The 144,179-nt window shown below is 41.9% G+C and overlaps 1 protein-coding gene across 1 annotated transcript; it reads right to left on the bottom strand.

The window, feature by feature from the left end:
- Positions 1 to 70,010: 70,010 nt before the first annotated feature.
- On the bottom strand, positions 70,011 to 71,348 carry LOC126184322 (GS homeobox 2-like). Its single transcript, XM_049926698.1, has 2 exons — positions 71,282 to 71,348; positions 70,011 to 70,366 (listed from the first exon to the last, which is right to left on the bottom strand). Exons 1-2 carry the CDS (start codon positions 71,346 to 71,348, stop codon positions 70,011 to 70,013), a joined length of 423 nt encoding a protein of 140 aa, XP_049782655.1.
- Between the last annotated feature and the right edge of the window lie 72,831 nt (positions 71,349 to 144,179).

Here is a 144,179-nt window from a genome sequence, read left to right as displayed (position 1 = left end):
GGAGATGTGTACGCTACGAGAGTGGATACACGTGAAGAACATGTCGCTCCCATAACGGACGCTATTGCCCACATTAAAACCCACCGCCACCGAGATGATGTTCGATGTGCAACACCACACGCCATCCAACAGGTTGACAAATGTAATGAGACAGGTGGTGGACTTTTTGAACACCTCTTTTAGGATCGATCACTGTCCATCACAGTGCCTACATAAGTTTTCGGTAAGTAGTTTTCACACTTGTCTTCATATTCATTCATGGATTATGTAGTCTTCAACCCCTCCAGTCCCGTAACGATCGAAAATAGGAGACGTGTTCGTAGGACTTTTTCGATTTATTTTCACATGTAGAATCACCTAAAAAATTATGGATCACCCTGCATAACCTATGGTTTAAAACTGGATCTCCTAAAACAAGTTACACAGCACGAGATCTTCAAAATTATGGTAAAATTCTGAAGGCTAGCAAAGCCTCCCATAAGTGAAGCTACCTCTATAACAAACAATTAAATTCAAACCAAGGCTATAAATCGTTAAGCCTGCATAAAACAAAACTGATCGATCAAGAGGGAGAGATGACAACACACGTATCGGTGAGAGAGAGAACGAATCCGAATGAATTGGTGGCGCAATTAGTTTTCTTGCTAGCTTTGAAAGCAGTGGGTAATAACTAAAAGATAATGAAATAACATCAAACGAAAATATTAGCGTGAAAGGCCAAATTCGGATGCAGTCCACGTAATTACTAATTTCTGGATCTAACAGCAAACACTGGATTATGGACTGCCATACAAGAATGTAAAAAATATTAGTGTAGGTACTACTGAGTGTGGAGTGAAACAAGCACACTCTAGATGACACTCTGCAAGATAAGAGATAAGGAATTCCTGCTGACTCAGCAGGGAAAAAAAAACGGAAAATTTGCTGAGAAGCTATCAGTTGACGCTGAACCTTTGGAGAAACATTACAATCGCTGTCTTTGGGAAAAAAGTGTAAGTACAAGAAGAATATAGTAAGAAACTGTGCATATTTATATTGCTTATAACTACTTGCTGTAATACACGAAAGCAGGGATTCGTACTTCAGAATTTTAGGGGTCTTATGAGTGCAGTACGCACTGTAAGTGTTTTGGCACTGGAGAAGGAGCAGCAGCATTCGCTGTTGAGCTCAAAACCCGGCACCACCAAATTTGGAGCAATGGTACTGGTCCATCCGAAGAACTTAGGATATATCTACCGCCAAACTCGACTTCAGCAGTGATAAAGTGTGCATAATGTGTTGTGGAAGAGAGAATAACACAGATACAGTCGATTTTCAGATTACTGATACATGAATGTTTGTGTGTTTAAAATGTCGCTTTCTATTCAGAAAGTATCACGGAAGGTAAGAATGAGAGGTGTTAATACTAGATCTCTAAAAAAAACTGTTTTGGCTACTTGTTTTATTTTCAACAGTGTTTGGCTCTCCCATGTAGCCCCTGGTGATCAAAATGTTTTAAAGTGCTTCACTGATTTCGGACATTATGTCGTTTTTGAAGTGTGCGATGGTTAAAATTGTAATTACTACACAGAACTGTTTTTGTTCCAGTTTAAGAAACTGGTCTATTGCCACATTAAAGATCTGTTATTCGTAATGTACACAGATTGTCTAATGAAGTTGTTTCAAATATCTACTCAAATCGAAAGAAACTACTACTACAAAAGACGATGCTCTAAAAAGTGTCAAGTATTGTGTTGTAGAATGCGCATTAAATTCGTATATTTCGACTATGTGTGAAAGTATAAAATGCAATATTTTCTTGTGAAAATTTTAACTAGAGTTCAGGAACCTGTACAGAAAATTGGAATAGAGGTCAAGATAAGCATCATTTCCGCCCTTTTTTATTGCTCACGAAAACCACACATTGCATGTCGTACCACCATACAGCGAGACCTTCAGAGGTGGTGGTCCAGACTGCTGTACACACTGGTACCTCTAATACCCAGTAGCACGTCCTCTTGCAGTGATGCATGCCTATATTCGTCGTAGCATACTTCCACAAGTTCATCAAGGCATTGTGGGTCCAGATTGTCCCATTCCTCAACGGTGATTCGGCGTAGATCCCTCAGAGTGGTTGGTGGGTCGTCGTCCATAAACAGCCCTTTTCAATCTATCCCAGGCATGTTCGGTAGTGTTCATATCTGGAGAACATGCTGGCCACTCTAATCGAGCGATGTCGTTATCCTGAAGGAAGTCATTCACAAGATGTGCACGATGGGGGCGCGAATTGTTGTCCATGAAGACGAATGCCTCGCCAATATGCTGTCGATGCCGATATGGTTGCACTATCGGTCAGAGGATGGCATTCACGTATCGTACAGACGTTACGGCTCCATTCATGACTACCAGCGGCGTACGTCGGCCCACATAATGACACCCCAAAACAGCAGGGAACGTGCACCTTGCTGCACTCGCTGGACAGTGTGTCTAAGGCGTTCGGACTGACCACGCTGCCTCCAAACACGTCTCTGACGATTGTCTGCTTGAAGGCATATGCGACACTCATCGGTGAAGAGAACGTGATGCCAATCTTGAGCGGTCAATTCGGCTACACCGCACTGCATGGTGTCGTGGTTGCAAAGATGGACCTCGCAGTGGACGTCGGGAGTAAAGTTGCGCATCATGCAGCCTATTGCCCACAGTTTGAGTCGTAACACAACGTCCTGTGGCTGCACGAAAAGCATTATTCAACATGGTGGCGTTGCTGTCAGGGTTCTGCTCATGCATTGTTGTTTACATCTTTGGGTTTAGTGACATCTCTGAACAGTCTGTGATACAATATCCACAGTCAACGTCTCTCTTCAGGAGTTCTGAGAACTGGGGTGATACGAAACTTATTTTGATGTGTGTATATACATATATACACCGGTGTCCAAAATTAGAGCAACAACTGCTGTTTCTCCTTCCTCTGTCTAATTCACGATATATTCATAAAAACTGTCAACCAGATGTCCGTACGACTGTGTTCTGCACGGAAGATGGCATTCTGGTCAACGGGCAACCATGCCAATGATGACGTCAAGCCACCTATGAAACGAGGTAGTGTTTGCTGGATAGCCCCACATCCACAATCGCTGTGTATACAGTCACAGGCTGTGTAGTATGACACAGAGAAGATGCCTATCAGAGTCTCTGCAGTAGAGTGCCGTAGAAAGAAAGGAAGTAGCAAACTGATTTGGCCAGATGGCTTAATGTGAATCGTTCTGTTGTTTCTCGGATGTGGCGACAGTTTACGGAGATCGAAACTGTATCCTGCAGACCAGGCCAGGGCCGACCACGCGTGACTTCAAAAGAGTGGACTGTTATTTGGCTGTAAGGGCACGAAAATACTACCTCAGTACCGCACGGCAACTGGTATGTGAGCTCGCAGCATCCACTGGACATGATGTATCGAGGAAAACGGTGTGCAGAAGGTTTCGCCAGAGTCACCTTTATTGTCGGAGACATGCTGTATGTCTACCTCTGACGCATCTTTACAGAAAGGAACGTCTAGAGTGGAGTGTTCAACATACCACCTGGATGGTCGAACAGTAGGCCAATGTTGTTTTCAAAGATGAGTCCCGATTTATTCTGGAGAGCGGCTCTCGACGGATTCGATTCTGGAGAGAACATGGAACACGATTTCGGGGCCCAAACATTGTGGAAAGAGACGGAGTTCGAGGAGGATCCCTAATGTTGTGGGCAAGGATTATGTTTACCACTTGAGCCCCTCTTCATGAAATTGTATGGGTGAATGAGAAAGGTTTAACTGCTGTCAGGTATCGTGACGAGATTTTGGGACCTCATCTGCGGTTGTTGTGAGGTGCTGTGAGCCCAGACGTCGTATTGATGGACGGTAATGCTCGACCTCATAGAACACGCGTGATTGGTTTTTTATTGGAAACGGAAAATACTGCATGCATGGCCTGGCCTGCTGGCTCTCCCGATTTGAATCCCATAGAGCATGTCTGGAAAGCACTTGGGAGACGGGCTGCATCACGTCAGCATCCACCAACCACTCTCCAAGACTGCGAGCAGCTCAGCAGGAAGAATGAGCGTTGTTGCCTCCACATGAGCATGTCCCGTCGTTGTCAGGCCTGTATTGTTGCCAGACTTGGTCACACACCGCACTGAGCACATTAACCAGTTGTCGGAATGTGTGTGCAAGTCTGTTAAGTTGAAAGAAACGAAGAACATTTTTGCCTAGTCTTATGTACGTTGCAGTCATTTACGTTCTGCATTTTTTGCATCGTTTCTACTTTACTATTACCTGTTTATACTGCCGGCCGCGGTGGACTAGCGGTTCTAGGCGCTCAGTCCAGAACTGCGCGACTGCTACGGTCGCAGGTTCGAATCCTGCCTCGGGCATGGATGGGTGTGATGTCCTTAGGTTAGTTAGGTTTAAGTAGTTCTAAGTTCTAGGTGACTGATGACCACAGATGTTAAGTCCCATAGTGCTCAGAGCTATTTGAACCTGTTTGTACTCTTTTGTGACAAAATAAACGCAACCTTGAAAATTTTCCTTCTGTAGCTTTAATCTAAGACACCAGTTTATATGTAGCAAATGTATACACTGAAGAGGCAAAGGAACTGGTATAGGCATGCCTACTTAAACACACAAATATGTAAAGAGGCTGAATACGATGCTGCTGTCGGCAACATCTATGTAAGACAACAAGTGTGCGGCCCAGATGTTAGAACGGTTACTGCTGCTACAATGGCAGGTTATTAAGATTTCAGTGAGTTTGAACGTGGTGTTGTAGTCGGCGTACGAGCGATGGGACACAGGTAACGATGAAGTGGGGATTTTCCCGTACTACCATTTCACGAGTGTACCGTGAATATGAGGGATCCAATAAAACATCAGATCTCCGACATCGCTGCGCCGGAAAAAGATCCTGCAAGAACGGGACCAACGACGACTGAAGAGAATCGTTCAACGTGACGAAAGTGCAATCCTTCCGCAAACTGCTGCCGATTTCAGTGCTGGGCCATCGACAAGTGTCAGCGTGCGAACCATTCATCGATATGGGCTTTCGGCACCGAAGACCCACTCATGTACCCTTGATGACTGCACGACACAAAGCTTCACGCCTGGCCTGGGCCCGTCAGCACCGTCATTGGACTGTTTGATGACTGGAAACATGTTGCCTGGTCGGACGAGTCTCGTTTCAAATTGTATAGAGTGGATGGACGTGCACGGGTATGGAGACACCCTCAGGAATCCATGGACCCTCCATGTCAGCAGGGGACTGTTCAAGCTGGTGCAGGCTCTGTAATGGTGTGGGGTGTGTGTAGTCGGAGAGATAGGGGACCCCTGATACGTCTAGATACGACTCTGACAGGTGACACGTACGTAAGCATCCTGTCCGATCACCTACATCCATTCATGTCCATTGTGCGTTCCGACGGACTTGAGCAATTCCAGCTGGACAACGTGGCACCACACGTCCAGAATTGCTACAAACTGGTTCGAAGAAACACTCTTCTGAGTTTAAACACTTCCGCTGGCCACCAAACTCCCCGAACATGGACATTGTTGAGTATATCTGGGATGCCTTGCAACTTGCTGTTCAGAAGAGATCTCCACTCCCTCATACTCTTATGGATTTAAGTACAGCCCTGCAGGATTCATGGTGTCAGTTCCCTCCAGCACTACTTCAGACATTAGTCGAGTCCATGCCACGTCATGTTGCGGCACGTCTGCGTGATCGCGGGTGATGTATACGACATTAGGCAAGTGTACCAGTGTCTTTTGCTCTTCAGTGTATATTGTTTGCTTTTTGTTCTATTCTTCAGTAATTTGTTGAAATAATATGGTAATTTTGATACAGTTGTGTGTTATACAAGAAATGACTACTAGTCATGGGTGTATACAGTAGTTTTGGTGTAAGAAAAAAAAGAGACGTTTGTGTATGCATATGGTGCATAACTTTTTGGTCTTGGTATCATTTCCTAATATTATGAAAGAGGTATGCTTATCTATAGAATCATCTTTGACTTTCACAGAAATAATTTAACTTGCTGCCCATTTTCATGCATTGTAAGATTCTGTAAAAATTTAAGATAGCGTTTATCACTTACCATTTACCTTTTACCAGTTATCATTTACTGTTTACCTTTTACCATTCAGCGTTTCTTCTTTAGCATTTACCGTTAACTGTTTAGTGTTTTACCATTTAGCGTTTACTTTTAAACATGTAGCGTTTAACGTTTAGCGTTTACAGTTTAGCATTTACCACTTATCGTTTAGCATTTAGCATTTACCTTTTAACATTTCCATTACGCGTTTAGTGCTTACTAGATAGGCGGTAGGATATAAAGAAGACAATTGTTGTATTTCCAACATGTCGGATTTTTAATACAGTGCTATGTTTGGTTGGAAAAAAGAGTGGGAGGGTTATAAAGGAGACATTGGTTTTTATCTAAGTAATGTAACTTGACATCATTTCACACTTTTCTCTGATTGGTAGGAAAGAGGAGGGGATTGGGTATAAATCACACAACTTGTCTGTTTCCATTGTCTTGGACTTTTAATACTGCGTTATGTTTGGTTGGAGATGTTAGACGGAAAAGGGGGAAAAGATGGAGGGGATTTTAACTTTTCTATTAATGCAGTTTGGCTATTTCCACCATATTCGACATTTTGCACTATACTTGGCTGAGGTAGGAAGTACTGCGCTGTGTAGCTGATTGGTGATAGGGGGAGAGCTGGGGAGGGTGTTTTCAATTTTCCACTAACTTAACTGAACTATTTCGACCATCATGGATTTATAGTACCGTGCTATGATCGGCTGGAGACAAGGAGGGGGGTGTGGCATGCTACCGACAAGGATGATGATGTTACCGATAAGGATGATGACATAACTGGTGAGAGTGATGACATCACTGATGATGTCATAAGTTCAAAGTCATCAATGATGTCGCTCACGACCTTGAAAAATTTTAATGACCATGTTCAAGATCAGTTAAAAATGTGTGTGAAATCTTATGGGACTTAACTGCTAAGGTTATCAGTCCCTAAGCTTACACACTACTTGACCTAAAGTATCCCAAGGACAAACACACACACACACCCATGCCCGATGGAGGTCTCGAACCTCCGTCGGGACCTCAAGATCAGTTAGTTGAGCTGTAAGGATTATAATAGCAGTGCTAGATAGTATATAACTACACTACTATTGACCGCTCCTCGTGGGACACCCTGTATAATCTGATGGAGAGGGTGAGCAGCAATCTGCTAGTGTTTGCTTATTACGCTGTGGTGTAAGGGAAACTGTCGTCATTGGGTCACTGTGAGAGGATACAGGATGACTTAGACAGAATTTCTGTTTGGAGTGATGAATGGCAGCTTACTCTAAATGTAGAAAAATGTAAGTTAACTCAGATGAGTAAGGAAAACAATCCTGTAATGTTCGGATACACTATTAGTGATGTGCTGCTTGATACGGTCTTATCGATTAAATAATTAGGCATTACGTTGAAAAACAGTAAGAAATTGAAGTAACACACAAGTTTTGTAGTAGGGAAGTTGGTGAATGGTCGATTTCGGTTTATTGGGAGATTTTAGGAAAAGTATAGCTCATCTGTAAAGCAGATCGTATACAGAACACTAGTATGATCCATTCTTCAGTAATGCTTGAGTGTTTTGGATGCCCACTAGGTCGGATTAAAGGAAGATGCTGCTATGTTTGTTACGGGTGATGACGTTGATGTTTGGTTTGTGGGACGCTCAACTGCGCTGTCATTGGCAGCTGTACAAAGTCCCAATTTTTACACAGTCCATTTTCTTTTCACAGTCCACTCTAGTCACTCTCACAAATGATGATGATGATGAAATGATGATGACAAAACAAACACCCAGTCCCCGGCCGGGAATTGAACCCGGAGCCCCGTGATCCAGAGGCAGCAACGCTAGCCCCTAGGGTCAATCGACACTCGAGTATTATGGAGATGCTTTGTGAACTCAAGAGAGAATTCGTGTAGGGAGGACGAGATTCTCTTCGGGTAACATTGTTAAGAAAGTGTAGAGAACAGGTATTTACAGCTGTCCACATTTGACACATTATACATTTAACCCAGACTTCTCCGCAAGTGGCTTGAAAGAGCTTTTCCTCACCAAAGGTGTGGGTTGCATCGCTCAAGTCTGGCGTATCTCCGCCGGTGATATCCATGACATTATTGCTGTCCACAAGGAGAGGGTCACAGGAATATGATAAAGAATCATATCATTTAGTGGGTGCAATTTTTTTTTCTGAAAGCGTTTGGTCTTCGCACTCCTGCCCACTGGTAGCCTTCAGTCCCAGAAAAACTCAACAACCTCTTTTGACAGTACTTCTGTCAAGCGATTTTGTCAGCTGATGAGTGATGAGGCAGGCACCTACAGCTTTGCGCCTCCGTGTGTTGCTTCTCTCTTTAATGTTGGGGACAGTAGATATGACGAACAGAGACATTGCATTGGAAATTTCCGTGGAATATCGCGGTGTTTAAATGAGGACCCATGTCTGCACCAACGCCACCTAAACAAGATGGCCCCTGCCGCGTGTATCGTAAAGACATGGGTGACAAAACACGTGTTTCTAAAAGTAGCCTAAGACATTGCTTTCATGATCTCACTGCGAAATTACTTTCTTGTTTACACTAACAATAAGTCCACGAAAGAAAATGTTTTGATGCGCCTGCCAAAGGTTTGCAGTCTAGAATAAAAATAAATTCGCACAATAACCGACGTTTCATCCACACTACTTGAGAGAAAGTTTCCAATTGCTTACTGGTAATTTCTATTAGCGGGTAGTATCGTTTACAGTGATAGCCAACAGTCTGCATCACCTCTCATACCCCTCTGGGGAGGGGATGGGGCATATTTACACCTGTGCATTAACCTACCAGCTCCATTACCACTCTAAACCTTGTTTTCGAAGGGCAACAAATAGTTTTTAACATCATTAGTGAACAATCATCCTCTTTCAGTAATTTCAAATTATATGTAAATATTTTATGATTCAAATATCTTAAGTCAGAATCGCAATTTTAACAGACTTTTCGCTCTAAAGTGGCAAACTACCGGCTGCCAGCCGATCCTGGCCCTTCAGGCCGAGGGAGTGAAATTACGATAACGAAGAAAAAAAAAGAAAGTTGCTGACTCCACTAAGGCTCTCCCATAATGCTGTGAGACTGCTTTCCCTGGACCAAGTGAAAGCGAGGGTCATAGCTTGAACTGTACATACGGTTCATCCAGGAACAAAGCTTTCACTATTTAGAAAACTTCGTTTATGTTGAGCTCCATGGCAGATAAAATATGTGTCCCGGAAATGGTTATGAAGACATATTTTCACCTTCTGTGGGCAAATTTTTACCAAGTGAGACGTCTTGGCTGACTACATTTTCAGATATGTAGTACTGCGGGAGAGCACTGTGAGTCGTGCCATAATACATACTCCGGGAAATAGTTGATAAAGTATTGGGTGAAAAGCAAAGACTTGACTTCGAGTCTATGGTTCAAATGGGGAGGTGGGGGGGGGGGCTTTTTAGTGGAAGGAGACCAGACAGCGAGGCCATCGGTCTCATTAGATTAGGGAAGGACGGGGAAGGAAGTCGGCCGTGCCCTTTCAAAGTAACCATCCCGGCGTTTGCCTGGAGCGATTTAGGGATATCACGGAAAACCTAAATCAGGATGGCCGGGCGCGGAATTGAACCGTCATCTTCCCGAATGCGAGTCCAGTGCCTAACCACTGCGCCATCTCGCTCGGTGGTTCAAATGGCTCTGAGCACTATGGGACTTAGCTTCTCAGGTCATCAGCCCCCTAGAACTCAGAACTACTTGAACCTAACTAACGTAAGTACATCACACACATCCATGCCCTTGCCGGCCGGTGTGGCCAAGCGGTTCTAGGCGCTTCAGTCTGGAACCGTGCGACCGCTACGGTCGCAGGTTCGAATCCTGCCTCGGGCATGGATGTGTGTGATGTTCTTAGGTTAGTTAGGTTTAAGTAGTTCTAAGTTCCAGGGGACTGATGACCTCAGATGTTAAGTCCCATAGTGCTCAGAGCCATTTGAACCATTCACATCCATGCCCGAGGCAGGATTCGAACTTGCGACCGTAGCGGTCGCGCGGTTCCAAACTTCGAGTCTAGGTTGTCACATAATTTTAATCTGTCACATGACACAATGTCACCGAATACAGTGCCAGTTAGTGAAACTTCAGTTGCTTTAACAATAGATGTTGGAAATGTCTGGTGCTTCCTTCGCGAGCTCGCTGTGTGCCCTTCTGGTGGTTGTATTAAAAATATGTCACCTTTTCGACATCTTCTTTCTGTTTGCTTCAGTGGCCTGATTGCACTATATGGTCGTAATAGAGCGTGCCCGCCTTTTACTTGCTGATGTTGTCAATGTGTGTTTAGATGTGGTTATGCTTTGGTTCTTCGTTGTGTGTTACTTTTGGGAAGTATTGATAAGGTATATACCACTTGTCAAGCATTCAGTGCTTTATTTAGTGTTCTGAGCCATATTATTTCACGTGGTATGTTTTCTTTACCATCATGCAGATGTAAGATTTCTGACTAAATTTTCTTCACAATCTAAAATCATCGATCATATAATTTTTTGAATTTGATATTACGATTTACAATCTACTTTTTTTCTCCATTAATTCATGGTATTGCAAGCTTGCGACTCTCTCGATCTTCAGTCAAAATCATTTTGTGTATTGCCAAGTGCAACTTATATACTTTTTCTTTTTGATCGTATGAATGAACTTAGAAACCGGTAAATGTATTATATGTCCAATAGATAGGCAAGCTGTCATATACTATGGACTTTAGTTCAAATGGTTCAAAAGGCTCTAAGCACTATGGGACTTAACATTTGAGTTCATCAGTCCCCAGAACTACTCAGACCTAACCAACCTAAGGACATCATACACACCTATGCCCTTGTGATGTAGTCTGACTACACGGAAAGGTAGAGTGCATCACATACGCAAGAAACTCCATTAATTGTCGTACTGAACCTAGTAAGCTGGCCTTTTATCTTTTGAGGGGAACAACTACAAGAAAAGGGAATGTTTGATATGACACTAACAATATCGTTACTTCGCTCACAAGTGGCGGTAAAGCTGTGCAAAGATTCATACCTAATAAATGGAAAACAAATACCAAATCACGTGATCTGATTCTCGTAATTACACGGCAAGAACGTGAGCGATTTCTGGAATCGATAACTCGAATAAACAGATGTAACATAAATGTTACTCTCTACGAGTGGTTCATCACATGGAAACATTTATCAGCTTAGGCCACAGGAAACGATTTAAATCTGTGTCGTTATTCTTGTAAGTGTACATTATTCATCATCAAAACACGGTAGATATTCAGTCAAAGAGAGGCCTGTACTGATGACACATGGTCACCTTCGGTATGAACAAAGATCAAGCATTACTCGTGAAAACTAACTGAGAAATTCAATGAAACGAAACGTAAAGCCTTGAAATGATTTCTTCATAACCTACAAAATCCTACCCGCGCTAACCGGAACAAATACTAAGATGTGTTCCAAGGAACATTCAGTCTTACCAGAGCAGCGGCAAATCCAGAGCGTCTTTTCAAAAACGCCGGCCGACGCAGCTGCCTCAGAAGTCTCTCTTTTTTTTGGGTAGTGGTGGAGAGACATCTCCAAACGTTTGTCGAGAAAAAGCGGAAAGCACTCTGATTCGCGAAGAAGCAGCTTTGCTAGACGTCTCTGAGGAAAGCTATCGATATTGGTACTGCACAGCTCAAAGCACACAAGGAAGTCCCTGCTTCCCTTACCGGCAGATTTACACACACACATCCACAGAGTCATACTTTCGTAGAGCTGATCCGGGGAAGGGAGAGGATATGGAGAGGATACTAGTTGACACACGCAATAAATATCGTCGCATTCTACGTATGGTCTTACCAAGGGAGCACAACTCATAGAAAAACCGTCTGTGCAACCTATACGGGATAATTAAGCAGTATCAAACAGTAAAACTGAAATTTGGCTAATACAGTCACCCTTCAGTATTCCTGTTGAGGCCAAAACAGTGGAACTGAAAAGTAAATGAACGAGATTCTCTCTGATCTCTAGTCTATAACGGACACATCGTGATGCTTACTATGAAATCAAAACTTATCGAGTATCACACACGGCTATGTAAGGACGAGACCATCGACGACACGACAGTCAGATCGCACTTGCAAGTGAGTGAGAATTTACCCATGTGACGTGGCTAGAAGCCCCAGAAGATTTTATTAATTCATATCGCACAAGATCAAGCATATGAAAATTCTGTACCAAACTCTGCCATACAGTCACAGTTCCTTCTAAACGAGTCGTTTGTACCCTACACTCTGTCCCTAATTTGTATGTTGTAACACGTATGACCACGTCATATTGATAAAACTTGTGCTTCTCCTCAACCCCAAAAGTTTATGGCCCGTCAGTTGCTTCTTCTGCAATGCCATCTTCTTGGTTTGTGGTATGGTCGTCCTTCCTTTAAGAGATTGATAAATTGTTTGGGTCTTACTCTATTCTATTCCCTTTAACTTTCCTGTCAGTAATATTGATGCACAAGTCGGAACAGTGCCCAAATTGACCAGTGAAGTTACGTATTGTTGACATGTGTGTGAAATCTTATGGTACTTAACCTAAATTATCCTAAGGACAAACACACACACCCATGCCCGAGGGAGGACTCGAACCTCTGCCGGGACCAGCCGCACAGTCCATGACTGCAGCGCCTAGACTGCTCGGCTAATCCCGCGCGGCGAAGTTACGTATTCTTTACTCTTCCCGTAAAGCTTACTTTTCCCTTCATTTTTTCCAAAACCTCTTTGTCTGACAGTCTGTCGGTCCATGGTATCCGATGTGCTCACTACCAGCAGAACATTTCGGAAGCTCCCAATTTATTTTAATTTTTTATCATTTTTCCACAGCAGTATTTTGCTACACTCCGCACAAATGTTTTTAATAAAATGGTTCATTATTTCTGTAGATGTCGATTTGTGTGTTAATTATGTCATTCTCTTATTAAATGCTTCGTGGGCCTGCTGTTATCACTCGCCTGAACCTTTCACTGGAGGGCATAATGCTGCCCAAGCATCTGATTTCCTTTGCCTGAGTGATTGTTGTATCTCCCATCGTGACTCTCAATTTTTAAGTCTATCGTTAAAGGCCCGTATCCTCGCCTTACTCCTTTCCTTATCTATGCATTTGTTTTGTATTTGTGTATGCTTGCTAATTGCTTAGTGTTTGATTGGTGAATTGATCTTGGGTCTCTGTGGCCTACTTTAAATTTTGAAGGCCTGAAAGAGGAAATTCCAATTTACGTAATCAAACGCTTTCTCGATGTCAATGATTTGTAGTGCTCAATGCGCATTTAAAGTTTTCTCAATTATTATGTCGAAACCTAGAACAGCTTCTCCTGTACTTCTGTTTCTTTTAAACCCGAACTGGTCTTCTGGTAAGTGTTCTGCTTTCCTTTCTAAATATTTTCTTGGCATTTTACCTTTCGCACATCATAAATAACACACTCTTCTAAAGAAGTACAGCAAATATAAAATCTGTTCTTCGAAGAGCTAACTTCTCCTTTCTTCCAGCTGTAGAAAGCTCAGCCCAGGAGGAACGAATGGCTGGACCTGAAAGTTCGAGATCTGTCGTCTTTTTTTAGAGGTTTTACTATTTTCTCGTCTTGTGCTCCATTAGGCATTTTAATCAAATTATCTCTATCTCTATACGCTTTTTGGTATTTGTATTTAGTACTTTGCAAACACCCCTGTGGGACAGACAACTTCCGAGCGTTCAGGGTGCGAGTATAGGCAGGGAGGAACGCAACAGCTGTCCCGTCCCGGCTGACAGACGGTGATTAATGACGGGGCGGCCTCGCGGCAAGGCGCCATAAATACACTATGTGGCAGCGCTGATAAATTTCTGCTAGGATGCACGTGAAAAACGAATCCTGCTGAGCGTCGTAATACACGTATCGCCAATAGCACGCCGCTAGCGGTGATGGATGTCGTTGGGCGGGCATGCTGTTTGGAGGCTAATTGTCACTAACACCGTGTAACCTACCCTTGACGCGGTGTACGTTACAATCTGAACGTTTGTTGATCGATTACCCGCCCACATAGCGGACCTAAGACAGATCATTTCCAACAGCACTTCACGAATTTTCCGTTACTTTACCGAAACATATGTACTTCATTTAGTGACTTTACAGGAAAATAAGGAGAATGGCGACGGACAAGTTAGAAAATGGAACCATTTTGCACTATACAGAAATACGAGACAGATTTTTTCCCATTCATAATGATACTGCTATCTACGGGGCATAAAAAGACATTGAAGGGCAGTAAATTTCTCGGATTTGTTTCGTTCTTATTCCTGGCGAAAGCTAGGTGAAATTGTATACACTATCGCGGCTTTTATGGACACGTCTGGATCACAAACAAAACCGTGTAAGCAAATATTAATTTCTACTTCGCCCTCCACAGCTGAATTTGCACACGTTACAAGTGAACCCAGTTACTTCGTATGTCATCGTTGTCAATGTTACTAAAATGGCATGCCTGTGCTTTTCTGTTGGCGATGGTTGAATACTTTTGATGTTATAGTTAAAGATATGTTAGGAGTGATAGGCATGGAATAATCAGACGAAGGAATTCAGTCTGGCACCTAGACTACACGGAAGTGATCCTCCAGGACAAGCATGTTATGAAATTTATTAAAGCAGCATTATATACCTCACTTCACTCTGTGTTGCTCTGAGTACCTGCTAATTTTTTATTGTTTAACCAACAAATTTAGTAGATCCACTTTTTTTCACTTTCTAGATTCTAAATGCATCACGTAGTTAGTTATTTTGAGTGGAGTAAGAAACGTTGCTTTGTAGATACACGTCTTTCATGTTCATGGTCGTGAATCCACACCACGTAGTTGTTTATCCAGCGTGAACCACTGAACATTTCATAGCTAAAACACTTCGACATAGATAATGCTATCGACCTCATTCTTAAAAGGAAGCCCCTCTCTCTCGTCATTTCTCTCTCCTTCTATTTATATTTCTTAGTGTCTCATACAACGAAAAAGTGTGGTAAGTTTTACAAGTGCGTGTAAACCACAAGTTAGCTGGGAAAATTATTTCAAACTCGCGCATCATCTGACTGACAAATTATCTCTTCTGAGATCCCGAGTACAGATAGACCAAATATTTCCTAATAACTCATGAGGCGTTTTGAATAATTTAAAAATGCATCCCAGAGTTTAAGGGTGACATGTAACTGAATACGCTTGGTTTTATGTACACTTGTCTACAAGTAACCGTATCGCCATGACTAAATGACAAGAAATTATAGCTCTGAATGTGAGAATAGAATAAAAAGTATAGCACAAACTGTAATCACAACTGGAGTCAGTCGTGTCATAATGATAAGTTGACGGATGACTGCGTGGGGACATAAAGGAAAATTGATGTAATTAAAATGAACTACAGACGTCTCGACTTGTTTGGTTTATGTGAAACAACCATTGAAATACTAAAAAATCTTAATATGTAGACATTAGTAGGACGGGATGAATATCTGGCGCGTGCTTAGGAAATTCCGTGAAACGGTTTTCAACGTGTAAGCTACTTCTTTAGAAACATCAAAGATTATATTACAATAGTAAACAGCTTAGCTCTAACAAAGCCTTCTACCTAGTAATTCTTCTCATATTCCGCCCGTGAATGGAATGAAGAGAAACCATGACACATGACACTATTACACATATGACGAGTTCCAATCAGCTGTCTTTATTTTTGATATTTATATGTACAATATGTTACCGATTTCCGAATAATGTAACTCTAAAATAGAGTGTGAGTGGTACATACGAACAGAAAGGATAAAGACAGAAGATTCGAAAATGTGGAAAAAATATTATCAATAAACACCACTGAAAGACCAAGAATTCCATTTGACAACATGGATCACCCAAAAGCCATAATGCGACTACAATAATATGTTCCATCCACCATGTATCTGACATTGATTTACAGAGTATGAATGGAGATGAAAACAAATTTCAGACCGCTGGGATCGCTTCATTACTTGTAATGCATATTCCAGTGAAGCGGATTTATTTGTGCATTTTTTCTTTAAAATGAAATTCCACAGTTTTAAGAAACGATGTAATGTATAGGTCTGTTCAAAGCAAAGAGTGAAATTGGAATCGGGATCGAGAGAAACAAATTCACTGAGACTAGGAATTGACAGATGGCTATAGAGAGACTAAATATCACTAACTTCTTGGCCAACACTGGGTAGCGTATAGCAAAACATCTATCAACCGCAGTGTTATTATACACTTTTGCTTTTATGAGGTTCTAGACACTACAAATTAAGACCAGTTCGCACTTCAGAAACATGAAGATTTTGCAGTACGAATACAACATCTTCGACCAGGCATCCATTTTATTTTTCCTCTTCTTTTTCAAAAAAACGGCGCTTTCTTTATTTATTATTCTGCGATTCTAATCTCAAATGAGTAGTCATAACTACGTTGCTTTTCCGCAAACTAAAAGTCAATCGTCACAACTGAAAGGTGGAAAAAATATTAATTATTACTCATAGTCCTGAGCTAGGTGACTCAGTGACAAACACACTGGAGTCGCATTCTGGAGAAGTGTGGTTCAGATCCCAGTCCGGCTACCTAGATTTTGGCTTCACTTAGTTTTCCTGAATATATTATGGCAAATGCTGCTATGGTTTGCTTGAATAGGAGACGGCGTATTTCGTTTCCATCCCCGTCCAGTATGAGCTTGCGCTCCAGCTATAATGATCTCATCGCCGACGCGGCGTTTAGTTCTAATCTTCCGTCCTTTCTTTCCCATTCGTTGTTTCAAATTCCGTACGAGGATTAGTCACGTGTCATAATGAAGTGAGGGTATAACAGTCGCTATTACACCAAAAAAGTATTTTACACAATTTATAATCGGTTTCTGGCAAGCGGTGTTCTAACCCCATGCCCCTCCACACGGCCGACGGTCGACATCACATGGCCTTCAGGGTCTGACCGCGGAGTTTAGTTTCTAATCGGTCTCGCAGTATCACCTTCAGATGGATAATTACACATGTCACATGCTTCAAGACATTAGCGGTACCGCACACTGGCTTTGTAACGACTAAAAATGACTACGCAAATGAGGAGGAATCAAGAGTGCATCAGAAGAACTAATAACAAAGGTAAACATAATAGAGAACCGCACCGAGCGATCCCGCTAGTCTGGAACCGCGCGACCGCTACGGTCGCAGGTTCGAATCCTGCCTCGGGCATGGATGTGTGTGATGTCCTTAGGTTAGTTAGATTCAAGTAGTTCTAGGGGACTGATGATCTCAGAAGTTAAGTCCCATAGTGCTCAGAGCCATTTGAACCATTCTTTTGATCCCACAAGCTGAAGACAACGATGTCAAGAGAATTTTATAAATCCGTAGCATGTATGAAATTTAATCACAGCCATTTAAAAAAGAATCCTCATCGATTGAGATTGATTGACACCCCACTTTGTAAATTTGGTTGCGGTGAAGATATGAGCCACATAATATTATATTTTCCCTAAAAGGACAATGACAAATCGAACACCAAACAGTTCATCGCTCCAAAGGCACCACGGCGTTACTACTCTGTTGGGAACAACAGACTTTATAGTTTATAAATTTCTGTGTAGGGTTTTTAAGCCAACGGCCTTGACGCAGTGGTAACACCGGTTTCCATCAGACAGCCGAAGTTAAGTGCTCCACTGCAAGGATAGCCAATGGCCTTGCCGCAGTGGTAGCAACGGTTCCAGTCAGTTCACCGAAGTTAAGCGCTGTCGGGCTTGGCTAGCACTCGGATGGGTGACCATCCGGCTCTGCGGAGGGCTGTTGCCAAGCGCAGTGCACTGAACTCTTGTGAGGCGAATTGAGGAGCTACTTGACTGAAAAGTAGCGGCTCCTATCATGAAAGCTGACAACGGCCGGGACAGAAGTGTGCTGACCACGTGCCACTCCATATCTGCATCCAGTGACACCTATCGGCTAAGGAGGACACAGCGGTCAGTCGCTACCGTTGTGCCTTCCTGCGCCTGTTCGGAAGGAGCTCGGTTATACAGTTCTTATGGAGTTATGAGGTTCCATGCAAGCAGCCACTGCCAAATCTAGAGCCCGTGAGTGAGAGAAGATGTTTCTTTCTTTCAACTGCAGATATCGTCAGAAAGGAGCTTTAGAACCAGGTAACCAAGCGCAGCAAATCAGCAACACGAGACCACATGGAAGTGCGGTTACTCTGTATCTCTACCGGGAGGAAGCACAACTTATGTGACGGTAGTAATATTATTATTAGCTTGCTTACATGTTTGTACACAGCTGGTAAAGAAAACTGACGATGATTAATATGTATAAATTATGGGTGGCCATGTAACCAAAAGACAATTTTAAAATAGATGTTAGCGGCATTTCTGCTTCTGTAGCGCGTGAGAAAGCTTTTGAACGCGAGTAGTGCTAACCACAATATGATTCACAAGAACGCCTTACTGGTCGCGGGTGCGAAAGCGGGTATCACCTGTACAAAGAAGCAATCTTATAAACTGTTGTCTGTGGATATTTTATTTGATCATGTTGTACGATGGAAAATACGAGACGAATGTAAACCACTAGCTAAAAAATTCCTAGTCCTTCCGTATTCAGTGCCGGTGAGGGAGCCACCAACATACAGTTAAGGCTGAGCTATAGTTCAGACATACAAGGTATTCCGGGAAGATGGGCAATATTCAGGTATATGACAGGAACGATCATTCAAAGCAAAAATGGACTCTAAAATGTTTAGCTTGCGAGCTATGAGTGCTTCTTCATCTTCGATAATGTGAAACAAATCTCTTCTACTGCAAGCTCTTTGCCCTCCATGCTTTGAGATGTTGTAGTATGGACCAAAGCAAGTAAAAATTTACAGAAAACATGGGCACTAAAGTGCATTCCTTAAGAGCTATGGGCACATTGTTCTTCTTCGCTACTGTGAAACACATCTCTTCTACTGAACAAGTAGTCACGTCTCTTAAGGCATACATTTTAAAGCCCAAGTTCCTTTTTTTTCTCCTTACTATCTCCTCCCAAAATATGGAAAACAGAGAGCTTGCACTAGAAGAGATTTGTTTCACATCATCGAAGATGACGAAGCCTCATAACTCTTAAGGTATGCGTCGTAGAGCCCACGTTTACTAGACTTCTTCCCTTCGAATGATCATTCCTACCATATCCCTGGATACTGGTTATTCCCCCCAGGAAGCCCTGCATTAGAGAAATATATCCCCATATTAATTTTAATCAAACGGTTCAAGGCTGTTATTTTTTTCCTTAATTTACAATTTATAACTGAAAGTAAGACTTCGGCAGTCACTCAGTATTCAGAATATAGCCCCGGAAAAAGAAAGAACTAATTATACAGCAGAAAGAAAATGTTGCACAAAATGGACAAAACGCTTCCTAAGAGGTCTTTAATTTAAAAGTTTATAAGATGGAACTTGAAATGAAAATACATCTTTCGGCAGGAAAAATACAGATAACCTATGTAACTTAAATACAGGTAGTGTGGTCTATTAAACTCGATATCGAGAAAACAGTTCTGCCAATTGCTAACTTTCAAGAAACAAAACTTCCTGTTTCGTCATAGATTATACTATGGGAGCACACCGTATTCGTCTTACAATTTTGTCATGTTCGAGGCCAGCTTGAATACATTCATGAACGACATGAAAGACATTTCATGAAAGAACACAGACTTCCCAAGAGGACGAAAGCCACCTTTCAGTTATCTGCTCCTGTTAACCTGTGACAGAACGTGGTCCGTTGTTCATTGTATAACGGAAACTCTATTACCAATAACGATTCGGTGACGATGTTTGGAGACATATATTAAACAATGGCCTAGTAATCGAAAATATTAAGTTTTCGACTTTTTACGACGAGGGTGTAGTTAGTGCAAGGTGCGAACATGACGCGCGAGTTCAATTGTCATATTATTATAATATGTAAGATATAGGTTGTAAGCATATTATCGCTTTCCGATTTGAGTTTCCCTCTTGTTTACTGATGTGCTTGTATAGAAAACAGTTTGCGATAGTTTATTATGTTTATTTCAAACTTCACAGTGTATTCACTGGACAAATTTATGGCGTAATGTTGCTTGTGTCATTCTCTATGATTTATTCATAGCGCAATTAACTGCGAAACAAAATATGTATGTTGTTCTCTTCACAAAATTGAAAACACGTAACATAATTTGAAACTTCCACTAACTATTCCTTCTCATTTATTACACATTCTTTCTATGAGCCCTGTTATTAGACATGGATTTTATTAGCATTTCTTTTTTTTTTTTTCTACAATGGCCTCTTAGTTGAGTGTATCAAGCATGTGTTTTGTTCATTAAACTGCAGCAATCTAACAAGTGTGATTATTTTTAGGGATCATTACATTCCCTTTATCTCTATTCTACATCATGTCAATTAATACTGACCATGCAAACTTTATAACGTGACTATGTTTGCATTAAACAATCGCGACACATTTTTCCGTCTACTTTTGCCAACTGTACTCTGTATGATCAAGTCAAAGTCATCGACTGTCATCACTTTTTGCAGATCTGTGCAGTGACTTTAAATAGAATCATTGTTTATATAAAAACGCACACATTTATAAGTGTGTTTCGCTTGAAAATCTTGTAATGCTCTGGAAGCAAGGAGCGCTCTTAAGAAATAATGGATGATTATGTGAAACATAACTGGTTTGGGACTGCGAGCAACCAGAGGGGTACACTGCCTTCAGTGTTCACTCCAATGAAAGGGAAAAAGGGCAGGGGGCGCGTGCGTGTTTGTCGTTGGAGGGGGATATATCTGGGGCGGCCGTGCGGAAAGGTTGTGTGTGAGAGGGGGGGGGGGGGGATAGGTGGGGGGGGGGGGGGAGTTAGCCGCTAGCCGCAGGCGGAGTGCTGCCTGAGACCAGGAGCCTTTGACCCCCATGGGAGAAGCTAATCTCCTGTTACAGATTGAGTCACTGAGAGAGCGCTTTCAGGTAAAAAAATATCCCCAGTCCAACCTCGGACGGGTCCTTCATTTGAAACTACTTCGACGCACCGAAAAGATCTGAAATTCCGAAAATGTTTGTATATGAGCTCATCCTTGATCTCGGTTTCAAAACGATTCCATCACCACCTTGCTACAATCCTTGTTGGAACGTAACAAAATCGGATCTTTAAATATGATCTCGCATACTGCAACATACATGCGTTAGCGATAGTGCACTGTAATTCACTGCGTGAGTTCTTTTGCGCTTCATGAAAAGTGACTTGCGTTCTCTTCTACATACGCGGGACTGCGCGAGAGATTTTCAACATATGTTGCATATCTCAGTCTGTTCAATGTACAATATAACAGGAGCTACATCGGGGTTTGATACCTCATTCGGTTTGAGTAGCCATAACTGTTATTCACCTATATTCTTAGATCAGTACCTCTTAGCTGCGTGTGCCACAGTACTGCTATATCTCCATTAATATATTTTTAAGTACGAAATTCACAATTCTGCCCTTTTTGCCTGTCGTCTTCCATTTCGACACCTGACTGATTGGAGTGGTTCATCAGTTCATTGACTTTACATATGATCAACACCTCGTAGGCTTTCCTAACAAATCTTTCGACGTGATATTACTGGCAATTATCGCAGGCTTCACCCATAGCTCTTATTACGAATGCACGAGTTGACATTAATTTTTCTTTTAGTTTACCACTTCATCTTTTGTACCGATACTTTAGTAGTCTCTGAATTCGTAACATTCTTCTGACGGAAACATGGTGAGTCTTTTCAGTCTTTCATTGCTTTACTTACTACGTATTTTTCTAGACCGCGGTATATGATCTATTTGATCTTTAACCAGAGTTTTCCTTTGTTTGTAATTCTGATTTCGGAAGATAACTTACCAAATATTTGTGATTTGATCCTAATAATCTAGAAAAGGAACTAAAGGTCAAATTTCATAATGTTCCAAGCGATGTGTGAAAGCAAGCAACAAGTTCATGAATGTGTATTGCACGAAACAAAGAATCATGCTACCGAATGTAACTTGTCGCTTGTAATTTATACGGATGGAAAATAGTTCAATATCTTCCATCGGGTGGAATGCAGTGGCTGAACTATTAAGAGTTCACGTTAGAGGTTTTGGAGAGGTTCATCATCCAAATTAAAGAAATTAAATGTTGAATAACTGAAGAAACACGTCTGTTTCAACACGCAAATGATGATAAAAGAAACTAATTTCTTTGTAATATACTTCTGTAAATTTATGAACAATTCTACGTGTGGAAAGAAGATGGAGAACATTAGAAACAAACTTCGTACAAAACTTCCCTCTCATGATAAAAAATGCGGTAAACTCACTGTGCAACCGAGCACCAAAGTCAAAGCAATCTTAAATGCGAGCCTAGCCGCAATAAGTAAGCAGCAGATGAGGGCTGAATTCAACGAAGTAATACATCGTGGAATATCTCTCCAAAGAGCAGATTTATGACTATCATCACACGATATGTAAGTAAAGTATGGACACGAAACTGAATTGTTGCATCAGGAAACAAACAGTTAAGTTTACAGCACCTAAGGAAGGAAACAGAAATCATCTGTCTGTATCGTAAACACATATCATTGTCATAGACCTGTAGAATTTTGAAACATACACTGTGTTCCGCCATTACGAAATACCTTGAAGGAAACGATCAATTGACCCAGAACCAACACGGATTCCGAAATTTTCGTTCTTGTGAAACGCTATTGGGTCTTTATTTACATGACGCTATGAGTGCAATCGACAAAGGATTTCAAGTTGTTTCGATATTTCTAGATTTTCAGATAGCCTTCAACACCGTTCCTCAGAAGTGACTTTTAATAAAATTGTGTACCGATGAAATATCGTCTCAGTTGTGCTACTGGATTTCTGATTTCCTGTCAGAAATGTCACAGTTCGTAGTACTGACACAAAAGTGATTAGTGAAATCGTAGTTATATCTGCGTTTCTTCAAGGAAGCAATATAGCCCATCTGCTGTTCTTAACCTAGGGGATATAAACGATTCTGGTGACCATCTGGGCAGTCTACTTAGATTGTTTGCGGATGATTCTGTAGCTTACCATCTAATAAAGTTAATAGATCAGATCTGTATACGCAATGTTTTCGAAAAGACGATGTGAAAAGTGGGAACTGACCCTTAGCACCAAAAACTTTGCTCAGTTATGAACAACTTACTTGATCCATCACATGCAAACAATTGTGGGGCGATGAAATATATGAGAGTGTTCCACGGGTATGACACGCGAGTTGGGTAGGCAATCATAAAAACAAAGGCCTTTTTTCGTTGAGCTTGATTTTTTACGGATTTACAATCATTATCTTTGTCCTCAAAAGGTCAAAATCTTTTGTTTCCTGCCACACACATAGCGAAAAAACGACCATCGCGATAAAATAAGAGAAATCAGAGATCTGAATGAAAGAGATTCAATTTTCTCACGTGCTATTCGAGAGTGTACCTTCACAGAAATACTCGGAAAGTGGTTCTATTAAACCTCTATCGAACACTTAAAGCGTGAATCGCAATATAGACAAGTAGATATAGATGTAGGTGTACAAACCAAGGAATTAAAATTTATGCTATGATATGCGAGATACAGTTGAGCTATTTGATACATGCGGGTTTCCTCTGTACAATTACAACGACCCTTCATTTAATAAGAAAATACAAGCTAAAATTAAAAATTTGGTGTCAGTAAAGCGATGACTGAATTTTCTGTATTGCGAAAAAAGGTGCATGCAGATAAGTTTGATGAAGAAGATGATAAAAATTCCTAATGCTTAAGGAAATGGGTTCTGAAGAACCAAATTAGGTTTTAAGATTAGAAAGAAAGTCTACTCAATAATAAATATCAGTGTAAGGCTATGCCCTTAATTCGAAGCAAATAAGCATAATAGTTGTACTGTAGAAGTGAATAATAGAGTTCTAAATTCACATGGAAATAAATATAGGACACACACATTAACGTATGGCTATTCTCTGAATCAAAGTTTGACTAAGAGGAAGCTTGCTTCCTGTCCAGACGCGACGTGATGCGTAACATACCAGATAAACAAGACGCGATGAAGTATCGTCTCAGTCAGATTAACCTAGGTATACCTGCGAGAGTTTCATACTTTCAGGTGTGACTCACGATAGTATTTACACAACGGACTTTTTTTCAGATTAGTTCTATCTGATAGCAACTGTGAGTAAATTACAGGAGATATCTGAGAATAGATCGCTGAACCGTTTAAACGGAACTGAGAACTCACGTACTGCAAGCAACAACAGCATCCACTTTCTGCTAAGAGTACTCGAAAGCGTCCAGACAATGCCGTATCGATTTTCTTGTTTGAGAGTGGTGGCGAATTGGTCCCCAAGAGTGGGATTTTCCGTTTACACAAGTCCCGCTCGCGTGGTGCCTCTTTTAGGGAGCAGCCATTAGCTGTCGGATAGTGCCTGAGAGGTAACTCTCTTTGCTGTTTACACGGCCAGCACTCGCAAACACCTTTTGCGAGTAGGGAACTCTCACGTGTTTCACAGCCCTTAGTCATTGCTGTTAAAACTGAGACGACTCCTTCGCTTGCTTGCATAATTTGATATAGTTCGTACTTACATGGTTTAAGATACATACAATGAAATCGAAAATGAGTCCAAATTTTTTTCATAAAGTCACCATGACAGAGAGCGTTCCCGAGATATAAACCAGGGGGAAGCAAAGGAGTCGTTAGGGGTGGGACGTGGGAGTGGAGCGTGAAGATGAGTATGTTATGCCTTCCAGACGTCGCGTCCACACTGCGAACTGACACTGCAAGAAACGAGAGAAAATTTTATTGTAGTGACACGCCACAAACTTTCATTTGCAAATCATATCAGCTTCATAGAAGGGCGACGGGCGGGAGAAATGAACTACAATTCAACACTACTGAAAATTTGTGTTCAGTAATGACGAAACGTATTTGTTTTGCCACTTTGTAGTAGGTACATACTACCTGCTTTTACTGAAAGAGAATAATTCGTACAGGGTCTCTCTATGATGCACGTAACCGTCGGATATATACGAATATTTTCTATAGTTATACTTTTAGTAAATTTTGACGTTAGCTGGTAACACGAAGAAAAAATCTGTAAGAGTAGGTACAAAGCTAATGGAAGCTTTAAGCCATCTGGCATTTACAGTTTCAAGGATAACAGCGGCGAACGATGAAATTTGCCATTTTACGACAAATTACTTTGGTTGCGTTTGCTGTCAGCCTGTATCCATTTCATGCTATAACTCTTGAAACAAATAATGAACTGTAATACGTTTGTCCTTGTGGCGGAGCAGAATTCGAATTCAGTTTACGAAAATCACAATTTTTACAGATTTGCAGATGGAATGGGGGAGGTTTGCTCCCCTGTCTCTCATTGGATAAGTCCTCGACCACGACGTTAAATATTTTGAAGTTCTGCAACTGTACGTTCATACAGCTGACTGGATGGTAAACCTCGTCAGCAACAAGCTTTCGTATAAAGGCAAATACGTGTTATTAATGTTTTATTGTAATATTTGTTATTATTACGGAGGTTATTCTTAATCAAGGAGGCCAGCTTTGGTTCGGTGGCAGATATCAATGTGAGATTATTTATCTTATAAACCTTCAAAAGGGGATATGAAAAGTCACGTTAGAGAAAAACATTATAAAATATTCGCAGGTTTAAGCGTGAACGATTCGTCCATACATTTAGACTTAAAACTTACAAACACACATTGGTTTCACTCTCACTGGGTGCCATGTCACGTTTCCTTTACGAAAAGTATCGTAAAATGTATGACGAAGTACTTCATATTATTCTTGCATGCAAATATCATATTTTTCAATAAATGCAATTCCACAAATTTTATATTTTCATAAATGGATTGTGATAACAATAACTGGAAACTCCTAGAGATTTGTCATAGCAATGGATCACTCTAGAAATATCCTATACAAAATCAAAATAATTTGCTGAATATGGAATTTAGAGATTAAAGTTTAAACTCAGGTTATTTTTCCAAAACGTCTGCGTATTAACTACTGCTTATTACACACAAAACAGCTGAAGGATTTTAAATAAAGGGAAGGGGGCTGAATACGGAAGCAAAGTGTGTAAAATAATTACTAAATGTTGTTTTATAAGTGTAACGATGCTAGCTTCAAAGCCGGTAAAGAAAATTCTCCAGTAACTGGTGTGCATATGCTGTACAGTAGAGCAGATGACGATAATACAATTATTCCAACGATTAATTGAGGATCCAGGAAATCAAACTTACAAATTATTTCTAAAGGATTTTTTATTCGTAAGAATACTGATATTTGAGATGATGTTTAACCATATTTCAGAGATGGTCTTGATGTTTTCGTACATTTCCAGATTATTCTGTGAACTGATATATACTTCGATGACATTTTTACATTTATTTTGGATCCAAGAAATCCTCCGGACTGAAAATGAACGTAAATAAAATGCTGCAGAAATGAAATACTACAGACGCGGTATGGAGGCCTCCATGAAATGGCCTCATGTTCGTCTAGAATACCATGTTTGTTCCATGTCGTGTCACGTCGAGCACTGGAAAAGCTGACCACGTGTTTGCGTTTGGAATATGTCACATGTTCCATGAGCCAGGCTCCATTTCACCAACATTTTCTACGTTCAGTATCTTTTTCTGAGCTTCTGTTTCCTTACGGTTCTTCATATAAGTTCTATGTATAAATTTACCACAATACCAGCGAAGTGTTTCCGGTGTTTTGTCTTTAGTTTTATCGTACGCTATATTTAAGTTTCCCCTCTAAACATTCTACTGAACATTTAATTATTTCAGGTCTATATTTTTCACTAGAAAACATTTTTTTATCTTCTCTATAGCACCAAAAGTCATTTGAACTATTCTCGGTAGCACAAGGTGCACAGAAATTTTGATCGCCATTTATAAGTATTACAGGAAGAATCCTGTAAATCATAATAATGTATCAAACTTTAACCTGTGCACGTTAACCTTCTACGAAAACTACAAATAACGTTTTCACGCAAAGTCCTTAATATCACAAGTCCTCAGTATCTTCCAAATAAGCCTAAATTTAGAGGCTTTTTAAAATTTTTTTGTACTCCTGGGTATAAGATGTGTAATCAAGTGTGGGATTACTTGTGAACATGATTTTACGTGAATAACTCCTGAAGTCGATACATTTCAATACGAAGATTTATTCATTATAGATAATAAGCTTTTCTCTCTTAATATTTTGGCTGAAGTATTTCAGTGCGTTTTAATACTGAACTTTGAGATTAGTGAAAACTGGGCTCGTACTCCCGTGGCGTATCAAGGCTATTCTAGTGGCGTGTATTCATTACAGCACTGACCTGCTCAGATATCATTAGATATCTAAGCCACTTCCAGTGTCCATAACGCACGTAAAGACTGGTTGCTTATAGATGAATGCGTAATGTGGCCTCACTATTCACTGGCACTACAGCTGCAAAACATGTCAACAACATGTGCTCATACGTGATGGTGCACATCACAGGAGATACACCATGAAGCTGTAATCCCGTTGCACAATCCGACGAGCATCAGTTTTAACATTTTTCGTCGCGATGTTCTTTGCTTCCATTTCCTCCACCCGATGAACACACTGTTACAGGAAGTGACAATGATATTTCTACCTAAGTATAAGTACACAGCACTGTTATTGAGTACTTGCTGTCTCATATTAAACTTTTTGCTCTTAGCATAAGAACTTTTACTTATACCCAAATACCACACGTTACAAACACTCTGTGCTGTATTATTGGCATGCCCTAAGCTGTAAAGTTTGTATCACCTCATTGTTGCGAGACATAAGCTTCAAGAATTTATAAAATATTACCCGATACTATAAATTTTTACTTGATCGTTAACTGCTCTTCAGAATTATCAAGTACCTCTTTAAGCCGTACATATTCGAACACCCCTAACATCTCATAAACGGTTGATGAAATCAGAAGGTTTCCAATAGACGATGGTACAAACTGGGGCTAGTGTTTTGCTGTTGGGTTTGTATTCACAAAATCTCTGCCTGCAAGAGGCAGTGAAGCGACAATGGATTTTTAAAGTTAATGATAATCTCATTTTAATGTTATCCGCTAATTCGTGAAAGAAGAAGTATACTGTGATGCAGAGCTAGATATTCTGTTGGCGTTGGTGTACGTTATAACATTGTCAGACTAGAGAATCATGTCCTTTCACCAACCAGCAAACTACTCCTCTCTGGAAGCTATTTTCAGAAAATCTTATTTCAGTGTCTTCAGCTGGTCGTTGACATGTGTTGTCGATGACATGTGGGACACTATGGACGTAATAGCGACAGCACAAATTGTAATATCAGAGTTTGTGACAGGTATGTATTGATATTACATTGTGATGGCAGAAACTTTATTATACTTTGCCGACTACGGTACATGGGCTACATAGAAAAGGCGTGCATAGGATACCTCAAGTTCGTTATTCATACCTTTATCAGTCACCGGACGTTTTGGAAAAAAATGAGATTTTTTTCTCCGGAGATCGTGGTTTACTTATGGTATTCTTTTATTTTGTTAACACAATGACAAGAACATTTCATAATGTAACCAGTTTCATGGTAACGTATTATGTACTCCTTCCGGGGGAGTCTCTATGGCTTTCCCTGCCTCATTTTGATGTAATAAAGCGCTCTATAATAAATCCGTGCCACCGAATGATCCTGATTGCGAAAGCAAACGCTCCCCCATTCGCAGACAAGCAGGGTCCGACGAGAGTGGCGGATCACTTGTAATCCGCCCACCAAACGCCTGTTGAACAGGACGCAGAAGGACATCAATAAAGCGTTCGTGCCGTCAGAGCTCCCAAATGACGTCACATTCATTGCACAATCATTCGAAACTAATAATAAAATAGCCTTCCTTCACTGTGTTTTGGTATATGAACAATTATGCCATCTGACAACTATTCAGTATGGTGAAGTAAATGTTTTTCCATGTTTTTTCTTGTGTGTCACAAGAAACAAAGTGAGAAAATCCAAATTTGGCATCAACATGTATTTTAAACACAAAATGCTTTCATTTCGTTGATTTTTAGTTTTAACCGTCCTGACTGAGTAATTTTGGTATAATCAGCTACTGTTCAAAATTTAGTAGAACTTGTGTAGCTATTCTACCTCTTGGTGTCACTTACAGTTATTAAATTGCAGTACTTATCATACACAGCTGTTGGTCCTGAGACATTGTGGGGCGGTGGGTTAATGATGTTATTGAATTATACTTCGTTTGCCGTCTTTTACGAGAATCTGAAAACTATTTTTTCGGGCAGCCAGAAAGCTTTGGAGAACATACTGACCATAGTTTCCAGTCTGCAAGACCACATTTTTCTTGTGCTCACTAAAATAAATGTATCTACTCTCTATTTATTCAGCGGGATCAGGAACTACGATTATAAATAAAAGTTTTGAGTTCTAACTGATTAATACGAGGGTTGGAACTTTAATAGTGGCAACTTTTTATTTACAGTTCGTACAAAATATATGCGTGTTTCAAAGTTTTACTGATCTTCAAAGTAGTCACCATCATTGTGTATAACCCGTTGCCAGCGATGTGAAAGTCGTAGGATACTCTTAGCAGTGCCAGTTGTGTTGAAAGTTTGAGCGGCGCGGTCTGTTGCCCGACGAATTTTTAGCAGTTCTGAAGCGAATGCCGTGAAGTGTTTCCTTCAGTTTAGAAATCGAGTTGAACTCACGAACGCTTAAGTCAGTGCAGTAGGTGGTACAGCACTTAGCAGCGATGTAAGTCAAACAAATAACTAACAGCTTGCACTGTACCTGCACGTGTTTGAGCATTGTACTGCAAAATGATGGTCAGCTCCTGCAGAAAGTTTCATCACTTCTGTCTCTAAGCTGGTCAGAGGTTGCGTTCCAAAAATGAACAGCATCTGACCATGTGCCTTAAGTTAGATTACGCGTTTTTAAACCATTTTACGAGACATGTGGGAATTACTCATCAATTTTCTTTCACCATGTATGCCAGCCTACTGACTTAACTACCCTTATGCCTCTCTTTTTCCCCTTATCCATTTATTTCGATACATCTTTCTCCAGTTTTCTTCGTCACCCAACTGGCATCATTATTTATCTATACTTTCAGTGTGAACCGCACCTCACTTCCACTTAATTAATATCAAAACGCTTGCCTTGCCTCTAATGGCATCGTTTTATTACCCTTTTTTACCTTCTCACAACCTTACCCCCAACTGAAAATCTTTCATTTATGCAGAGTCTATTGATCCAGATTTTCGGAATTTCTAGCTTCAATAAATTCTATTAACGCAAAGTGTTCCGTTTTTCGTAGCTACTAACCCTTTCTACGGAACGTATTTATTATTTGTTTATCTTAGCCATGATTTTCCTATTCAAATGGTTCAAATGGCTCTGAGCACTATGGGACTTAATATCTATGGTCATCAGTCCCCTAGAACTTAGAACTACTTAAACCTAACTAACCTAAGGACATCACACAACACCCAGTCATCACGAGGCAGAGAAAATCCCTGACCCCGCCGGGAATCGAACCCGGGAACCCGGGCTTGGGAAGCGAGAACGCTACCGCACGACCACGAGCTGTGGACGATTTTCCTATTGCTGGTGCTCAAAAGTTACCTATTGTTATTTTAACATTTAGAATTTACTACTGCAAACTACTTCACATATTCTTTTGTAAGTCATCATTCGAGTGTAGCCCTTTTCTGGAATAATTCTTACTCATTAGGAACACATTACACAATAATAGCATATGTACAACATGGAGACATATATTCCATATTTACTATGATAGGACAGAAGTAGAAGAGAATGAAACTTGAAAGGAAATAAAGTTTCATCCAGCTGGGACCGCACAGTAGGCCAAACTGAGTATTTGCCAAAGAGATCTCTTCTGAACAGCACGTTGCAAGGTATCCTAGACATGCTCAACAATCATCATGTCTGGGGAGTTTGGTAGCCAGCGGAAGTGTTTAAACTCAGAAGAGTATTCCTGGAGCCACTCTGTAGCAATTCTGGACGTGTGGGGTGGCGCATTGTTTTGTTGGAATTGCCCAAGTCCGTGGGAATGCACAATGGACATGAATGGATACAGGTGATCAGAGAGGATGCTTATGTATGTGTCACGTGTGAGAGTCGTATCTAGACGTATCAGGGGTCCCATATCATTCCTATTGCACACCCCCCACACCATTACAGAGCCTCCATCAGCTTGAACAGTCCCCTGCTGATGTGAAGTGTCAATTGATTCCTGCGGTTGTCTCCATCCCCGTACACGACTATCTGCTCGATACAATTTGAAACGAGACTCGTCCGACCAGGCAACATGTTTCCAGTCATCAACAGATCAATAACGGTGTTGACAGGCAATCTATGTGCCACGCAGTCATCAAGGGTAGACGACTGGGCCGTCGGCTCCAAAAGCCCATATCGACTGTATTTCGCTGAATGGTTCGCACGGTGACACTTGTTGATGGCCCAGCATTGAAATCTGGAGCAATTTGCAGAAGTGTTGCATTTCTGTCTCGTTGAACGCTTGTCTTCAGTCATCGTTGGTTTCGTTCTTGCAGGATCTTTTTCTGGAAACAGCGAAGTCGGAGATTTGATGTTTTACCGGATTCCTCATGTTCACGGTATACTGGTAAAATCTTCTCATCTATAGACATCTGAGATAGGAGTGGAAAATCAACCATGCTTTAAAGGATGTTATGTGGTTCCTGATTAAACATTAGTTTACAAGGAGCAAAGCATGTGGCATCATGTTTAATATTGTTGACTGTTTCCTCAAAGTTTTTATATAATCGGCCCAAGTCCAATGCTTCTTGGCAGAGTAAATTCGATACAATCTGTTTAACTCACCCGTACCTCCTTCGCTCATATTTCCCTGCGAAAAATACGCCGAGATCCTTATATGGCGTATTCCAGCCTTTTCGAAAAGTCTTAAATTTTTCAGATACAAAGTGAGGACCATTATCCGATAAGAGACTCTTAGGCTTGACAACCTTTACAAAATAGTCCTTTTCTAGCTTGTCTACCAGCGTTCTGATATTAGCTCTCTTTATCGGATATAATTTGAAATACTTGCTAAAACCGACAATGACCGCAAAGACATGGGTATGTTCTCCTTTGGATGTCGGGAGGGCCAAAAAAAAAAATCTGCTGCACATAATTCCAGGGGTTCACTTGCTTCTCCCTGCATTATAATATTTTTTGCACGCACCTTCTGACAAACAACACAGGATGCTAGCCTTCTTGCTTCTCTACGATGGATGTTGTCAAAGACTACTTTCTCACTCAATTTAGCAATGCATTTCTTGGCCTAATAACGGCCATATCGTAGATGCATGTAATCTATCAGCAGATCCACATATTTTGATGGAAAACATATTTTCCATTCTGCTGAATCTAACTTTCTTCTTCTTAATAAAATTCCTTTATAAACAATAGTACTGCGCTATTATTGGATAATTAGGGACGCCTAAATGGCTTTTGACTAACCTCAACTGATCATCATCATTTGGCTCCCTTCTTAAGTTTTTACATATATTATTCAAGGCACTTTCCTCCTTGAGCTCATGTTTGGCCAACATGCTCACTTCACTCCTATCCTCTAACGGAATTTCTGATTCCCTTGATAGCTAAGCACTTCTTGATAGCCCATTTCCTGCGAGATTGTTTTTCTCTTGTGTGTACTTAACCTCAAGGTAGAACTGCTGAAGGTACAAAGCCTACCTGGTTACTCTTGGATGTCTCAGTGTGCAAGTTTTTAAAAACGTAAGTTCCTTGTGATCACTATAGGTTATCACCTTGTGCCCTAACAAATAATGTTCAAACTTTCACGGAGGAGAGAGGAGGAGATTAGTGTTTAACGTCCCGTCGACAACGAGGTCATTAGAGACGGAGCGCAAGCTCGGGTGAGGGAAGGACGGGGAAGGAAAGCGGCCGTGCCCTTTCAAAGGAACCATCCCGGCATTTGTCTGAAGCGATTTAGGGAAATCACGGAAAACCTAAATCAGGATGGCCGGAGCGCAAGCTCGGGTGAGGGAAGGACGGGGAAGGAAAGCGGCCGTGCCCTTTCAAAGGAACCATCCCGGCATTTGTCTGAAGCGATTTAGGGAAATCACGGAAAACCTAAATCAGGATGGCCGGAGACGGGATTGAACCGTCGTCCTCCCGAATGCGAGTCCAGTGTGCTAACCACTGCGCCACCTCGCTCGGTCAAACTTTCACGTACCAAACACTACGACCAGTGCCTCTAATTCCGAAATCCCATAATTTCGCCCAGCACGTTGTTATGAACGATTCGCAAACGCGATTTTTTTAATGTATTTCTTGGTCGCTTTGTGTTTCCTTCTGGAACACCTTTGCTGCAATCCCATAACCACTTGCATCAACTGCCATGCAAAAGGGACTCGAAAAATTTGGCGTTCATCAAATAGTTTCTTAATTCTTCAAAAGCGGAATGGCACTCTGTAGTCCAAAACGCATGGGCTATTCTTCTTCAACAAGTGAAGTAGACAAGGTGCTTTAAGCAACTTTCGGTAGAATCCGGAATAAACTGAATATTGACCTGAGCTGCTTTTTATTTCTGGACGCTTCAAACTTTTCAGTGACTGATAATTTGGAAGGATCAGGTAACATACCTTCCCTGCTAATTTAATGATCCAGGAATTTTTCTTTGTCTCTTACGCACTCAGTCTTTTCTAACTTTAATGTCATACCTCCTTTTTCTATAGCTTCTAGCACCCTGGCTAGTAGACTGATATGTTCTTCCCATTTGGAAGAGGCCAACATTACATCATCTACATAAATAGTCACCTGATCTAACAATTCCTACTCCACTACATGATTCATTACTCTTACAGAGGCACACACAGAAATATTTAATCCAAATGGGACTACTTAGTATTGGTAGCACATTGCTTCATACAAAAAGGCTGTATGTGTACGTGACCCTTTCGCCAGGGGCAAATTCCACTGTCTACAAGTTATGTCCATAGATGTAAGATACCTAACGTCTCGGAGCTCGTGTGTCAGTTCGTCGATATTTTGGGGACGGTCACTCTCCCTTATTACAATTTCGTTTAGGTAGCGCGCATCCAGTACTAATCTAACACTTCCGTCATGCTTAGGCATAACAAAAGCATTATGATATTCGCTTACTGCCTGCTCAATGATACTCCATGACTACACACGTTGAATTTCTTTCTTACGCGCATACTTTTTTGATACATGTATCTGATAAGGTTTCTTAAAAAAATAACTACCCTGGCTTTACATTCAAACGGCATTCATACGCTTTAACAAGGCGTATTCGAGATTGCATTGTGATGAATGTTTAATTCTTCCCTTAATTCTGCTCTTTGGTTATCAGAAATCTGAATTGCTGACTATACCTTTGCTTCTATCTCTTCTAGGATGTAGTTCTCTTCTGCATTTGCGTCTTGCACATTATTACCGAATTCAGTATCTTCCTGCAAGTATCCCTTATTCCTCATTACTCTAACAGACAGTTCCCATGCTTCATTAGTACTACCTATATAATATCCTATGGAAGGTTCTGTAATTACCTGAGAATCAGGTAGTGTTAATACTAAGTGGTTCTTATCAAAGTCAGTATTTTCGTGATATTTTGTTAAGAAACCTGTGCCTGTTAATATATCAACACTTAAACCGACCACTACTAAACAAGGACGATCTATTATTACGTCACCTATATCAGTTGGTACCAAAGCTTCGCACTGTAGTGATCTAGAAACTTTTCTAGCAGGACCTATTATTCTTAAACCACTTACTTTCATGACAGTTAGTTCACTCTTATTAGGAATAGAATCAAAAACTGCTTGGGACAAAGCACTTCCTTCACTGCCACTATCAAGAAGACAACGCACTGTTATTCCTGAGACGTTAGTTTTTATAACAGGGTGAGTTATTCTAGTTTGAACAGGTTCCTCATAAAAGTCTTCTAAGAAATCCTTTCCAACCTATATCCAGCCAAAGTAGTTTTGTTCAGTTGCAAGTACATTCACACTTTGATTCACGGGGTCATCAATACTCTCAGCTGCCGCTTCCAACCCGTCCACCAATTTCAAACCAAATCTCTTGACGACTTTCTCTACTTTCGTTTGCTGCGCGTCAGCTAAACTATTCTCTACCTCTGAGCAACCGCGTCCTTGAGAAACATTGCTATATATACGAGTAATATTGTCGTCGGCTTTTATAATTTGTGGCACGACAGTACAGCTAATAGGTTTTCTGACCTCTTTATCGTTGCTACCCTCCGTCCATCAACTCCTCCTCTTCAAAACTCTGCAAACCGAATCTATCTCTTCCACCGAAACTTTAGCCTTCAGATTGCCATTATCGTCAAAGAAGTAAGCCTTAATTTCACCTTCGTCCTTATCTGGTTAAAACCTGTTAATTTTTTCCTCCCTATTATCTCTAGCGTTTTCTTTCTCCTCCTTGACCCATTTTTCTAGTGTGTCCAAAATGCTGTCAACTATATAATGAGAGTGGTACTGTCTATTCCTACTTCATCATCCCTGTTATCTGTTTGTGTGTGCTGACTGACTGTGATTTGTATTCTTGTTACTGGCTGTGTTACTGTTTCCGCCTTGTGAGCGCCAGTTTCCTCATAGACGGGACTTACGTTTCCCACACGCGGCCTGTTGTTATAATTTGATGCAGAATCAGATAGGGTAGCATTCTGCTCTCCGTCTCGTCTCAACGGCACATTATTAAGATTTCTGCTTTCGTCACAATAATTGTTGCGAAAGCCTGGTGGCTGTCTACCCCCTCTTCCTCTACAACGACCTTGACTACGATAGTTAGATCTTGTATTCTGAACCTCCATACTTCTAACAGTCACGTTCCTACCGTCATTATTTCTGTTATTTCCATGATTGTTAGAAGACATATTATTATTTTGCACCTGCTCCTCAGCAGCAGCTACTCTTTCTACTTGCTCCAGGCATTCAATGAACCTATCGACATTATCTTTAGGTGTGGAAATGTTTCTTTTCTACCAATACCGAGGCAGCTTACTATCTAGTCCCATGATAATGATTTCCAATTTCATCTTTTCTGTCAGATGTAGCAGTCGTGAAACCCACTTTCTAGAGAATTCTTTTACTGACTCACGACCTGGAGCAAACTTTTAACCACTCCACAACTCACTCAAGACATCGTTTTGTTTCTTGTATTACCAATATTCATTAAGAAATGCATTTTTAAATTCAGATAGAGTCTTGTATCTAATCATTACGTCAGATGACCATCATAAGGCATCTTCTGACAAATGACTTCTTATGAAAGAAATTTTCTCTCGTTCTGACCATGCACTAGGCAAAACATGCTCAAAATCATTCCACAACCCTAATCGATGAACATGTTTGTCTGGACCAAAACGTAAAAACTGATGACATCCGATGGAAGCGGCGTCAACTGAAACAATATGCTGTACAGTGGTATTACAAGAACTACCAAATGTTACTCTATTTTCTATGTTAGTAATATTAGTATTTAGTTTTTCTGCTTGTAATTCTACTGCTTCCACTCAGTCAGAAAATCTTTTATCAACATCTTCACAAAACTTCCCACAGTCAGATTTTACTTCCTTAACATTTTTTGACAATCATTTACTCTAGTACTTACTTCTTCAGATCACTTAGTTCAGAGTTTGGATTCGTTGCTTATTCGTTCTGATAACCTCCCTTCCGTAAGTTCATTTGCGTCTCTGAATTCTTTGCGAACTTCTCCAGTTTCGGCCTTCAGAGTACTATGCAATTCATTTAGCTGTTGTCCTACTTTGACTTGCAGACCGCCGTGGTTAGCATCAATTTTATAACTTAAACTATTCAGTTTTGAGGTCATTTCATCCCTTAATACTTTATTACTATCCTTAAGTTCTTTATTACTAGACTCAATCTTACTTGAAGGTTTGCCGTTTGATTCCATCTTATTGTTCAGCTCTTTATTACTAGACTCAATTTTACTTAAGTGTTTGCCATTGGATTCCATCCTATTTTTCAGTTCTTTACGATGCGATTCAAGTTTAGAAAACAGTAACTTCATCCAGCTTGGTGTCTCTACAGTGCCACATAGTATTTCCAGCGATTTTAAAGGAGTTTCTAGCATTCCCTGACTTGGCTGAGTTTCAGACATGTTGAACTGAGTTTCATGATCTGATAACTCTATTAACTCTACTTTTTTTCTTTTCTGACCTCTACTTCAATTACCTCGTCATCAGAAAATGGTTCTAACTCTGTAGTAACATTCAAATTCAATTCATATTCTACTTTTGACGGATCACACTCCGATTTTGGGTTTATTACTTTGACGGAACCATCCTCATTAATTTCAGTTTCTGATTTTGAAGGTTCATCGTCAGAGATTGGTTCCATCTTAATTTTCACATAATTCTTATAAATATTTTCCGTTTTTAGTAGCCTATTAGCAGCAACTAACAAATACTTTAAATTCTTTACTTAAATTGATTGCTTGACAACGACGAACGGTGCTAGCGCGGTGTACCAGCAAATATGATGCGACGCGTCGCGACATAATGCAGACAGCAGCAGCAGCAACAGCAACAACTGTAGCTGTGAGTATGGCAGCGAGTATCGCCCAATGCAGTACCTCAAGAGGGGGGGGGGTGGAGGGGGGAGGGGCGGGTTGGGAAGCCGTGAGCGCGCGCAGCAGCTTGTAGGTAGGTCGCAGGTCCACGCAGCTCCTTGTTGTCGCACCGTCTTCTTCTCGCTTCAGCGCCGGTGGTAGCCGCGATCTAGTGTCTCCTTCCCTCCTTCCGTCATGATCAAGGTTACTGAGGCTAACGTTCACAGCTTCGTTTTCGCAAATCTAAGCACTGTTCTCGCACTGGTTTCTGCATATTTAACTTCGGTATCCTGTTAGTGTCTACCGAGTTCGCTGTTTTGTACCGATCACTTTCACTGTTCCATTTCCCGGCGGATATTTCAATTTCTCGGCCAATATGCAACATATGTGGGGCGGAAGGTTAATAATATATTATATAACTGTTCAGAATGTGCAAATGCGTGTCACAGTCGACTATCACAAGTCTCAACCTGATCGGAGCAACGTTGTTGTTGTTGTTGTTGTGGTCTTCAGTTCAGACACTGGTCTGATGCAGCTCTCCATGCTACTCTATCCTGTGCAAGCTTCTTCATCTCCCAGTACTCACTGCAACCTACATCCTTCTTAATCTGCTTGGTGTATTCATCTCTTGGTCTCCCTCTACGATTTTTACCCTCCACGCTGCCCTCCAGTACTAAATTGGTGATCCCTTGATGCCTCAGAACATGTCCTACCAACCGATCCCTTCTTCAAGTCAAGTTGAGCCACAAACTCCACTTCCCCCAATTCTATTCAATACCTCCTCATTAGTTATGTGATCTACCCATCTAATCTTCAGCATTCTTCTGTAGCACCACATATCAAAAGCTTCTACTCTCTTCTTGTCCAAACTATTTATCGCCCATGTTTCACTTCCATACATTGCTACACTCCAAACAAATACTTTCAGAAACGACTTGCTGACACTTAAATCTATACTCGATGTTAACAAATTTCTCTTCTTCAGAAACGCTTTCCTTGCAATTGCCAGTCTACGTTTTATATCCTCTCTACTTCGGCCATCATCAGTTATTTTGCTCCCCAAATAGCAAAACTCATCAACTACTTTAAGTGTTTCATTTCCCAATCTAATTCCCTCAGCATCACTCGACTTAATTCGACTACATTCCATTATCCTCGTTTTGCTTTTTTTTATGTTCATCTTACATCTTCCTTTCAAGACACTGTCCATTCCGTTCAGCTGCTCTTCCAAGTCCTTTGCTGTCTCTGATAGAATTACAATGTCATCGGCGAACCTCAAATTTTTTATTTTTCTACATGGATTTTAATACCTACGCCGAATTTTTCTTTTGTTTCCTTTACTGCTTGCTCAATATACAGATTGAATAACATCGGAGAGAGGCTACAACCCTGTCTCATTCCCTTCCCAACCACTGTTTCCCTTCCATGCCCCTCGACTCTTATAACCGCCATCTGGTTTCTGTACAAATTCTAAATAGCCTTTCACTCCCTGTATTTTACCCCTGCCACCTTCGGAATTGGAAAGAGAGTATTCCAGTAAACATTGTCAAAAGCTTTCTCTAAGTCTACAACTGCTAGAAACGTAGGTTTGCCTTTCCTTAATCTTTCTTCTAAGATAAGTCGTACGGTCAGTATTGCCTCACGTGTTTCAACATTTCTACGGAATCCAAACTGATCTTCCCCGAGGTCGCCTTCTACCAGTTTTTCCATTAGTCTTTAACGAATTCGCGTTAGTATTTTGCAGCCGTGACTTATTAAACTGATAGTTCGGCAGTTTTTACATCTGTCAACACCTGCTTTCTTTGGGATTGGAATTATTATACTCTTCTTGAAGTCTGAGGGTATTTCACCTGTCTCATACATCTTGCTCACCAGATGGTAGAGTTTTGTTAGGGTTGGCTCTCCCAAGGTTGTCAGTGGTTCTAATGGAATGTTGTCTACTCGCGGGGCCTTGTTTCGACTTAGGTCTTTCAGTGCTCTGTCAATCTCTTCACGCAGTATCGTATCTCCCATTTCATCTTCATCTACATCCTCTTCCATTTCTATAATATTGTCCACAATTACATCGCCCTTGTGTAGACCCTCTATGTACTTCTCCCACCTTTCTGCTTTCCCTTCTTTGCTTTGAACTGGGTTTCCATCTGAGCTCTTGACATTTATACAAGTGGTTCTCTTTTCTCCAAAGGTATTTTGGTCAAGATAGGAGTTTTTATGAAAAATTGAAGGCGCTAAATGTTAGTCTCAGGAACACGTAATTTGGTCTGAAGCTTCAGTTTGGTTTGAATATGTTAACTATGTGACCCCATTAAGCTACCTCTAATAGTTTTCGAGAAATTTCCTAAAAAACAAATTTTAAACAAAACCGTCCTTATTTGTAATAGATTATGTACCATTTGAAGATAGCAATTGTTCCGAAAGAACAGATACCAATAATCACGATGCAGCTTCTTTAGAAAGAAATGATAATTAAGCGAAACCCATAGCTGCCAACAGGTGTTGTTGATATACCTGAATGAGGACAGCTGAAAATGTGTGCCCCGACCAGGACTCGAACCGGGATCTCCTGCTCATATGGCAGACGCTCTATCCATCTGAGCCACCGAGGTTCAAATGGCTCTGAGCACTATGGGACTTAACATCTGATCCATCACTCCCCTAGAACTTAGAACTACTTAAACCTAACTAACGTAAGGACATCACGCACATCCATGCCCGAGGCAGGATTCGAACCTACGACCGTAGCGGTCGCGCGGTTCCAGACTGTAGCGCCGAGAACCGCTCGGCCACTCTGGCCGGCGAGCCACCGAGGGCACAGATGATAGCGCGACTGCAGGGACTTATCCCTATCATGATTCCCGTGAGACCCATATTCCCAATTTCCAAAATACATAGATTCTGCCATTAAAAGTCAGATACGTAATTTAAAACCAACCATCATTCCAAATATAAAAGTTCCAAAGTGCTACAAAAAACTTCTTAGTGATTTCTTCCTTACAAAACAGTTTGGCCTCCTATACATCTTGTTTACGATAAATGCATTATATCATCACAAAATGGCGAGTACCTTAATGGCAGCATAGCTAAGTAAGAGCCAACATAGTCTGAATCACCAAAGAAACTGGTTTAGGCATGCGTATTCAAATACGGACATATGTAAACAGGCAGAATACGGCGTCGCGGTCGGCAACGCCTATATAAGACAAGTGTCTGGCGCTGTTGTTAGATCGGTTACTGCTGCTAAAACGGCAGGTTATCAAGATTTAAGAAAGTTTGAAGGTAGTGTTATAGTCGACGTTCGAGCGATGGAACACAGCATCTCCGAGGTAGCGATGACGTGGGGATTTTCCCGTACGACCATTTCGCGAGTGTACCGTATACATGAGGAATCCGATAAAACATCAAATCTCCGACATCGCTGCGACCGGAAAAAGATCCTTCAAGAACGGGACCAACGACGACTGAAGAGAATCGTTCAACGTGACAGAAATGCAACCCTTCCGCAAATTGCAGCAGATTTCAATGCTGGGCCATCAACAAGTGTCAGCGTGCCACCCATTCAACGACACATAATCGATATGGGCTTGCGAAGCCGAGGGCTCACTCGTGTTCCCTTGACGATTGCACGACACAAAGCCCTACGCGTCGCCTGGGCGTGTCAACACCGACATTGGACTATTGATGACTGGAAACATGTTGCTGGTCGGACGAGTCTCCTTTCAAGTTGTATCGAGCCGATGGACGTGTGCGGGTATGGAGACAACCTTATGAATTCATGGACCCCGCATGTCAGCAGGGGACTGTTCAAGCTGGTGCAAGCTCTGTAATGGCGTGGACCAGCCGGAGTGGCCTTGCGGTTCTAGGCGCTACAGTCTGGAACAGCGTGACCGCTACGGTCGCAGGCGCGAATCCTGCCTCGGGCGTGGATGTGTGTGATGTCCTTAGGTTAGTTAGGTTTAAGTAGTTCTAAGTTCTGGGGGACTGATGACCACAGCAGTTAAGTCCCATAGTGGTCAAAGCCATTTGAACTATTTTTTTTTTTTTTTTTTTTTTTTTTTTGTAATGGCGTGAGGTGTGTGAAGCTGGAGTGATATGGGACCTCTGATACGGTTAGATACGACTCTGACAGGTGACACATACGTAAGCATCCTGTCTGATAACCTTCATCCATTTACGCCCATTGTGCATTCCGACGGACTTGGGCAATTCCAGCAGAACAATTCGACACCCCACACGTCCAGAATTGCTACAGAGTGGCTCCACGAACACTCTTCTGAAATTAAACACTTCCGCTGGCTACCAAACTCCCCAGACATGATCATTATTGAGCATATGTGGGATACCTTACAACGTGCTGTTCAGAAGAGATCTCCACCCCTTCATACTCTTTACGGAATCAAGGACAGCCCTGCAGTATTCATGGTATCACTTCCCTCCAGCACTACTTCAGACATCAGTCGAGTCCATGCCACGTCGTGTTGCGGCAATTCTGCGTGTTCGCGGGGACCCTATACAGTATTAGGTAGGTGCACCAGTTTCTTCGGTTCTTCAGTGTAAACACTAAAGAAACCTAAAGTTTTTTAAACATTGTAAAAAGGACTTTGGCAGAATGCAAAATAAGCTTTTAGGAAATTATTAAAATGCAGCAGTGTTCAACCCAAAGTCGGGAGCTAGCACAACTAATCTTAAAATTACACTACTATAGTGCAACACTCCACGCTTAGAGCACTGAAAGATTAGGCGATGTGAATGCCTATATCAAGGCCATAATTAGTACGTGGCATGCCAACAGGAAGCGGTCATAAATGATTACAGCCTGCTTCTCAGATTGAGCACGTGGACGTCTGTAGCCTAATAATACTGAAAAAAAAGAAGACGCGATCCTGAATCACAACCCCACGAAAGCTTATTCATTTTATTACATGAATCTAAATCACGAACTAATACATAACGACGCATGGGAATATTGTCATGCACCCAACAATCTGTCTTCATCCATCAATCTACACAAAGGCAATCCAGTGGGATAGAACTCTGAATAACTCATAGGATTTGCCAAAGATCCAGCATAGGTTCAGATAATTAGTACTAGAATACTTGGAGGCTACCCTTCAGAAATCGTTCTAGTACACCATTGTTGCTCGAAGTTCATGTGCATCACCATATAGTCACAGGTACCAAAGAGCTAATCACACCAAATACCCGGCGCCTGCATGCAGCAAGGCAAAAATGCCTTCTACCCGAGGAGTAGAAAGCTATAAATTTGCTTTATACCTAGCTATGAAATATATTATCACTCATGCGACTTATATACCGCTACGTAGCTCGAGGTCTACGTTCAAACCATATTACCAAATACTGAAGAGTAATAGCAAAGTACGAGACATCCAGTGTAAACAACTGCGTCTGTTGCCTTCTGTCTACACCAAAATGTACACAGGATATGAGGAGATATTCAATAATGTTTCGATTGTACAGCAGTGCAGCTCAGTGCCTACATTCCCCAAAATAAAGTTGGAACTAATTCCAGGACAAACAGCTTGAATCTGAAACACAATTACGACCTAGCTTGTGTATGCAATAGAGCCTCACGCTCATCTAGCAGGTGTAATGTAGACACACACAAACGTAGCTCGAAATATACGTCAAGTCAATGACCAACGATTCCTGAAGGACCAACGATTATAATCTGCAACCTTTCCACTTCCTAGCAACTGAATATCACCTCTACATGAACAGTAAGCGGCCAAAACATCGCAACAAGTCTGCCTATTGCATGCATCGTACATTACTGTTATGCAGTAAACACTGTCAAATATATTTGACTGCATAGACGTAGCCTGTGGTAGGAAAACACCTTCCTCCACCTACATAATGAATTGCATGGGATATTAGGGGGTATTCAACAATTTGCCATTCATATAGCACTGCAGTTAGAGATTAACCTTCAACAATGCTACGTGAAAATATTGAAGATCTGACGCATTATACGTAAAACACTCTGACAACTTAGCTTCAGTATACAACCGAACAGAACTATCCCCTAACTACAAGGAGTAAAGCAGACAATTACACAGAAACACACACCAGTGTAGCTCGAGACCTACTTCCAAACCGTAATCCAAAAGGTACTGAAGGCAAGGATATTAACAATTTCCACATCCTACAGCTACATATATGAGGATGCTCCGTTTCTTTAAGCAAGAAATAGTTGTACCAATATATTTAAGAATTACGTCAAAACCTTTTTACAGCAATGAGCTCGAGGTCTACGTATGGCAACATAACGCTAAAAGTGCAGAGCTCCTAGCCACAATAGATCTAAAAACTACTGGCGCCTAGTACCTCTATGTAGCCAGATATTACTATTCACTAACATCAAAATGGAAGCCCATAACTTCGCCTTACATGTAAATAATTTCGCCTTACATTTACGCGTAAATAATATCGCCCCTTCATACTCAGTACGAGTAAACTAATTAATTATCTAGCTCCACTTGCTTTTTTTCTTAAAACTATGTATTTTGTGAACATATTCATCTGACCACTCCGAGATTTAACAATTTAAGCATTAATATACTGAAGCATATGTTGACAAAGTTTCGAAAAGCTACTTTAATTTTTAATTTTATCATTAGATTATGGCGCAATATTCTGTATGCTACGCATAGGCGCATTATGATGACGTAGCGCTCGCTAGTCGCTAGTAGCAGTGAACTGGGGTAAGTCCCAGCACAATCCCTCGCCTCTGTATTTCTCAAAATGTACAGGGCTTGTTTCGCCAGATATATTGAGTATCAGCTTTATCTGCGATAATATGTAGGCTGAAGCAATAAACAAAGAATTGTACCAGCGCCGGGATTCGAAATCAGGTTCGAATCAAGGCCTTGGTAAAAATTTTAATTCATGGCTTCAACCTACATCATTATTGTAGATAAGTTATAGTACATTGTACAGTCTATAATTCTGTAATGACGTGTGACTCTTCACTACTGTATCATAAATATTTCAGTCACACGCCACCTTTGAATTATTCTCTCAGAGCACGCAGGCGATTGCGTCCGCCTTTAATTAATCTAAGTATTTTACTTGTCAAGATAGGGGGTACTTTTTAAGAGCTTCATTCAGGAAAACATCTTCTAGTAGCATAAAATTATAACGTCACTGCAAAGACCCAAATGGGAGGGCAATTTTCAATATTACCAATCAGAATGAGTGCGGTTAGTAGACGCAGCTGCGGGTACTAGCTGCCCCTGGGGATCTCAAGAAAAGCAAGTCCCGTCTCGGTCTTGATGCAGTCTCCACGTCGCACCGTGCTCTGCCTAAAATGTGTAGATTTTCGTTAAATTTTCGTTGTGAACAGTACAGGACTTCAATTTTTGTACAGAGTTGTACCAGTTGAGTGAAGCAGTCTGGAAGTCCATAGCTGTTTTCCGTGGGAAATACAGCATGGCAAGTGCATGTATTGCATGTGTAAATAACTGAGCTACTTCTATAGTTTGCTGAAACCCACTTTAGAGGGAGCAATAGTGAATGGCTTTTGCTACGGGTGTTTACCAGGAGACATTTTTGATGTACTTAAACTGTAACGCTAGCGAGCTCTGAAAGACAATTCAAATTCAAATGACTCTGAGCACTATGGGACTTAACATCTGAGGTCATCAGTCCCCTAGAACTTAGAACTACTTAAACCTAACTAACCTAAGGACATCGCACACATCCATGCCCGAGGCAGGATTCGAACCTGTGACCGTAGCGGTCCCGCGGTTCCAGACTGCGGCCGGCGAAAGACAATTGTTAGGAAGGAGCTCATAATTTAAAGCCATCACTGACATTGTAAAGGACTTGGTCGTCGTGAATGGGAATGAATCGTTTTCAGAATATAACCAATTTTGCCATAGAAATGAGTTAAAACGTTTAGTAGAAAATATTTTTCCCTCCCTTTCGAGACCCTATATTACACTACTGCCACGACGAGTTGCAATTTTCAGGCTATATATCTGAATGTGCCTACAGTAAGAAGTCATACGGGGATATTGTTTTTTCAAGTACTTTTTAGGTGTTATTACCAATGGTATGTGCTGTCACTGTAGAATGGGAAGCAATGGTGAGTTCGCAGCTGTACAATAGTGAGCTGACGAGTTACAGACAAAGAGCTGTTAACATCGCTAGACCAGAGAACTGAACAAAAACCGATAAAATCGCCCCTCTTTCTCACATACAATGCCGAAAAAAAAATTAGTACAGCCTTTTAGATGATCCAGTTCACTCAATATTTATTGTTGCAACAGTACATGTGGAGTACATGAAACAGTTACATTTACAGAACAACAGCACAAGCGGTTCTAAGGTACCAAGTATCGATCCATGATGAAGCACTCATATCAGTAGGCTGTGTAACCTCCACGGGCGGCAATGCAGACTCTGACTCTGGCAATCCAATTTATTGTAAAGTTGGCGAATACTGTCCTGGGATAAGTTATGCCGCGCCTGCTCGACCTGTTCACGTAGTCCTGTAGGAGTTGTTGGTTGACGAGTCGCATGAGTCACTTCTCGTCCCACAATATACCGACCGTGCTGGCCAGGGAACTTGCTGCACGTCTTAGAGAGCACGTTGAGTTTCACGGGCAGTGTGTGGGCGAGCATTATCCTGTTGGAACAACATCACCATCCTGTTGCAAGATCGACAAAATAACGGATCTAACAACTTTCTGCACGTAGCGCTGGTTAGCGTCCACTCCAGAAACACCAAAGGTGAATGATAGTTGCAACTTATCGCACTCTGGACTAGTGTGTCTTGGACGAATGCACTCTACGAGACAGAGCTCACCAGGTCTACGTCGTATGCGCAAATCTACATCTGCATCGTGCCTGGCACACGGTTCATCGAACTACCTTCACAATTCTCTATTATTCCAAAGGAAAGAAGGAACATCTGTATCTTTCCGCGCCAGCTCTGATTTCTCTTACTTTATCATTGTGATCGTTTCTCCCTATTTAGGTCGGCACCACCAAAATAATTTCGCATTCAGAGGAGAAAGTTGATGATTGGAATTTCGTAAGGAGATTCCTTCGCAACGAAAAATGGCTTTGTTTTAGTGATGCCCATCCCAAATCCTGTATCATTTCAGTGATACTCTCTCCCCTATTTCGGGATAATACAAAACGTGCTGCCCTTCTTTGAACTTTTTCGATGAACTCTGTCAATCCTATCTGGCAAGGATCCCACATCGCGCAGCAGTATCCTAAAAGAGGACCGACAAGCGTAGTGTAGGCAGTCTCAATTGCGTGCAGGCAGAATCTGCTTTGATCGATGAAGACCACGGTACGCCATTCCACCTTCCGAGTGATTTTCTGAAGGCTCTAGTAGAGCCGTGCACGACGATGCTGTGACGTGAGTGGAAGACGGGCTAGAGGTGTGCGTGCCTTTAGTCACACTAATAACAACCGGTTCGTGACAGTTCATGTTGACACGTGTGGGATCACAAGCCCTCTTATCTGTGCTGTGATAGCTGCACGACCTGCGCCGGCTGTTGTGGCCGAGCGGTTCTAGGCGCTTCAGTCCGGAACCGCGCTAAAAATGGTTCAAATGGCTCTAAGCACTATGGGACTTAACATCTGAGGTCATCAGTACCCTAGACTTAGAACTACGTTAACCTAACTAACGTAACAACATCACACACATCCATGCCCGAGGCAGGATTCGAACCTGCAACCGTAGCAGCCGCGTGGTTCCGAAGTGAAGCCCCTAGAACCGCTCGGCCACAGCGGCCGTCGGAACCGCGCTGCTGCTACGATCGCAGGTTCGAATCCTGCCTCTGGCATGGACGTGTGTGACGCCCTTAGATTAGTTACGTTTAAGTAGTTCTAAGTCTAGGGGACTGATGACCTCAGATGTTAAGCCCCATAGTACTTAGAGCCATCATGTACAATCTGCCGCAACTGTCCTTACAAAACGAGGATCCTGGCAGGCGACTGTGCTGAATTGACGTCCAGAACCTCGTCTACATGTGTGAAAATGTTCACGTGACCACTGATACGAGCATAGTTGTTACAAAAGTGACGTAACACGCTTAACTCGTGTGGCAGTTACCCTAAAGGACCATCAAGTCATTCAGAAGGCCACAATTTGACCTCTTTCAAACTCGCTCATTTGGCTGTAGGAAGCACGAGGACATCTCCGTGGCACGTTTGCCTGCTTGTTCACACGTTTGCACCACACTGAGACTTCTGGCTGTGAGCATTCCCTATTAAAGGGTTGACACAGATGTCGCTATGGTAGCTATGCCACTACGCTATTTGTCGGCGGGCGACGTTGAAACCATTATCAGTACATCTACTATCCCCCAGGTGGCACACGCCGTCAGCGGATCAAAATCGACGTCGCTTTTCCAGGTGTACTATTCTTTTTCCGGCTGTGTATCTCTTCAACTATGAGTGCGGACCTTCGTATGGTTGAAGCCGGCTGCCAGTCTTAATGCACGCCGGGCAACGACCGGAGGCAGAGCTACCCCATCAATAATATTCACACGTAGCTTCCGCACGTTCCGCCCACAGTGACGGGGAGAGGGGGGTGGGGGCATAGTGGGGAAGGGGAGAGAGGCAACTCCACACAGAAAGGAAAGAAGTGATCGTCGAATGAATCAGAGGCGTCTTTCTAGCAATGTCGCAGTTGTACATTGCTCTCTCCTGTCTGCCATATGCTTGGAGGCAGTGTTTGTGGTGTTACGTTTCCGGTCACAACCAGCAGGAGTCACAACGAGTTGTCTAGAGATGGCCTGCCTACAGCCTGATACTTGTGCGTGCACCGTCGTAATGCACGCCGCTGTGTCTCCGCCAGACGCGATAGACGACGTAGTCTAGAGAAGGCGCGACACACCAGGCAGTAGCAGCGTGGCGCCTCACAGATAGTACGGCAGTCGCTTCCAGTTCTGCCTGGGGCAGTAAAGTGAGGAGGAGCTTCAGCCTCTTTAGGGTTCTCTCGGGAGCGCTCGACTGAGCGGCAGTTGGCAGCGCTCTCATATCACCAGCAGCCCGACAGTACAGAAGCACAAGGCTCAGCAGTTCCTTGCCCTGGCTTCCACCGTCATCTCATTCCTCTTATACATTTTTTCCGGAGTTTTCCACACGCTTGAACAATTTTATGTATAATGTTTTTTAATCCGGGAGTTATTTTATACCGTTACCTTCCGCATCTACTTATTTGTAAATTATTATTTAAATAGCCGAAATTAATATATCTTGTGCGATGTACAGCGCAGCCAAGGCAGCATTATTGGAAATTCTGCTGTCGCAGGACACACGGTGTGTTTGTTACCAAGCATTCTACTGTTGACACACTATTAGAACGCGGTTTAGCAGCTATCGTAAATTCTGAGTGACTCTTCCGGGACAGAGCTGAACGTCGTTTGTAATACAGACTCTCACGAAATCGAGGATGACATCGAAAAGAATTTTTATTGAAATTTTCTAGCGATTTCCTCTCTGTCTTCCCTTTAAGCTTAAAGCGATCTAGCTCTGAATAACCGTCAATGTGCGACTTGCAAACAGTCATTCTGCCAGTTAAACGACACGTAACGTCCATGCTGAATGGGCAGTTAACCACAAATTTTGTTAATATTCAAAAATATTCTGACGAAGCCTGTTTGTTTCTCTGGATTTGTAAGCACTATTACCATAGCAGGGGAAGCACTCCGTCTTCAGGCCACAAGTGGCCCATCGGGACCATCCGACCGCCGTGTCATCCTCAGGTGAGGATGCTTATAGAAGGGGTGTGTGGTCAGCACACCGCTCTCCCGATCGTTAAGATGGTTCTCTTTGACCGGAGCCGCTGCTACTTGGTCGAGTTGCTCCTCAATTGGCATCACGAGGCTGAGTGCACCCCGAAAAATGGCAACAGCGCATGGCGGCCCGGATGGTCACCCATTCAAGTGCCGGCCACGCCCGACAGCGCTTAACTTCGGTGATCTGTATCCACTGCCGCAAGGCCGTTGCCAGCAGGGGAAGTGTAATTTGAAATTGTTATCTCCATCTTTAACATGTTGTCCCATGTGGCTCACAAACTGATTCATTGAGTAATATTTGTTTTCGTTGGAAAACGAGAGAGTTTCGTGAGCCGTGAGAACGTCTTGATGAACAGAGCAACGCCGACGCACGTGAAATCTTTCTCCACACTTATATTATACAGTGGACACAAACCTTCACGTGCCTTCTGTCTGTCTAGAAGTCTTATAACCACAAATATTACATGTAAATTTTAGTGTGTCACGTAGTAATATGTCTTTCCAAGTTACTGTTAGCACAGAACATTACACTGCAAAACAAGCAAGTATATTCATCAGTGTTTCAAGAACCTGAGAATGGCACTCTACATTTCGGATACAGTGCAATCGCTGCAGCAATTCAGAGGATGTTTCCCACCTGAAGCGGCCTGGGCACAGATGTAGATATTGAGAACCTACAACAGCACTAAGCATCGAAGAATGACCCTCAAGAATCTAGGCAATCAGCACTACAACGGCATAAAATCAAGAACTATTAACCACTCGTTTTCTCTTACCATAGTACACGTACGCAAAGACTGGGTGTCTTCCGAGTGCCGGCCGGGGTGGCTGAGCGGTTCTAGGCGCTACGGTCTGGAACCGCGCGACCGCTACGGTCGCAGGTTCGAATCCTGCCTCGGGCATGGATGTGTGTCCTTAAGTTAGTTAGGTTTAAGTAGTTCTAAGTTCTAGGGGACTGATGACCTCAGAATTTAAGTCCCATAATGCTCAGAGCCATTTGAACCATTTTTTGTCTTCCGAGCGGTTCTCCCCGCCGGTCTAGCAACAATAACAACGGCAAGTAAGAAGGGCATTCAACAAGTAATACAATACATTTTTTTTCTCGGCCAATTTCGTTTGAAAAATGCGGACTTTGTTGTGGGACATCGTGGAATATTCCAGCTTCAGCCTCTGAAGTTCTGATTGGTAGCGGCGCTGTACGTAGCCTTCAAAATGGCGTCTGTAACGGAGGAGCATTCCAAGCAGACAGCTGTCATTGAGCTTCTTTTGGCGGAAAACTAGAGCATCGCAGATATTCATAGGCGCTTGCAGAATGTCTACGGAGACCTGGCAGTGAACAAAAACACGGTGAGTCGTTGGGCGAGGCGTCTGTCATCAGCGCAGCAAGGTCGTGCAAACGTGTCCGACCTCCCACATGCTGGCCGAAATTGAAGAAACGACTTCAGCGCGTTCGTCGCCAAACAATGCAAACGAACTTCTTTTTCTCCATGACAACGCAAGGGCTCATTCAAGTCTACGCACCCGAGAGGACTTCACAAAACTTTATTTGACTGTTCTTCCTCATCCACCCCACAAGCCCGGATACGCACCTCCCAACTTCCACCTGTTTGGCCCAATGCACACTACTTGCGATTAAAATTGCTACACCACGACGATGACGTGCTACACACACGAAATTTAACTGACGGGAAGAAGATGCTGTGATATACAAATGATTAGCTTTTCAGAGCATTTTCACAAGGTTGGTGCCGGTGGCGACACCTACGACGTGCTGACATGAGGAAAGTTTCCAATCGGTTTCTGATACACAAACAGCAGTTGACCGGCGTTGCTTGGTGAAACGGTATTGTGATGCCTCGTGTGAAGAGGAGAAATACATACCATCAGGTTTCCGACTTTGATAAAGGTCGGATTAAAGCCTATCGCGATTGCGGTTTATCGTATCGCGACATTGCTGCTTGCGTTGGTCAAGATCCAATCACTGTTAGCAGAATATGGAATCGGTGGGTTCAGGTGGGTAATACGGAATGCCGTGCTGGATCCCAACGGCCTCGTATTACTAGCAGTCGGGATGACACGCATCTTATCCGCATGGCTGTAACGGATCGTGCAGCCACGTCTCGAACCCTGAGTCAACAGATGGGGACGTTTGCAAGACAACAACCATCTGCACAAACAGTTCGACGACGTTTGCAGCAGCATGGCTGCGGTTACCCTTGACGCTGCATCACAGACAGGCGCGCCTGCGATGGTGTACTCAACGACGAACTTGGGTGCACGAATGGCAAAACGTCATTTTTTCGGTTGAATCGAGGTTGTGTTTACAGCATCATGATGGTCGCATCCGTGTTTGGCGACATCGCGGTGAACGCACACTGGAAGCGTGTATTCGTCATCGCCATACTGGCGTATCACCCGGCTTGATGGTAGGGGGTACCATTGGTTACACGTCTCGGTCATCTCTTGTTCGCATTGACGGCACTTTGAATAGTGGACGTTACATTTCAGATGTGTTACGACCCGTGGCTCTACTCTTTATTCGATCCCTGCGAAACCCTACATTTGAGCAGGATAATGCGCGACCGCATGTTGCATGTCCTGTACGGGTTTTTCTGGATACAGAAAATGTTCGACTGCTGCCCTGGCAGCACATTCTCTAGATCTCTCACCAAATGAAAACGTCTGGTCAATGGCTGCCGAGCAACTGGCTCGTCACAATACGCCAGTCACTACTCTTGATGAACTGTGGTATCGTGTTGAAGCTGCATGTGCAGCTGTACCTGTACACGCCATCCAAGCTCTGTTTGACTCAATGCCCAGGCGTATAAAGGCCGTTATTATGGCCAGAGGTGGCTGTTCTGGGTACTGATTTTTCAGGATCTATGCAGCCAAATTGCGTGAAAATGTAATCACATGTCAGTTGTAGTATAATATATTTGTCCAATGAATACCCGTTTATCATCTGCATTTCTTCTTGGTGTAGCAATTTTAATGGCCAGTAGTATAGGATGCACTGCGTAGGAAGCGGTACATGGATGATGAGGAGGTTACTGATGCAGCAAGACGTTGGCTCCGACACTGACCAGTAGAGCTGTACCACGTGGGCATTCAGGCCATCCCAGTAAGGTAATGGGGTTGTTATGATGCAGCCAGACATTGGCTCCGAAGTCCAACAGTGGAGTGGAACAGTGCGGGCACACAGACCCCCACATGCGGCACGGGCCGAGGCGGCAAGGTCTTCTCAAGCGTTGTCCAGAGTATTACTCCGTCTGGCAGACTTGGGCAATTGCGAGTGGTAGAGGTGGCGGCAGAGTGTTGACTGCCAGGGCCTGGTGAGTCACGCAGCGGCCGTTTGTTAGGAGCCAGGCAGCGGCGACAGAGTTAGGCGTAATCTCCAATGTTGCGGCTGACGCAGACTTCGTGTAGCTATGTTGCCTACCTGTCCGACGATGGGCTGGACATCGGGATTTAAATACCGCAGCCCAAGGTTCACTTTGTGGAACGTACCATGTTTATGTTTCAGTTGGAAACATCTGGAACAGAGGCAGGTGACCTTCACTGATATGCCAAAACGTTATGACCAACTGCTTAATAGCTTGTCTGTCCATCTTCGGAACGAAATACATCACTGCTTCTGCGTATCAGCGATCCGACAGTTTGTTGGTACGTTTGTGGAGGTATGTGCCACTAGATGTCTATGCACAGGTCATGTAATTCGTGTAAATAACGAGCCGGTGAGACAAAATAGGTAGAATTACGAAGATTGTCGGAAAATACGTATAAATTGAGGATAAATATCACAAAATGCAGGAAAATAGAAGGAGAAAGAGGGAGAACTTACATGTCTGCTTGTGGAGCAAAATTCTTATACTTGGAAACGAGTGTGCGAGAGCAAGAAGAATACGAGAATAAGTCGATATGGGAGTATTGGGAACCACGGAAACGGTAATTTTTCGTGGACAGCTGTAAGACGGCTGGAAAAGATTATTTAACGTGGATGACCATCAGAAATGTATATATTTCAGATGACAAGCCCGGGTGTGACCCCAAAGTTATAAGCAGTAACCTTATAGATTTTTGTAAAGTGGTTACTGCGGTAAACTTTACGTCCTCCTTGGCTAAAGAGCATTGTATTCTCAGCTTAGGGTCTGCAATATACAACTACCGAATGGATAGCATGTTTCAACGTGCGCAAGACTGTTTAAGTGTTTAAACTCTAACAAAAAGTATTTACAATGTACTTCTCTGTACTCTTTACCGATCACAACCCTGCGGAGCCGACTAACAAATACCTTGCAGAACAGTTGCTCCATGGTTTTTAAGAACATTCTGCTGTAAGTCTATTGAGGTAATAGGGATACAAGCAGGTGGACTGCTGTCTTTGATGATTTCCTGAAAAAGAGAATCATCTGCCTCTAAACTGACATGGATCTGCGTTAAAGGATGATAGAAAGTAGATGGAGTGATCAGTTGTGAGGCGTTGTAACGAGGTATGATTTAATGGTAGGCCGATGATACATTATAGAGGGAGGGAGATGTTGCAGCAAGACATTTATCACACTCTTAACCATTTTTTCCGCTGTTCCCTTGGGGTGCATTAGTTGTGCGGTATAACCTGCGTTTGACTCGTATAAATTGTGTGTTCTGCGTGTAACTTAGAGTGCTATCTACTTGCAATCGTTAACAGCAAACCTCTCCATACCAGTCAGTAGAGGACTTCCAATGCATGTATGATGAATCAAGTCCGCCAAACCAATACTTTGCTACCCTCCTCTAGAGAATCGATGATGTATGCGAAGTACTCCATTTCCATGCCACATCGTGACACAAATCGAGTCTTCAGTTTTATAACTGCAGTGATTCTAAGTTGGTGACAGGGGTTTATGAGGTACTGCAATCCCTGTGTATACTTTTTTTGACAGATGTTGTGTGTGGAAGAGACTGTGTTCTGTTCATAGAAGAAGTGCAGCATGGTGTGTCATTTCACATGTGGAACTCCGCTGCTATGCGTTTTGTCTGTTCTCTGACGAGATGTCGTTGTTTCATGCATTTTCCATTGATGACGATCAATAGGAGTGATGCAAGCATAGCACTATTTCCGAACTGTAATTGGATGTGGACAGTGGGAGCTGTACCACTCCAGAAAGAAATATAGTGCATGTATCACAAAGAATCAATATTTTTTACTTTGGTGTAGAAGGTAGTGGTTTTATCGTCTTAATGTTTCGCTCCATGGTGAGTGGAACAGAAAACTTGCAGGGTGAATGTGTGTCAGGTGTTGGAACATATTTCCTACATTGGATTGTTGACAGTGTTGCATTGAACACGACTAATATTTCGGAAATCACACTGCTTTGATATTATACTTAAGTGCAAAACTGTGAAGCCTTAGGAGAATGTGTTTATGTTTTACGATCATTTCTCACTTCCCATTACCTTCTTGGTACGGAATCCAAACACTACAACAATACTAAAGAATTGACAGCATAAGTGATTTACGTAAAATATTTCAAACTCCTTCTGTCTGGAGCTCCATCATGCATAACACATGTGTTTCTTCTTCTTCTTCTTAATCGTCTGTTATATCACCACAACAATCTCAAATACATCAGGCTCATATCTACTATACACCAGTAAGGAGTGCTAACCTCCTTAGCATGTATGCATCTAGGAAGATAATGTGATGTGAGTAGCACTGGTACAGAAAAGTCCTCATGGGATGGTAGTTGTGGTATTGGAATGGAAATACCTGTCTATATCGCAGGTATCAGTCAGTTGCACAAGTTTTGATCACATGTTATGCTCTTTCCAAAAACTAAATATCAAAGTGTATTGATTACATGGAACTCAGCCCATTCAGCTCCTTAACGAGATGTCGAATGTAGCAGGTATATGCACTCCTTCTTCTGATCTGCTCCAAATCCGGCCGCGGTGGTCTAGCGGTTCTCGGCGCTCAGTCCGGAACCGCGCGACTGCTACGGTCGCAGGTTCGAATCCTGCCTCGGGCATGGATGTGTGTGATGTCCTTAGGTTAGTTAGGTTTAAGTAGTTCTAAGTTATAGGGGACTTATGACCTCAGCAGTTGAGTCCCATAGTGCTCAGAGCCTGCTCCAAATCAAATAGTAGGCAATGTTGCAGGGAGGGTTGCTTAAAGACATATAAAGAGTTACATGATGCATAGAGAGACCATCTAGAGTTTTGCTCAGGATCCACTAATGCAAAAGTAAATTCAAATGGTTCAAATGGCTCTGAGCACTATGGGACTTAACATCTGAGGTCATCAGTCCCCTAGAACTTAGAACTACTTAAACCTAACTAACCTAAGGACATCACCCACGTCCATGCACAAGGCAGGATTCGAACCTGCGACCGTAGCGGTCACACGGTTCCAGACTGAAGCGCCTTGAACCGCACGGCCACTAGCAGCCGGCGAAGGATTATCCCCCATGGTTCATAAATCATTTAATATCCAGGGGGTCATAAATCAATCAAATGTGCCCTAGAATGCATGCAACTGCAACAAACAAATTATCCCAGAATTTTATCCCTGTATGTATACAACTTGCACTAACAAAATGCACCAGAATTTTGCCCCTAAATGTCTGCAACATGCACTAACAAAACGCTCCATAAGGTACCTTGCTCTACTGCTCCTGATGTATGTCTGATAAACACTGCACACATAGGTACATGTAAGCATGGAGGAAGAAGAATATGTAATCACTGGATATGCCTGCCCACAGGCTGACACAAGCTCGAAGACAGCAGGAGTTGATGTATGCACTTTCTGTGGGTGGTAGAGGTGTAACTGCCTTTCCCCAATGCTCACCACACATTATTCTGCAAAATGTTCATTTCACACTCAACTGATAGAGAGCTGATTGGAGGCATCTCATCCACTCAAGCAAGTACTGCATCTTCTAAGTCGAGAGTTGGTGTACTTCGTTGTCCTCCTCGGTCACTGTACTGTGGTACCAGCTGCTCTGTTTCACTAAGTGCCTGAACAGTCTTGGAAACATGATGTGTACCAGATGTCTTCTATACAGATATTTGGTCTTGTAAACCTTTTTCGCGTCTCTGCTGCCTCCATTTGTTTACCCAAACGTGAAAATCGTGTTTGCAAGTTCTGTCACGACTCGGTTAGGGCACATCGACGTTAGTACTTCATCTTATAAACACAGACTGCATTCTACTACAGTACAGACATAGTACACCAAGGCTGCTCATGTCAGTACACATTAGGCCATCTGCATTGGATTAATTGAGTAATTATCCTAACCTTTACACCAAAGTGCTCGTTGGGATTGTCTGCCCTACAATCTTGGCAAGAGCTGTACCAGTACATGTATTCCAGTGTCAGAAATATCACAATTATTCTCGCTTATAACTTTTGATTCGGTTGTTACCGAACCAGGGTTCCTTCCTCAGACTGGTACATTTCCCCGCCTCCGTCATTCCTTGAAGTTTGTAATATCATCACTGAATCAGCCACTATATATGAGGGGACTTAAAAAAGTAAGTTGCACGTTATTATGGCAGGCCCAGTAACTTTTACTGAATGTAACACTGCCCTTCAAAGTGACGCAGACATGTGACACCAAGTCTCTGTAAACAACAGTCGGGACGTTCTACCAATTGTCCAATTCGTCGGCGCTAGAAATCTGCTCCTTGGTCACGGAGCCATTCGACAACCGCTGTGTCAACATCCTCATCATTTTAAAAACCTCCCCCCGCCCCCTCCAATGTTTTTTGGCCTTGCCGAAAAGGTGAAAATCTCAGGGTGCAAGATCTGCACTTCCCAATCAGCCTGTGAGGCTTTGGTCAATTTTTGGCACCATTTTACACTGACGAGCCAAAGAAACTGGTACTCCTGCCTAATATCGTGTAGGGCCCCGCGAGCACGCGGAAGTGCCGCAACACGACGTGGCATGGACTCGACTAATGTCTGAAGTAGTGCTGGAGGGAAGTGACACCATGAATCCTGCAGGGCTGTCCTTAATTCCGTAAAGAGTACGAGGGAGTGGAGATCTCTTCTGAACATCACGTTGCAAGGTATCCCAGATATGGTCAATAATGTTCATGTCTGGGGAGTTTAGTAGTCAACGGAAGTGTTTAAACTCAGAAGAGTGTTCCTGGAGCCTCTCTGTAACAATGCTGGACGTGTGGGGTCGCATTGTCCTACTGGAATTGCCCAAGTCCGTCGGAATGCACAATCGACATGAATGGATGTAGGTCATTAGACAGAATGCTTATGCATGTGTCACCTGTCACAGTCGTATCTAGACGTATCAGGGGTCCCATACACTAAAACTGTACACGCCCCACGCCATTATGGAGCCTCTGCCATCTTCAACAGACCCCTGCTGACAATCAGGGTCCATGGATTCATGAGGTTGTCTCCATACCCGTACACGTCCATCCGCTAGCTACAATTTGAAATGAGACTCGTCCGTCCAGGCAACATCTTTACAGTCATCAACTGTTCATTGTCGGTGTTGATGGGGGTAGGAGAGGCGTAAAGCTTTGTGTTGAGCGGTCATCAAGGGTACACGAACGGGCCTTCGGCTCCGAAAGCCCATATCGATTATGTTTCGTTGAATGGGTCGCATGCTGACACTTGTTGATGGTCCAACACTGAAATCTCCAGAAATTTGCGGACGGGTTGCACTTCAGTCACGTTGAACGATTCTCTTCTGTCGTCGTTGCTCCCGTTCATGCAGGATCTTTTTCCTGCCGCAGCGATGTCGGAGATTTGATAGTCTACCGGATTCCTCATATTGACGGTACACTCGTGAAATGGTCGTACAGGAAAATCCCCACTTCATCGCTACGGAGATGCTGTGTCCCATTGCTCGTGCGCAGACAACACCACGTTCAAATAAATACGGTTCAAATGGCTCTGAGCACTATGGGACTTAACAACTGAGGTTATCAGTCCCCTAGAACCTAGAACTACTTTAACCGAACTAACCTAAGGACATCACACACATCCATGCCGGAGGCAGGATTCGAACCTGCCACCGTAGCGGTCGCGTGGTTCCAGACTGAAGCGCCTAGAACCGCTCGGCCACACTGGCCGGCTCCCCGTTCAAATCACTTAAATCTTGATAACCTGCCATTGTCGCTGCAGTAACCAATCTAACAACTGCACCAGACACTTTCTGTGTTATACAGAGTGTTACAAAAAGGAACGGCCAAACTTTCAGGAAACATTCCTCACACACAAATAAAGAAGAGATGTTATGTGGACATGTGTCCGGAAACGCTTAATTTCCATGTTAGAGCTCATTTTAGTTTCGTCAGTATGTACTGTACTTCCTCGATTCACCGCCATGATTGCATACGGGATACTCTACCTGTGCTGCTAGAATATGTGCCTTTGCAAGTACGACACAAAATGTGGTTCATGCACGATGGAACTCGTGCACATTTCAGTCGAAGTGTTCGTACGCTTCTTGACAACAGATTCGGTGACCGATGGATTGGTAGAGGCGGACCAATTCCATGGCCTCCACGCTCTCATGACCTCAACCCTCTTGACTTTCATTTGTGGGGGCATTTGAAAGCTCTTGTCTACGCAACCCCGGTACCAAATGTAGAGACTTTTCGTGCTCGTATTGTGGACGGCTGTGATACAATACGCCATTCTCCAGGGCTGCATCAGCGCATCAGAGATTCCATGCGACGGAGGGTGGATGCATGTATCCTCGCTAACGGAGGACATTTTGAACATTTCCTGTAACAAAGTGTTTGAAGTCACGCTGGTACGTTCTGTTGCTGCGTGTTTCCATTCCATGATTAATGTGATTTGAAGAGAAGTAATAAAATGAGCTCTAACATGGAAAGCAAGCGTTTCCGGACACATGTCCACATAACATCTTTTCTTTCTTTGTGTGTGAGGAATGTTTCCTGAAAGTTTGGCCGTACCTTTTTGTAACACCTTGTATAGGTGTTGCCGACCGCAACGCCGTATTCTGCCTGTTTACAAATATCTGTATTTGAATAGCCGGCCGGGGTGGCCAAGCGGTTCTAGGCTCTACAGTCTGGAACCGCGCGACCGCTACGGTCACAGGTTCGAATCCTGCCTCGGGCATGGGTGTGTGTGATGTCCTTAGGTTGGTTAGGTTTAACTAGTTCTAAGTTCTAGGGGACTCATGACCTCAGAAGTTAAGTCCCGTAGTGCTCAGAGCCATTTGAACCATTTTTTTTTTATTTTTTTTTTTGCAATTGAATACGCATGCCTATGCCAGTTGCTTTGGCGCTTCAGTGTACTATCGTGGAGGTGACATTGCATTTGATCCACACATCACCGAAATTTGGCGATTAATTTATGTGCAGCTTAGACGTTTTACGCAAAAGAATCATAATGTCCCACGTACTTCAACTCTGGAGAACGTTTCCAATTGCCGCACCAGTTCAGTCGCACTCCGTTGTGCACGTATTCTCCATACAACAGCAGTACTGTGACTGCAGGAAGGCGCGAACTTGAACTCTCTTTGACAGTGCGCAACTCTTGTTACGTACTGATCTTAGCGTGAGACGACACATGTAACTTGCTTTCTGAAGTCTCCGTATAGCTTTAAAATCCAGGAGAGAGTAGTAGCAATACAAAGATCAATTTTTTTTAATTATGCAAACAAGTCTAAAAGAGCTTTTATATCTCTCACGTAGCGTCCATACCTTTATAATTGCATTGAGCATATTGTAAGACAGAAATGAAACAGTTAGATGCATTTGAAATGAGGTGTTGGGGGAACCTGTTGAGTATGAGATTGCGACTGTTATTTGAGTCAACGAAGGAAAATTACTGGAAAAAATCCTGTAGTCGCAAATTTTTGTGTAGTAGTAGAATGGTTAGTTAGTTGGTTGATTTTCCCTCGCGCGATCCGCGAGTGGAACAGAGGGGGGGAAATATGACTTTGGTGCGAATTGTGCCCTCCGCCACACACCGCTTGGTGGCCAGCGGAGTATATATGTAGATGTAGATGTAGATTAGAGGGAAGGGACCAAACAGCGACGTCATCGGTCCCATAGGATTAGGGAAGGATGGGGAAGGAAGTCGGCCGAGCCCTTTCAAAGGAGCCATCATGGTATTTGCCTGAAACGATTTAGGGAATCACGGAGAACGTAAATCAGGAAGGCTGGAGGCGGGTTTGAACCGTCGCTCTCCCGGCTGTGAGTCCAGTGTGTTAACCACTGCGCCACCTCGCTAGGTAGTAAGATGGAGTGCTGTGAAAAACACTCTAACAATCCTTTGTGTACCTTATCTAAGTACAGTAGAGTCGCCTTGAGGTATAAATTGGGTTATGGGGGTGTAATAGAATGGGAATGGAGATGGAGGGTGGTCGCGTGAGGTTCGGCAGGCCTCGGTTGTGATCGTGCAGTTCCCCCCTTCATATATCTGCAAACTGAAGAGCGAGCAAGCAATTCCCCACTCTCTCTATCCCACTACGTCACACATTGCAACTACAGGGTGGTTTACAAAGTTCGTGACGTGCTGTCAATACGCATTCTGAAATTTCGAAATCATTGCCTCCACTATGACTATCAGGAATACTTTTCGCAGCGTGAGGAGTATCAATAGCATCTCCCCGCCAGCCTCTGCTCCCCCATCATCTGAAAAGGCCGAGAGGCTGAACTGGCTCCGTCCGCAACAGAAGCTGGTCGTAGGTGTTATGGAACTACCGATTTTCGACATAAATCAAGCTAAGCATTGAAGCGGATTAGTGTTCTAGATTTGAACATTATCGGTCCCATTCCATCTGACCTATTCACGCCCTCCTTGTAAAATATACTGTGGATGTGGGGTAAGTGGCACCACGCAGTGCAGCCCACTCTCCAAGTGCCAGTAGCCCCTGAATGGAAGAGATTAATCCAGTCTACCAGTAACACAATTAATGGGAGAGAAGTCAAGAAAGTTTCTCATCATTCATTCATTCACCGCCAATTGATTACAACATGGTTATAAGATTTTACAATAAGCTGTCAACGATAGTCAGCGGCAAGATGCCACATTTACCATTCTAATACCTTTATTTCAGGTACCTCCTGTGCTATAATGTAGCAGTTCATTCTGTGTATGCGCCAAGTTTCATCGAGCCTTGTCACTTGGCAATGTCACATCGCGAAAAAGTAGCATTCGCCCCTTAAGTTTTGCACACCAGTGTACATACTCGGGTTGGGCAGGGAGTCCGAATCACTTCGGAAGATAAACATTACTTACCTTTGTGTTTTAAATGCAGCATTGCGGGATAATTGTGTTATTTGGGGATAAATACTTTTAATTTCTTCCTAACGCAATATTGATGTTTCTTACTATAGTTATGAGTTTTACTTTGTGTAGTTTCTGTACGTGACAACACCTGATGATAAGCGTTAGACTGAAACTAGGTATCACCAGTTTACCGGTAAGACGCAATTTCTTACAGATCTGAATAAACTCTCTATACTACAACTCAGCGCACTGGGGTCAAACCAGACGAGAAACCCTTTCACGAACCGGTATGCCTTATACATTTCAGCTACTCAGTAAAATGATACCAAATTTTCAGTAAGTATGTGAAATTTGGAGTATGAAACAAAGGACTACGAGTATAAAGCAAAAGTATGATGGAAATGCCAATTCCTCACTACAGTTTGGAAACGTTTGTGTCATCCAGCTGTCACACGATACCTATTTTGCTCACGAATCATATGTACAAATTTTACTGTTGATGGAACTGCAAATTCAAACAAACAAATAAAAATTAGTGTTAGCCCTAACCATTAATAGGGTGATAGCTTGCTATGAATTTACGATCGAGAAGGCGTGTCTCTTTCCTTGTTAAAGAAACCCAACTCAACTAGGCATACGCTATTTATTTTCCGTTTACTTAGACACTTTTAATCATCCCATATACTACTTCAGTGTCGATTTCATTTTCTGTCTGAGCCTTCTGTCAGAGGATAAGAAGTTGAGAAAATTCGACAAGTCACTCATAAAATTACCTTTCCAAAACTTGGGCAATATCCGTTGTTCTCTTGTGACATATGGCATCTGTTTGGTGTTATGTACAGTGTTAAACGCCTGTTTTGAAATATCTAATAAAAATCTAGATTAGAAAATTATTTTCCAGAAATAACGAAATAAATTGGCCAGACTTACCTTATTATCTGTAATTACACAATGCTTTCTTTTTCCTTGTAGCACTTGAGGTTGGGAACACTGGCTTTTACAGCCCGGGATATACCGACTAATTTTGTTGTTTTACTTACAGTTTTCGGCACTTTCTGTCTATCTGCATATGCAGTTAGAATATTACGGAGCGTGCCATTGTCACTAAAGTGATTAGTAACCGTTACTCAGTTTCATAATGTTTCTACATGCGGCATGGAAACATATTCTGCTTCATCTCTTAATGTGTATTTGTTTCATGTCGATATCTTTTGTTCCCGCAAGTCTTTCTTCTTTTCCTAACACAGAAAAATAGCAATAATGGGATGAATAATTTTCTTGTTATGTACTATAGTAGCATCCATCTCTGCGGCACTATGGTTCGGAGTCTTTGTTAAACTGTAGGTCAACCTATAACCTATTGGGTAAGTCAGTTTGACAATCGGACGAAGGCAAGATCATACTTGTTGCAATAGGACCATTCCCAGCAGAGCTATGTGGAATTCAAAGCAATCTTCGGGTCGATGACAGCTTCACATTACAGTATTATAGCTGAGGTACACGTTATTTACATGTCTCAGTCTTCTGGGACAACTCCATCCATTTCTTTACTTAAATGTGTTATAACATTTTATATATTGCTGTTAGTAGTTCGTACTTTCTGAAATACTATCCGCCTGCTTAGCTGGGTGGTGGCGTGCTTGCCTCCCATGCAAGCGAGCCCGGGTTCGATTCCCGGCCGGGTTGGAGATTTTCTCCGCTCGTGAAGTGGATGTTGTGTTGTTCTCATCATCATTTCATCCTCATCAAGGACGCGCAGTTCGCCCAATGTGGCGTCGAATGAAATAAGACTCGCACTTGGCGGCCGAACTTCCTCGGATGGGGCCTCCCGGCAAACGATGCCATACGCTCATTTCATTTCATTTCTGAAATAATGCATTTAGTATCTGCCAATGTACGATTCCTTGTCAGTTTTTACTGCATTCGCTATCATAAATGTTGACTGATAATTCCAAGGTGCTTTCAAACTTCATAAATATGCTATATGAAAATTTAAAAGGGGATCAACATGATTGAGAACAACGTTAGCGTTGATAAATGTAACACTAGGAACGGAAATTACCTCCAGTAGGACCGAACTAAGCTGACTATGACACAGGTAATGGTAATTTACGCACCGATGAATATATCTGATCACTTTCCTAAAGAATAAATGTGCTGGTAGACAATAACAACAACTTTAAAAACAAATTTAAATAACTGTTGCTAGTTAAAAGAGGGTTTTCGTGTATGCATGTTCGTATATCAGTTTATTTTTTAAACTTATAATAAATATTATATAAATAGAATATAAGAAGACTTATGTAAATGATCAACACGGAAACGTATTTTCACAGAGAAAATGTATCATTGTTTGCAAACCAATTGAAGCATTCTCATAGTGAGAGGCCGCGTTCATGGTCCATGGAATTTTAAAATAACCAAGTACTTAGCCTATCGAGAAAACTAACACTTAGCGTTACCTCCAACGCTACTGTGTGTGTTGTGCACAGCAAACAAGGAAGGTATTACGTGTGTGTGTGTGTGTGTGTGTGTGTGTGTGTGTGTGTGTTTCAATGCTAAAGAAAAGAGCGGGTGCAGCTCTATATGTTTATTGCGCTCTTTCGTTCCGAGGCGGATACATTAATAAGCGACTATCACAATACGAAGCTTATCTCGGAGCTGCCTGCCCGACCGTTACAAGTTTTCAATAAGTGCGCGCAGCTTCTGCGCCATTAAATATCTCTTGCGACGTAAAATTGCAGTGTTGTATCTGTGACGGGGGATGCTCTGTCCTCAAATAGTATATTGAGCGGCGGAAGGCGTAGCGAACACACCCACAAAGCGGACCATTGAGGCACCCCAGGGCCCACTCCGCCCCTCGCAGCCGACATAAGTGGTGACTGTCAGATAAATTTACGATGCACTTAAGTACAAATTATTCCACCCAATAAATAATCGCATTACGGCGAGCTAGCAGAGACAGATTGAATGGCGATTTCTCCACGGCTAGAAGTCACTTCTTTCCCCAGCCGGCGAATTTTTAGCTTTTGAGAGGTGTCTTCCGTACGTTGTATCTAAAACCGGCCATCTCGCAGTGCTTACTTTCGTAAAGCTTTACATCGCAGCATAAAAACGTATCAGATGCTGCACGAAACGCTGCAGAAGGCGTACAGAAATAGGCTGTAATACGAAGGTACAACCAAATTTTCAGGACTCTTACATCACACGTAAGAGAAGAAAGTATGTTACGTGGACATTGGTAAGAAAGAGTTTCACCTCTTATGCTGGTATTTCTTTTCCTGCATGTTTCCCACGATAAATTTATTATGATAAGCTGCAAGATGAAATAAAGAGTTTCTGAACCCATACCCAGGAATATATTTTCTATTCTGAAGGTTTGGTTTACCTTTACGATACATTCTATGTATGGATTTACTCCATTTATTACAGTTAACAGCACAGATGTCTGCTGTATCTGGAGGCGGGATGCTGACTTTTTTGTAATAGGGGACCATATACCAAAGTGTGGCTGCTGTTTCAAGGTCGTGTACCTCCACGAAAATTTAACTCTTCGAGTGTGACTACTCACAGCAGCAGGCGACATGTTGCTAACCTATTCACAATGGAAGAATGTAAGGACATAATATGTCGTAATTTCATTTATAAAAAAAATTTTTTGTGACTGTTTATGCGTAATCTCACCATGATGCAATGATTAATAGAATCGCAGAACTCAACACAATGAATAAGTTTATTTTAAGGTACGTCGTTATGAAACCAGCCTTCTTCCTTAAGCAATTTATTGTAGAGGAGTGCAAATCGAAACACAAATAAAATTTGATTCTGAAGAAAACATATTTTCCATGTTGCATCAAGAACATAACATGTGTGTACTAGCAGGAATTATATCTTACGTGCTATAGAGTGAAAGTTTTCAAGGCACTTCTTTTCAAGTTTCAGATCAATATACACACATCACAGATACTTTCATATTACATTCACAATATTACAAAGGACACTTGATGTTTCTCTACCTCATGCTTTTCCCACAACACAGCAAAAATTTTATGAACAATTTTATGTATAGGCTAGAAAATTTCTAAGTTTTGGCCAGTAACGAAGATATTTTTAAAATACAATAACAGTCCGTAGTACCTCAATAAAGCACATAGCTTTTCGTTACTCACTCTTAAAGAAATTTTTTCTATAATGTAATAAAAATAAGTTAATTGCGATGTCATTTATCAGCTCTCTGAGCTGCACTCATCTGTGTTGATTATTCTGTACCAAAGATGCAATATGTGTTTCTTCGCTCAGAAAATAATCTAATCCGTTCTTCTTCAGAAGACTTACACTAATACAGCACTGAAGAATTCCTGTTGAGATCAATAGTTAACCTCTGGACGAGTAGTTCTGTCTAACAACGAAGCTGCTGGTTTTACTGCTTTTAGAAAAACAAAGTGTGTTCATATAACTCCATCAATATGCAAAAATTGTTATTGCGGGCCACGTACTAGTATGTAACTGTAATCCGCAGATATATTGGTTTCTATTACGTCTTGCGCCAACGAACTCTGCAATCGGTTTGAAAGCTAAACTAGTTATTTAAAGACATTTCGTAGTGAAGGAAGGTACTAATATAATTGCTTGTAGCTTATCTATTAACTGTAAACGTATCCACTTTCGTTAACGAAAGCCATCGCGCTAAACCTGAACTAAATTTAAATGCCATCTAAATCATTTCTAGGTGCCAGACAGAAATGATGAATTCATAAAAATGGAAAAGTTTTCTAATATGTAGTATTTACGTAAAAGTAAAATGAGTTACTATAAGTATTCTCTCACTCCACCGTTCGAAATATATTTAAAGGTTTAATAGTAGATAAACATATACATTTCACATTGACAATGGACATTGGGAACATCACCGAAATTATATTACCACTTTCAGCACTTTACAAAGATGTTCTGCGTGTAATGATTAACGTTAAAATATATGTACAATGTTAAAGATTTACTTTATCTCTTCGCACAGTTTTCAGTCCACATTCGATTAAGTAAGATGGCAAGATACATTTGAATGACACTGTGAGTTGGCCCACCCATCTGACTTCCCTAATTTATAAATGTCAGCAACAGACGTCCATTTTCATTTCTCGCCTTCATTGACTTCGTACAAACTTTCTGCACGTATCATGCTTTCACAATTTTATAGTAACAGATAAACGAAAATGCAAGCAGGAGAAAAAGAGAATATTCTTGTATTTGAGTGATAATTTCTCACCATCAGCAAATATATTCCATCTCTGGGCCTTTTCTACAGCGATGTTGTGTGCAACAAATCAAATGAAAGACGATTGCCTCTTGAATGCAGTTTCTTCATCCCTGTTTGAAGAGAGACTTGCCGTGAGGTAGATAAGAAAATTTTCGTTTGGCACATTTTCTGTCTTGTTTGAGTTGTATTGAGAAGGAGAAAATGAAGAGACCAGAATCCGAAGAAGGACTGCTGTCATTCATGCCCAGATTTTTTTAGAATTAGAAAGTCACGTAAGTGCTCAATGTATTTCGTTGACTAAGGGGATACAATGAATTGATCTAAGTCTGAGATCCTTTCTTTAGTGAGGAATGGCATAAGACACCACGTCTGCCAGTACACCACATCTGCCAGCACACATATTATCCAAGTATCGTTATAAAAGTGGAGGGAACGAGGCAATGTTAGAAGTCTAAATCTTCCCTTCTGTATTTAGTAGGTGAGTGGTTCAAAATGGCTGTGAGCACTACGGGACTTAACTTCAGAGGTCATCAGTCCCCTAGAACTTAGAACCACTTAAACCTAACTAACCTAAGGACACCACACACATCCATGCCCGAGGCAGGATTCGAACCTGCGACCGCAGCGGTCTCGCGGTTCCAGACTGTAGCGCCTAGAACCGCACGGCCACTCCGGCTGGCAGTAGGTGAGTGGAATAATAAATAAAAGTGATATCAATAGCACTCTAAATGTATTTCTGCTACCCGTTTCCATTGCCATATTTATCCCCAATATTGTTCGTAACCTTATACGCTTTGAACTTGGAAAGATAAGTAGCTGCTGGGAGTCAGCTAAGTCAGCACAACAAATACCTTCTTATTCGCAGGTGACAAAAAAATTTTAGAATCCTCAGAGGAAGTCCTGCATAAATCCGTTCACTCTATAAACAAATTTATGAAAGATACAGTTCCAAAATTTCGACCACAGAAAACTAAGATCGTAACATTTCCATTCTGGCAAAAAGCTCTGTCGATAATTTGGGACTAGATGAGTTTACACACTTCAGATATCTCGAATGTAATGTCACGTACAAAAATGACAAGGACATTGAAGGTAACGTTGAGATTTTCTCTCGAATGTTTAGCGCGAAACGTTGGACGCTGCGAAGAGACAGCAGACGAAAAACAACAAAATGCTACAGAGTAACGTGTGTTCCAGCAGTGCTGCACGGCAACTAAATGTGGGTGATAAAACGCAGAAATGAATCCCAGACCAAAGCAACAGAAATGAGATCCTTACGTGCAGTTAAGAGATTTTTCCAAAGGAGACCGCATACGTAACTTAAATCCCGTTTACAAAATACAACCGCTTTATCAGTGCGAGAGTGACAAGAAGAATGGGATCTTACATCATGCTTCAGAGCAAGACATTATGCAGGTATCCCGACTATAACCCTATCACAGCCATTCCTCGCTTCCTTTATCTGCCATAAAAAATTAATATCATCACGTATCAGATTGAGATTCCATCATGGCCGCACCGTTTCCCAGCCCTTCCGCACGGAATTCATTTGTCCGAGTCCCCCAATGGCCACTGCGACGGCAGATCACCAGAAGATACTAATCTTCGCTTGCAGGAAGTACAGTACCGACAGATAAATGTTGCTACGTAAATTGATGAAAGCTAACGTCCCTCAATGGACGGCCATCAGTCCTCTCCTGTTAGCAACAATCCACAAGTGTAAATTGTTTTTTGGTATGTATTTTGACAACTATCACTGAAGTATAACTATGGCAGGTTAATGCGTACAATTCAATGTATTTTATATATAATAAGATGGTATCTGCTCTTTCGAACATGTAGCTCGTTAGAATGAAATTACAGTGAAATGAACACCCTTAGCTGCTTACAGGCGTTGACATACATCAACAGGGACAGATGAAAATGTGTGCTCCCAGCGAGATTCGAAGCCGGGATCTCCTGCTTACATGGCAGATGCTCTATCCATCTGAGCCACCGAGGACACAGAGCATTATGCGACTGCAGGGATTTATCTGTGGCACGCCTCCCGCGAAACCCACATTCTCAACGTATTGTCCCGCGCTACATGTCCGAAAGAACAGATACCATCTTAGTATATATATAGTTAAGGCTCACCGGCCACTTGGCCATCTTCTTCTTCTGTGCGAATGCACAAACAGTGCCTGAACTCTTACTGGAATCGGCAACGCGCCGCGAGTAACGAGTATAATGGACGGGGGCACTACGAATGTAGTGCGGGACAATACGTTGAGAATGTGAGTTTCGCGGGAGGCGTGCAACAGTTAAATCCCTGCAGTCGTGCTCCCGTCTGTGTCCTCGGTGGCTCAGCTGGATAGAGCGTCTGCCATGTAAGCATGAGATCCGGGGTTAGAGTCCCGGTCGGGATGCCCATTTTCATCTCTTCCCGTTGACGTATGTCAACGCCTGTAAGCAGCTAAGGCTGTTAATTTCAATGTATTTTATTTTGTAAGTGATCTTTTGGCTCACTTTTATGTTATTTGTAAAAGTGTAATCCCTACATGCCACTGGAAACGCATTGTTTACTTCCTTTGTGGCTTAATTGTTGACTGGCCAAAGCTAAATAAATAAAATGGAAATATGATTATATAAAAACGAACTCCACATCAATTCAGTGAGAGCCAAAATTGCTGAATATAGAAATGAATGGTTCAGGCGTACTGAGAATGGATGAAAATCACGTACCAAAATTAGTTCTATACTCGACTATCTCAGGAAGACACAATGTGTGTGTCCCTGAAGGAGGTAAACTATCAATGTGGAAGACGCCAAATGGTCTGGCTCATCACTATGAGCAGCACTCGAGCGTAGTACGTGGGGTGAGCGCGAGGAACGTAAAGTAGACGTCACGATCTGGGCAGGAGGATGTCTCCCCAGGCTTGGCGGCTGAGTATGGCCCGGTCAGGCGCGGTAGTGGTGCTGGCGGTGCAGCTTGCTGGCGCCGCAGCAGCAGCGCTCGACGGCGCCGGAGCCCGCCACCTCCTTCTTGGCCTTGACGCGGCGGTTCTGGAACCAGATCTTGACCTGCTTCTCGCTGAGTCGCAGGCCGGTGGCGATCTCGATGCGGCGCAGCCTGGAGAGGTACATGTTGGCTGCGAACTCGCGCTCCAGCTGCACCAGCTGCGCGCTCGTGAACGCTGTCCGGACGCGTTTGTCACGCCGCTCGGCTGCAGCGCCGCCGTCGTCGCCACAGCGGACGCGTGTACAGGTCGCTGCAACAGTGCCAAGAGGCGTCACTGGACAGGCTACCAAATGCACTCACTGACGAAAAAAGGTAAGCACCTGGCAGAAACGATCCGATGTAGACGAAATTTCGTACGCGTACATACACTGATCTGCCAAAATGTAATGACCACTGCCCACTTTGAGACTGAATGGTCCGTGGTGGTGTTCCTGGTACGTGAAGCACTAAGGAAAGTACGAGTGTAGATGCATGCCAGAGACGAGTGAGGAATCACTCTAGTCACGATAGGGCAAAAAATGGGGAAATACACTGATACAGGCAACTTCGACAAAGGACAGATTGTTATGGCATGAGGCCTGGGAATGAAAGTCTCGGGAACGGCAAAGATGGTCGGCTGTTTGAGTGATGCTGTCGTGAGCACGTATGGAAAGTGGTTCAAGGGCTGTGAAACTACGAGAAGGCGGCAAGGTGTTGGGCGTCGATGCCTCATTACAGAACGTGGAGGTTGGAGGCTTGCCAGTTTTGTAAAGTAGTAGGGGAACTCGGGGCGGAACGAGATACCTAATGTTTAACAATTTCTATAAAATAAGGGAGCACAAGGAAACACTTCTTAAAGTGATAAAAAAACACCTTGTAGTGTAACCTAATGTACCTTATTTTAAAAGCACTTAAAACAATACATTTTGCATTTTTTACAATTTTTCAAAGGAAGTCTTGCATATTTCCCGTTCCGCCCCACCCACGGGGCAGAATGGAATAATGGTATTTTTTGTTAAATTATTGCATAAACGTTGAATTTGAATTACGAATATCGTATTAAACTATGACAAAAGTTGTATAATAGGCAATTCAGACTAAGGAATGTGTGATTTAAGCAATTAAAAAGTCATTCTTCAAACCAAGAAAATATTTTAATGTCATTCTGAAAAATGTACAATTCTTAATAGCCACCAAACCACTAACTACTAGCCCTTTCGACAATAGTCACAAATCAGTATTTCCTCTTCATCTTCACTGTCTATGCCAGCACATGAATTGAGTGCCCACTCTGGCATGCGACCCAGCCCTCATTAGAAATGGAGTAGAAGTCCCCACAGTAGAAACATTCAGCATCCTCTCTCTCTCTGATTCTCTCTTCTCCATCATCTTCTTCATTTCTCTAAAGGTCTCTGATGTCCTCTGTTTTGGCTTTTTTGGGTGTATAGTTTGATATTTTTACCTCAAGTTGCATTGCCCCTGACGTCTCTGTCCTGACATTGTTTATATTTGTGCGCCATCCTCTTTTCTGTAGGCCTACTTTACGTGCGACAGCATTCTGCAGTTCCTTCTTATAAGGAGAATCTGTTAATACGACTGTTTTTCCTTTTCGTCTTCTAGTCCGCCGAGTATTTTGACAGGTTAGTGGGATTGGAATGACAGCCTGGGGCGATATCTGGAAAGCTGAGTTGTTCGGCGAACATAGCTGGTTGGGAGAGTCTGGCATCCATGAACATCCAGGCTGGGTTTGTTTCTACTTGCATCAAAATATGACGGGGCAGAACGGGACACTATCCCATTCTGCCCCGTCCCGTTCCGCCCCAAGAGCACTTTTGATGTTAACAACTTTTATGGAGTGTAATAACTGACGTATTTAAACGCATTAAATAACTGAAGTATAACAAATGCCATGCACTTTAATGGAATGTGTCATTTTAGGGTATACAATTAACAATTAACAGCTTACCTGGCGTTGAAATTCACCAAACGTTAGAACAACGCAAGCGGTAACGTGACGGACAACAATTCACTTAGATCTCGCACTTCCGTCCCATTCGGAGAAATAGTTACATGCCCATACAACAGGTTGCAACACTGTCCAGTCTAGAAAAGAGCAATTTCCCATTGTGCCCCGAGTTCTCCTATATGCGACAATCTGTGGAAGACCTGACGATAATGTACAATGCTCGTGCAGGGACAAGTGTTTCGAAAAACTCCGTTCAGCTCCAATCTTGAACACGTGGGATCTCAACAGACCACCACTGTGTGTCCCCTTGTTGTTCTAACGACATCGTCAATTAAGATTGCAGTGGGCACAGGATCATCGAGATGGGATGGGGGATCAATGTAAAAGTGTTTACAGATCGGACGAATCACATTTCTCGTTATACTAGGTCGATGATCTTGTTCGGATAACTGTCATCCAGGCAAAAGGCTCCTCGAAACTTGCATCGCGCCGAATCACATTTCTCGTTACGCCAGGTCGATTATCCTGTTCGGACAACCGTCATCCAGGCAAAAAGCTCCTCGGAACTTGCATCGCGCAGCGGATTCAGGCTGCTGGAGGAAAAATAATACTACGGGGGACATTCATCTGAGCTCCCATGAGACCTGTGCTAGTAGTTGAAGGCACCATGACAGCTGTGAACTAGCTGCATCTCTTCAGATTTTATGTCTTTTCCGACGACTATGATTTACGGTCCAGTCACACTAATGTGTGCACCACCTATGTTTTACGTTAACGTGCAACAACCACTCACAGACTGCAGGTGGCATCAAAAGTAATGGAGGGTATATCAAGCGTGTCGGGAGAACGCTGAAAAGTAGTGCGGTCGTTGTCGAAGTGCGTAAATGGGGTGACTTATCTTATGTCGAAAAGGCAAAAGGGAATTATCTTCGGCTTTTGGGCGAAGAGGCGAAACATTTCCGAAATTGTTAGGTTTGTAAACTGTTCACGTGCTGCTGCAGTTAAAGTACACCTTGAATGCCAAAACAGCTCTATTCAAAACTGGCATTGAGGTAACTGTGGTGCACCATGGGCCATAGATGACAGGAGTGAACGACTACTGCAGAGATGTGTACAGACATGCAACTGTTGAGCCACTGGCCGCCCAGATGAACCAACGTCCTACCAACAGTGGCTCCTCAAAGGCCGGTCAGTGAACGTTGCTTTGTATGGGTCTCTGCTGTTAATCGGCAACCAAGGCTGAAATTTGCAAGCCAGCGGCGCAACTCTACATCCACTGAGTGGCGACAAGTGGGTTTTTCAGATGAGTCACGTTATATGCGTGTGCGATGAGAAACGTCTGAAAGCAGACAACCTCCAATGATCGTCAGACAGATCTAGACCAAAGGAGGGAGCATTATGGTCTGGGGAATGTTTTTCTTTGGCATTTCCTGGGTGAGCTCGCCATTCTGGAAGACACAATGGATTAAGACAAGTATGGATCTATCATTGAGGACCATGTCCATCCCTATATGCTTTTTTTTCCTCAGCGTGATGGAATATTCCAGCAGCACAATACAGTGCGTCACACAACTCTCAGTATGGGTGCCTTTGTTCGAAGAGCACCACTATGAGTTTATTGTACTCCCCTGGCCACCAAACTCCCCTGATACAAACCGAACAGCGTATCTGTGGGACCACATCAATCAGCCTGTTCGGGCCATGGATCCTCAACCGAGAAACCTAGCGCAGCTGGTCACGGCACTGGAGTCGGCATGGCACCATATACCTATCCGTACCTTCCAGAACCTCACTGACTTCCTTCCTTCACGTTTCGCAGCGGTCTGCGCTGAAAGAGGTGGTTATTCAGGCTTTTGACAGATGTATTTTTCAGCAGAATAACTGTCCGTGTCACAACGCCAGAACTGTACTACAGTGGTTTGAGGAGCATGATAGTGAACTCAGGTTGATATTTGAGCCATCATATTCGCCTGTTCTGAACTCAATGGTATATATATAGGTCGATATTCGGTGCCAGCTCCGCGGACTCTATCAGCCGTAATCAATGGGAATTGCCTGGCCTGTAGGCATCTTCTGCCACACACATCCAGAAACTTACCAAGATCTTCTTGAATCCAAGCCGCTCAGCATGGCTGCTTCATTGGGTTCCAAAAGCGGAACAACACGCTAAAAAATAGGCAGTCAAACAAATTTGATAGATGGTCATAATGTTTTGGCTCATCAGTGTGTCATCGACAGCTATGTAAACGATTAGAGTTGTAACTACCTGTGACGATTACAGCGGCCAATTAATAGGACTTCTTCCCGTAGCATTTACGTATGGAACGCGGAAAGAGTGACTCCTTAAATTCGTCTGTGTATGCTCTAATTAGCAGAATATAGCCCTCTATGCAAACGATGTGTAGGGGGCTATAGTTTATTCTCAGACTCCTGACCTAATATTGGTTCTTGAACTCTTGTAAGCAGGCTTCCACAAGATTGTTAGCGTCTTTCTTAAAGAGTCTAACATATTTCATTTTCTAGAATTTCCATGACGCCTCCCTCGTGAATCAAACAAACCCTTTACCATTCGTCCTGCCCCTCGTCGCATACGTCAGTTACTCCCGCTGGGTATGAGTCTCACACATTTATCAACATTCTAGGATGGGTCGCACAAATGTTTTGTCAGCGATGTTCTTTCTAGAGTGACTGCTTTTCTCCAGTATGTTACCAATGAACCAAAATCCTGCCACCTGCTTTACCTACTACTGAGCATATGTGATCTTTCCATTACATATCCCTTCAAATTGTTATATCCATGTTATTTTATGAGTTGACTCATTTCAGTTGTGAACTTAGTGATATTTTAATGATAGGATAATACGTTTTTGAGTGTTTTGAAGTGTACATTTTCACATTTATGAACATTTAAAGTAAGCTATCAATCTTTGTACCGCATTGAATTTTTATGAAAAACTGACTTCGTATTAGTACACATTTTTCATGTAGTACTTCATTATAGATATCTGCATTGTCCGTAGAATGTCTGAGCTTATTGTTTCATTGTCTGTCAGGTCATTAATATACAACAAATTTAATGGTCCATTGGTTTAGCCACCATGTGGCCGTATTATCAGATATGACAAGGTCTACAATGGGCTTGCGCTGCATCAGATGGTTAGTGAGCACTGTGACGGACTACTGAGAACGTCGCGTGCTAGTATAACGAACGGTACCAGTACCTGACATGAGTTTGAAAGGTGCATCATTGTGCGTCTGCATGTGGCCGGCTGGTCGGATAGTGTAATATATAGGCATGAGAGGCACACAAATTTGACAATGTTCCACTGCTGGGCTGAATGGGAAAGTGAGCGAAACCACGTGCATCGTCGGGGTTCTTGTCAGCCACGTCTGACCACACAAGGAGAGGTACCGTGTGTCAAGCACATTGTAACGCCTTCATATCAGAGACAGTATGCAGGTATAATCCTTCAATTACCTGCCTGATAATGTTGAGGTATTCCCTTGGTCAGCCTCGATCTCTCCTCAACAAAATATATGGCATCACGACCGGCGTCAGCTCCATCCCAGTATCAATATCCTGGATACTGAGGGCCGGAAACGATAATTGTGAGTCATCTTACTTCAGGAGAGCGTAAAATAAATGTATGACACTCTTCCCAACCGAACCAGTGGGTGCACCCAAGCTGAGTAGCTGTAATATACAATGGAAAAGGGTCCAGAAGTGTTGTTTTACTGTCCGATTCATAGTCCATTTGACTCGAGTCTGTACTAACTGCAACAAAACTACATTACGTGAAGTCTTGAGTGCTCACAACAAGGGATTTCAAATTTATACCGCACTTCTAGATTTATAGAAGGCTTTCGACACCGTACCTCACAAGTTGCTTGTAATCAAATTGCGTGATTACGGAATATCGTTTCTACACTCCTGGAAATGGAAAAAAGAACACATTGACACCGGTGTGTCAGACCCACCATACTTGCTCCGGACACTGCGAGAGGGCTGTACAAGCAATGATCACACGCACGGCACAGCGGACACACCAGGAACCGCGGTGTTGGCCGTCGAATGGCGCTAGCTGCGCAGCATTTGTGCACCGCCGCCGTCAGTGTCAGCCAGTTTGCCGTGGCATACGAAGCTCCATCGCAGTCTTTAACACTGGTAGCATGCCGCGACAGCGTGGACGTGAACCGTATGTGCAGTTGACGGACTTTGAGCGAGGGCGTATAGTGGGCATGCGGGAGGCCGGGTGGACGTACCGCCGAATTGCTCAACACGTGGGGCGTGAGGTCTCCACAGTACATCGATGTTGTCGCCAGTAGTCGGCGGAAGGTGCACGTGCCCGTCGGCCTGGGACCGGACCGCAGCGACCCACGGATGCACGCCAAGACCGTAGGATCCTACGCAGTGCCGTAGGGGACCGCACCGCCACTTCCCAGCAAATTAGGGACACTGTTGCTCCTGGGGTATCGGCGAGGACCATTCGCAACCGTCTCCATGAAGCTGGGCTACGGTCCCGCACACCGTTAGGCCGTCTTCCGCTCACGCCCCAACATCGTGCAGCCCGCCTCCAGTGGTGTCGCGACAGGCGTGAATGGAGGGACGAATGGAGACGTGTCGTCTTCAGCGATGAGAGTCGCTTCTGCCTTGGTGCCAATGATGGTCGTATGCGTGTTTGGCGCCGTGCAGGTGAGCACCACAATCAGGACTGCATACGACCGAGGCACACAGGGCCAACACCCGGCATCATGGTGTGGGGAGCGATCTCCTACACTGGCCGTACACCACTGGTGATCGTCGAGGGGACACTGAATAGTGCACGGTACATCCAAACCGTCATCGAACCCATCGTTCTACCATTCCTAGACCGGCAAGGGAACTTGCTGTTCCAACAGGACAATGCACGTCCGCATGTATCCCGTGCCACCCAACGTGCTCTAGAAGGTGTAAGTCAACTACCCTGGCCAGCAAGATCTCCGGATCTGTCCCCCATTGAGCATGTTTGGGACTGGATGAAGCGTCGTCTCACGCGGTCTGCACGTCCAGCACGAACGCTGGTCCAACTGAGGCGCCAGGTGGAAATGGCATGGCAAGCCGTTCCACAGGACTACATCCAGCATCTCTACAATCGTCTCCATGGGAGAATAGCAGCCTGCATTGCTGCGAAAGGTGGATATACACTGTACTAGTGCCGACATTGTGCGTGCTCTGTTGCCTGTGTCTATGTGCCTGTGGTTCTGTCAGTGTGATCATGTGATGTATCTGACCCCAGGAATGTGTCAATAAAGTTTCCCCTTCCTGGGACAATGAATTCACGGTGTTCTTATTTCAATTTCCAGGAGTGTATTATGCGACTCGATTAGTGATTTCCTGTCAGAGTAATCACATTTTGTAGTAACTGACGGAAAGTCATGGGGTAAAACAGAAGTGATTTATGGCGTTCCCCAAGGAAGTGGTATAGGTCCTCTGCTGTTCCATATCCAAATAAACGATTTAAGAGACAATCTGAGCAGCAGTCTTAGGTTGTTTGCACGTGGCGCTGTCGTTTACCGTCTAGTAAAGTCATCAGAAGATCAAAACAGATTGCAGAGCGATTTAGAAAAGATATCTGTATGGAGCGAAAATCAGCAATTGACCCTGAATAATGAATTGTGTGAGGTCTATCACATGGCTGCTAAATAGGATCCGTTAAACTTCGATTACACGATAAATCAATCAAATCTAGTGGCCGTAAATTCAGCTAAATACTTAGGAATTACAATTACCAACAACTTACATTGGAAAGAACACATAAAAATGTTGTGGGTACGGCGAACCAAAGACTGTGTTTTTTGTCAGAAAATTTAGAAGATGCAACAGCTGTACTAAAGAGACTACCTACACTATGCTTGTCCGTCGTCTTTTAGAGTACTCCTGCGTTGTGTGGGGTGCTTACCAGATAGGGTTAACGGAGTACATCGAGAAAGTTCAAAGAAGGGCAACATGTTTTGTATTATCGAGAAATAGAGGAGAGAGTGTCACGGACATGATACAGGATTTGGGGTAGACATCATTACAACGAAGACGTTTCTCATTGCGGCGGGATCTTCTAACGAAATTTCAGTCACCAACTTTCTCCTCCGAATGCGAAAATATTTTGTTGGGGCCGACATACATACGGAGAAACAATCACCATAACAAAATAAGGGAAATCAGAGCTCACCCGGAAAGATATAGGTGTTCGTTTTTTCCGCACGCTGTTCGAGAGTGTAATAATAGAGAATTATTGTGAAGGTGGTTCGATAAACCCTCTGCGAGGCGCTTAAGTGTGGTTTTCAGAGTGTCCACGTACTCGTACATGTAGATTTAGATGTACTTCGCAACATGAGATGTTACACCTTCGCTTTCCTAGGTGCTTACACTTGTCAGTGAGCGTATTTTTTTTATTTATTCTTAAAAATATTTCAATTTCGTCAACAGAGCAATTATGGAAAGCACTGAAAGAAAGTGGTATATCCAACCATTTTATAATAGTTATCAAAAGTTCATAATTATGGTGTTTCTAGAGTAAACATGCAAGATAGAATGTGTATCACCAATACTTTTTAATTTATTCATCAGCTCTATGTTTGAACAGTGAAATAGACAAGCATCTTTGGTTGTGTAGATTAACAATAATTGTTATATTTATAGTCTCCTATTTGCCAATGATATTGTAGTCCTTGGTGAAACCGAACATGAGCTCCAGATTTTGTTGTACAAGCTCTTTGTTATAGCAAAAGTAACTGAAGGATCTCTGCTGGAAAAATAAAAGAAATTGCATTCCATGGCGAGGAACCAGTTTGGTCAAAGGCAATATTTCAGAATAAAACCCTATGACAGGTCTCGTAGTTTATCTGCCTGAGTTGTGATAAGTCTTATTTTCAAAGCAGAAGCATAGAGAAAAAAGTCGGACGATGTCACCAGAATGTGGCATAATAATTAGGAATTTAGATTCTAAGACAAACACTGAAATTGCACAAAACAATGGCCATCCTAATATTGAAGTACGGAAGTGAAACTTGGAAAACCACACAAAAGAAAAAACAACGTATATAAACATCTGAAACGAGATTCCTAACAAGGAAAACTCCCCATTGCATCCCCCTCAAACACTGAACGCAGATCAAGCATAAAAACAGGAGAAAGGTGTGCTGAACTGTGAAAAAAAGCAAAATAAAAACAGTGATCGGCCCAAGAATAAGAAGTGCAATGTAGCGCATGCTGTAAAACAAATAGCGTCGTGGATAAGTTACAGACAGAGTGTTATCTACCCTCTGTAATAAAAAACTGTGTGAATAGATCAACGATTAACTTGAACGGGTGTCATGGGAATTCCGCCCCGAACAACTGTAACGAACAATAACGCTCAAAATGAAATCTAAGGGGAAAAAAAAGAAAACTTGGTTACGGTGTTGGATTGCAGAACGGTCGAGCCATGCTCAAACCCCCCTCGCGCCATTTTTTTTTTCCACAACATTATGAGCTGTCCGTCTGATCGTTGAAATGTTTGTTCTCTTTCTGTAGTCTTGGCATTTGTCATACTATACATTAGTTGTAGAATATGAGTCATGTGGTAAGAATACGTTACCGTCGTAAGTAAATGTGAAGAATAGTGAGAGCAGGCGAGATACCACATAGACGTCTCACAGAAATGAAAACAATAAATAAACAGGTGTGAACTATGTAACAACAAAGGAATTCAAAAGTCAAAACTTCCAAAACGGGACGCAACTACAAAAACGTTAAAACCATATTTTTTGACAGACCGTAGAGAAACTGTGTGATTGTGAAACTGTTGCGTTCATCAAGGAGGCAAATCTCACTCACTTACCAGTCGTACAAATTAGGTGCGTCCATAAGAGATTCCCATCATATGACACACATAATTTCACTAATGCCGTGTATGGCACACCAGACGTGTTTTCCGGTGGAGGATTCGTTTGACTTGTCGGCTTGTTGTTAAACGTTCGCGGTTCCCATTCGAAAAGCCACCTCCTTTCGGTTGCTAATAGAGTAGTAGTGCAGAATCAACTGTCATTATAGGTCCCTACCTTACACCTCGCTGATGCAAACGGACGTTACACCATGACACACACACACACACACACACACACACACACACACATTTGAATAAAGCGAACAGCGAAACAAAAAAAGAAAGATTTGGCGCGAAAAGGTTTGAACACGGCTCGCCTGTTTGGCAGTACAACTCCGTAACCGCTTATCTACGACGCCATTTGTCTTAACGGCTGCTCTATATTGCAGTTCTTGTTCTTGGACCATTCACTGTTTCTATTTTGCTTTTTTTTCACAGTTCAGTGCACCTTCTTCTGTTTTCAAGCTTCATCTGCGTTCAGCTTTTGACAGCTGTCCACTGGGTTCTCTTACCACTAAATCTGATGAAGGAGAGGGGAGGAGGGGGGTGGGTGGAATGGGGGGTTTCCCTTGTAAGAAGGATTAATGGTTTAACAAGTCTTCAGTGACAGAGAAACAAATATATCAGAAGACAATTCCATACAACAGTAGTTGATATTATAACATCGAGTTACGGAGAAAAGATTTGGTACACGTGAGAAGGATGAAACATTACAGATTACTGTTCTAGTTAACTAACTACAAAGCTCAGTGGAAACGTAAAGTGAGAAGGACCGCAATTACGTTGTGCGGAACAGGTGTCAGACCTCATCCATAACTGCTGATGTCGATGATGATTTTATACATATTGCTGATATACATGTAGGCCTTCCACTCAGAAACTAAAGCAAACCTAGCTTTCTAATTAAGTATAACAAATATTATTCAATTATTTTACTTAATAATTGTTTTCAGAGAAATAATAATTTCCAGCTAATACCCTAATTGCACTGCTTAATAAGTACATTTCTCTACATACTGTCTTAACTATCTTATTAAGGTCACTGTCCCTTCTTCAGTTACTTCTTTCGTGTGCACAATAATTATTATTACTTCCTTATGTAATAATAATTATTAAGATAAAGTGAAGGCTTGTTATTTGGGGAGAAAAACAGAATATAGCCACCAAATAAACAGAAAAGAAGGAAGTATTGCACACATGTTTAATGAGTAAGGAGGATTCACTCAATTTCAATTGCATAATCAAAGTAGATACTGCGTGTCTGGGTGCCCCTGAAAGAGGTGCTTTAAGTGTGTAACACCTTTTGCCATTGTCACCAACAGCGTAAGGCCAATTCTAAGGAATTCAGTGCAATGTTCCTCATTATTGGAGAATTTTGTAGCAGTTTCGTTCTTGTACAAACTTGCAACAACAGTATGCCTGTTGTAACTCACAATAAGGAGGTTGGAGGAGTTATAGATGTTCTACAGATAAGTGTATGTGTTGATTTTAATTGCTCTCGTTGTATCTTTTATTCGCCTGACTTTCCTTTGACAAACATCACTCTAAGTTTTAAAAATTCAGTAACGTTTCTGGGACTCACATTTTACTCGTAGCTTATATATAACAGGTCAAAATAAAATATCATTCAGGGCACTAAACGTATTCAGATCAAAATAAAATGTCATTCAGGGCACTAAACGTATTCAGATGTCATAGATATTGGAAAGCAGATTTGTAAGACTGTCGTACGATCCCTGTTAAATTGTAAATGAATAGTGAAAGGATCAGTGAAAAGTACTTATATCAATCAAGTCTGTCCTAAAATGAGGGAGATTCGAAATAGAAACTAGGACTCTGATTCAACGTTTGATAACCTGGAAGCTTAAACCATTACCTATCGCCCACCTGTTGGTCAAATATTGGTGATGAAAATTCTTCCAGCCCCAGAATTCGAAACAACTATCTCCAGGTCGCGAGACACTAAACTTGTTTCCGTTACTGACCTTGTCTACAGAGATGGGTAAAAGTGGAATGTAATTTTCTGGAACTGTTTCTTAACTCTTTCCACACCATTAAGATTTATCTTGCAAATCGTCCATGGAACATGAAACTAACTAACTAATCCAACTGCATTTGTCCTCCGTTAAGATTCCACAGAGGTGTCATTATCAATAGAGCGCTATCCCGGCCTGGATGAGAATGAGGAAGCTATCACCCCTGTCCTTATAACCCCAGCAGTCTGCTGAATTAATTCTTCAAAAATCACTTTGGTAGGATAGAAAGTGTAGTGAAATTTGCAGCTCTGAAAGAAACTGCTATCAGAAATAAAGTTCACATGCAAACAGACTGTAAATAATTTACTTGAGATATTAATGACAGACCAGTCAGTCTGAATAAAAGTAAATTGTTTAACTCTTGACGAATTGCTTTTACTGAGAATCTACCCAAATCATGCAAAGAACTAAGCTTAACTAATGAGACAAATTCGGTACTGTACCACATCAAGTAATTGGACTGATGAAGTCGGCAACGACAAAGACTCGTACAAAACATTTCTAAATAAATTTTCCACAAGTAACCATGTACGTACATATCATATTAAACCATATGACAGAAAAGAGACCGACTACTTTTTTGCAGTGACAGTGTGCACAGTTTTGCAATGAAGTTTTTGTACTAGTGATCAGTACTAAGGATGTTGAGAAATAAAACCGCTTCAGCTGTATAATCCTTTTACTGTCAGGCGTTAACTGTTTCACAGCACTTACAGCTGCATCTTCAAGTGCAAATCTGTATATAAACAGAAATGCAATCATATAGAAAAATAAATAATCCCAAACCTAAGATGAAATCACAATGAAAAATATGCTCATTGGAGTCACATGATGATACACATAACATGTTACGGGAAGACCCAGCGTTCATAGTCAGTCCCATGCAATGCATTATCTGCAAAAAAAAGGCGTATGTCCTAAAGGTAGTAAGATATGATGTAGAATGCTCCCACAAAACCTACGGAGAAGGGTAAAAAACAATGTCGGAAAATTTACTGCACGGATAAGAAGGAGACACGAGAGGCACTCACCGAACGTTACATGTAGAGGGAACACCCACTATCCCAATTTTATCTAGGTGACAGTCCACCGGCTAAAAAAATTTGCCTCCATGATAGCAGTATGTCAAGGAAAACGGACTGCAGTGTAAGGGTTCCCTTTAAAACCTAAAATAAAAATCGGTACTATAACAAGCAGGCGTAATGTTTCGCAAGTAACCCAAATGAAAATTAAACTGAAAAAGAAAATACTGACGTGTAGTGCCAGAACTACAATAAGTTTCGTTGTAAGCAGACACGTACCTATCAGTTTTGTAGATTAGCGACGATTTCTACTCAGCGAGGTGTCAAAAACGATAAGACTTCGATGTCATGTGTCCAGTTGCAAGACGAAAAAACTGGTAATGAAACATCGGCTGATAAAGCAGAGGTCGTATGTGTTGTATTTCGTCCTGAACTCAACGTGCTTGCTTTTACCTGACGTCATTCAGGTGCACATATGAGCTCCCATCTTAAGGATGACGAGCCTGGTATGAAAATTGTTACATATGCATGGCTTCTACATATGTCCTGGAATATATTTTATACAAAAATTCTTTGAATGGAACGTCCCAGTAGATATCAGTATACACTTCGGGAGCAGTATACACGTACTTCTGATGGCTGCAGATAGTGAAATATGCTTTCTTGATTTGCAGACAACATTTGATACTTTATCTCACTGTAAATTAATGAAACAATTATGTTCCTAATATGGAACATTGCTCAGACAAATAAATGGGTCCGCTACAGTTATTATTAATAGGAGCACTTCAGCGAACGGTGTTATCACATGGTACAAAATCCTGTAACTCTAGAGGTAATTTTCTGACTATAGAGACAACGAGTGCTATGTAGTGCAACATATCGCAACAATGGCGCTTGCTTATCTGGTCCGGCAAGCCTTTACCTCATCCTTCTAATTTTATGTTGCAGCCCGAGACCCGATACGTGTCGTATTCTCGACAATACGCGCCTTCGATATTCAGGGTGGGCATGCCGACGCACGAGAGCGCTTAGTAAGTTCGAAAGGCAAAGCAAGTTCCCTCACAGAAAAGCTTTGTCCCACAGGCGGTTGTCCTGCCACATTGTAATTTGGCACTGGTTCTCGTTACTTTTGAACATAATCAACGGGGTAGTCTAAGTATTTTTCTCATCGCCGCGCCAGGATTCGAACCTGCGACCGTAGCAGTCCCGCGGTTCCGGACTGCAGCGCCAGAACCGCACGGCCACCGCGGTCGGCTCAATGACCCTCGGCATGAAGGACGGGTCATCCACAGCACGCTGACGGAGGTAATGGAAGACTTTGTCACGGCGTTCCTTCTGCTGCTGGGTTGCAGCCCGAGACCCGATACCTGTCGTATTCTCGACAATACGCGCCTTCGATATTCAGGGTGGGCATGCCGACGCACGAGAGCGCTTAGTAAGTTCGAAAGGCAAAGCAAGTTCCCTCACAGAAAAGCTTTGTCCCACAGGCGGTTGTCCTGCCACATTGTAATTTGGCACTGGTTCTCGTTACTTTTGAACATAATCAACGGGGTAGTCTAAGTATTTTTCTCATCGCCGCGCCAAGGCAAAGAATGACGTGGCCAGCAGCATACATAAAGAAGGCAAGTCGAAGTTGTAGTTGCGCTGGACAGTTAAATTCTCTGTTCCTAGATTTCAGAAATGCTTTCGACAACGGTCCACATTTTGGTGTTTGAAGATTAACCGATACATCGTCGGATGTACTAGGACCACTAATGTTCTCGATCTACATGAACGTTGAATAAGACGGTGTCAGCAGCCCTCTCACATTGTCCACTGACGACGCTGTTCTCTACACGACAATACTGTCGGTAGATGATCGTCTGTAAACATAGAATAACTTGGACAAAATTTTCACTTCATGTAACGGACGGCAGCTCTCTGTATGTGTGGATAAATGCTAGATAGCGCTCACGACAAGAACGCCGCTCACGACATGAAGACGTGACAAAGAACCCTGTAGCCTCCGATTATAAGTGGTAATTTTTGAAGTCTGTCAAACTGTTTAAATAATTAAGGGTTATGCCAAATATTGGTATTAGAGACGGTGTAGCGAAGACTTCAGTTTGTTGGAACGGGTTGGAAAAGTTAATTGCATCTGTAAAATAAACCCCATACACTAAGCTAGTGCGAACAATTTTGCAGTAGTGACTCAGTTTGTAGACTCTTCGTCACCAGTGAGCAGTTCGCTGGACTTGTTTTCTTTTTTTCAGCGAGTACTACAACCTCTCAAAATATTCCACAAATTTTTGTAACATCCTGTATTTGGTAGAATCTTAGAATAATGTAAAAACAAAAGGTAGTAGTATTATCATAAATTTGTTGTATGCTCAGCTGTTGGATAGTTAAAATTTTTTCTTTGGTCTTCTAGTTGCGACTGAAAAATGTAATTCATTTGCTAGGTGTCAGTGGCAAGTTCTTCACATCTGTTGACATTTAAAGGAATAAAATTCATATATAAGCAAAACTATAGCGATAAAGTCTCTGGCGATACCACTTCGAAAATAAAACACACGAATAGTATGTACCACGCTCAGTCGTTTTTCGGTCACATGCATATGAATAATGACAAAAACTGGGAAGAACGTCACTACCCAAGAACTAATGAAGGCCCCTTTCTTTCGTGTCCTCGAACAAAGTTTGAACGCGACGGTAACTATTTTGTTCGCGTCACGTAGACATGATTCCGAAGTAAAGCTAATACTTAAATAATTATGTTAAAGTTTTGATCACACAGTCAATTTAATTGAAATCTCATAAAGAATTTCTGCGCATTCACCATGATCACAATCGGCTGTACACGGAAGATACGTCAGCGTACCGCACATTCTGAGACGATGAACGCAATGAAATAAGTAGAGTTATGTCAAATAAATTGATTGTGCGGTAAAGAGTTTGCCTTAATTATTTAATCGAAATTAGTGCTACCATTTTAAAACACTGTTTTGGTTGTCCTCTGTATAGAAAAAGAAGTTGACAAATGTTTTAGGGAGGTGCTTAAGAAAACATTTGTCTGTTCAAATGGCTCTAAGCACTATGGGACTTAACATCTGAGCTCATTAGTCCCCTAGACTTAGACCTACTTAAACCTGACTAACCTAAGGACATCACGCACATCCATGCCCGAGGCAGGATTCGAACCAGCGACCGTAGCGGTCGCGCGCTTCCAGACTGAAGCGCCTAGAATCGCTCGACCACAGCGGCCAGCGTAAGGTCATTACTATCGTTATAATACAGTAAATTAACTAGACCATTACAAAATCATTATGATATCTCATTCATTTTGTCAGTTGTGTTCAATGCCGGATAAACTTGCGTTAATCATCTCTCCAGTACTAATACGAAAACCTAATAAGTAATTTTTCACAAATAACAAATGTTAAACTTTGGATTTCAATTGACAGTTAATCGCAGTTCAAAGTGTGCTGTACTGAAGCCTAGCCCCTCGTAATAAAGTGAATGAAATTAATCATATAATATCTGTGCGCTTTATTGTTTTGATAGCGGGAATAAATAAATGACTGAGACCTCAATAATGTTTCACTTTATTCACACATATTTCAATTCGAAATTAAAATGTTTTAGGGACTCTCTTATAAAGACTATCGAAAATGACTACAACAACGCTTACAAAATGAAGAAAAATTTCACTCACAACAGTAATCAGTCTCTTAATACTCATGTCTCTGGACATACTCTGTGGAAGATGAGAGACATATAATTGCAGTTGCTTGCCGCAATTTACAGAGGAATATAATTCAACCACACTTACTGGTTAACTTGCTCATCAACATTTAAAGGTGTTCGTCGAGTGCCAAGATAATACTCACCACAAGGAAGTACGTGTGCTAACAGCTGGCCGATTTTACCACGACTTCTATATGCATTGGCATAATAAAATTTTTAATGGAAACTAAATTTGAATACTTCATCAACAATTCTCCTGTAACATAAGCAAGAAATTATCTAAAATTAAAGAGTGTAAAACATTGCTGCTCACTATCAACGAACGTGTCATATATTCACAGAAAATTCCGTCAAAAAATTTAAATTTTAATGGAAATATTAGAAAAGCATGAAGAAAAATACTTAGTGAAAAATTTGCAGTTTATATTATGGTATTAGCATCTATAGTCATTATTTCTGGGGCTTAGAATATGAAGGCTTCAAAGAAACGTAAAAATAATGACTTCGTTACTGCAAAAGAAAATAGTAACATAAACGTATAAATCTAAAAAGGAAATGCAGCAGTTTTAAAGCAAAGAGTAACCATAAATAGCAGCAGACTTTTAGTTGATGTTAAAAAGAGACGAATTTTATCATGAAGAAACGGTTAAAAACAAGCATTTCTGCCACTTAAAAGTTCAAAACAAAAAGGATTTCGGCAAAGAATTAATTTAGATTGTGCTTCAGTTGGCGGTGAAAGCTGAATGCTAGCTGAATAAAATATTATGCCTAAAGAAATAACGGCAATGTAGATAGGAAAAAGTGTACTAAAATCGATGGGGAAAAGAAACACAAATGAAGAATTGCTAAAAATGATAGCTGAAAGACGATCACTTAACAAAAACGTTAATAAGTGAAACTTAAACTCCATGAGACAAATAAATCGATTCAAAAACTTTATTCGGCAGAAACCAAAACCAAACTGTAGGAAAAAGTACCATTCAGATCTATTCAGAATCATGAAGCCCCTTGATACAATATTACGAAGACCACAAACTTTCAATGAGTTCATTTAAAGCGATGTGATAGGCCCTTTACAGACTTATGACCTAAGTTGACATAGAGATTCGTCTTGTGGACGTCAAGATTCTGAACAGGAGTAGACTGTCAAACGGATTCCAGTAGCTCAGACTCCGCAGAGTCTGATCTGGGAGGTACGAAACAAATTCTAAAAAATACTGTTGTTGACAGCAAGTGAAAGGCTAAAGCCGATGCGATAGGAGTCAAACCAGAAACTCGTACTGAACAAGATTGTGGCAGGGGACAGATTGTCTCCTCTTCAAAATGGTTCAAATGGCTCTAAGCACTATGGGACTTAACATCTGAGGTCATCAATACCCTAGACTTACAACTACTTAAACCTAACTAACCTAAGGACATCACACACATCCATGCCCGAGGCAGGATTCGAACCTGCGACCGTAGTAGCCACGTGGTTCCGGACTGAAGCAGCTAGAACGGCTCGGCCACCGCGGCCGACTCCTCTTCAAAGGGACCTTCCCTGCATTCATCTATAGTGATTTGGGAAACTACAGAAAAGATGAGTCAGTTGCCCTAACTATCTCATACTCTGTTAACAGTAGAAGACCTGTCACCGACATGACATTTCTGACAACTTCATGGGAGGAGATAAAATTCTTCCTCTGCCACAATATCGTTTCTAAGATGCTAACAGTTTCGGAGAATTAACTTTCGGTCTCAACCCATAAGTCGAACAGAGTTACATTATTGAATCAATCCAACCATGAAGTAACTGAAAACAATTAAAATTAATACCACAAAAGTAAAACGTTTTTCATAAAATTATTATCCACTGTAATGTGGACAATACAACCGAGTGGAAAAGAAGAAGCTATCAGCCTTCAGTTTTATACGTTCTCTAATATTTCCACAGGTGAGGATAACCCATTTTGCAACACTGCATTTGGTGTGCCATATTTTTATTTTTTTTCAGATTGAATGCATAGTGCTTTTAGGTTGTTTCTCGTGATGTTAAGAAAGGTATTGCATGACGCCAAATCCTTGACTGAATTGGACAGCACTGGCAGTTTATTAGTTTCTCTATGTTCAGAGAACGCTGATTCCTCGGCTGTGTGTTCAGTCAAAGAAAAGCCACTCCACTTGCTAATAAGAACTCTATTTGACTTTGCTTCTCTGCAGCACAATTTGTAGATCCTCTTGGGAATCTCTTCATGTAAAGAGCTAAACCTGTCATGGAGTTAATGAAGTTCTTATTAGGAACTGGAGCAGCTTTTCATTAACTGGCGATTTAGACACATTCGCACAATATTAGTTCATATGTGTATGTATGTTTTCTTTCCGCACCTATGTTTATTTGTCATAGTTGTGAAAGGATTTATTGTCTGGAAACGCTTCCAGATGCAGGAAGTTTTGGTGTAGGCCACCGTTCATTGTAATTATTCTCGTCCGCAAGTGAGTATTTGAACGTCACTTGGTACACTTGATCTTTTAGGTGGTACGCTTTAGGCTCTTAGTAATATCTTCATGCCTAGTCCATTTTCGTACACGTCCGTAGCTGAGTGGTCAGCGCGGCTGTTGTCATGCGGAGAACCGGACTTGATTCCCGGTACTACCAGGGATTTTTCCCAGGTGGAACGTGTTGCACTCAGCCTCCTGATGCCAGATAAGGAGCAAAGTTGACCGAGTAGTTGCGGCTCCAGGTCACGAACATTGACAACGGCTTGGAGAGCCATGTGCTGACTCCACGCCCCTCCATACCGCATCCAATGATGCCACTGACAGAGGATGACACGGCAGTCGGTCAGCATCGATGGGCCCACCAGGACCTGTAGACGGAACTTACGTTACGTTAGTCCGTCTTCGTACTCAAGGATATTAAGCAATGTCTGCGTCGATGTGGTGCGTTTAAACGTGGTAACATAGAAAGTAACGCTTTGTAAATAATTGTTGTTATACTGTGCGGTTAATTATAATGCTTGTGGAGATTGAAGGTTTAACTGAGACAGTTAATTGTTCTTCATAGTTGCCACGGCTAAAATAAATTTTACGCTACTAGCTTATTCCTTGCTTGTTCTTGTAACTGTCCAGTTACAATTTTAATTTCAGTAATGTAATTCTTTTTTACAAATGCCACAAGGAGGATAATTAATGCTTCTCAAATAATAAACAAGATGGTTGAATATTTAGAGTAAGCTGCAAGTGCCAATGCTTATTATACAATTAATTTTACCTATCTCTTCGAACCCCAATAAATTCTACGAAGGGACTTCAAAAAGTAAGTTATACTTTTTACGGCAGGCCAAATAACTTTTATTGAATTCTGCGCTACACTTCAAAGTGACACAGATACATGGCACTATTTTTCAACATCGTCAACAAGTCTCTGTAACCAGCGATCGAAATGTTGTACCAATCGTTCAATTCCTCGAGGATAAAAATCCACTCCTTGAACGTTGAAGAACCGCTACGTGAACGTCGTAATCGTTGAAAAATCCCATTCTTCCCAGATGTTATTTCAGCCTGCCAAAAATACGGAATTCGCATGGTGCAAGATATGGACTTCCCCATCAGCATTACCAGTGCTGTGCGGCCTTGCTCAAATTGTTGGCATAATTTAATTACGGCTGGACGCGACATTGCATATATCGGCAGAAATTTCATGGTCACTCTGTGACCAAATTACACGTTTTCCCTAAAGCTGTCACACTGTACAGCGTGCTTCTACTTTAGAGTACGTTTCTCTCTGGCGCACCATTTTACTCGCACTCTCTAATGCACTGTTGCCAGTACCGCAGAAAAACTGTATCTGCAGGAAACCGGGAACACGTACTCTCTTCTGAAAATGTGCCACTCTTTTCGCGCAATGGTCGTACCGTGGGACGACATGTGTAACTTCCTCTCTGATATCCCAACGTTGCATAATAGAGTTGTCGTATTAAGCGAAATACAGTGAGTTGCTTTAACTTATTGGAAATAAGAGGAACGTTTTCCTTAGCCGACTTCGGTCGAAAACATGCAGAATTTCTTGTGACACATCGTGGAATATTCCCGCTTCAGCCCCTATAGCTTCATGAAGTTCCTATAGGTGGCGGCGCTATACGCAGCCTTCAAAATGGCGTCTGGAATGGCGGTGCGTTCCATACAGAAAACTGTCATTGAGTTTCTTTTGGTGCAAAAACGGAGAATCGCACATATACATAGGCGCTTGTAGAATGTCTACGGAGATCTGATACAGAACAAAAGCACGGTGAGTTGTTGGGCGAGGTGTCTGTCATCGTCGCAACAAGGTCGTGCAAACCTGTCCGATCTTCCACGTGTCGGCCGGCCGCTTACAGCTGACTCTCACAATGTTGGAAACAGAAGAAACGACTTCCGCTCGTTCGTCGTCACAAAAATGCAAACGAGCTTCTCCTTCTCCATGACAACGCAAGGTCTCACACAAGTCTGAGTACCCAAGCGGAGATCACGAACTTCTTTGGACTGTTCTTCCTCATCCACCCTGCAGCCCGATCTCACATCCGACTTCCGGCATACAAGCCTTCCTAGAAAGGTGGCACAAGGCCCACGCATTGAACGGAGATTATGTTGAAAAATAGGGTTTTTGGGCCGAAGTGTGGGAAATAATACGTTTTATTGGAATCCTGAATAAAGCCAGCATGGTTTCAGAAAAAAAATGTGTTGTATTACTTACTGAACGCCACTTGTAATTAAGAACGGGCGTATAGTCTGTTCCAGTTCAACATTTTCAGTTTTTCCTGCTTGCGGACGGCAGAAGTAAACCGGCCCACCATCTTCCTCCCAGCTTTGGTGCTTAGTTGGCAATAGCCTCGTCGTCGCCGCACCTTAATTACGCTGTATACATGTCACAGTAGGTATAATATTTGTACATCTTATAAAATTTGGGTACAAAAACTGCAAATGTTCGGTACTAAAATTTACGAAAATTGCATCTATGTGAAATGCACAATATATTAACAAGTCATTGAGAGGGGGGAGGGAGGGGGGCGAGATAAGCGACCTCCATAGCACAATATTAAGAAAGAAAGTTTCAGGCGGAAAGAAATAATTGAATGCTGTAACGAATTCGCGGTGATCGTATGGGGTGTACTGACAATCTAGAATAATTGTGAAATGGATAAAAGCTCCGTGAGTTCTGATCCTATGAGACAGAAAGGGGGTAGTTTTGTGGAAATATCCACGTTTACATCTTCACTCCGCGAATCATTATAAAGTATGTGGTAGGCGCTACTTTTTATTGTACCACGGATCAAGGTTTCCTTCCGTTCCATTCGCGGATCGAGCGAGGGAATAGTGATTGCCTGAATGGCTCTTGGCTAGTTGTTATTAACTTATATCTAATTTTAAGCGTTGTGCGAATGTTCTTGTAGAAGGTATATACATTAGGATTAAAGGAGACTAGTCACTGGAAAGCAGAAGCGTTCAGTTATCGATAGACACCCACAAAAAAGGAAAACTTGCTAGCTTTCGGAGTTGTCCTTTGACGAGTTAGAGTACACACACACACACACACACACATACAGAAGCCTATGCTCCTACATGGTGACGGCTGCCGCGTGTGCGAGTGTCAGTGTGTCTGTGTCTTTGACTAACTCGTCAAAAGATAACTCAGAAACCTACCAAGTTTTCCTTCTTTTGTGTGTGTCTATCGACAACTCAACGATTCTGGTTTTCGTGGATGATCTCCTTCAAACCTAAAGTATTTATATCTAATTTTATCCACACGATCTCTGAGGGGTTGATACGTAAGAGGATAAAGAACGTTAGTAGTTACTGTACTGAATTGCGGTTCCTGAAGTTTTCCAGACAGTGTCTTACGAGATATTGGCGGGCGTCCACCAGTCAACATTTTGCAACGTTTCTGTTCCACCCTCTCGCCGTTACTCACACAAGGCAGAAACCGTTTCTTCCGCTCTTCTTTGTTTTCGCTCACCGCCCTTCTTTGTTTTCGCTCGGTATCTGCTGTTAGTATGATCTGATATGGGTCCCTTGTACTTGGAAAATATTCAAGTATTGATCGTACCCTAAAGAAGCCTGTTATTTACTTTACTGAGCCTATCTGGTCGTTCAGTTTCTTATCTCCACACACAGTTACTCCGATGTATTTGTCTCACATGACTGACTCTAGATGTGGCTCATTAACCATAAAGCCGAATGGTACCAAGTATTTACGTCTCGACAAGTACACAACTTTTCATATTTCTGTATTAATAGCTAGAAGGTAGTCTTTGCTCGAGGATGATATTTTGTCGAGGATAAACTCAACGTAACTGCAGTTTTTACCGGTAAGAGTTTCAACATACGCAGCTGCACCGTATGCAAAAGTCCCCAGATTACAACTGATCTCGTCTGCTAAGATTTTAATGTATAACATAAACAACTTCGGTCCTTTTACACCCCCCCCCCCTTCCCACCAGGACACGACAGTTTACTTGAATGTCTGCAGATGAGCCTTCATCGAATATAACGTGCTGTGTCCTGCCTGTTGGGAAACTTTTCGGTCGCAAACCTGTGTAGATATCCTATAGGAACAAACCTTCTCTAGAAGACGTTGATGTGGCACCAGAAGAAAAGGTTCTCAAAAATCTAGTAACAACGAATCAGTTTGGTTTTCTTTGTCCATGGCATTGAGGATGGTACGTTGAGTTACGTACTATCTATGGTCTCGAAACCCACATTGAATTTCAAGAAGAAAGCTATTTTTTCCCAGACAGATCATAACGTTTGTAGTCAGAATATGTTCTAGTATTCTGCTAGAGCTCTTATTCGATGGAACAGTATCATTTCATTTTTTTATAGATGTGACTTGTGCTCTTTTCTAATAATGGGTAACTTTTCTCCGCTCAAGGGATCTGTTATAAATTCTGAACAAGAGTAGTTTTCCCTTCTGAAGGAACATTTGAAGACATAATTTAATGTTTTGGCTTTTCATTTGCTATTCTCTATTTCGGTTCCTACCTCGTCCGCAAGTGTCTGGACACAGATTTTCATTTCAACTACAACGTAAACGTATGATCTAAATTTTTGGCGGTTTTGAGACAGATCCGATAACAACATTTTCTACGGCAGCTATTGAAGGCTACATCCCTTCAGCAGCAGAGCGTGTTTCAATTAACATCATGGATTGGCTTATTGTACAATTGGTGCTGTTCCTTAAGACGTTTCCTAATGCTGTCCGTATATTAATCGTCTTCCGAACAAGCAACATACAGGAGAAAATCCAGTTTGCGAATCGCAATTATAGATCATTCGATCTATAACTGTGGCTGTGTAGGAACGTTAAGCAGTGCGCGTGTGTGTGTGTGTGTGTGTGTGTGTGTGTGTGTGTGTGTGTGAGTGAGTGTGTGTGTGTGTGTGTGTGTGTGTGTGTGTCCAACCATGAACTACCAAATTGATGGTTGGAGACACAACATTGTTGTTACGAGTAGTCTGCGAAAACCAGTTCATAGATGTTGGCCACTGACGAATCATGTATACGATTGGTGTTAACCCTCTCAGCGTCAATTAAGGCCTGAAGATCGTGTTCTGAAGCACCGAAACTGGTAGCCAGATAATAAATAACATCGCAAGGACGGCTGTAGGTGTTCCATTTTATTACATAAGTGAACGGCCAAAGTCCCTCAAACCTCCAATCAGAAGGATGGACATACAAAGATATTTACATTTTGCGGGGCGATTATTATAACCACTAAAGGTGACACTACCATTGTTTATGTATATCATAAACTGAGAGCCAATGTTCTTCGGTAGGTATGCGAAACTATGTAAACAAAACTTCATTTGATTATTCTATAAATGTCATAGTTTCTGACATCCACACTTTCAAAATATTACCACCCATTTCGGTTCCCGAGAGAGGTGGCGCAGTGGTTAACACGCTGGACTCGCATTCGGAAAGACGATGGATAAAATCCCCGTCCGATCATTCAGATCGAGGTCTTTAGTAAATAGCTCCAGCAAATTCTTTTCAGAATGCCACGGCCGATTTCCTTGTCCTTCCTTTCATAATCCGAGTTTGTGCACCGTCTCCAATGATCGCGCTGTGGACGGGGCATTAAAACTCTAACCTTCCTTCTTTCCATCTTCCGGTCTGTTGGCAGACTTAAAGCAGGCGTTCTTTACTTTGGTAACAGGACATGTCCCACCACTAATGTCGTTAGATTTTTCGCGATAATCTCAGACTTCCTTGTGTTCTCTCTTTTTTGTCACACCTTATGTTCAATGCTCAATTTAATTTAGAATGGGGAATATTTCAGGGATTATTGCCAAGAGGGCTGGTTTTAATAAAACCGTTCCTACTTCAAACTCATCTTCCTGAATACCTCAGCTTCTTGCCTAATCGCCCTGTATTTACAGAGTACGCCATTGAAACAGAGATAGTTCATCTAGCATTTGGAAGGTACAAGTTTTTTCAGGCCATGGGTCTGCATGAAAGGAAAGCCACTACTTACAGAAGTTTTCTCGTATCTGCATTTCCTTCCTAAACACTTTTCATCCGCAGAAACGTGAAGTGGATTCTCCGAACTGTGGTACAGAGCTGGTGTTTCTAAGCGCTGCCCGTATTTTTGGATAGAGGCCGGGTGGTCTGATGGGGAAGTGGGATCAGTCAAGCGGTAAATGTCCCCTTTGTGCGCAAACGCTGCCCGCGGAATGAATGCATTCACTCCCGGCAGCGCTAAAATACTTCCACAACATCATGAATTTAAAAAATTGCATTTTTTACTTTTGTGTACCGCCGATTGAGAAAGTGAGTCACGTTAAAAGTTCTGTGATTCAATTCCGTTGTATTATTCAGAATGTACAGCCAATAACTAAATTATTTTAAATATGTTTCTATAAAAAAAGCACAACAAAGAAATATTCTGAAAGTAAACTTTCGCATAATGTACTTATTTTGCTTTTATCGATTGAGCTGGTGCATCTATCAAAACACTGGGCTCGTGTGCGGAATGAATGAGATTCCAACGATTTTCAGCTGCTTATGAAATAATTTCAGGCGAATGCTGCAACGTTTTCCTTAAAACAGCACGCGGGACAGTCGCTTTCCCTGTCCCGTCTGCACTTATAGGGTGACTACTATAGAACTATATGAAATAAAATCGTCATAACTTCTGAACGGTTTGCGTTAGGACGTTCAAACTGCACGGTTGGCCGCAGGACATGGTGGGAATTAGTATGCGCTGTACGGTTTGGTTTAGCGACGAAGCTCACTTTCATTTGGATGGGTACGTCAATAAGTAAGACTGGCGCATTTGGGGGACTGAGAATCCGTATTTCGCTAACGAGAGGTCTCTTCATCCTCAGCAGGTAACTGTGTGGTGTGCAATGTCCAGTCAGGGAATAATCGGTGCGCTATTCCTAGATGGCAGGGTCACTACTGGATGGTACGTGAAGATTATCCAGAGTGACACTGATTTCGACAAGATGTGGTTCATACAAGACGGAGCTCTACCCAATCGAAGCAGGAGAGTGTTTAATGTCCTGGAGAAGCACTTTTGGGGCCGAATTCTGGCTCTGGGGTACCCAGGGGCCACTAGCATAGGCCTCGATTGGCCACCATATTTTCCGGATCTGATCACCTGCGACTCCCTTTTGTGGGGCTATATTAAAGACAAGGTGTGCAACAATTACCCCAAAACCATTGCTGAGCTGAAAACAGCCATTCAGGAGCTCATCGACAGAATCGATGTTCCGACACTTCAGCGGGTCATGCAGAATTTCGCTATTCGTCTGCGCCACATCTTCGCCAATGATGGTAGGAATATCGAACATGTCATAGCCTAAATTCAAATATCTGTAGTGCCGTTTACAATTTGAATAAAGTACGTGCACGCTGTAACTTGTAACTAACTCACATTTCTTTTTTCATATAGTTCAGTAATTGTCACCCTGTAATATCCCTCCCTGACGGCTGCAAGACGTTCTGCATTAACATTTCGTTCTTTCTTTTCATCCTCCACTTACCTAAAGCTGTTTCTACAACTCAGTAGCAAAAATAACCAAATGAATTGACGCATGGACAGTAAACAAAAGGAAATGAATTTAAGTAAATACGGAGCACTTATGAGGGCGTGCTGGACAGTAACGCCGCTGAATTCTTTTATGTGAGGCTCTTAATGCTCTATAAATGAAACAAATGTTATTAAAATTTTACATTGCAAATTTGCAGCCCACTGTCGATAGAGGGATCCGAATTGCACCTTGTAACATTGCGGTGAGTGCGTGAGAAACAGAGTGCTGTAATCGAGTTTCGAATTCGAAGACTTCGTCCATACATGGAGCACCTTCTACTTCAGCATGACAATGCGAGACCTCACACGGCCACTGCGACATCTGCATCAATCCGATGCATTGGGTTCGCTGTCATCGATCATCCTGGCATATATTCCCGACTAGGCTACATCCAATTTTCATGTATTTCCAAAAGTTAAAGAACATCTTCGAGGATTTCGCTTTGATAATGATGAAGCAGTGCAAGTAAAGCTGAGGTTGTGATTCCGTCAACAACGTCCAAGATTCTACAGTGACGGTATCAACAAACTGGCCTCTCGTTGGGAGAAATGTGTTCGTCACCGGGGTAACTATGTTGAAAACAAATATGTAGACGGGAAGAATAAGGATGTAGAATGGTAATAACGTTTGTCTTATTTAGAAAGCTTTAAGAGTTTTCACACAAAAATTCGGATGCTTTGCTTTTCAGCACGCCTTTCTAGCAATACTATTTATAAATGGAAAACACGATTCTCTTACCATACCGTAAGGCTAAAGGCATTTGGACACAGTCATTGTGAATACTGATATCGTCAGGCGATGAATCTTCGTGCTAACATGTAGACTAAACATTGCCTTCGTGAAATAATAATAATATGCGTTACGTAAAATAAAGAAAAACCATGATTATTCGTCCAAATCGCTGGCATAAAATATTACAGATAGTATCCGTTCATTAGTGTTTCTTGACTTTCGAGGCTGTTTAAGCAGACATTGTTGAGCTAAAGATAACTATAGTTGCACACATTCATAGAGAGAGCTTCGAAATTCGGATTTTTTTTATATTTCAGTGTTAGTCGAAGTGAATTGTCTTGTTAGTAAAAAAGTATAGTGAAGTTAAGAAAACTCAGATTTCATAATAATGAAAATGTGAAACAATTGTTTCGGTTCTGTCAATTAAAGCTCATGAATAAAGAGTATCCCGTCTTCGCGCTTCCGTAACAGTTGCAGTTCGTGCAATCAGGGCAAAGGAGAAATGTGTAAGCCTTAGCAGTTCATATTATTCCCCTCTCTGGAGAAGAACACGAAAGAATGAGAAACAAGGACGCCCTAGACATTTTCCTTCACAGGTGCTGCCAACTCGTCATCGTCGATTTCATTCAAATCTATGATATATGCGGGTCTTGGACATAAATGAAAGTGACAGAAGTGGTAGCTTCTGATGGCCAAGAGTGTAGAAAAAATGAACTTTTGGCGTGGGTCATGCGAGATATGGGACATTTATACACTCCTGGAAATGGAAAAAAGAACACATTGACACCGGTGTGTCAGACCCACCATACTTGCTCCGGACACTGCGAGAAGGCTGTACAAGCAATGATCACACGCACGGCACAGCGGACACACCAGGAAACGCGGTGTTGGCCGTCGAATGGCGCTAGCTGCGCAGCATTTGTGCACCGCCGCCGTCAGTGTCAGCCAGTTTGCCGTGGCATACGGAGCTCCATCGCAGTCTTTAACACTGGTAGCATGCCGCGACAGCGTGGACGTGAACCGTATGTGCAGTTGACGGACTTTGAGCGAGGGCGTGTAGTGGGCATGCGGGAGGCCGGGTGGACGTACCGCCGAATTGCTCAACACGTGGGGCGTGAGGTCTCCACAGTACATCGATGTTGTCGCCAGTGGTCGGCGGAAGGTGCACGTGCCCGTCGACCTGGGACCGGACCGCAGCGACGCACGGATGCACGCCAAGACCGTAGGATCCTACGCAGTGCCGTAGGGGACCGCACCGCCACTTCCCAGCAAATTAGGGACACTGTTGCTCCTGGGGTATCGGCGAGGACCATTCGCAACCGTCTCCATGAAGCTGGGCTACGGTCCCGCACACCGTTAGGCCGTCTTCCGCTCACGCCCCAAACATCGTGCAGCCCGCCTCCAGTGGTGTCGCGACAGGCGTGAATGGAGGGACGAATGGAGACGTGTCGTCTTCAGCGATGAGAGTCGCTTCTGTCTTGGTGCCAATGATGGTCGTATGCGTGTTTGGCGCTGTGCAGGTGAGCGCCACAATCAGGACTGCATACGACCGGGGCACACAGGGCCAACACCCGGCATCATGGTGTGGGGAGCGATCTCCTACACTGGCCGTACACCACTGGTGATCGTCGAGGGGACACTGAATAGTGCACGGTACATCCAAACCGTCATCGAACCCATCGTTCTACCATTCCTAGACCGGTAAGGGAACTTGCTGTTCCAACAGGACAATGCACGTCCGCATGTACCCCGTGCCACCCAACGTGCTCTAGAAGGTGTAAGTCAACTACCCTGGCCAGCAAGATCTCCGGATCTGTCCCCCATTGAGCATGTTTGGGACTGGATGAAGCGTCGTCTCACGTGGTCTGCACGTCAAGCACGAACGCTGGTCCAACCGAGGCGCCAGGTGGAAATGGCATGGCAAGCCGTTCCACAGGACTACATCCAGCATCTCTACGATCGTCTCCATGGGAGAATAGCAGCCTGCATTGCTGCGAAAGGTGGATATACACTGTACTAGTGCCGACATTGTGCATGTTCTGTTGCCTGTGTCTATGTGCCTGTGGTTCTGTCAGTGTGATCATGTGATGTATCTGACCCCAGGAATGTGTCAATAAAGTTTCCCCTTCCTGGGACAATGAATTCACGGTGTTCTTATTTCAATTTCCAGGAGTGTATTTGTTGCGTTGTTTACATGCAGCGGTTGGTGCAGCGTGAGACCGATAATCCGAGGGTCATGGAGCCGAATTCCGATGCGGAAATATTTTTATTTTAAAATTTTGCGTTACTTATACAGTAAATAAACCCTAATTATCCTCAGTATTGTGTTTAATAATATTTTCATCACAGGACTGAAAAGCATAGGCAAAGGAAAATTTGGGATTGTAAATCAATTTCCAGGAAGGTACGTGAGCTTCGTATATAACATTAGATTCTTTTATTATTTTACAGTTGATGATTTACATGTCGTGGGGGGATATTCGTCATAAGAACCGGGGATCACATAGTTCGCGTGCAGCTGCGAAGGGCTAGTCGAAGGTCAAATTGAAACTAACGGAATACGAAGTCCTGTGCGCTTTAATTACAATCTCCTCATGAAAAGCTATTTGCAATGTCCTCGTGGGAACTGTAAGTGCAGTTCCGTCTTGGAAATTTTTTACAAGCCCAGTTTTTATTTTGCCTTTCCTTTTCATGCTATTGGTAAATACAGTATACTGTGAATTGTTTCGGTTTTATTGCAGAGCAAGTAACGTAAAAATTGAAAAGTTTCTGCACTGGGACGCGACTCCATGACCCCTGGAGCACCGTTGTGTAATCTTTCCGCTGTGGACAAGATGGTGGTCGAAATTCAGTGCGCTACAGATTCGTTTTTGTGATCGTGTTTCCAAGTTACTGTTACGTTAGTGAAAATTTGTGAACAGTGACCAAGAAAGCCAAGAGAGGCACGGAAATGGAAACACCTCAGATCATCACAACGATACAGACGCCAGAAGAACAAAGATAACCACAGCATTTAAGTAAAGACTATGTAACATCAGTATGACCTTATTGTAAAATTGATTTTGTAATGCCATTTAGCCTGAAGATGAGGTATTCCCTCGAAACATGTCGCTAAATAAATAAGTTATACAATAGTCAAGAAAGTTTGTGACTGGTAGCGGTAATTTAAAAAACCTTTACGTGAGTGATATTACCGTATATGTACATTCACAAGAAATAAATTTTCTATGAAAATGAGAGCATCTTTGAATTTAATAAAGTATAATACCTATATGTTTACACTAAGTTTAAGACGCGCTAAACAATTCGGCACTTCCGCTAGTGCAGCACCCATATGTACAAGAGTCTAGTGTATTTGAATGGACTGCCGCGGCATACATCACGTTTGTTGCCAGATAAGTTTGAATTTGATTACACAGTTGATCGGGGACATATTATTTCCGCGACGCAACTTTACGTTGACACACTGACATAGTCTTCCAGGTAATACTTCGCAGAAGCCGCTGCAACAACAGAAAAAGCTATTTCCAGTCCGTCATATCTTGACAGACCTAACATGCGAAGTAGCCAGCTAGAATAGAGAAAACCGAATAAAAATTATTATAAAAAGCAGAGATGCGTCTGTTCTACTACCCATCATGGTCTTTTATCTGTGAAACTGTGCGTTTGTGCACAATCGTTGTTTGAAGGCTGACGAATCTAAGGACTAGAGAAATACACAATCTAAGGACTAGAGAAATACACGTCGCAGTACCGGGTAACTCAAAAGTATACATACCAGATTCATAAGAATCGTAAATTAGGTACTATAAGGAAAAAAAGTTAAACTTTTACTTGAAACAATACATGTTTAAAAAATATTACTTACAGACTCGCATTTCCCAAAAAAGAAATTGCTGTGTTGTAGTTCTTCCCTTATACGTCATCAAAGTGCAAATGAGAATTTTCAGTTAAGTGATTAAAACACAGCGGAATGGAACAGTACGCACACTTGAAAAGGACAACATGTGGACATGCGACATCAGTTTCAGTTCCGTGCTGCACTTGTGGAAATATCAAACGCTAAAGTGATTACATTACCCAGATCTCCACCACGGGCTGTTCCATTCCGCTGTGTTTCAATCACTTCACTGAAACTCCGCATTTGCACTTCGATGAAAAAACACGGGAATAATGTACGAAAAAACAAAAAAAAAAACAAATTTTATTTTGGGAAATATGACTCTATAAGCGCTGCATATGTTAACAAATATGTTAGTTTTTTTGCCAAATAGTGCCTCTTTTCAGATGAGCAGCAACATGCATTAGGTCAGTGAATAACATATGAAATATTTCCCCGTTTCCTACTGCACAATGGTTATGTTAACTCGTTATTTATATAAACGGAGAGTGTTGTTTCGGCAGTTTTTCATTTTCAAGTTAGCCTGCAATATACAATGTACAGTTTTTTTAGTACAAAATTATGAAATATAAGCTAGGTGGCTTACGTCTGTTTTTGTAGATATTTACGTTTTTATATGTCACAGTACAGACACTCCAAAACTATTAGCAACCAAGAAAACTTAAATATCTACAAAAATGGACGTAAGCCACCTAACCAATACTTTATTATTTTATAGGGAAAAAACTGTACATTGTATATTGCACGCTAATTTCAAAATGGCAAACCGCCGAAACGAGACTCGTAGTTTACGTAAATAACGAGTTAATAAAATCATTATGCGCAGAAACCCGGAAAATATTTGTTTCCGCAGTGACTAGTGCTTCTGTAATCCTTACATTTGCTAACCTTCAAACAGCGACTGTAAACAAATGAAGGGTTTTACATGTAAATGATCTTGAGGTGTGGTGACACCGACACGTCCTTGTATTTTGAAATCATTTTCATTCTGCTTTAGCCCTTCGAACTCGGGTACTTACCTTGTAAGAAACAATTATTTGTCAAATTAGGAATTGCTGTTCCGGAGCCAAATTACGACGTACTTCCATTTAAAACGACAAAGTTAAGTGTAGTTAATCCTCTGTCCGTCTTTGTAAGCCTGTTAGCACTCTGTCCGTCTTTGTAAGCATAGACAGTTAGCACCACATTATCTACCATTTAAAGTCCAACAACTTTTATCTGAAGCTAATTTTGTCCTTCTGCAAAAGTGTGAGTGTTATTCTGGTAACCTGATTCACCCTTTACAAAACTATCAACTTTGTAGAGAGACAACAGCTATTATAGAGATGAATCTTAAACGAACACCTAAAAAATTAGCATCATATACGATTTGTTGTCCACGTATGTGCGACTGTTTTGAGGTAAAAAATATGTATATACTCAAGCCGAAAGGCATAAATATTAATGGTTCAATAATGTCAGCTCAGCTACTGTTATTTCAATTATTTTTTAATGTATGCGTAGTGAAAGCGTCCGGAGAAGCAGAAATCATTAGCACGCTTGTTAAAAGTGAATTATTCGGTTTGACGGAAAGACGAATCTCTCGTTGAAAGACATCATGTCTGCTTATGGTTTTCTGTATTTTACTGCGTGCTGTTCAAGTTACGACATTACACCATTTTCAAGCGCAACCAATTTGCGACCAAGAGTTCTATTTTCTTATTAGTTTCGCCTCTTGCTTCTTCTGATTAATGCCGGAAGTAATACGCTATAGTTTCCGTTAAGCTTAACTCAAGTTTGTATCATGGGATGACACAAATTGATTGTCATACAAAATGATTTAATGCCAAAATTGTAATGGCACAGATAAAATATAGACAGCCATAAGCTCAAGTAATATTACTTCGTTCAGACAACTTATGTAGGACGCAGACCTGTTCCTCAAGAAGACAATGTACCTCATATCCTCATGGAATGCTAAATTCACGTCAAAGACTATTGTAAAGTATAGTTTTCAAACACAAACTACAATATTAGTTATTAAATGCTATGGGAGGCATGTAGTCAGCTGGAAGGCTATAGAAAGATAAATTACAGCTTAAAATTTTTTAATGTGGAGCTGGTTCTGTTCTTATCAGGAATATATGAGTTCCATAGCACTCGCAAGCCTGATTTTAATTTTATTTTACCCATTAGAAATGGTTGGTTAAACCTCCTTTTAGTGAAGGTACATTTTATGTAACATGCAAGTGGATCCACAAACTAAACCCTAAACAACTTTAGAATACAACTCCATTTTCCCAGTCTGCTTTTAATTTTATTTTATTCGTTAGAAATTATTGGTTAAACCTGATTTTAATGAAGGGACATTGTATAGTAACATACACGTGTATCCACAAATAACTTCAGAATGTAACTCCGCGTCTCAGAAGCCTAATCAGGTTGTTACACAATGCTGAATGCTAAGATGTGACGCTTCGCGAAGTTCTAGCGCAGCTTAAGACTCGCACACAATTTGTTAACACAAGTACAACTAAGTATCTACGAAAGATATCTGAATCTCTTGCCAAGCGCTGTGAAATTTTGTAGCTGAGGTGCCAAGTGTTGCTTTTTAATCGCAGATGAAGGTAATGCGGTTTGTGGCATCGACCACTGAATTTTATATGCACTGATGACTGAAGCTTAGCTCCGCATCATTCTCCATTAAATATTGTTTTTACAGTTGCATTCAACGTCTTTCAATTAGCTTTTGCAGTGTAAGATTGTCTCACATCCAAGATATACCTTCAAATTTTTGTAATTACGTTTTATTGGCAGATAAGTTAGGTTTGGTATTAATTATTTATTTTGTACTCTCATTAAGAAATTAAGATTGCGGGTTCTTAAATACTTAACTTCTTCTTAAACTTTTGCACAATTATTCGCTTCCACGTAATCTTCAAAGCCAAAATAACAAGTGTTCCAATGCATTTTACACTTACAGTTAATTGGCTTGAAGGCGTGATAAATGAATCAGAATCCGATTTTCCTTTCAGACATCCGTCTAGACGGACAGAGTTGGTTTCCAAAAATATTCAGTGGTATTACATGTAAAAAAATTAACTGGTATATATCACCGATTTATATGCGGTGGCCAATAATAATACACTTCACTCGAAACAGAAAAGGTGAACAGAATACGAAGAATTCATAGCAGAACACTGCGTGCAGGATAAATGAAGGTCAGTTGTACCTCAATATTAGTAACTGCGGCGGACTGAAACGAAATGTAAGGACCATGTATATAAGAAAAGCCATGCTGAGTAATGTTCTTGGTTAATTTTTAATGTTCCCTATTTCATTTATACTATTTATGAGGCATTTATCGATAATATTTATGAAACCACAGTAACGAACTTGTTGTTAATTCTCTTTCCAGGAAAGCTGACAAAACCATCATTGAAGGCCACTCAATAGGCGCCAGATTTGAGTAACACACTCTACTCAAGATGTCATTCAACTGTTTAGTAATTTTATGAGTTCAAGAAGTTATATTGTTTCTTCATACACTGTGTTACGAGCTGTTTCACTTTCTATCACGTAATTTGATTTGATACGTTTTATTAATGGAACGTCGAAAAAGCGCAAGATTAATGTATATTTCATGTGTAATAAAATTTTCTCATTTTTATACTCCCACTAAATCAGAATGTGTTCCATTTTTTGCGATACACATTGCATATACGATTATATGGCAGATTTCGTATTGTATGGCTTCATTAAGGCACACAGTATCTATAGCGGCAGCCTCGTGCCTTACCAAATGGTTCTGTTTTCTAAGATTTGCACTCCCGTTAGGTATAGTGTTTTTGTAAGCTCGCCCAATATAGCCTCTATCTTCAGAATATCGTCGCACATTCCTAGATATGTTTAGACGTACTACATAAGCTTATCAGGAGCGGCACCATCTAATGACGTTCACAGTCTAGCAAAAGAGCACACAAAGCAGAACTAGATCAACTGTTTCCTTTTCGCGGTATAGGCATCCTGATGGACATTAGTGTTCTTCCTCTTGGGATTAACAACTTTTATTAGTAATAAATTTGTGGATTACTAGGACTATCGATTTTTATCTGTACATAAACTGCCTTCGCTAGAGAAATCAGGAGACACGGAATCAGGCTTCTTGATGTGATGTTGAGTGCAGTTTTTCGAGACTGACAAATCGTTATCGTCTTCTGAAACTTGCACTCCAACCTATTAAAAGTCGACATGCGAGTGAAAAAAAATAGGATGTAAATATTCTCTGAGTGGATTATGTAGATAGATGAGGACCACCGATACACCTATGCAGTTCGCGTCACCTCAAGCAGAATCTGGTCTTGATGAAAAGGGGAGCACCCTCTACGCAGTATTCGTTTTAATTTACTCTGTTTCCTTGAAAGAGTAAGTGCTATTATAAGAAAGGCTCCTCTACCATCATACTACGGAGGATATATGTTTTTAATATCGTCTCACGAACGTTGTTATGCTGACGGAACGAGTGCGAGACATACAAAATACTAAATGCTTTCAATTACCTCCGTAAGTTACGTAGTTATGAGCAAAATGTGACTGAGATGACGTATATTGCCAAATAGTTTCGAAGCTCTAGTCTAATATCTTTTCTTTAAAGCCAGCCAGCAGTCCACTATGAGAAATATTATATTTCGTCCAAAGGTTTCAAGATATCGTCAAGACGGCCTGAATGACATATACGGTCCTTGCTCGAAAACGAATTCTTCTCTCTAAAATGACCTGTGAACCGCCACGACAGGTGACAGATGCATGCGAGTCACGAAACCTGCCATGCAGATCCGCGACTCGGTGTACATCATGGTTTACCCCTGTGCGTCTTCTAAATCGTCCGATCTCTCGCGGAAGGTCAACCCTACTACACGGCAGATAAAACCACAGAAAAGTAGGAATGGAACAATTTCCGCAAACGCACTTAACAAATTTGGCGCACTCGTCACTCACTGTCTGCTATAATACCGATCGCAAGCAATGTTTATCAATAAAAAATGAATGAGAAGACATTTTTTTTAACCTGTCCTCGTTTTTCATCACTGCAGACCTAAATTAACGATGGACAGCGAAGTGAAAACAGCAGCAGATGAATGTCAAAATAAAACAACAAAATTACGAGGGTTATTCGGAAAGTAAGGAACGATCGGTCGCGAAATGGAAAATACAGTGAAAATCTGATGAAGCTTTGCCCAGATGCGTTAGGAACTGTGTCTAGTACGCCCGTCGATCGCATCATGTCGCTCTTTTCAGTTCTGAGCTCACAGTGAGAACGTAAAAGATGGCTAGAAATTAGCGCCTCCCGCCAAGAATGAGGGCTTGGCGAAAGATTTCGCCTGAAGCTATGCATTCCACATAACATAACTGTCATGCGGTTCGTTCTACACTTCAATTCTCGGCCGCACTCTGCAGGGGAAATGAAGATGCTCCTGCAGCATCTTCGATGGGAAGTGTTTGATCACCCACAATACAGCCCGTAATTGGCTACCCCTGAAGTTCATTTCTGCTCAAATGAACCGCTGGCTATGAAGACAATATTTTGACACAGACGAGTTGCAGTCCAGAGTACAAAATTGTCGAAAAGCACTGGCGGCTGTCTTCTATAACGAGGGAATTGAAAAGTTGGTACAACGCTACGACAGATGTATAAGTCTGAGCGGTGACTGTGTAGAGAAGTAGCTGGAAGGTGTAGTTAACGGTTGCAAATAAAACAGTTTTGATTTTCACTGTGGTTTCCATTTCGCGACCTATTGTTCCTTACTTTCCGAATAGCCCTCTTACATTCACTGGTATGAAATTAATAAAACTGATGGAGAATGAATGCAATGATGTACAGTGAAATGAAACAATATCTGTGAGGTAGGTTCAGAAATGCTGAACTCCAAACATAAGGGATATGACGTCGTTAATGAATATTTCTGCAAATCGAGATTCGATCACAGATCTGCTTATTCTAAGCAGACTCCATGAATATTAGGCAATGTTTTTCTTTGTTACCTTCTAGATTTATATGTTCACTGTTCTCATATATTTAAAATCCATTACGTTTATCACATTTCACAAATGTGATATAATCGCTTTCCAAAGTTAGGCTTCCATATTGTACCTTCCGCATTGAAAACGATTATCTGAGCAAGCCCTCAAACTCAGACTCAAACTTTCTTCGTCACTGATGTTATTGCTTGTTGTTACTTTGAAAAATTCAAGGTTCTTTCCTACAAGAGGAACGGATATGGTGGACTTTGACTTATCCTGACACAACGGATATATATCAGTACAATGAGATTCACTGATGTGTAATCAATGGAAGAATAGAATGAATTGCAATAACATGGTGTGATCTATTGATACATAGCCAGCATGTATTTAGAAAATATTGTTCTTGTGGAACACAACTGGCTCTTTATTCACTGGAAGTAATAACTGTTATCAATCGATGATCTGAAATTGATTCCATATTTCTAGATTTCCAAAAGGCTTTTGACACTGTTCCTCACAAGCGGTTTCTAATCAAACTGCGTTCCTATGGTGTATCATCACAGTTGTGCGACTGGATTCGTGATTTGCTGTCACAAAGTTCACAGTTCATAGTAACTGACGAAAAGCAATCTCGTGATATCTGGCATTGCCCAAGAAAGTCTTATAGACCATCTAATGTTCCTAATCTATATAAACGATTTAGGAGACGATTTGAGCAGCCCTCTTAAATTGTTTACAGATGGTGTTGTTGTTTATCTTCTAGAAAAGTGATCAAAAGATCGAAAACCAATTGCAAAATGCTTTGGACAAGGTATCTGTATGGTGCACAAAATGGTAATCGATTCTAAACAATAAAAAATGTGTGGTCTTCCACATGAGTGCTTGAAGGAATCCGCTAAATTTCGATTACACGATTAATCACACAAATTTAAAGATCGCCTAAACGTTTGAGGATCAGAATTACGAGCAATTTAAGTTAGAAAAACTCATAGAAAATGTTGTATGGAAGCCGAACCGAAGACCGCCTTTTATTGGTATCACCCTTGGAAAATGCAACAACTCTACTTAAAAGACTGCCTACATTGCCCTTGTCCGTCCTCTCCTGGAGTACTGGATTATAAGCAGGTAGGACTGTTGGAGGATATCGAAAAAATTCAAAGACGGGCAGTTCGCCTTTTACTATCGCAAAAAAGGGAAGGGAGTGTCACGGATACGATGCGCAAGTTAGGGTGGCAATCATTAAAACAAAAGCGCTTCTCGTAGCGGCGAGATCTTTTGACGAAATTACGATCACCAACTATCTACTCTGAATGCGAAAATATTTTTTGGCTCAAACCTACATGAAGAGATAAGACAATTATAATGAAGTGAGAGATATCGGAGCTGGCATGGGAATATTTAAGTTTTCGTTTTCCCCACGAGAGCAGAAAAGTAGAGAAATAGTCTGTAAATGGGTCAACGAACCCTCTGCCAAGCTACTAAGTATGATTTGCAGAATAGTTATGTAGATGTAGTTGTAGATACAGAATATGATGCAAGCTCAGAAGCGCTGAACTCCATACATAATAAATATGTCGTGACAAGTGGAAATTTGGGCCGGAACGCGTATCGTCTACTTATCACGAGAAGTCTTCTTAACCATGATGATATCTGAGCACGCTTCGGTGGGGGACGTAGTAAGAGCAAGCATCAGAGGGAAATCAAGATCTGCGTCGCGATTGGAGCCGTTCACGGATAGGCGACAAATAGGACATCGGTGTTCAAGTAACTTTGTTAGTTACCACATATATCAGTACATATTCATTACATAGATGATGAAGGTGTCGCAGTTTAATGACAAAGAAGAAAAAAATGCGACTGGACGAAAAAAATATTGTTAAGGCACCTGCTCGCCATGAGCCAGAGATCCAAAATCAAGTGCCGGTGTAGCACAATTTTTCATTACTCGCAGAATACTAATTACGTAAGCAAATAAATCATAATTAAATAACAGAAAAGCAAAAAGAATCTATAACAGAAGGTAGAATATGTTTGTTCAAACTTTTTGATTTAAAGGTGACAGTCGCAGGAGCCCATAAAGAAAGAATGTTAGGAAGAGTAACAGAACTTTGGAAATTTTGTAAGTATGTTTGTTAATTTTCATCTAAATCCGGATAGTAGAAGGGAGAGTACGAACTCGGGGAAAACAACTTCCTGAGATATCTATAAAAACATTGTATTCGCTAATTGACCATTGTCTGTCAATCTGGAACCCTTACCGTGTATGAATAGAGGAGGATATGCAGCAGGCAGTTACGGGCTTCTCGACGCAGCTGGACACAGTGTTTTACCAAACGGGTATCTCCAATCTGGTTCGTCGCTGAGATGATTGCCTCAATGCTCACTGCGATTTTGCCTTGCTGGCATACCGATTTTAGACTTCGAATGAAAACTTTTTAATCACCTCTTATGTGTAGCTTAATCCCTAGTCTGGCTCAGATGGTTCAGATGGCTCTAAGCACTATGGGACTTAACATCGGAGGTCATCAGTCCGCTAGACTTAGAACTACTTAAACCTAACTAACCTAAGGACATCACACACACCCATGCCCGAGGCAGGATTCGAACCTGCGACCGTAGCAGCAGCGTGGTTCCAGACTGTAGTACCTAGAACCGCTCAGCCACAGTGAATCCCTAGTCTCTATTAGTTAATTATCTGTCATTATGGACCCCATTAAACTAAGAGGGACACATGATTGCCAGTTATTAACACCCTCGGCATCTAAATCTAGATTTATACCCCACAAACCCTGCTACTGGTTACAGGTCCTCTAGTCGAATCATTGCACAATAATGTCTAAGCTTCGCTTTAAAGGACACCGCTGAAAGAGGTGAATAATCCTTCTACCAAAATCTTTGCTCAATTACCTTATTATATGAAATATATAAAAGATAGTCAAGACAAATTTAATACCAGAATACGCAAGATTTCCTCTGGGCGGCCGCTTCTCTTCCACACGGGAATGAATAACATCTTACTTCCACCAAGATACATCGCAGTTGCTTTTAAATGATTTCATTGTATACATCTAGATCTATATCAATACTCTACGAACCACTGTGAAGTGCATGGTAGAGGGTACACCCTTTGTACCAGTTATTAGAGCTCCCACCCGTTCCGTTCGCGTATGGAGCGCGGGACGAATGATTGCTTAAACGCATCTGTGCAAGCTGTAATTAGTCTAATCTTGTCTTTGCGGTCCTTACGGAAGCAACAGGTAGGAGGCTGAAGCCTATTCCCGGATTCTTCACCTAATCCTAGTTCTTGATACTTTGTAAGTATGTTTTCGCAGAATAGTCAGTCTGTCTTCAAGTGTCTGCTGGTTCAAGTTTTTCAACGTCTCTGTGACGCTTGTCCGTAAGAAAATGCCACGTCTCTAAGACTTACGGTGTTTCACTGAAGCTCGAAATTTACCTCAGACTTCAGTGCGAGATGTTTTTAATAGTTTCCACAAGAAACTCTGTCTCGAAATCTGGCAGACGAGCTAAAGTGGTACTGGTCGTATGACGCACTCAGTACGGTCACTCCACAATAGCAATGGTAATGTTACCAATGACAGCGCCACTGAAGCGGAGTTACTGAATATTGTTTCCCAACATACCTTCACCAAAGAAGATGCAGTAAATTTTCCAGAATTAGAGTCAAGAATAGCTGCCAACATGTGGAATTTTAAATTAGGTACCGTCGGAGTAGCTAAGCAACTTAAGTCACGTAATAAAGGCAGGGGAGGATCTAGGATGGAGTTCACGTTGGTGAGGTGAAAAATTTCCCAGTGATCTGAAGCTGTTGTATATTAGTACTTAATTAAAGTGTTTATGACACTTTTCGTTACCAATAATCAGACTAGGACATTTAGGGTTGTTGGGAAAACTCAAGAAAAGTACATCGTTTTTAGGCTGAGTTGTAAGGACCTAGTCTTTTTGAGAACAGGTCCCTGTGCTGCAGGGAACGGGAGGGGGGAGGGGAGGGGTTGGTGGTGCCGGGGGCTGGGGGCGAGATACCCCCCGTCGCCCCATGACCCCCCCCCCCCCCCCCCGGTGTATTCGCCTCACCGGCTATGTATACCAGTTATGTTCATTTCAGAGTATGCTGAAGTAATAGGCGCGTATATTGCAGTCATATACACCCGCACGCTCGGCAAAAGATCCATACGTAAGGATTGGAAAGTTGTACAGATCGTACGAACACACAAAGAAGGTAATAGAATTATAAACTCAAATCAATTTGCAGTAGATTCTGCAACATATACTGTATTCGATCATTAAGAAATACCTCGGAGAAATCCATCTGTTAACACATAGTCATTACGGACTCTTTGGCTCTTTATTCACACGAAGTAATGAGTACTGTCGAGAGGGGATTTCAGGTTGATACCATATCTCTAGAGTTTCAGAAATCTTTTGAAATCTTTCCACACAGGTGACTTCTAATCAGATTGTGTACCTACGGAGTATTGTCGCAGTTATACGACTCAATTCGTAATTTCCTGTCAGAAGGGTCACAGTTCGTAGTAACTGACAGAAAGTCACTGAGTGAAACTGAAGTGTTAGAGGCTCTCTGATGTTCCTAATCTACACTACCGGAAAAAAATTCACCGCCGTAAAAGACTGTTAAGTGGCACCAGGAAATTATATGTCCATACTGTGAGGTTGTAGCGTCACTGATTCATCTGTCCCGGTCATCGGTGATCAGATGGCGCTCAGGAGGGCTGTCTGTGCACCCTACGTAACGACTCTACAGACAGTAATTGTGCTGAGTTTAAGTGTGAACAGTGTTTCCAATATTCGTTTCAGGGTACAACCATGCCCTAAAGACGAGTACGTACGCCTGTTGAATAGCTTCAGTCATTTGAAACCGATCGCATTGCTGGCCTGCGGGAAGCTGCATGGGCGTACCGATGGACTGCTGCACATGTTTGGCACAATGTATCGGTGGTGTGTCGCTGTTTCCATTGGCACAGCTTTAGACACGGTTTCGGATGCCTGCGTAGTACAGACGCGCGGCAAGAACGACGCATTGTGCGAGCAGCGGTGGCCGCTGGAACGTCAAACAGGGACGGAATCCAGGCACATGTTGCACAAGCTTTGTCATCACGGACCAGTGGGAACCGTCTTCTTGCTGCAGGATTAACATCACGTGTGTCTCTGTCTAGGTAGCTACTGACATCACGACATCGCAAAGCACGGCTACTCGACTGTCGCGAAAGAGTTGACTGGGGAGCGGAATAGCGCTCGTTGTTTTCAGTGATGTGTGGGGGACCATCAGTTACAGCTCGCGGTCACATCTGGTGTTTCTGCTGGATAAAGTAACCAACGCCCACTGCATTTGTATTACTGTTACCCCCACCCTTCAGTCAATTCTTCATCAGGAAGGTGATGTGCTTCTCAGCGGGACGTACCGCTGCTGTGACGCAACGCGCTCTTCGTGGTGTAAATTGCTGTCGCCAGCAAGATCACCGGACCTTTCACCAACTGAATTCGTAGGGGGCATAATGAAGCTGGAATAACTCGTTCTCGGGGCCGTTCTCCAGGGCCCGCAAGAGCCACTGCCGAATTGCCACAAAATGCGCAAGATGCTCGGGACAGTCGATCGCAGGATATCATTCGGCACCTTTGTGATCGTCTGCATGCGAGAACACACGCCTGTGTTGACGCTAGAGGGGGGGGGGGGGGGCACACTGTGTATTGATGCGGTTGTTGGGACACCCTTTACTGTGACATGTGTGTCTCATTTGGTCTGAATTTGTTATCATATACTCCTAGAAAGATGAACTACGTGTCACCTCACTTCTCACTAAAATGATCTTCTCCTTGAGGGTGTCTCATTTTTTTCTAGAATTGTGTATAAACGATTTGGGAGTCAATCTAAGCATTCCTCTTAAAGTGTGTGCAGATGATGCTGTCATTTACTCTCTAGTTAAGTCATCAGAACCAATTGCAAAATGATTTAGACAAGATATCTGTATGGTGCGAATAGCGACAACTGACAAAAGTATGAGGTTCTCCACATGAGTACTAAAAAGAACCAGTTAAATTTCGGTTATGCGATGAATCACAAAAGTTTTAATAGGTTTCAGCTTAACTAAGTATATAGGGATGACAATTACGAACAACTTAAACTGTAATCATCGCATAGAAAATGTTGTGGCGAGAGCGTTTCATTCGTAGAACACGTAAAGGTGTAACAAATCTGCTAAAGAGATTGCCTACACTGGGCTTGTCCGTCATCTTCTGGATTATTGCTAGGCCGTATGAGATCTTTACCAGATAGAACACCGAAAAAGTTGAAAGAAGGGCAGCTCGTTTTCTTTTATCATGAAATAGGGGCGAGAGTACCACGTATATGATAAGTGAGCTGGGATGGAAAGCATTAAAACAAAGGCGGCGACATAATTTCACGAAATTTCAATCGCGAACTTTCTGCTTCGAATGTGAAAATATCTTTTGGACTCCCACCTACGTAGGGAGAATTCACCATCGTATTAAAATAAGATAAATCAGAACCCGTGCGGAAAGGTGTAGGTATTCTCCTTCCCCACGTGCTACTCGACAGTGGGACGGTAGAGAAATAATCTGCAAATTGTTTGATGAATCCTTTGCCGAGCACTTAAATGTGAATTGCAGAGGAGTCATGTAGATATTAGATATCTATGTAGACAACAATAACACCCACTTCACTCTTTTCCAGTTCTGCCCGTTTCTGACTCGGGTGCATTTTTCCGGCAGTGTTATTTCTACTTTAACATCGAGCCACAGCAGCTTGAATAGGTTACCGATAAAGCGTTGGCCGATATGCACCGCGTGTATTGGTGCACTGAAGGTAATGAAAGGGCAGTACAACGACATTATCTGTTCCCGTAGCGACGGCAATCACATCACGTGACTTTCGCGTCCGTGTATTGTAGCGTTACTCTTTGTTCTGTTTTGCTCAATTTGGTAACTGCATATTACAATTTTTTTCACTGTTGTGAAGGCATTTTGACAGAAAGAGAGGTAACTTTGGTATCAGACCGAATAAATCATAATTACGCTATTACTCTGTAACGAGCCACCAGAGACTCACAGGTCCCATATTCCAAAATACTCGGAAAATATCGCCGAAGAGCCTCTATAATTTTTCGGTAGAGTTCGAGCTCAACCCGTAGGTCTATAAGAACATGAGTCACGTTATCGGATGATCACTACAGACCGGCTTACATGCATTTGCATGTTGCATATGCATTTGCATATTTGACTCCTTTTCACCAGTTATTGTATATTTTAACTAAAAACTAGTGACGACCCATACTTTCACTCTATGTTTACAATATTTAATATTTAAAAAATTTTGATGGGCGGTCTCCAGCTCGATCATGTTTTGATGTCTCACAGATTGAACGCGACCTAGAATTGCGTGCAATCACTAACCCAGAGGCCACTCCCTACCGAAATCATTACAGAAGAGGAACAGGAACAGGCAGGCAGAGTCAATACTCCTGCGCCCGCGCTTCCGGTTAATCCCCTCCGCTGCCGTACCGTACGCGTCGGCAACAATTAAATTAAACTACACACGCGTTTAGTCGCACCTCCATCGTTTCAGTTTAGCTTTCTATTTACTTGTACACAGTTGAACGTGTTTACGACGTGTAGTGTGTAACGTGTTGTGCACCATGCCGCCCGAAAAAAAGAAACGTCGTTTCGTGGATAGTTGACCATCCTGGAACATTGCTATACATTGTCGAGTTTGCGTGAAAAACGTTTAGTGCAAAAAAATGTTTCAAATAGACCAGCATGTCAAGGCAGGTCTTCATATCGCAGCACCACGACAACAACTTCTGACAACAGCAAGTCGCAGCAGCAGGGATTTGTCCAAAAGTAACCAAAAGAGTCGGTTTAACATGGACCTATGTGAAGCATTCATTGCAAGCAATAATCCTCTTCACAAACTTACAACCCTATCCTTAAAGGCTTACTGTGCAAATAGTGCTTAAATCAAAATATACCAGATGAATCAACATCGCGTAAAAAAATGTTCTGGACGAAATACGCAATGAACTCAAGGACAGCATTATCTGGATTTCAGTTGATGAAACTACAGACACTTGTCGAAGTTACATTGCAAATTTAATTGTTGGTGCTTTAGAAGAAGATCCTTCTTTTTCCTGTTTAGCGACTACAAAGAACTTGAAAAAGTAAATCATTCTATGATCGCCAGGTTTGTGAATGAGGGTATTAGAAAAAAATTACCAGAATCCTCTGCAGATGAAAGGGTGTTTGTGTTCATTTCAGATGCTGCTCCCTATATGATCAAAGCAGGAAAAGCCCACCGAATATTTTATCACAATTTGATTCAAAAATGGCTCTGAGCACTATGGGACTCAACTGCTGTGGTCATAAGTCCCCTAGAACTTAGAACTACTTAAACCTAACTAACCTAAAGACATCACACACATCCATGCCCGAGGCAGGATTCGAACCTGCGACCGTAGCGGTCGTGCGGTTCCAGACTGTAGCGCCTTTAACCGCTCGGCCACTCCGGCCGGCTCACAATTTGATTCATGTGACGTGATTTGCTAATGGAGTACATCGCCTTGTTGAAGAAGTACGTTCCAGATTTGTGAATGTAGCCGGCCGCTGTGGCCGAGTGGTTCTAGGCGCTTCCCTCCGGAACCACGCTGCTGCTACGGTTGCAGGATCGAATCCTGCCTCGGGCATGGATGTGTGTGATGGCGTTAGGTTAGTTAGGTTTAAGTAGTTCTAAATCTAGGGGACTGATGACCTCAGATGTTAAGTCCCATAGTGCTTAGAGCCATTTGAACCATTTGCGAAAGTAAATAAACTGATTTCATCCACAAAGAAAGTGTTTCTAAAGTCTCCTGCTCGCATCAAGACCTACAAAGAAAAACTACCAAATGTACCTTTACCTCCCGAACCAGTGGTAACTCGTTGGGGTACGTGGGTCGAAGCTGTGTTGTTTTACAATGAACATTCCGAGGCCATTAGAGGGGTATTAAACGACTTCGATAGTGCAGAGGCTTTGGCAGTTTGCCAGTGCGAGGAAGCTTTTAATGATTCCGGTATTAAAAAAAAAATAGATATTGCAGCATTGCTGTGATTAACATTCATTTTCCCCATATATCCGCAAGTACTAAAAAGTTTGAAACTCAAGGTCTGGCTTTGGATGAATCTATTTAGTTAATGAATAAAATTGTTCTAGTGAATTCCTCATTGCCGGAGTTATTCCCAAGAAAACTTAAAGAAAAGTCTGAAAACATTTTAAACAATAACCCAGGCTTTGAATCCTTGTGCCAAATTGATAGTTTTATTAATGGGACGGATGAACTTTTACCAGAAACAGTAAGTGCCAACAAAGCACTGCTTCCCAGTTACCTCAGTTGATGTATAACGGTCCTTTCCTGCTTATAAAAATGTTTTGAATCATCGAAGACACAGTCTTACTACCAAACACTTGGAACAGTACTTGGTCGTTTATGTTTACAATAGTAGAAAAATGTGAAATAAGTTGTAAATAATGCTTTTGTCCAATAGCATTAATTAAAAGTTAATGCTGTTCAAAAACGTTGATAATTGTATGTTTTTTTTAATAAAATATTATGGAGTTTATGAGCGTACCGCTCTGCGTGCAATATATCCTGTACATATCGACTGTTTCGCTGCTACTCGCTCGCATCACATCCGCTTATTACCGACAACATAGCAAAGAAGAAACAATTCTTAAAACACGGTATGCGTCCCCAATTTGCAAATTTTTAGAAAACAATCCCAGAAAGCCCCCTTCCTAACCTCTACCAGTAAGTATTCAGAAAATGATAGCGTTCTAAATGTACCAATTTTTAGCGTGGCCTGCGCTTTTCCTCGTAATTGATATAAACTGGTTCGACGTTGAGATATAAAGCACGCAGTAACTATCATGTTTTTTATTATTTAATCTTGCACATTTCGACACATTTCATGTATTGTTAATCATTTTTCTTTCATATTTGTATGCATATTTTAGGGTTTATATGATGCGTATAATCCGGTCTCTAATGATCAGTATCGGTACGCTGGAAAAGACCGCGCTTGCGACCCAGCTATCATAGTCACGTGATGTGCTGCTGCTGTGATGATGGACGGGAAGACTGCCAATTATTAACATTCTCGGCACAAAACTTTTTATGTTATTGAAGGTATTCTCCTTTTGGCAATGGCAACGCTGTTTCTTGCCTGCTCTCGGAATGGTTTGTTGCACTACACATTTCTCGATGTAAACTACAACATATTTTAGCACCACTACTTTTTTATATACTTCTTAGCCAGAAGTTTTTAACCAAACCGTAGTAATGTCATATTGCGTCGTAGTTCACACCAAGAATTTCTTAATGCTGCAAAACCAACATGAGAATAGGCAATAACAGCAGTGCCAAACGAGGAAAGCTAGCTGTCAAACTTGAATTTCTACGACTATCAAATAATAAATAACGTATGATACGAGGGTTATTCGGAAAGTAAGGAACGATCGGTCGCGAAATGGAAACCACAGTGAAAATCCGATGAAGTTTTGCACAGCTGTGTTGGGAAGTGTCTCTAGTATGCCCGTCGATCGCGTTACGTCGTTCTTTTTAGTCCTGAGCACACAGGGAGCACATAAAAATACCTAGAACAATAGTGTCTGCCGCCAAGTACGAGGGCCTGGTGAGAAATTTCGATTGAAGCTATGCAGCCAACATTACATAACTGTCGTGCATTTTCTTCTTCAAGACAATTCTCAGCCGCATTCTGCAGGGGCAGTGAAGATGCTTCTGCATCGTTTTCAATTGGAAATGTTTGATTACCCACAATACATCCGGTAATTGTCTCCCTCTGAGTTTCATCTCTGCTCACATGAATCGCTGGCTATGAAGACAACATTTTGGCACAGACAACGAGCTGTAGGCCAGCATAGAGAATTGGTGGAAAGCACTGGCGGCTGCCTTCTATACCGAGGGTATTGGAAAGTTGGTACAACGCTACGACAAACGTCTAAGTCGGATTGGCGACTATGGAGGTATGTAGCTGGAAGTTGTAGCTAACTGTTGAAAATAAAACAGGTTTGATTTTCACTGCGGTTTTCATTTCGCGACCTATCGTTCCTTACTTTCCGAATAGCCCTCGTTCAAATGGTTCAAATGGCTCTGAGCACTATGGGACTTAACGTCTGAGGTCATCAGTCCCCCTAGAACTTAGAACTACTTAAACCTAACTAACCTAAGGACATCACACACATCCATGGCCGAGGCAGGATTCGAACCTGTGATCGTAGCGGTCACGCGATTCCAGACTGTAGCGCCGAGAACCGCTCGGCCACTCGGGCCGGCAATAGCCCTTGTAATATACGTGTAACAGCAAATTATCGAACAACCTGAAAACATCACTGACGAAAGTAATGCATCCAACAATTACAGGCAGCAATAATAGTTTACTCAGAGTTAACATATGTTCATCTACAACGTCGGGACATGTACTGATGGAGACAATAAAGCCGAAATAAGCTTATATACTAAAACAAAATATCGAGTAACATAGTGTCTACCAATTCTCTGCAGATTCTCTACCGAATCATATCTACATCTACCCGACATTTCGTGGCTGTGGACCTACTTACGAAGAAAAAAATTGATATATGTGAACAAAACCGAGGTTTCGGCCACGATTACACTGGCCTTTTCTGATTTTATTGACGTAATGATGATCGCAGGTCGCTTGCGGAGTACTGGTGTAGATCCACAGTGATTGAGTAAGAGGACGAGTCACCTCTCTCGGTGAGCTGGAGGAAACCTACCTATCCTGGTGACGTGCTGCTGGTGCTGCTGCGATGACGGAGGCGAAGGAGACAGAGGTGGCGGCGTGGGCAGTGACGGCGGCGGCGGCGGCGGAGGTGGTGGCGGGGGCGGCGGCTGCGCGGAGACGGCGAGTGGCCGCAGCAGGCCCGCGCTGTAGTACGCGGCGTGCAGCGCGAACGGCAGCCTCAGCGGCGGCGGCGGCGGTGGCGGCAGAGCCAGCGGCAAAGCCAGCGGCGGCGGCAGCAGAGCGCGCGCAGGCCGCGCCTCCACCAGCGACTCGACCAGGAAGGCGCGCGACATCGCACTGCGCCCGCCACGCCCCGAGCCACGCACCCCAGCCGGGGGGACGACTCACCCCACCCTCCTCTACTCGCGGCCAATAGCTGCCGACGCCAGCCAGCGCCTAATTGGTTTCCCTATGTATGAGCCCAACCTACCGCAATAAAAGCTGCACCATTTCGAATGCAGGTATAGCCCTCTCGGTTACCGAGGCCGATCCTAATGGGAGCGCCCTCTTATACTCCACTAAAGGGGGCGTGGACGGATCCTTCCCCAGTAAGCGATGCGACTCGAAAAGGTCAGACACCTGAAAGGTTTTTCTTTTTTTTTCCGAAGTGAAGCTGACTCCGAGAAGATACAAAAAATTCACTGCCAACTGAGTCGTTCGTTACAACTTAGCGCCTATCACAGGAAAAGCATAACAGACTGAACAGGGCTAGATGTTGTCAAAAGGGACCTAGAAATGATAACAGATACCGTCTCACTCTACATTTCTTTTACATCTACTTCTACATACAGAGTTAAGGCACCTAAGACAGGCAACGCTAATTAAATGTGGGATGACGAAATACATCGAGATGCGGTTTTCTCCAAGTTGTAGCAAGAGGAGCAGAACAGGTACCGCCTCCCAGAAAAGGATATTAAGAAGAGTCAAATCTTTGGTCAGCTTCTACCATGACGAACATAAAATTTCTTCAAAGAGGAGTAAATGACAACATTTCAAGCCCGTAAAATAGTAATACTCAGTACTAACGAAGAGCAGTTGAACGGAATGGACAGTGTCTTGAAAGGAGGATATAAGATGAACATCGACAAAAGCAAAACGAGGATAATAGAATGTAGTCGAATTAAGTCGGGTGATGTTGAGGGAATTAGATCAGGAAATGAGACACTTAAAGTAGAAAAGGAGCTTTGCTATTTGGGGAGCAAAATAACTGATGAGGTCGAAGGAGTGGCCGTGCGGTTCTAGGCGCTACAGTCTGGAACCGCGTGGCCGCTACGGTCGCAGGTTCGAATCCTGCCTCGGGCATGGATGTGTGTGATGTCCTTAGGTTATTTAGGTTTAAGTAGTTCTAAGTTCTAGGGGACTGATGACCACAGCAGTTAAGTCCCATAGTACTCAGAGCCATTTGAACCATTTGATGGTCGAAGTAGAGAGGATATAAAATGTAGGATGGCAATGGTAAGGAAAGCGTTTCTGAAGTAGAGAAATTTGTTAACATCGAGTATAGATTTAAGTGTCAGGAAGTCGTTTCTGAAAGTATTTGTATGGAGTGTAGCCATGTATGGAAGTGAAACATGGACGATAAATAGTGTGGACAAGAAGAGAATAGAAGCTTTCGAAATGCGGTGCTACAGAAGAACGCTGAAGATTCGATGGGTAGGTCACATAACTAATGAGGAGTTATTGAATTGACTTGGGGAGAAGAGGAATTTGTGGCACAACTTGACAAGAAGAAAGGATCGGTTGGTAGGGCATATTCTGAGGCATTAAGGGATCACAAATTTAGCATTGGAGGGCAGCGTGGAGGGTAAAAATCGTAGAGGGAGGCCAAGAGATGAATACACTAAGCAGATTCAGAAGGATTTAGGTTGCAGTAAGTACTGGGAGATGAAGAAGCTTGCACAGGATAGAGTAGCATTGAGAGCCGCATCAAACCAGTCTCAGGACTGAAGACCACAACAACAACAACGAAATATCTTCTTTATACTTTCACAAAATTAGCTGCAAATAGTTTATTTCTTGTTGTTTCTACACAAGTTCACGACAAGCCTGTTTCGGCATTAGTACCATTTCAAGCGCTCCTGTCGACATTGCATTCATATCCTCTTGAGCCCCGACGTATCGTATAGGATACCTCCAAGTTCTATTTTTTTTCTCTGATGCATACGAAGCCGCAGCTTCTCTGGCTTGCGGTGTCATGTACGATATACATCGCACTTATACAGCTCATCCATCTGCCGAGCACCACGAGGTAACACCACTGATTGTAAACTTCGGATATTGCAACTGCACAATATGTCTCTTCGAAGTAAAGGTGAAGACATATCTTTTTCTATTTCCAAGTGTTTCTTTGCTTTAATAACTTATTAAAGCTGTACAGACATTTCTCTGTTAATAGCTAAGAATAAATTAATGTTATCACGGGTTTACAATCTTTAAACTTTTGGATATCAAATATGAAACCTCGGGATCCAATGCCAACTTTGTTTACATCAGTGGAAGTGGCATTATATCTTTTCTTTAGCTTGTTTCCCAGGCTGGACTGCCATGTTTAGAAGAACAAGTCAAAATGCCATGCAGAAGGCTGCAGCAACCTTATCTTTGTATAGTGTGAGCAGTGCAAGGTGTTCCTCAGCTCCACTACTGAATGGTATTGCTTTACACATTTCACAAAAAATAAAATGAAATTACGACAAGTAACGTTAGCTTAATACCGACCCATGTGGTAATATTAGGAAAAACAAAAATACTTTGAAAAATTTTTGCTACGGTAATTTTGTTTAAATATCTCGAATTGTTTACTTACGATTGTTGAAAGTTCTGATACCAAGTGTATGTTTTGACCTATCTTGAAATCTACGGCTAATACGTGCAATGTGTGCAATGTAGTCTATGTGACTCGTTTTTTGTAATAAAGCAATTAGAAGCTGCAAAGTTGTGCGTATAATTGTTTCTGTTTAAGTCCTGAGATATAATATATGATAACATTTGTAAAAAAAAAAAAATCACTAGGGTTTAAAAAAAAATTTTTTAGGGTCATTCATTGTTAGCTACCATTAACACAAAGCAGTTAACACAATAGTAACCCACCTGCACTTTCGACATGTGCTCGAAACTGAAGAGAATATAGCACTTTATTCTACGTCTATGTAACAGTTTTTTATCTAATATTATACTTACGTCTACATGGAGTGAAGTACATAAAACGGCCGGCCGAAGTGGCCGTGCGGTTAAAGGCGCTGCAGTCTGGAACCGCAAGACCACTACGGTCGCAGGTTCGAATCCTGCCTCGGGCATGGATGTTTGTGATGTCCTTAGGTTAGTTAGGTTTAACTAGTTCTAAGTTCTAGGGGACTAATGACCTCGGCAGTTGAGTCCCATAGTGCTCAGAGCCATTTGAACCATTACATAAAACGTCTTTATTTAGTTCGTTGTTAATATAGGTCACGTATTTACCTTCTATTGAAATTTCGTGTTATTTTTTGACTGTTGTCAAATGACAGATGGTTACATTGATGCAGTATATCTATAAGTAAATTACATATTAAGTAGTCAGAGATATTTTTTGCAAGAGATATTTTGTGTTATGTAGATGTGCGTTATTAATTTTGTCTATTGTTTTTTGTTCATCATGTTGCGTATATCCTTTTTTTTCGTTATGTCAGTAAGGTTTTACAGATAATTTTTATGTCTGAGACCCATTTGTTCGTTCAGAATGTCATTCGGATATCTATTTCTATGTGTATAAATTTCTAGTTCTTCCAGAATATTCAAGATTTGACGTTTTGGTATCCTATGTAGAATTTTCAAAGCGTTTTAGATTGTGTTCACTCCAAGGTTTTTATTTCTTAAGTGTACGCAAAAACTTAATTGGCTGCTTTTGCAATCTCTCTTATATTCTTTAAATCATATACGAGGACAGTTCAATAAGTAATGCAACACTTTTTTTTCTCGGCCAATTTTGGTTGAAAAAAACGGAAATTTCTTGTGGAATATTTTCAAACATTCCCGCTTCGTCTCGTATAGTTTCATTGACTTCCGACAGGTGGCAGCGCTGTACGGAGCTGTTAAAATGGCGTCTGTAACGGATGTGCGTTGCAAACAACGACCAGTGATCGAGTTTCTTTTGGCGGAAAACCAGGGCATCTCAGATATTCATAGGCGCTTGCAGAATGTCTACGGTGATCTGGCAGTGGACAAAAGCACGGTGAGTCGTTGGGCAAAGCGTGTGTCATCATCGCCGCAAGGTCAAGCAAGACTGTCTGATCTCCCGCGTGCGGGCCGGCCGTGCACAGCTGTGACTCCTGCAATGGCGGAGCGTGCGAACACACTCGTTCGAGATGATCGACGGATCACCATCAAACAACTCAGTGCTCAACTTGACATCTCTGTTGGTAGTGCTGTCACAATTGTTCACCAGTTGGGATATTCAAAGGTTTGTTCCCGAACTTCTCCTTCATCATGACAACGCAAGACCTCACACAAGTCTTCGCATCCGAGAGGAGCTCGCAAAACTTCAGTGGACTGTTCTTCCTCATGCACCCTACAGCCCCGATCTCGCACCGTCGGATTTCCATATGTTTGGCCCAATGAAGGACGCAATCCGTGGGAGGCACTACGCGGATGATGAAGAAGTTATTGATGCAGTACGACGTTGGCTCCGACATCGACCAGTGGAATGGTACCGTGCAGGCATACAGGCCCTCATTTCAAGGTGGCGTAAGGCCGTAGCATTGAATGGAGATTACGTTGAAAAATAGTGTTGTGTAGCTAAAAGATTGGGGAATAACCTGGTGTATTTCAATGCTGAATAAAACAACCCCTGTTTCAGAAAAAAGTGTGTTGCATTACTTATTGAACTGCCCTCGTAGTAAAACTTCGTACTGTTCGTCCAATGTAAAAGTACTGCAGTCGTCACAGAAAATTTTGCGTATATCTGGATTATAAAAGATATGGAGGTCGCTTTTTCTTGGTCTCAGCATGGTTTGTAAGATATCGGTAGTGTGAAATGCCAGTCGTATTTTCGGATTCTTTACAATTTGTTTATTTTGTGTGATATGTTGTCTGTACACTGATCAGCCAGAACATTATGATCACCGACCTAATATCAATATAAACCCGTGCAGGTGATAACAGCGTCACCTGGCGAGGAATGACTGCTAGCCAAGTACATGAAGTATCAGTGAGCGTACTGTCCGTGTACAGAGTGAGGAAGGCGCGCGATCTGTCTGAGTTTAATCGTGGACAGATTGTGATGGCCCAGAGGTTCAGCACGAGCATTTCGGAAACTGCACGACTTGTCTGGTTTCGAGGAGTGCTGTGGTGAGTTTCTTCAACAAGTGGCGAAACCACGTCCACCCCTCATTACAGATGCCGGACGTCGTAATCTGTGCAGACTGGTAAAACAGGACAGGCGGCGAACTTTGGCGGAACTAACATCAAACTTTAATGCTGGATGGCGTACAAGTATGTTTGAAATTACAATGCACCGAACACTCCTAACGATGGGCCTCGGCAGCCGACGACTCATGCATGTGCCAATGTTAACACCACCACATCGGCAACTACGCCTTAACTGGGCACGTGACCATCGGCACTGGAAGTTGCCGCAGCGACAGAGCGTTGCGTGGTATGATGAATCTCGTTTCCTTCTTCATTATGTCATGCCGATGGGAGGGCGCGAATCCGCCGTCTTCCTGGGGAACAGCTCCTTGACACTTGTACTGCGAAACGGAGACAAGCTGGCAGCTGCTCCATTATGTTCTGGGGAACATTCACGTGGGCATCCATGGGTCCAGTGGAGCTCGTGCAAGGCACCATGACGACAAAGGAGTATCGTACAGTGGTTGCAGACCATGTACACTCCTTCATGAAGATCATGTTTCCTGACTACAGTGGCGTTTTTCAACAAGATAACAAACCATTTCACAAGACCAGGAGTGTGATGGAGTAGTTCGAGGAACACAGTGGCGCGTTCCAGTTTATGTGCTGGCCCCCCAACTCGGCAGATCTGAACCCGATCGAACACATTTGGGATATGATTCGATGTGACGTCATAGCTCATCGCATCTGTCCCTGAAATTAATGAGAACTGGGTGACTTGTGTGTGCACATGTAGTGCCAACTCCCTCCAGTGACCTACCAGGGCCTCATTGCTCCCATGCCACGACGTGTCGCCGCTGTAATCCGTACCAAAGGTGGACATACCGGCTATTAGGTAGGTGGTCATAATGCTCTGGCTGATCAGTGTATATGTAGTTGGTACATATATCGGTTTATCTTTGGTTTTTTCATCTCGTTTCAGTGTTTCGTTTTTATGCATGTTGTCTGCTTTAGATTTAGATGGTCTTGGAGGATTCTGAGTACTATATCTGGGTCGAATTTACTTTTTGTGCTATGTATTGTAGTGTTTTAATTTCTTTTTTTATTGCTTGTTCTTCCAGCCGTAAATTTCTGATTCTGTTGATCACTGACTTAAAGTATATATTAATTTTTATTGGTGATGATGTCTGTAGTTTAGGGTGTCCATTCGTCCCGTTTTTCCCGGGACAGTCCCGTTTTTTACCAAAATGTCCCGCTGTCCCGAAAGTTTTTTTTGGGGACGCTCAAATGTCCCGTTTTTTTATGATTCCGCTTGGCTAGAGTATTTTACGCTACTGGTTGTTTGACTTGCTATTAACTGCTCGATTATTTACGCTAGGAAGCGTGTGATGACATTCAGCATACCCCAAACATGTACCGAACTGTCAGCAATCGTAAGTAATTTTAAACGCACTATAGGTTACGAATAACAACGAAGATTCTTCTCTTCTAAATCGATCCACTGAATCCGACCTTTCGGTCCAGAGATACTCAACACCACTAATACTTGTTCTCTGGCTTTCATCACCACACTGTTAATGTTTTACACTGTGCAATCACTGTTTCATTATGCCAAAACGAAAGTGTAATTTTAACAACAATATAGAAAGCAAGTTTCCTTTTATCACTGGTAGTGGAGAAACTTTAGAATGTATGTTGTGCAGATCAAAATTTGCTATTGATCATGGTGGAAGGTCTGACATTGTGATTCACATTAAGACTATGAAACATCGCATGAGTGATCAAACGAAAAGAGCAAACAAATGCGTGAGTGAGTACTGTTGTTGTTGTTGTGGTCTTCAGTCCTGAGACTGGTTTGATGCAGCTCTCCATGCTACTCTATCCTGTGCAAGCTTCTTCATCTCCCAGTACCAACTGCAACCCACATCCTTCTGAATCTGCTTGGTGTATTCATCTTTTGGTCTCCCTCTACCATTTTTACCCTCCACGCAGCCCTCCAATACTAAACTGGTGATCCCTTGATGCCTCAGATCATGTCCTACCAACCGATCCCTTCTTCTAGTCAAGTTGTGCCACAAACTTCTCTTCTCCCCAATCCTATTCAATACTTCCTCATTAGTTATGTGATCTACCCATCTAATCTTCAGCATTCTTCTGTAGCACCACATTTCGAAAGCTTCTATTCTCTTCTTGTCCAAACTATTTATCGTCCATGTTTCACTTCCATACATGGCTACACTCCAAACAAATACTTTCAGAAACGACTTCCTGACACTTAAACCTATACTCGATGTTAACAAATTCCTCTTCTTCAGAAATGCTTTCCTTGCCATTGCCAGTCTACATTTTATATCCTCTCTACTTCGACCATCATCAGTTATTTTGCTCCCCAAGTAGAAAAACTCCTTTACTACTTTAAGTCTCTCATTTCCTAATCTAATTCCCTCAGCATCACCTGACTTAATTCGACTACATTCCATTATCCTCGTTTTGCTTTTGTTGATGTTCATCTTATATCCTCCTTTCAAGACACTATCCATTCCGTTCAACTGCTCTTCCAAGTCCTTTGCTGTCTCTGACAGAATTACAATGTCATCGGCGAACCTCAAAGTTTTTATTTCTTATCCATGGATTTTAATACCTACTCCAAATTTTTCTTTTGTTTCCTTCACTGCTCGCTCAATATAGAGATTGAATAACATCGGGGAGAGGCTACAACCCTGTCTCACTCCCTTCCCAACCACTGCTTCCCTTTCATACCCCTCGACTCTTATAACTGCCATCTGGTTTCTGTACAAATTGTAAATAGCTTTCCGCTCCCTGTATTTTAACCCTGCCACCTTCAGAATTTGAAAGAGAGTATTCCAGTCAACATTGTCAAAAGCTTTCTCTAAGTCTACAAATGCTACGAACGTAGGTTTGCCTTTCCTTAATCTAGCTTCTAAGATAAGTCGTAGGGTCAAATGGTTCAAATGGCTCTGAGCACTATGGGACTTAACATCTATGGTCATCAGTCCCCTAGAACTTAGAACTACTTAAACCTAACTAACCTAAGGACATCACACAACACCCAGTCATCACGAGGCAGAGAAAATCCCTGACCCCGCCGGGAATCGAACCCGGGCGCGGGAAGCGAGAACGCTACCGCACGACCACGAGCTGCGGACTCGTAGGGTCAGTATTGCCTCACGTGTTCCGATATTTCTACGGAATCCAAACTGATCTTCCCCGAGGTCGGCTTCGACTAGTTTTTCCATTCGTCTGTAAAGAATTAGCGTTAGTATTTTGCAGCCGTGACTTATTAAACTGATAGTTCGGTAATTTTCACATCTGTCAACACCTGCTTTCTTTGGGATTGGAATTATTATATTCTTCTTGATGTCTGAGAGTATTTCGCCTGTCTCATACATCTTGCTCACCAGATGGTAGAGTTTTGTCAGGACTGGCTCTCCCAAGGCTGTGTAAACTTAAAATCAGTAGCAGAAATGGATAGGCAGTTGGCAGCACAAGAAGCTACGTTTGCATACCACAGTGCAATGCATAACCATAGCTTTAAGTCAATGGACTGTACTACAGCAATTGTTAAAAAAAAACTTTTCAATCCTAAATTCACATGTGGACACACAAAATGTAATGCAGTCATTTCAAATGTTATTGCTCCGTATGCAGCTCAGCAGGTTTTAAATGAACTTAAAAGTGCTTGATTCATTTCTGTAATGATTGATACATTGAATCATCTGGATTTGAAGTTGGTTCCTCTCCTTATCAGGTATTTTCACCCTGAAAATGGCATCACGGTGGAAGTGCTCGAATTGGTTAATTTAGCTGGAGAAACTTCACGTTACTTCAGAATTATGTGCTGGAGGTTTTAAAGAAATATGATCTTGAGGGAAAGGTGATTGCAGTTTCTGCAGACAACACTAACATCAGCTTTGGTGGTAAGCAGAGGAAAGGAAAAAAACAATTTGTTCTATAAACTGCAACAGAACAAAGTGAATATTATATAGTAGGCGTTGGCTGTCCAGCACATGTGGTGCACAATTCCTTACAAACTAGCTCAGATTGCCCACGCATCGACTGCCAATTAATTGTAAACAAAATCTACCAGCATTTCCACATATATACAGTAAGGGTTGAATCTCTGAAGTAATTCTGTAAGTTTACTGAAACTGAATACAAAACTGTACTTGCGCACAGCAAGACAAGGTGGCTATCTCTGCTACCAGCACTGGAAAGAATTGTAGAGATATTTCCTGCTTTGAAATCATATTTCATTTCCCTTGATAAGTGTCCTGTTATCCTTAAACAATTCTTTGATAACTTTGTGTCTATTGTTCTTCTACATTTTCTTGTTAGCCAGATAAAAACCTTTCTCCACAACAATTAAATGTATTGAGAAACAAGAAATCACAATAGTGGAAGTTTATCGAGAAATAAACAAATAATTGGGCAAATTACAATGTAGAAAATCTGAAAGTTTTCTCACATCCTTTGTACTTGAGACACTAAGAAAGCTGGAAGAAGAGGGTGAAACTACTGTAGAGCAATTTCATATTTATGCTGACATCTTCTATGACTCTTGCATTGGGTATATTAAAGAATGGTGTTTACCATTTCTCACGCCTTTTAAAGCATTTGACTGGGTTAATACTGAAAAGGAGCAGCTACAGTGGAAGGATATTCAGGACTGTTGTGTTTTTGTTAAAAGTATTGTACCAAATTTTCCTGTTGATGAAGACGCACTGTTTGATAAATTTTCATGTGCACAGAACTTCATAAGAAGTGAAGAAGGAGACAAAGAAAGAGTTAGTGCAACGTGGTGTAAAATATTTGCTTATTTCAAAAGTAAAAACATTAACATGAAAAACATGATTTATTTGGTGGAGTTTTGTCTGGCAATTCCTGGGTCAAATGCTGCTGTGGAATGTGTGTTTTCGTTAGTGAACTCTTTGTGGTCAGATGAAGAAAACAGAATGAAAGTTGAAACAGTGAGGGCCTTGCTCATAGTCAAAATACACTTTAATGGTGTATCGTGTACTGACTTTTATGATACAATTTCAAACGAAAATGCACTTCTTGATAAAGTACATAAAAGTGAAAAGTACGGTGATAGTGTGGCAGAATAATTGTAAAAAGTGATTTGGGGTCATCTGAGGGCACGTTGTAAAGGTAAACTTGTATGTGTATTAAATTAGTCTATACAATATTTATGTCCCGTTTTTTTCTTCATTGTCCCAGGTTTTCTCTAATTTATTTTAAATGTCACCTTTTTCAATGGAAATGAAATGGACTCCCTACTGTAGTTCTAAGTTTTATGTAAATTTCAGACTTATGTTGGTTATTATCACTGCTTGTTTCTAGGTCTAAGAAATTGATGGATTTATTGTTTTCTGTTTCTATTGTAAATTTTATTTTTGGGTGGTTGGTTGGTTGATTTGGGGGAGGGGACCAAACACCGAGATCATCGGTTCCATCGGACTGGGAGAAGATGGGAAAGGAAGTCGGCCGAGCTTACAAAGAATCGCCTGAAGCGATTTAGGGAAATCACGGAAAACTTAAATCAGAATTGCTGGAAGCGGGTTTGAACCATCGTCCTCCTGAATGCGAGTCCAGTGTGCTAACCACTTCGCCACTTCGCTCTATATTTTTGGGTCCAGATTGTTTAATTGCTGGCGAATTGTTTGTATATTCTTGTTGACTCGATGTACTAGTAGTAATGTATCACCTACATACCTGTAGTAGTAGCTAATTTTGTTGAGGGATGAAGTAGTGGAGGTGAAAAATTTTTCTTCTAGTGCATTGAGAAATATGTCTGCGATAGTACTTTCTATGCAATTTCCCATTGCTACCCCATCTTCCCGTGTGTATGTATTCTTATGAAATTGAAAGTAATTTTGTAATAGAGTGAGCTGTAGTAATTTTGTGATTTCATAAGTTTCAACTGGAGCTGTCTTTCTATATCTGAAGAGGTTGTCTTTTATAATTTCAGTTGTCTCAACTACTGATATGTTTGTACACAAATCTATTCTGTCGAAAAAGATGAACTTGCAAGCTGTGGGGATTTGTATGCTTTTTATGGGCTGGTGTTAGCGAGATTTTTAGAGTGTATTTTTTTATTGAATGTTTGTAGTTTGTTCAATAATATGTTCAGCTTTTTACTTAGATTGTATGTCAGACTCTCTATATAAGTTATTACTGGATGGACCAGGATATGAGCTTTGTGTATATTTGGTTGTGCTCGCAAAGTTGGTGTTCGTGGATTCATTACAGTGCATGATTTTCTGTCTTGTTCAGTGAAAATTTCATTTCAATTTTTTTACTACTTTCCTGGTTAGAGTATATTTGTTGGTTGGGTTATGTTTCATTTCTGTTGGAAAAAAATTGTACTTTATCGATGTAGACATTTTGGTTTATAATAATACTTTTTCCAGTTTCACTGCTGTAGCATTTTGTGTTATCAATTTGGTATTTATGCTGATTGGTGTGTGACATTCAGTGCATGTCTTTTTATTTTGATGTTTCCTGTTTTTTAGTTCTATTTCAATGATTTTTTTTTTTTTTGCAGTTTGCCAATTTTCTTCACATTCGGATAGTTTTGCCATGTTAGTAGCCACCTTTGCTGTAGCTATTAGGTGTGTTACAGATATTTTGTGAAATAATGGTTCAATGTAATATTTTGGGCCTTTATTTAGTAAATCTATTTCTTCAATTGTGAACGATATATTGGTAAGATTTCTTACTCGTGTGTACAATTAAGAAGTTGAAATGATTTTCAGTTTAGGTTTTCGAGTGAGAAGTTGTTCTTTCATCGACTTTTCTAATTTCTTTTTGCGTTTGTACGTCTGTATCGACTGGTATGCCAAATACATCTACCTATGAATACTAACATAGTCAAACATGAAAAGAGTTAAATTTTGACTTGATTTTAGACGAACTGTGCATACATCTTGGTTAAGTTTGTCTTTATGACTTAGTTTTTCAGTAATTTATTGTTTATCCAGATTTTAGCTTCCGTGCCTCTTATGCGGTTACCAAGTCGAGATTTTGTTTCAACATTTAATCACACATGTGTTGGGATGATTTTGCACCTTAGACACTGTTTGTTGTAACGAACGCTTTCAGTTAGTTTTACCACTTTAACTTTCAGGCATAGAAATCGCAAAATGTTCCCCACAGCTTCTCCTGAAGTTATAAATACATTCTTCACTCCAGCTACTGCGTCCCAAAGCAAAGGACCAAACACCTAATTTCACTAAATTAATGGAATTAGAACAGATAATTTAGGGATTACATTTTAAAAAATACGTCGGAACTGAAACGTGAGACGTTACCTCGATTTACTTGTATAACCAAACACTCAGCCACCAGACTAGTCAGAATCGACGTCTCGAATAGCCTAGAAGATCGAGTGCTGCAAGCTGAAATCAGGCCACTAATGGTTTTCCTATCATGCCTCACATATAGACGGAAAAACAGGAGAGATGCCATGCAGAAAGAGTTGTAAGTTCAACTTTACACATCTCCTAGATGCAGAATGGACTTTGTAAATCATGGACAGAATGTATAAACAGATTTATTACTTGTAACTTAGTAATAATGTGTTGACTTAAATATGCAAACCAGAAATAGGGAGGACGCTCAGGATCTACGAAGCGGAAAATAACTTATGTTAGAGGGAAACAACGGGATTTTATTTCAAATATCTGAGGAAACTGCGTCACCAACACTTAAAGGTAACAGAAAATGCGGTGTCCGCCGTCAGATACACACACAGAGGGCGCCGCACAGCAAGCCTGGTCTCGACCTTGAGAGCCAAAGAACGCGCTGATTACAAGGACTACATCCTGCTTCCACCTTATACCGGAAGAATAGTCAGCAAGCGATCATTTTTGACCGATAGTTCGCATACGAGTACTGATTCGACAATAGTTGATAAAAGTGGAGACGCAGATTCAGTTGGCCAGCTGTCACAGTTACCATCAATCACGAGTTGCCATACTATTAGATTAGTTACTCGTAGTTCACTGAGTTAGGTTTAGACCAGTCTTCAGTGCCATGCCATGTCATCATCAAACTAAAGCTGAGTATTTTTATAAGTATGTTTTTGATAAATGATGGTTATTTGTTACTCATTGTGTTAAAAGCATTATTTTTGTCCGCGAGACTCAGAGGGCCATAGACACGGGTTCCCAGGTAGATACCGTGTTTCTTGACTTCCGCAAGGCGTTCGATACAGTTCCCCACAGTCGTTTAATGAACAAAGTAAGAGCATATAGAGTATCAGACCAATTGTATGATTGGATTGAAAAGTTCCTAGATAGCAGAACGCAGCATGTCATTCTCAATGGAGAGAAGTCTTCCGAAGTGAGAGTGATTTCAGATGTGCCGCAGGGGAGTGTCGTAGGACCGTTGCTATTCACAATATACGTAAATGACATTGTGGATGACATCGGAAGTTCACTGAGGCTTTTTGCGGATGATGCTGTGGTATATCGAGAGGTTGTAACAATGGAAAATTGTACTGAAATGCAGGAGGATCTGCAGCGAATTGACGCATGGTGCAGGGAATGGCAATTGAATCTCAATGTAGACAAGTGTAATGTGCTGCGAATACAAAGAAAGAAAGATCCCTTATCATTTAGCTACAATATAGCAGGTCAGCAACTGGAAGCAGTTAATTCCATAAATTATCTGGGAGTACGCATTAGGAGTGATTTAAAATGGAATGATCATATAAAGTTGATCGTCCCTAAAGCAGATGCCAGACTGAGATTCATTGGAAGAATCCTAAGGAAATGCAATCCGAAAACAAAGGAAGTAGGTTACAGTACGCTTGTTCGCCCACTGCTTGAATACTGCTCAGCAGTGTGGGATCCGTATCAGATAGGGTTGATAGAAGAGATAGAGAAGATCCAACGGAGAGCAGCGCCCTTCGTTACAGGATCATTTAGTAATCGCGAAAGCGTTACGGAGATGATAGGTAAACTCCAGTGGAAGACTCTGCAGGAGAGACGCTCAGTAGCTCGGTACGGGCTTTTGTTGAAGTTTCGAGAACATACCTTCACCGAGGAGTCAAGCAGTATATTGCTCCCTGCTACTTATATCTCGCGAGGAGACCATGAGGATAAAATCAGAGAGATTAGAGCCCACACAGAGGCATACCGACAATCATTCTTTCCACGAACAATACGAGACTGGAATAGAAGCGAGAACCGATAGAGGTACTCAAGGTACCCTCCGCCACACACTGTCAGGTGGCTTGCGGAGTATGGATGTAGATGTAGACGTAGATGTAGATGTCCCATGACGAGACAACCTGCACCATGCAAGCATGCCACCTCAATACAGCAACTACTTCCTGCGGTATGGGGCTTCGCGCCCTATTACCTTCATGTTGGGCTTCAAACTTATTTGGTGAATACAACAGAAAATTACTCAAAATTTAAAAGAGTTAAAGCCAAATTCATTGGACTGAAGAGAGAACAACTACAAAGATATGAAGCAAGAGAAAAAATCCAGAATGTGAACCGATGAGACAAAACATCGCTGTACCAGACGAAACATCAATGTATCACGTGATACATGGGTAAAAGTGTGACCAGAAAAATTTTAACACAGCTGAAAATGGGCGATGAAGTGACAATATCAAAACAAAAGAAATTAAGGGAGTTGGAACTTAAATAGTTCAACTATTTATTCAGAACCTATACAAAAGAGTTACATGTTTGCACCTGTTACTGTCCTTCAAAGTAGTCACCAGCGTTGTGTAGAAGCCGTGGCCAGCGATGTGGAAGGCGTAGTTCTGCCGATGGAGCGGTCTACTGCCTGTCGAATCTCTGGAACATTTCTGAAGCGAATGCCACGAAGTGGTTCCTTCATCTTCGGAATCAAATCAAAGTCACAAGGACTTAAGTCCGGGGAGTATGGTGGATGGTACAGTACTTCCCAGTCCCAGCGACCGAACAGAGCAGCCACAGTTTGCGCTGTATGCGCCCGCGCATTGTCGTGCAAAATGATGGGTGGGTTGCGCAGAAAGTGTCGCCGCTTCTTTCGCAAAGCTGGTCGCAGGTGATGCTCAAAAAACGAACACTAATACTGTGCATTGACGATCTGCTGTGGAGGAACGTAATGCGTAAGGATAACAACATCACAGTCGTATACAAGAATCACCATAACTTTCATCACACTGGGCTCTGACGCACTTTCGACTTTCGCGGCGTCCCGTAACGACGCCATTCGTTGCATTGGCGTTTCAGTTTTGGATCGTACGATGTGGCCCATGTCTCATCCAGTGTTACGATACGTCGTAAAAAAGCCTCTCCTTCGCGCTCGTAGCGCTCCAAGTGCGTCTCAGCAGCGTCGTAACATATCTATTTCTGCATTTCCGTCAAGTTATGCAGAACCCATCGTGATGCAATTTTTCGCATACCCAGGCGTTCCTTCAGGATGCGAAGCACAGTCGTATGTCCTAATCCGGTTTCGTGGGCGAGCTCACGAATCGTATGGCGTCGATCACTGTCGCCTAACGCGGCAACAGCATGCACTTCTTCATCAGAGACGCTATGACGACCTGACCAATGCATGTCTGCTACAGTTTGCCAACCTTCGTTGAAGTCTTTCACCCTACATGCCACTGTTCTGTACGGCAATGCCGAGTCCCCACACGCCTCTTGAAGACCTTGATGACACTGTCGTGGTGTACGACCTCTGGTACATTCAATCTTGATCCAACTCCGTTGTTCCTGTTCCGAAAACGTAGTGACACAGTTACGTTAGACCGCTCGCTCACAAGTGACTGTGTTTCCCTCGATTGTGCGCACGCCCGTGACGTGGGAGGGGCGAGTCCATTGCTCGGAGGTAAGGTAGGTATGTCAACAACGTGTGCTATCAGCGACAATAGTACATCCCATTGCATAGTGTCTCCACAGCAGTGTTGCCACTATTTAAGTTCCAACCTACGTAAAACTACGTCAACAGCCCCGGAGCTGACTTCCACGGCGCTACGGTCGCAGGTTCGAATCCTGCCTCGGGCATGGATATGTGTGATGTCCTTAGGTTAGTTATGTTTAATTAGTTCTAGGCGACTGATGACCTCAGAAGTTAAGTCGCATAGTGCTCAGAGCCATTTGAACCATTTTTTTGACTTCCACGGCAGACAGCCACGTGGGGAACTTCCAGGGGTTTTCCCGTAAAGCGAGGACTGGTACGGGGTGTACACAGCACAGTGAAGCCAACTGAGGAGCTACTTGACTGATGAGTAGCAGTTCCAAGGTCAATATTAACCCTACAACGACAGAGAGAGCTTTGTACTGACCACATGTCCCTCCATACTGTATTCGACGACACCACTGGCAGAGGATAACACGGCGGTCGGCCGGGACCAATCAGGCCAGAATGTGGTACCTTAGCTTTTTACTTACATAGTTATGCCACTAGTATAATTACCTGTCAACCTATTAATGGAAATGCTCAGAAAGAATTAACAAGAAACCTACAAAGAAGATCCAGAACAGAGCAATAAGAGTTTAACAACATGAATCGACGAAGACGGAGTTGAAGACGCGATCGAACAAAACTCCGAAAGAATCCCCAAAGAACTATATCAAATTTTCTTACCAAAATTGAAGAACAAACTTTTATGCACCTACAGAGAACTAATGGACCTGAATTGAAATGTGCGAAAGGAATTTTTAGAAGGGATAACGGTCTTAGTTCTGAAAAGCCCAGGAAATAAAACAATTGCAAGCTTGAGACCAGTTACTCTACTGAAAATCGATTGTAAAATAATGGCGCGGATCTTAGTACGAACACTAAAAATGTTAATGGACATATTCCAAGTGCCGTACCAAACAAGTGTCGGCAAGGGCAAGTAACCTTTGCACACGTAAGTGAATATCTACATATAATAGCAACTAATGAATCCTGTAAAACTGAATGAGTAGTTGTTTTTTTAGACTTTGAAAAAGCATTTGATCAAGTAAACCATCAACAGCTATACAGCATGATGCATGGTATGGACTTTGTACCACAGTTTATCAGTTCAATAAAAAATTTAAGTTGTGGTGTCACAACAATAATGGTTAACAGGCAGCCAACAAAAGAAGTCCAGAGGGAAAGCTCTGTGGAATAAGGTTGTGATCGAACACTTACCCCCCACCTTGACAGAAGAACTACAAAGTTCGTATATAAATGGGAAAAAGATATAATGAAATGTGTATGCAGACGACGTAAGATATTTGCTAAAAAGTGAAAATGAGGTAGATGAAGTCATACAGATTATAAATAAATATGAACAAGGGTCTGGAGCTAAAATAATCTAAGAAATGTCAGTCATCGTGAATACAGGAAAAGGAATCCAAATGCAGAATCAGATGTGCTTAGTCAGTAAAAGTGAAATGCCTTCACACCATTTTCCATAGTCAGATGTTTGTATTAGAGCACTGCATCTGCAAGGCAAACCCACGTGAGTAGCACTCATCTACAGCACTCACTATGCACGTACACGTGGAAGCATGTGGCAGATAGTTCAGTCACTCAGTATCACTCATGGAATGACAGGCAACAGCTGGGTGGCCTTGTCACATGGGTAAAAAAACATACACTGATGAGCCAAAGCATTATGACAGTAGTAAAGCAACAGGGATATGGCTCATCGTTGCATTGTTGCCAAATTTATTCAAGATGGCGGATCCAAGCTGGCGGCGATAGATGTGGCAACTTCGCAATTACATCATGGGGGGAAGTTCAAATTTTGGTGGGAAAATAGCTCAATTGGGTTACCTCCAGTAACCTAACGCCTGCCCCCCTTCCATTCCCCAAGAAAATCGCAGGAAAACTATGGCAGGGAAAATGGTGGGAAGAAAGTCACTTGGGCTACTTCCATGAACTATGTCATCCAACCACCACCACCTCTTCCTTGGAATTTGCGGGAAAAGTTCTCAGTCTGCGCTGGGCTGCTAGATAGGATGGACTAAAGTGTTTATTTTGCATGCATTGTTTATTTAAACAATCTGAGTTGTCATAGACAGTGTGTTCACCATGATGTCTGGGGTCCAACTTATCTAATTCACAGTACCACCACCAGAGGGCGATGTCATCCCTCCCCCTCTCCCCTCCCGTGATGTAACCCAAGATGGCGGTCTCGGGAAAAAATGGCAGGAAAAGGACTCAGTTTGTGTCCAGCTGCTGGAGAGGAAGGAGTGTACTTTATTTATTTTCGTTGGGAAGTTGGAACAATTTATTTATAGACGGATTTCAAGTAGTTTATTTAGTACACTAATACAAAACACTCGCCCTGACGTGCTTAGAGTAACAATAAATAGCCTACAGACCTGCAAACTACTCATAAATTACCGGAATAATGCAGTACACTGATGTACAGACACACAAACAACTCGTAAATTGTCAAAAAAATGCATGTAAAACTCTCTGTAAGCACACTCTCTAACTGTAAACTGTCAAAATAATGCAATGCACAGCCAACAGACATGTTCACAGTGTAGTAACTTATGTACAGACACATTTACTACCCATAAAATTGGCAAAATAATGCTTGTATAATGCTCTACAAACACACTCAAAACGCTTAAACAGGCGAACTAATGCAGTGCACGAACACTCATTGCATGTGAAAACGATTTCGAACTATCGTTAAGAAATTTGATCACAACATATCAGCAAACCGTTCCCTATAGAGGTCCAAGTCACATACATCTGGGTGGCACACGCACACCTGGTAATGTGTTTACCTGGCCACCATGGCTGATGCATCTGCCACCATGGCAGATGCATCTGCTTTGTACCTGCGGGTCTAGTGCTGGCCTAATTCCCGAGCGAGATATTTGCCTAGCGACTCACTCTCACAGGTGCAGCTAAAAGGTTGTCAATGTTATTCTGACTTCTCATATCTATGTAAGTCTCCCTCTGGACATGCTATACATATCTTTTGCAATGCTTTCAGAAACTGTTTACGAAAATATCCCAGAATAACACAGGATGCATTCTTCCTAATGATCCTAATGGGACAGCTGTCCATTACATATCAACCCTTCCCAGGAATCGTAAAGTGCCGTAAAAATAACCTGAGGGGTGGTAGCTAGCCAGAGCGGTGGTGCCAGGCTGACGGTGGCGGCAGTGGCGATGGTAGCCTCCCACATGGCAAATAGCTGGAGGCTGTTCCACGTAGCATTGCTGCTGCTATAGTGGGTGAGTCTTTTCAGCCACCAGCTCTGCCTCCAAGTCAGTTTGCATTTGCATCAAGTGAGCTACAGAAAAAAAAAGGTGTGAAATGAGAAAATTTTTGAATCGTTACTATAGAAGAACAAATTACAATGAAAATTATACTCACAAGGCAATCCAGGCTGTGAGCCCACTACAGGAGGCTGGACTTCAGGAGTCTACCATGGTCCAGCCCCTCCTCCCCCCCCCCCCAAATCTCTCCTCACAACAAGAGAAAATCCTGTATTTGTACAATAACAAGGAGACGGAATTAATAAGGCAAATATAAGACACACACGAAAATTTTCATTCAAAATACAAATTATTTACTCAGTGGGTAATCCTGACTCCAGAACTCTACGTCTCCTGCTGCTATACTCTGAATGGTTGCTGCTGCTACCTCTCTTGATCTTGGGCATAAAAATGTATGCACAGACAGAGATGAGGGAATACACAAGAAGACAGACAGCAATGGACTGAGAACAATGGAGGCTGGTTGTGGGTTTATACGTAGACCAAGTCAACCAATGATAGAGCTTCATTTGAATGGACAGCCAATGAGAATCCTTTACAGAATGCACTATTTCCTGGAAGGGCTTTATGCAGCCATCATCTCTCTATCCATATAATAAGAATGCTTTTATGGTTAACAGTGTTTTGCAAGCATGAACAGACACGATAAAGGCTTTTAGCAGTGAGAACAAGAACAGACGTTTACTCTTCCTGAGACGATTGTTGAAAGCAGGAAAGGTAACACATGATGGATGGGGTGACTCATTAGGACCATCAGGAACAATGCAGTCGGCGTTATTCCTGTTAGAACAAAAATTTCCATGCAGACAAGCTGACACATCATGAAAGCTCGTACAACAAAATATTTTTTCAGCTACTAAAATTGCATTTGCTGATTTAAATGGAAAAAAAATTTTGAACTACATATTAGTAATTATTATAATTCTGATGAGTTTCATATGCCTTACTTTATTTTCGTTGTTTCCCAGACTAATCGAAAGATTAATCAGTTAAATGATTCTTCTTTATTTGATCATGTTAAATTATAAAATATCTATGTAAAAATGGAAGAAATGAAATTTTTCCTCAAAAATTGTGGAATCTTGATCCATAGAAACAACTTTTTAAAAGATTACATTGTTTGTAGAGATATTAAAAGAATAACACAATTAAATACTGATGTAGATGTAAATCCATCCAATTTTATTCATAATTATCCTATGTATGTAATAATTATGTCTAGAAGAATGAATGTTGTAACTACTGAAAAACAACAATGAAATGATGTGCATTTTTAATGAAAATTTAACCAATGATACAATTGCATATATAATTATACATGGTTAAAGGAATTTAACTTATGTTTCACAACATATAAGTTTACCCGAAAATTTTTAGTTTCATAAATGAATATAAAATGACAAAAAGTTTTAGAAGAATGAACTTCATGTTTACATTTCCTTCTGAAATAATTTCAAAACAACAGGAAATACAAACTGAAAAATATAGATTTTACAAATTTTTTTATATTTCTGTTATTGCTTGATAAATATTTAGAAATAGTATACAAGCACAAATACAATCCTTAAATTCTTTAAGTGTTATATAAAATTCATTTGTTACATAATAATATTAACCTGCTATGTTTATTACAGCAATAGATAAAAGAGAGATTGAATTTTGAATTTCTTCCAAAATATCTATATTTTTCACTTTTTTCTGTTGTATAAAATAGGGATTTGATCTTTTAATTTCTTCCCAAATATCTACACCTGTTTTCTCATAACCATAAAATGTCCATATATAACATTCCTTAGAATAAAATGCTTTTAAATGATCAATTGTATCATTATGTTTTTCATTTGACAAATGTTCTATAATTATTGACAGTTCAAATTTTTTTTTTTGCAAACTTTATACTTGACTTATTCCTCTTTTGGTCTATTAAAAAATTTTCATCAAATTTAAATTCATTCCACACATCAGTCATTTTTTTAATTTATAAAGGAAAGATTCAATAATTTTTTTAAATATTTTTAAAACAAAAAATAATTTTACGGGAACAGATAAATTTTTAACTGTGGGATATATCAAAAGTAAAATCTTATTTTTAAATCGAGAGATTTTTAAAACAATATGCTATTTAGTCGAGAATTCTCATAAATATACTACTGACAACTCTATGAAATGAAAGAACTAGTTTTACAACTACGAATATGTTCAGACTTCAGATGCACAACTGATTAGTGACAATGAAAATTTTTTATTTGGATCTTTATGTTATTCATAGCTTGTAAGGTCCCTTTCTAGATGTTCATGTTCCACAATCAATGCTGTGTTGTTACCATTTCATTTTGTTCCTCTGTTTTGGGAATACTGCCAATGACAGTATTCTTAAAAAATGTTTTAAAGTATACAATGATCAAAAGATATGTTGACCAATCACAAAGATTATGGCATAACCACTGGAAAGCTCCAAAAATGTGAATCCCATCTGTTGGATGATCTTTTCAATTTTCAGTAAACTTAAAGCCAGAAAAACTAAAATAATGCTTACAGATAATGGTTTACTGTATTCAGTATGCAGTCAGTGCATCTGAGTATTGTTAGTAACTATGCTCTAATCCGGACACCTAGACCAGAAATGGGAATAAAGCTCAGGGAAATATTCTTTTGGTATTCGAACCATCAGCAGCCGTATCTTCGTGACACAAGCTGTAGTCTCTTCTATGCCCACTCAGGAAAATACATCTGCTGTTATTCTTCCTGCTGGCAGTATAACTGAATCTTGGCAACAATGCATAATTAGTTTGGCAGCTCTGTAATCGATGAGTTACTTCTTGCATGGCACAAAATAATCCTGCTAATTTCACTTGATTTTTATATGATTTCCATTGAATAATCTCTGTGATTTTTTAGTTAAGGTGTAACATAATATTCTCATTTTACAGTTCTGGGTCCAGAAAATTCTTTCCATGTGGAATCTGCAACTAATCTCATCTTTCACTTTGCAATTTATCTCTCCTAGTCACAGCTGCAACAATAAGTGAGAGACAAACACTGCATCTCTTCACTAGATCTATAGTAATGTGTTCACCTCTGAAATAAAGGCTCCTTTGGCTCCTGGTTCCAGTCTTGCTTAAGGCCAGACTTTTAGCTGTTCTGTTACAGAGTTATGAAGAGTTACATAGAAAATCAATGAGGAAACCTTAAGAAAATTTCTCCAACCAAAATCGTCTTCCTAGTTCCAGTATCTCATAGCGTTCCAGTGAAAAACTGTTATGATGCAGCACTGCAAGAAGTAGAAATAAAAAAGTTATTAAAAGTCATATTGCGACAGCTAAATTCAAGTCATGCCAAAGACAGAGGCAGAAACAAGAAGCGAGGCAGTATGTCACAAGTGAGTGAGATGCTGTCTGCTGAGTAATGACACACTTTCAACAGAAAGTAGACTGTGACAGAAAAGCAAAGCAAGCAAGACAATCAAATTCGTTAGCTTATGAGACGTGCTGCAAGAGACTCTATCTATTCATAAGAGCATATAGGGAGGGACTGACACGGTAGTTAATAGCCTGTTGTGTCAACATAATAGAATAAGGAGAACACATTCGATCATTATGAACCGAGTCTTGCGTCTTAGTCTTACACTAGCACCCTTTAAATACTCCAGCTCTCAAGTTCTCATAATAAGTTGATCATTGGGATCGATGGCATTCACAGTAACAGCACTCAGTTCCATGATAATGACACTGTAGTGAATCTATCTCCTAGATGCTCCACCACAGTCTATGAACTCAAGATGATGGCCTTCACCTGATGAGCTTCATGCTGCTGACTGAGTATAATCTACTAGCGAAAGAACATATTGTAGAGTGCTGCAAATACCATATTTCAACATGGAAACAAGCAACAGGGCCTCTTCGAGTCTACATGCCTGTTCAACATTCAGACACCTACCAAGGGATGGGAGGTGATCAACTGACCATACAGCTGTTGGCACCACGTACACCGTGGATGTGTCATCAAGAGTCATCGTTTAATTCAAAGTGGGACTGAGTACACTCAAGCAGCTATCAAGAACGGCCTTGCCTGTTCGTTAGCGGTCCACCGCGGCGCCAGAGTTACTCACACCTTCTCCTGGGCGTGCAACTGCTGAGCTGACTCGGCGGACGTCAAATAAAATCCAACATGCAGCTGAACGAGCAACAGCCGAGGCTGACGAGAAAGAACGACAAATTGTAATCACTGCGAATAAATAAGTGAATTCGAACGTTTTACTGCACTCATTGACGCTTCACAGGTTGCCAACAGGTATCCTGACTTCACGCAGTGGTGTCTCCTTTCGGCCCTCTGTAAACTGGGTGCCAGAAGCGTGCACTCTGAGGCTGTCATCAGAAGATTTGCCATCAGAACCGACTACGACTGTCACACATCGTAGCAGTAACCGCAATGCAGTATCACAAAAGACATTTTTCTCTTGCTTTGATTATGATACAGCAGAGTTTAGGTGTATGCATGGGTGTGCTATGTTCAAAGTACCTTTTTGTGAAACCTACAGAAGCTGCTGATTTGTCAGAGGATATTTTAAAGAGACATGCACTATGTGATCAAAAGTATCCGGACACCGCCAGAACCATACGTTTTTCATGTTAGGTGCATTGTGCTGCTACCTATTGCCATGTATTCCATAGCAGCGACCTCAGTAGTCATTAGACATCGTGACAGAGCAGAATGGGGCGTTCAGCGGAACTCATGGACTTCGAACGTAGTGTCATACGTCACTACGCGAGATTTCCACGCTCCTAAACATCCCTATTTCCACTGTTTCCGATGTGATAGTGAAGTGGAAACGTGAAGGGAGACGTACAGCAGAAAAGCGTACAGGCCGACTTCGTCTGTTGACTGACAGAGACCACCGACAGTTGAACAGGGTCGTAATGTGTAACAGGCAGACATCGATCCAGACCATCACACAGGAATGCCAAACTGTATCAGGGTCCACTGCAAGTACTACGACAGTTAGGCGGGAGGTGGCAAAACTTGAATTTCATGGTCGAGCGGCTGCTCATAAGCCACACATCACGCCGGTAAATGCCAAACTACGCCTCGCTTGATGTAAGGAGCGTAAACACTGGACGATTGAAGTGGTAAAATGTGTGGAGTGACGAATCATGGCACAAAATGTGGCGATCCGATGGCACAGTGTGGGTATGGCGAATGCCTGGTGAACATAATCTGCCAGCGTGTGTAGTGCCAACAGTAAAATTCGGAGGCGGTGGTGTTATAGTGTGGTCGTGTTTTTCATAGAGGGGGCTTGCACCGCTTGTTGTTTTGCGTGGCACTATCACAACACAGGTCTACATTGATGTTTTAAGCACCTTCTTGTTTCTCACT

This window comes from Schistocerca cancellata, chromosome 4, assembly GCF_023864275.1.
Source record: "Schistocerca cancellata isolate TAMUIC-IGC-003103 chromosome 4, iqSchCanc2.1, whole genome shotgun sequence".
In the NCBI taxonomy this organism is placed as follows: Eukaryota; Metazoa; Arthropoda; class Insecta; order Orthoptera; family Acrididae; genus Schistocerca; species Schistocerca cancellata.
This window is presented reverse-complemented; position numbering and strand designations above follow the sequence as displayed.

Excerpts from the sequence above, each read along its gene's own strand:
- LOC126184322 (XM_049926698.1), bottom strand. The coding sequence starts at position 71,348 with ATGCCAGAGTGGGCACTCAATTCATGTGCTGGCATAGACAGTGAAGAT. Across the intron at positions 70,367-71,281 it reads TGAAGAGGAAATACTGATTT|TGCATTTGGTAGCCTGTCCA; the intron begins GTGACTATTGTC and ends TTCGTCAGTGAG.